This window comes from Leptosomus discolor, chromosome 2 (assembly GCF_034619465.1).
Source record: "Leptosomus discolor isolate bLepDis1 chromosome 2, bLepDis1.hap2, whole genome shotgun sequence".
Classification (NCBI taxonomy): Eukaryota; Metazoa; Chordata; class Aves; order Leptosomiformes; family Leptosomidae; genus Leptosomus; species Leptosomus discolor.
The window spans coordinates 98,253,949-98,398,127 of record NC_141392.1 but is presented as its reverse complement, the minus strand read 5'-3'; positions in this window follow the sequence as shown (position 1 = coordinate 98,398,127).

Genomic DNA, 144,179 nt, shown 5'->3' with positions numbered 1-144,179 from the left:
GGCATTTCTTTATGGGCTAAAGATCCAACAGTTTATCTTCTCTACAGAGAAGAAGCAAAATCATCATAAATAAATATGTATAAAAAGCCAACCTGTAGTACAACAACTTGCAACAAAATATAAGGCTTTCTTTGTCATGATTTAACCTAACAAGGGCAAGAAATAGATTTCTATTACTTTTCCAGTTGCTTCTTTTTCTATAGGTCAATGTGTGCTTAGGAGAACTGAGATACAGGTTTTTGTTGCCCATGTAACATTTCATTCACTGCACTATTACGCTTTCTTCTCCTAGGTTTGTTTGCTGTACACTGATTTGAATCATATTTTCACTTATATTTCTAATTTTAATCTTCATAGACAACTCTGTATTCCTGTGATCACACTGGGAATGGCAAAAATTGGATTAATCCAAAATTTGCCATTCCTACTCATTTCTATGCTTCAGAAAACAGAGATGTGCTCTTCAGAACAATATTTTACAATAATATATGAACTTTTCAGCAATATTTGACCAAAATCTGGTAAAATGATAAATATAGGAAAAAAAAACATGAGCTCAAAAACATAAAAGTGGGAAAAATAGGTATCTTTTTAAAAAGCATCTTTTTTGTGTCTTTAATATATTTATAATTTTGCTTTAGGTACAGCATATGGAATACATCTACAGTAGCTAATTCCTCTGCCTTCTGCTCATAAACACCTTTGGCTCATTGTTTTAAGTCCACCAGGGAGAGACATTTTCAGATTATCCCGAAGAGCTATCTCTTTTTTGTAACTGTAAACATAGTTCCTTTCTAATGGGCTCCTGTATTTTCTGTTCTTCACACGAGATTCATTTTTTTAGAGCTATTCGTTACTTTTAAAGCAGTAGCTGAGGAAAACAAATCAGGTTAAAGTTTGTGTGTACAAAAATTAAAGGGAAATGTTAGCATGGTAAGTCTGTGCTCAGTATGAAGTCTGGTCACTGCATAAATTGTTTTAGTTGCTCTCAGCTCAGTCCAGCAAACAGTATTTAACCACAGAGGCAGAACTTGAAAGTGAAAAACAATATCCAATTAACAGAGTTAACTGTACTGTGGAACAGAAACATGAGAAGTACAATTAATGGAAACTGCAGGGTGTTTGTATGTTTATGAAAGCAAAATGAGGAAACCTCACATCAAAACTTATTATTTGGAAAAAGAAAACATAACCAAATTAAAAACCTGTTTACCTTGGAGAAGGAAGAAAAGAAGAAAAGAAGAGGAAACAAAAATAATCTATGACATTCAGAAATTTTAGTGGTGGTTAGTGGTTTGCATAAACAGAATAAGGAAAAAGCCTAATTAAATCCACCCACTGTTGGCATGAAAGAGAAGCAACTCCATTTAATTTTTCTCAACTATGGAAATTACAAAAATTATGATCCTTAAAGCTGAAGTAAACATTTTACAAAAAGTCAATACAAATAAGAGCATTTACATATAAAAGGACTTTCAGATTTTTAATCTGCTCCGTCAAAAAACACTTAGGAACAAATAAGCCATTTTTATAACAACTTGTTATAAAATAATAAATAATGAAAATAAAAAGTTGTTATATCTGTATTTGGGAAATGCTGTCCTCTTCGCCTTTCATAAATAAGGCTAACTTTTACACACGGCCACAGCTACACCAAACTAACACTGCCTGAAATCTTCTTATGACTAGTCTTAAAACATGCATCCTTTACTCAGTTTGAAGGAGCTAGAATATATAAGCTAGTACTGAAACAACAAAACTAACTTAAGTTAGCTGGCATAAGTTAGCTTTTGCTAATGTAAGTTATCAGAATCATTAGAGTGCAATAGGTCAAATCACAGCTGCAGCACACCATGGAAACCTTGAGGTTAAAGTAACTGACTGTATTAGCTCATTGCAAGACAAAAGTTGCTGTGCCACGTGGATGTTGCCAAACATGGGTAGGGTGCATGGAATGCCCCAGACAGCAATGAGAAGGAAGACCAAACAGTGTGAGGCTGACCTGTGATTATCACTATAAAAACGAAAGTATTGAGGATGGACCACTTTGGAATTAGTGCTGATGTGTTTACTGAGACCTCTGATCTATCACTTGATCTTGTGTCGTCTCCATAAGAATTTGAACAAAGAGGAGAACAATGGAGAAATACAAATTCGTGTTTTCTAGTAGGAATTAGATCTGATTTCTTTGTTTTTTAGGCAAAGATTCTACAGACAAATTAGGTTTTTTTAAGGTTTAAAAGGATTACTGAATCACTGAACCATAGAATGGTTGTGGTTGGAATGGGCCTCTAGAGATCATCTAGTCTGAAATGTCTGCTCAAGCAGTGCCATCTAGAGCCACTTGCCCGGGACTGTGTCCGAAAAGCTTTTGAATATCTCGAAGGACGGAGACTCCACAACCTCTGAGCAACCTGTGCTAGTGCTCAGCCATCTGCACAATGAAAAAGTGTTTCCTGATGTTCAGACAGAACCTCCTGTGTTTCAGTTTGGGCCCATTGCCTTTGCTCCTGTCAGTGGGTACCACTGAAAATATCTTGGATCTGTCTTCTTTTCATCCTCCCTTCTGGTGTTTACATACATTGATGGGATTCCCCAAAAGCTTTCTCTTTTTTAGGCGAAACTGCACCAGATGTCTCAGTCTTTCCTCATATGTGAGGTGCTCCTGCTCTTTAGTCATCCTTGTGGCGTTTTGGTGAACTCTCTCCACTATGTCCATGTCTCTGTTGTACTAGGGAGCCCGGAACTGGAGACAATACTCCAGACATGGCCCCACTAGTGCTGAGTAGAAGGAAAGCATCACATCCTCCAATCTGCTGGCAATACTTTGTCTAATGTAGATTAGTTATCATTTGAGGATACCATTCACCTTCTTTGCAGCAGAAATCTGGTAAAATTTGAGCATGTTCCACCTGGTGTCCACCAGAACCCCCAGGTTCTTTTCTGCCAAGCTGCTTTGCAGCTAAGTGGCCATCGGCAGTGCATGGGGTTATTCCTCCTGAGGTGCAGGACTTTACATTTCCCCTTGTTGAACATCATGAGGATCCTGTTGGCCCATTTCTCCAGCTTGTCTAGGTCCATCTGGATAACAGCTTGACCTTCTGGCATATCAGTCACTCCTCCCGCTTTGCTGTCATCTGCAAACTTGCTGAGGGTGCACTGCTGAGGTTTGCTGGAGAAGATGACAAAAGCATGCAATACTCAGCTACAGTCAAGTGAGTGGAGCATGCATGTTTTCTAGGACAGAGCTGAACAGGATGGAATTAATCACCACCTATTAATCTACTCTGGAGACAAGGTGCCTGAGATGTTCCACATGCCACATAGAAAGGGAAAAAGTAGCTATCTTTCCTGACACTGTAAGTCAGGGCTCTAATCCAACTAGAAAGAGCAGTATTACTATGGTAGATTTTTAGAAATTTGTAGATAACAGCACGTTTAGAAATATGGCTGTCTGTCACATCCATATTTTGAGTTCCTAAGAGCACATCACATCCATGATCTAGATCATTAACTTTAGAACAACTAGTGAACCATGCTACTGTTATGTTAAGAATTAAGTTTCTTGATGTGTTGGTGACAATAGCTATGTTGTTCTGTGTCAAGGCTGATCTCTAAGTCCTAAGGACAGAGCATGCTTAGTAAGAGAGACTGTCTTTTGGGAGGGCCTTCCATGGCTGAGAGGATTCCAGACTGTGGCCATCTGTAGTGAAAGCTGTGAAATCTTCCACTTTCAAAAAAGCTTTCCAACTTTATAAGTTCCAGTATCCCTGTTAAATGGAAACAAGGAAAGCAAATAGATATTTCTATCTATCTACTATAGAACTATAACAGAGTTTTCACTTCATACATGTATCATAGTATATCTAACAAAAGAATCTTTCATTCTCCATCAAAATCAGCTTCCATTTCCTGGAACTGAAGAATAAACAGAAATGTTATGAAATATCTTCCCTATTTATTTTGTTCACAAAGTATCAAATCTGTTGTGATAGATAAACTGCTAAGATTTAACAAATAAATAAATAAGCATCCTGAGGCATAGCTCCTATTGTACCAGCTGATGCTGGAGAAGTGGTGTACCTGGTATCAGCAATCTCTGTAAAATAGTATTTGTCTCTTATCAGCATTCTTTCTTTTTGTGTTATATTTCTTGTTCTGCAGACCTTTCACTAAAAGTAATAGGAAATGGGCTGCACTGAGATAGCATTTATGTGCCTTTAAAACTCCACTTGCTGTAGTCTTTAAAAATGTAAGAGCCTTTTACCCTCATTTCCCAAACAAACATGTCTTCTGTAATTACACTGTCCATTTGTCTGTCTCTTTTCACATCTGCCCGCCCATTTGTCTTCCTTTTGATAAATTCTCTTCTAGTCAGATTCCAACAAATTTGTCTGAAGTCTCATCAATTCACATGAGTTTTGTGATGACCAGTAGCAGTATAGGTGTGTGTGTGAGGGAGGACAGGGAGAATGACAGGGACAAGGATACGGAGACTGAACTGGAAGTCCTACTGAGTGGAAAGCTGAACTGAGGGTTGATGGAGGTGGGAAAAGAGAGATGGAATGGCTAGGAGATGTAGGGACACAAGGGAGTATGTAAACACAAAGGTAAAGGAAACAAGATTTTTTCTGTGTGACATACCAGCCAAATAAGCCTAGTCTACACAGGTTTCTTAAATACCATAACATTTGAGGCTTCCAGTTAATTATGGCTCTTTAACAGGAGGTAGAATACAGAGTATTCTATGTATGAATAGAGTATAATTATTATATTGTGTGTCTAAGTGATGATGAAAATAAAAATGGTAATAAAGTGCTGTCTTTGGAAGATGAAAGGTATAAAATCCCTGTGTATCATAATGGTAAATTCCAACTTAAAGTGTTAAAAACATTTCTCTCAACTTGTTCTTTTGTAATAACTAATACTTAAAGCATTAATTTATTTTCTTTCTTTTCCTTTTGATTAAGTTCCAAACAGAATATTTTTGTACATTTGGACTTGTACACATTTTATACTGTTTATGGGCTGATATACACTGGCAGCTGCAGCTGAAAAGTCAAATTGAAACACAGCTACTGTATCTTCAAAGGATTATTTCACATGTCATTTAAATATTTAAAATACTAAAGTGATGGCTTAATTCCTTGGAGTGTGTATAACTCAAATTACGTAGTAAAAGTGTCAACATCAAAGTGAATACCAAACAAACATCAAGTGAAAATCATATCATTTAAAATGCAAACACGTCTTATAACTGTGAATGCTGAAGATAAAAACAGTGGAAATGCAGAAACCTACACATCCTTAGAATAAAGTTTCAAGAATCCATATGTTACAAGAATAATGTAGCACCACACATCCATTCCTCAGTGATTTATATCAGAAGTAGCTGAAATTCCTACCAATGCCTCTATAACTAATTTAATCTAAATCTCTGGTGCAATTCCTTAACTGTCTTCTCAATAATACCGCCTTTACATGCTCTTTTTAATGTTCAGCGACTTGTTTATTCAAACCAAGTTCCTGAATGTGCTCAACCTCACAATCTTTTGAACAAAAATAAGGCAAAGCTATGCATAGATATTCTTATAGTTCCAGATGTGTGTTGGGTTTTTTTCCCAATGGGGACAGGGATGCAGTTCATGACAAGAAAACTGCGCCAAGAACAGTGAATCATTGTGTTGCATAAAGAGGCAAAAATGCTGACATAACACCACGTGTAACTCCCTGTTTCCTCACCTTAGGCTAGCTCTTTGATGAAGTACAGTCTTTTGGGGACTTTCAGATGCATTATATTGAGTTAAGTCTCAAGGCTATTCCATCTAAAATCAGAATTAAGACTTCAGTAGTGGTTAGTAAATTTCATAAAGAGACGGTTTAAAACGGTACTAGAAGGTGAAGGGGCCCAAGATAGTTGGTTTATATTCAAGGACCACTTTTTCCAAGCTGAAGATCAGAGCATCCCAGCGGGTGCGAAATCAAGAATGGGAGCCAGGAGACCCGCATGGTTAAACAGGGAACTGATGGACAAACTCAAGTGGAAGAAGAGAGTCTATAGATCATGGAAGGAGGGGATGGCCACTTGAGAGGAATATAAGACTGTTGTGAGAGGATGTAGGGAGGCAACTAGGAAGGCTAAGGCCTCCTTGGAATTAAGCCTTGCAAAGGAGGTAAAGGACGACAGAAAGGCTTCTTCAAATACATTGCAGACAAAACTACCACTAGAGGCAGTGTAGGCCCACTGTTGAATGAGGCTGGTGCTCAGGTGAGAGATACAAAGAAGGCAGAGTTACTGAATGCCTTCTTTGCCTCTGTCTGTACTGCTGCAGACTGTCCTCAGGAGCCCCAGACCCCTGAGGCCCCAGAGGAAGTCAGGATAAAGGAGGAGTTTGACTTGGTTGATCAGGACTGGGTTAGGGATCAGTTAAGCAAGCTGGACATACATAAATCCATGGGTCCTGATGGGATGCACCCGCGGGTGCTGAGGAAGCTGGCAGAAGTCATTGCTAGACCACTCCTCATCATCTTTGGTAAGTCGTGGGAACAGGTGAGGTGCCTGAGGACTGGAGGAAAGCAGATGTCACTCCAGTCTTCAAAAAAGGCAACAAGGAGGACTCAGGTAACTACAGACCAATCAGCCTCACCTCCATCCCTGGAAAGATGATGAAACAACTTATCCTCAGCACTGTCTCTAGGCATATCAAGGATAAGAGGGTCATTAGGAACAGTCAACATTGTTTTACCAGGGAGGAGTCATGTTTAACCAACCTGATAGCCTTTCATGAAGACATAACCAGGTGGATAGATGATGGGAGTGCAGTGGATGTGGTTTATCTTGATTTCAGTAAAGCATTTGACACCATCTCCCACAGCATCCTCGCAGCTAAACTGAGGAAGTATAGTCTAGATGATCAGGTAGTGAGATGGATTGTGAACTGGTTGAATGAAATAAGTCTGAGTTGTTGTCAATGGGACAGAGTCTAGTTGGAGGCCTGTATCTAGTGGAGTCCCTCAGGGGTCAGTACTGGGACCAGTACTATTCAATATATTCTTCAACAACCTGGATGAGGGAACAGGGTGCATTGTCAGCAAGTTTGCTGGTGACACAAAACTGGGGGGAGTGGCTGACACATCAGAGGGCTGTGCTGCCATTCACTGAGACCTGGACAAGATGGAGAGTTGGGTGGGGAGAAATTTAATGAAATACAACAAGGGCAAGTGTAAAGTCTTGCATCTGGGAAAGAACAATCCCATGTACCAGTAGAAGTTGGAGACTGAGCTGTTAGAGAGTAGTGTAGGGGAAAGGGACCTGGGGGTCCTGGTGGGCAGCAGGACGACCATGAGCCAGCAATGTGCCCTTGTGACCAAGAAGGCCAATGGCATCCGGGGAGTGTATTAGAAGGGGTGTGGTCAGAAGGTCGAGAGAGGTTCTCCTCCCCCTCTACTCTGCCCTGGTGAGACCACATCTGGAATATGGTGTCCAGTTCTGGGCCCTTCAGTTCAAGAAGGACAGGGAACTGCTTGAAAGAGTCCAGCACAGAGCCACAGAGCTGATTAAGGGGGTGGAACATCTCCCTTCTGATGAAAAGCCGAGGGAGCTGGGTCTCTTCAGCTTGGAGATGAGGAGACTGAGGGGTGACCTCATCAATGTTTATACGTACGTGAAGGGCGAGTGTCAGGAGGACAGAACCGGGCTCTTCTCGGTGATGTCCTGTCATTGGGGACAGGAGGGGCAACAGGTGCAAGCTGGAGCATAGGAGATTCCACATTAACATAAGGAAAAGCTTTTTCACTGTGAGGGTGACAGAGCACTGGAACAGGCTGCCCAGAGCGGTTGTGTAGTCTCCTGTCCTGGAGACATTCAAAACCCTCCTGGATGCATTCCTGTGTGATCGACTCTAGGTGGTCCTGCTCTGGCAGGGGGGTTGGACTAGATGATCTTTCGAGGTCTCTTTCAACCCCTAACATTCTGTGGGATTCTGTGGTTTCTTGTAAGAGTATGTGTAAGGCACACGGGAAACAGACTTGATTCTGTTTTAAATTGTATTACATTTGATACAAAAGCTGTTTGTCATTTGCTGGCATTCTCTGTGCTTTGTATTTTTTACATAGGGGTCTAATACAACACTAGCACTGATTTTTACCAGAGAACATGCATTTTTTTTCTTCCCTCACTGATATCTGTCTTTAAGATGTGGCCACTCTGCTCCTTTCTTTGATTTTTCAAGCTTAGAAGAAAAGCTTCAATGCTGAGATTTTCCAAAGAATTAATAATTTCTTCAATATACCAGGCATGGATTTAACAACTGATCAATCTATTTAGCTTCTGGTGAAGCAAAAGTTAAGAGTCTGTAACTAAAGTGGTCCCGGTGTTGGCATCCACACCTGAAATAAGTATTTGAAGGACTCTACAAGCAGAGCAGTCTTCCCAAATATGCCCAACTAAAGTTTGTAAGAATGTGCTGAAACAGAGTCTCAGTCAAAAGCACTCAGATGGCATTTGTTGTGCCATTGCTGGTAACAATCTGCATAATTTTCAGCATACTATTTCATTCCATAAGCCAGTTGCAATGGGACATAACCATTATCACAACAGAAATCTGTTCTAATGGAGTAAGTTGCAGTTATGCTTACCAAAGTGATGCATTTGTTGAAATGTAAGCCTCCTGGGGAAAACACAACTCTTGTTGCTACATGCCTTAGTCATTCAGTTACGGGACCTGTCTTTGGCATCTGTGTACACAGCCTTCCTAATTTACACCGCAGTTTTGCCTCATTCATTTCTCACATGGTGGGTATGCAATGGATGTCTGAGGGACCCTCTGACTTGCTTTGCTTTGCAGTCTATACATCTGAGGTTTGACAGACCATATCTATGCTGCAAAAATAAGCTGGGTTCAAGGCCAGTCCCAGCAAGAGCAGTGCACAGATTATTTGGAGAGCAAACCAGTCAGGCTGGGCTCAGGCACAGTCTGCAGCACTGCTGGCTGTTGAGAATTATTGTACCATCAAGCATACCCAGATAGCCTGTTACAGGCCTCCTGCTGTGAGAGGCAAGTGGAAAGATTCCAGAAAGTTGAACATACTTTCCGTGTTGAGATTAGTTTACACATAGTTCCTATGTCCTCCCTGTGCACATCTTTTCTGGGGAATATATATGTGATGTCACTCTGTAGTAGAAGAGAGTTATGCAGGTAAGAAACGCACAGTGCCAGACCTTATCTTCGTGGGCAAAAGCGAAGCAGGGAAACTGCTGACTGACTGGCTGCTTTGCTGCATAATTATGTTCTTTACCCACACCTTAAATCAGCCCTATGTCAATGGTCCCAATATCCATAATGATTGTGTGCAGTGGCTCCTGATTCATCAGGAACTGTTTACTCACAGTGGATGATGTAAGGACAGTCCGTCAGAAAGGCCATTGATTAAAAAGGCACGCGAGCAAATGCTGATAGAGCTTCCAAAACATTTTTACTTTTTTTAATTTATTTATGATCTCCATTGATTTTAATTAAATTCACTCAAAGTGAATCAGGGCATGGAGAAATATTAGTGGTTGTTAACCAAGACTGGGATTTTAACTGAAATATCTGTTGGAGATGTTGAAATACAGATTATGTAGGCTAACTGTAGGCACCCAGAAAACATTATGTGCCATGATATTTCTTTATACTGGCTCAAGAGGGAAGCTGCCATGCTGAAATATCACCAGCAGGTCTATTTTCAGAGAACTTCAAGTCAGAAAGTTGCTGGGTCACAGCTTTCTTTCAAGTTTACATCTAAGGGGTGCCAAAGTCATGCCTACTTTAAGTCATCTTCCCAGCAACATAAGTACGAGTAGAATCTGCTCGGATATGGATTCGAGACTACCATATCCTTATATGCAAAACCAAGGGAGAAATATTTAAAGTAGTGATTATTTAATGTATTCATTTCTTTAGATTGCTTAAATATTCATACATCCAAAGCTCTGGGTGCACATACAAAATATTAATAGAAAATCCAGGAACATAATGAAGTGATATGATATATGCCTCAGAACTACTTTGTCAGAGGCAACCACTGCATTCCAAAAGCTTTATTGCTCTCCTGAGTTGTTTGAATTTTCCATCTTTTTCTTTGACCTAAATGTTAGTAGAGAACTTTAGGAAAAGAACGTTTTTCATATACTTTGTGTAGCTTTTAATGGAGAAAAAAAAGAGAGAAAGGAGAGGTGAGATGGAGAAGGGGGAAGAGAAAAGAGGAAGGGGAGGGAGAAGGGGAAACCGGGGGAAAGCGAAATTATAGGAAGAGAAACAGAAAACAGAAACAGAAACAGAAAAAATGAAAGAAAAAAAGAAAAAAAAAAAAGAAGAAAAGAAAACAGAAAAAACAAGTGCATGTGCTCATTCAATATGCTTAGCAGAACAGAAATATATGTTCTAAAACACCTTGTTATTAGGATGCAGTTTTATTATCCATTAGACTACTTCATTGAAAAACACATATTTATTTGAAAAGCCTTTCAATCAGGAAATTTGAAAAACAGTGTACCATCTCAAGCCTCCTCAAGAAAAATTTTGTCTGACCTGATGAGACAAATCAGGACCACAGTGGTGATTTAATGGAGCAATCAGCAATGTGTCAAATCTGATTGATGTGTCCCTTCAGAAACCTGACAGGTGATTTGATCCCCACCAGCACAGACAAATCTTCCGCAGAAGACCCTGTTGCTAACACAAGCTGTGGAAAGATTTTTCCAGTCAACTGGTTTTTATTTTGCCCTTGAATTGAGGTGATTTTTTTTTTTGTCCAACCCCTTTGCTTGACTTGATTTGAATAGTATTGTCCTGGCCTAAAGATGTTTTTTATGACAGAACATAGCTCCTACCTTTCAAAATGTCAAACATTTTGTCACGTGGTGAAGGTTATTTTTCTGCTAAAGCTAAATTAAGAAAGTAATAAATGTAATTTGCACAAAACACCAGTTCTAGTAGCTATAAATGTATTTTAAAACCAACAAAATTCACACTAAGAGTCAAGAACCATGATTACCTTATTTCTGGTTTTTAAGTGAGTTACTGTAGAATGACTGCAAAGAAAAGCAGAGGACAAACAACAGACATAAACCAATTAGGGGCTTATTTTATTTCAAAACAGTTACAAATCATTTCATGGTTTATTTGGTTTTTTAGAGTATACATATTTGAAAGCTTTATTGAAAAGTATCATGAAAACTATGTTTTTAACTTTTGTCAATGGAAAACTATATGAGTTGCCTTGCTGCTTCCACGTTTGTTAACTTAAAAGTTCTCTGTCCTCTCTGCATTACAGCCCATTCACAGCCTTACACTCAGAAATCAATTTTTTAAATAAGACCTTAGTGTAATTTGACATACCAGGCTGCAGATATAGTTGTCCTGCGTGTATTAGTAGATGTCATCCCTGTTAAAGCCAGGGACATTGAAGGCATTCTAAATAATTTACTGTATCAATTAATATTCAATGTTATATAATTAGGAAGTTAGCATACATGGGTTATATAATGCTGGGTGCATCATGAAAAAAAAACAGAAATAAGCAGAGTGTGAACAAACACTGTCAGCAGAACAAACGAACTGGCCAGCCTTCTCCTCCCTGTCAGGGCAACTTGGTGAAGCTCTGCAGCTCTCTGTGGTGGAGTTGTGCACACAGAGGGAAATTTCAGGAATGCAGAGGTAAAGTGATAGTAGCAGCAGCATTGTCTTTCCCATTGCTGCCCCCCAAATCTGTTGCTGTGAGGCAGGGGAGAGACAGTGTGTTGCCAGCACTGCTGTGCAGCCATCCTCTGCTACAGCTGTCTAGTCACCTGCCAGGTCATCTTAGGAACAGTCTGAAAAAAAAGCATCTCAGGATCTGGAGGGTTGAAAGACAGAGACATCTTTTGATCCTTGGTGTTTCTGGGTGCTCTGTGTGCACCCAGCTTTTGATGGTGAAGCTTTTTCAGCTGCAACCAACAGTTAGGAGCATCAGCTATGTGTGTACGTGAATTAGAGTGTGATCAATGATGGATATGAGTGGGTAGGTAAGCTGGTTGGTAGATTTGCAACAGACAGAAAAAAGACAGTCAGTTTAATATACAAATTTTATTTATATAAATTGCTTTGCCACATAAGATCTGCAAGCAATTTCCATTAAAGAGGTATGAGCTTGTAGGGATAATTGGGAAAAGAAAGCGGAATGTAATTTCTTCTATAAAAACTTACGTCTACATGATGATGTTTATTTTTCTTTATGAAGTATAAAAAAGCCTGTTTAACCTCTGAGCAGTTGAATAAGGTAATTATTTGCAATGCATTAGCAGTATTATTAAATTTCATATAAAGTATGCGTGATCTGAATCAAAAGAGTGTAAGGTCAGCTCTTTTTGATGATGCCAGTTCATAATTAAAATCAACACAAGGGGTATTGGAGGATAGGAGCTAATCTTTAAATGTGTCTGTTACAGATCTTGTGTCCAGTCCCAGTCTGACTGCTTTATTAAAATGTACTTGGTGTGCTTCTCTAACAAAAATCAATTTTAACACCTTTCTGCAAACAATTTTGTTCCTGCTAGAATCATTTTCATTTGCAATTATGAAATCATCAGTGTAACAAGATACAGTTGGAGTTTGAAGAGTATAGTTTATTTTTTTAATTACTTTTAATGAATAATTGAAAATTATATTAATCTAATTAAAATAAATTTGAATTTATGATTGTTTCATTTTAATTTTTATTAAATCCATTTATAAAATGTTCATCTCAAGAGTAGTTTTACATGTTCTACAGCTTGAACTTGTCATTAGATATCCCAAACAAGATCAAAACAATCTGATCACTTATTCCTGTTATCTCCTAGATCATGTGCACATGAATGTCGTCGGTTAGATGCCTACAGTGAAATCTGGTTTCTATTAAAGTTGAAGATGCAATTCCTAGTGATGTGGAGAGGTCAATACTTTGTCCATGGAAATGCACAGCATAATCAACTAGGAAGGTCTTTGAGAATAAATGCTGCTTTCATGTCCTTCAGTCTATGCAGTTCTGACCTGAAAGATAATGATGACCCTGAGCCCTTATTAGCATCTGTAGAGTCTGAGGGTGTTCAGTATTTTCTCATCAGCTTACAAGTGGCATGGGATAGCCCCAAATCAAGAACTTATTAAAGGTACATGTATGGCTCTTGTTAGCTCTGTGGACATGGGATCAGATTTGTTCTATTAGCCCTGAAGGTCAAAGGCAGACTTAGCCTTTGAAGCTGTTGGAAGTCATTCTTTGATGATGAGTAGATAATGCTTTAAAGGATCAAATGACATAGCTTTATCCATCCAGAATTTGAGCGTGTAGTCCAAATTTTAATTTTTTTAAAGTTTGGTTGCTGCATCTACCTTACAAAAAAAAAAAAATCTTGGGTTGAGAAGATTTGGGTTCTGGAGGTTTCCCTTTTTGTACACTGACTGATAGAAAACTCTAAATGAGTGGTTAGATTGTGTTACTGTCGTGGTTTAACCTCAGCCGGCACCTAAACACCATACAGCCGCTGGCTCACTCCCTCGCCTCAGTGGGATGAGGGAAGAGAATTGGAAGGGTAAAAATGAGAAAACTTATGGGTTGAGATAAGAACAGTTTAATAATTGAAAAATAATAAGAAGAATAATGATAAAAGAAGTAGTAGTAGTAATAACAATAATGATGTAAGGAAAAGGAAAATAACAAAGAGAAATAAAACCCAAGAAAGACAAGTGTTGTGAATGAAAACAGTTGCTCACCACCAGCTGACCAATGCCCATCCAGTCCCTGAGCAGTGGCCCACCCTGACAACTTTCCTCTTAGTTTTATTGCTGAGCATGACATCATATGGCATGGAAAATCCCTTTGGTCAGTTGGGGTCAGCTGTCCTAGCTGTGTCTCTTCCCAACTTCTTGTGCACCCCCAGGCTACTCACTGGTGAGGTGGTGTGAGAAGCAGAAAAGGCCTTGACGCTGTGTAAGCACTGCTCAGCAGTAACGAAAACATCCCTGTGTTATCAACACATTTGTTTTCAGCACAAATCCAAAACACAGCCCCATACCAGCTACTCTGAAGAAAACTAACTCTGTCTCAGACAAAACCAGCACAATGACTAATTTTAGATAGCCTTAATTATAAGAGACAAATTCACCATGAAGGCAACTGAAATTTCCAAATTAATTATTGGTTCAGGTTTCATCAGGTTTCCTACATCCAGCTTCAGACATCACAAAGTTCCATGGGCTGCAGAAAGCTCTACTCTGCGGGCATCAGGGTATGCTAGTTGGCTGCTGCTACTGGTGGGCACAGTCTTATGGTATTTGGAAGTGCTGCATCAAGGAAGGAACTGCTACTCAGGATGTTGAACTGAGTCCAACATCTTGCAAAAAAAAAGAAAAAAAAAAATCCTCTCAGCTGTAATTTCACAAAAAGTTAAATCAGGAACAGTTTTGATTGCAAAATTGAAATAGAAATTGTATATGTTTACCTCCAAATTCAATACTTTGGCCATATAAATAGTCATTTGGGACTATAAAAACACATTCAGTGCCATTCTGAGACAGATCATGAAATTATTTCAATGCTGATTAAGGAAAAAATTGACATGATTTCTGGATATTTTTAGGTTTATAAGCTGCAGGATGCTGAATATTCATCCCCGATCCTTCAAAAAACATCTTTAAACTTGAGTAAGTCAAGACTGTATTCCTAATTTATTTTCACTTTTGGGAAAATAGGTTTCAATTTTTATTTGAGCTCTGTTGGTAATGAAAAATGTATATTCTATCATAAAATTAACAACCTTATTATGTGTGGCTTGAAACTGTCATTAACACACTTTTTATTTTATGACTACACTTCAAATTAATTTCCTTGCCTTGGAAAATCTGTCTAAGAGAAAAATAATTGATAGAAGTTTAGGAAAAAAAAATATTTACAACTTTGGTAACTAATTTACTATGGAATTTGAAGCAAGACTGTGTAGCATAAAATCTTCATGGTATAACAGTCTGCATACTCCTAGTTCACTACTGCTAAAATTGTAATCCTGATTAATGATGTTGTGTCACATGGAATGATTTCAGTTCAGAAATTATGCACAGAAATGACCTATATTTTATATACAATTAGCACAGAAAATTAAAACAAACCAAAACAGAACAAAAGCCATAAAATGCTGCTAGCATAATATTTAAGCACGAGCCTAGGAGACAGATAACGTTTTCTTTCTTTATTGTTTTGATACTGATGGCATTTCTGCATTTACCTAAAACCAAAAAGATTCGTTTTCATACTTTTCATAAGTTATCTTCCTTGGACATATACTATTTAAACGTGTCTTGTTACGTATAGCATCTCTATGAGGTTTACTTAAAGTGTGCAAGATGCTTTAATACCCTCACCTGATAGGAAAATATAAAACAAGACAATAGCTGTATACGACAAGGTGGTTGCTCATATTCATGTCTATATATTAGGCTCACTCAAAGAAAAAAAAAAAAAATCTCAGTTTGCCAGTTAGAGATAATTAGCAATCACAGTTGGGTAGAAAAATAATCACAAAAAAACTTATATTTGTACTAAGCAAGCAATGTAATTTTTCAAGTTTCTGACAAGAAATAGGTTCAGAGATCAGTTTGTCATATCATTTCACAGGATACAAGGAGACATTTCTTCCTTCAAGGTTATCATATGCCATATGCCTTGCTCCATAGGTTTGCCAAAAGTCACTTAATGCCATATGTCCTAAGCCATTTGTTTTTCAAATAGCACCTCAGCTGTTGTAGACACTATCTGATGAAAATAGTCAGAAAAAGCTAATGTTTGTGCTTTGCTAGTAGCAGAGACTCCATTTTTCTGTGTAAAGTAGGTATCATGAGAGACACCTACATTTTAAACCTTAATATTGACTTTTCCGTAAGACAATTTTAAGTGACATGCATAGTTCCACCTCCTGTAGCATGCTCAGCAGAGGGTGTAGGTTTATCTGCACAGGCAGGGGGATACCGACCCAAATAGGCCACTCCATCTTCCCCTGACAAACATATTAGAACTTCAGAAGGTTGAGAAACTTGTCAAAATGGTGTTTAAGAAGCAGTGTTCAATCACAAAATGTTTACCAGTGTAGTGATTAGCTGGGAGGAGCAGAAGCCAGAGGGAAGTAACCCTCATCTGTAATCCTTTCTTTCTTTCCCACAGCTGTTAGACAGCTGCCTTGTCAAAAAGTTTCTTCAAAATTCATAAATGCCAATCTTTGTGAAAAAAGCTTTGTCATGTGCCACTGCATAAGATTCACAATCCTTTAAGCCAGACCTTAACTTAGGGCAGTAGTGCAGCAGGGCCCACACCATGTTAAACTGTTCATATTGAGTTAACCACAGTCTTTCTCAAGAATCTAAAATAGGGATTTGTGGAAGCAGGAAGCATAGTTGGGGAAATATTGTTAAAACTCCTAGAAATTTGCCTTAAATGTTATAATATTTGACTATATTTTATTACAAGGATTTTTCTCAATTTTTGTTTCTAATTTTAATTTTTATCACCTTTCATAATTTTACCTCATATCTAACTTTCAGCCTAAATATTTGTTAGAACAACATTCAAAGAAAAGCTTGTTTTAAAACCCTGGAAAAGCCATATAACGAAAAATAGATACAGTCGTTGCAGTTGCTAGTTATCTAACAGAGCATAACAGAGATCTCCACTTATGCCTACATTATACTAATTCCTTCCTTGGTTTAGGCAGATCAGTTATAGTCTTTGAATATGAAAAAAGAGTTAAGACAGTGTTATTTACCTCCTTTGCAGGATGCTGTATAGATTAGTTAGTTCACATTTGTTTAACTCTTTCAAGATGGAGAGTTCTATTTAGGTACTAAGTACTACTTCCATGAAGAAAAATATGTTAAATGCTTACTAAATGGCAGTGCTGCTGCAACATAGCCATTCGACTTGGAGTTACAAAATCATTCTTTCCCTCGCACTCAGGTCTCACAGCATCCACAGCGTTGTCTCTTTGGAGTGTGAAAGCTGCAGGTATGCATGGCCATCACTGGGGGCATCACGGTTCAGGAAAGGCTGAAATTATCTGGCAAAAATACAGCCAGCCAAATACTGATCATATGCACAGGTATGAAAGCAATTAGAGTATCAGAAGAGAACAAAACTGTGACTGAAGTTGTGATATCATTTTAACGCATTCTTGTGTACTTTTGTCCTATGCTTACAGTGCAACGAGCTGTCTGGGCAGGACCGAAAGTGCAAGATCAAAAATGGTGCTCTGTTTTTGGCCTCATACCACATACAGGCACGTACAGTAGAAATTATACTATTTTCAGGCTGTATGATCCCTTTTCAGCTTGAGCTGAACACCAAATATTTACTGATTTACACCCCAGAGAAAATACTATGAGAGTTGGAGACTGTGCTAAATATTAACTTCTGTAATGAATGCATGGGCAGCACTTGCTGTTCCAGCCCCAGAACTGCAGTTTCCATTGTCATGGGTTTTTTTATAAATTAAGGACAGAACTCAGTTCTGTATCAAAATATCTATATATTCAGTTCCATATCCTTCATGTGTGGAAGGCCCCATTATAGTCAATGGAAGTTTGGTCAATATGGCCAACAGAGCTTGCAGAGGTATTTGGTTAACCAGGTCTTTGATGTTCATTTAATTGGTGTTTCGAATTCCCTGACTGAATTGACTAGATTTTCACTGATTATAACAGAAGTTAAAACATCTAGTGTACTTGTAGCCATTTGCAAATAAATGTGTAAACAACCTCTTTTCATAAGGACACAAATCAATTCTGTAATTTGAGGTGTTTTGAGGTGTCCAGAAAATTTACCGTCTTTTAAAACAGAGAGGTCTGAAGTCTGCGTGAAAACCTGTTCATAAATCTTGCTGGAGATCTCTGATAAGTTACTACAGTTTTTCAAGGATCAAAATAATTTATTTAATTAAAAATGACAGAGTATGTTCATCCCTGTACTGCATGGTACAGGGTGCTTCAAATATCTGCAAGATATCAGACTGCTGATTATTTCTGTAGCAGCAGATTCACCCGTGTCATAGTAGCATCCCAAACATAAGCAGGTAATTGTCAGTGTTTTTAAATTGCTGGCATGTTTTTGACCAGCATGACTCTCTCAGGCAACTAACTGCTTAACATACTCAAAGCTGGTGATCAATACAATGATTTCTAGACTGTCAGCTTCTAAGCTTTTGGGGGTTTGGTTTTGTGTGTTTGTTGTTTTGGTTTGCTTTTCTGGAATCTGTGTAAAATGAGAAAATACGTAAGAAATAGAAATCAGTGGTCTGACATTTAATTTTCAAGGAAATTTGAATTCTCTTTTTTTTTTTTAACCTTTTTGCCACTTAAAAGAAGGATATCTTAAAACAACATTGCGTTAAACAACTAATTAAAAATACAAGACTGCAAAACAGTTACAGTTTTAAAAGACAAGTTTTTAAAAATCTTGATTTAAATATATATATATGCCTCAAAGAAACAAATCCTATGAGAATTTGAAAATAGATCAGACAATAAATTGTGTATATATTTTAATGCTAAAATGAAACCCTAAACAGCTACAGAAATTAAATATAGAACCCTGCTGCTTTCTAGTATTAGTAAAGCTACAGTGAAGGGATGAAGATCAGCTAGAATTGTTTTCCGCTAAACAGAAGTTCTTATCACCTTAGATAAGCACAACTTGACACAATAATATTTGTAACAAGTCTCTAGACCTAATTCTGAAGGCAGGAAGAAATGTTTATTTCTGAATAATGAAGAAATAGTGAAGAAAGGAGTGTATGGGTTGTGGAACAGTGCCATTTGGCTGTTAGATGCAGCCAAGTAGTGTATCTAGGAACAAGGCGTGCAAGCTATCTATAGTATCAGGGTAGGAAATTCTTGAAGAGAAGACTCAGTGTTACATTAAGAATTTTTTTAGAAAACTGATTGGTTTAGTCCTTGGATGCATGCAGTGGAAATAGCTGGTACAATCAGAGAGGTGATCTTGAACACGTATCCAGATTCCTTAGCTCACCAGTAACTAATGAGATTACTTTTAGTGCCACTTCTTTGGAGCTAACAACAGACTTTAAAGGAGAGTTGAACAATGATAATTCATGTGCTGGAAAATAAAGCTTATCCTTTGTGGTTAAGAGCTTCATCTATTCAGTTTAGAAAGGAGGGGTTGTGAGGACAGAGATATTTGACAGAAAGAAAAGACATTTGATGTGGAGAGAATGGACAGAACAGAGAAGTAAACAGAGATGTTTTTGTTAAAGAACAGCATCATGACATCCCATCAATAGGTCGAGCTTCATTCCTTTTGACCTATCAGATCCATCTGTTCTTGAGTTGCATCCAGAAGCTTATGAACAGGAGGAAAAAAGATAGCTTTAGGATCGCTTCATCCAATGCCTTAGTTTACAGAAATTTAAGAAACACAAGCAACTTCTTCTGCAACACTGAAATTCTCAATGTGTTTTTTGCTGGTTCAGGCAGGTCTTGCTTATCCTCAAGCTTCCACAGTCTGAGAACATGCAATTCCAAATTTCTCTTATTCCCTCAGACCTCAGAATTTGGGGATGTGTTTGTGAGAATTAGCATTTTTTATCGCAGTTTGTCATTGAGCTCGCTCTTGTGCCGTTGTACTGACAGCGCAAATTGAGCAGATGTCAATCTGTAACTGATTTTTTTTGCTGACTAATTCCAACATTACTTATCTGAATGAATCTCTGCTTTCTGGACCACACTTGATTCCTGCAGCTTACAGGTCTTCGGTAGTCACCAACAAATTAATGTCATAACAATCAAATAAACATGGGCAGAGCATAGTGACAAAGGTAAAACAACTTCCCTACTACCCCATTTGCTGTAGATAGCATTGGTGACTGTCCTGGTTTGGGCTAAATCAGAACTAATTCTGTTTTAGTGCTTTAACTTTTCAGTTAATTCTCCTCTAACTACTAGCACTTTCTGAAACAGCAGCATGTTTTTCCAGACAGTGACTGCTCCCAGCAGTGATAAGGCCTGATGTTTATAGTTCGTACCAAGGAATGGTGTGCAGAGAGGCCCTTGCTTGTACTTGTTATTGTAGCGACCAAGGTCACTGCTAAATCTTGTACTGCGTGTTGGGGTGCCAGGAGTGAAAAGGGTCGCACCTACAGGGAGGAGCGAACTGGACAGGTGACCCAAACCTGACCAACAGAGTGTTCCATCCCATAGACGTCATATTCAGTATAAAGCTGAGAGATCACGAGGGTCTCCCCCCTTCGCTCTTCTTCGATGGCCGACATCTGAGGAGGACTGATCCGTGCATCCCTGAATCCAGTGCCTGAGTCCAGCTCCTGCATCCCGTCCCTGTCTGCTGCCGAGTCCAGCCTGGGACTGCCCCAGTGCCAGCCCTGCGGTGTGGTGGTGACGTATTGTCATCAGGGTGGGGGGGCAGTTGGGTTCGGTATTGGTTTTATATATATTTGTACATACTGTATATATTTCATTTTTTTTCCTTATTCTTATTATTATCTTTTCTTTTATTGTTATTGTTCCATTAAAGCTGTTTTAGTTTTCTTTTCCAAACCGTAAAGTCTCTCTCCCTTGTTCTCTCTCCTTTTCCCTTTTGGGAGGGGAGAGGGGTTAGTAGAGAGCGTCTGTCATTCGTTAGTGGCCGGCCCAGCCTCAAACCGTGACAGTGACAATAACATGTATGAGAAATGGAACTGCATTGCTTTGTATTTTTTTCCCAGATCTTTTAACACTGAAGCAACTTTGACATTTCTAATGGAAATTTCAGAACCAGTTGCTTTGAAGAGTGTCAATGGTAGTTCTGCTCTTGGCAGTTGTATTTGAGCCAGGTCACAGAAACATGGAAACCTCATTGAAGTATGATACTGGAGCACTATTCCATTTTGAGTATGATATGAAAGCAATGGTCTAACTTCTTTTTCTCAAAATGGAATAGTGGTTTCACAAGAATAAAGAGTTACTATTTTGCTTTCTGCTCAAACTTGAGCCTCGTACTTTCTGAGTTCTCCAGTAGATTACATAAATATATATAGGTTCCACATTAACATAAGGAAAAACTTCTTCACCGTGAGGGTGACAGAGCACTGTAACAGGCTGCCCAGAGAGGTTGTGGAGTCTCCTTCTCTGGAGACATTCAAATCCTGCCTGGTGCAACAAGACTGATTTCCTGAGATAAAATTTGGGGGGTTGCTTTCTAACAACGTCTTTTCCTAAATACTGTCTATGGGGGAAAAAAGACACTGGAGGAATTCTCTGTGCAATTGTCCATCACACTCTGTTTAACTCACTGCAAGTCTGTGCAAGGATGATTTTCAAAGTGAAAGGTCTAAGGACCTGGCTAAACTTTAATATACCCAACTGTAAATATGACCCTCTGCTCTGCCTCACACAATAGTAGTTAGTTGTAGAAGAGATACAGAAAGGAAATGGTTTTCCTGGTAAAGTCTCAGAAGTACTCATTCCTTCTTTTCCTTTCTCTGCACCACTAATTTTGTTTTTAGGCATGTTGAACAAACTCAACTCTTGTGTGCTGAAGCCAAGCTTGTTGCTACTACATCAGTGAAGCAGTAAAATTCCCATAGAGCTAATGTGAGTTGGGTTTCTTTCTTCTGTTTCAATACGGTTCATCATTAATGGCCCATGAGAACCTATGAGGAAGTTCATAGGTTGGAGAATTACTCTATGCTTTCAACAGAGTTGGACAGCGTTGACTGTACTTGGTTATATTTCTACGGTTTTCTTTGCAAACAGAGAGATGGAATTGCTTTTATACTTTTTAAAATGAAAGGTAGGACTTAAAACAACAGCAAGCTTTTCTTTGCAAGGAGTCATAGGCACCTTAATTAGCTAAATGTTGCTTTGACTGTGGTAATGCTGTGGTGATTATTCTTCTGTTCAGTGATACACTGAGTTTGAAGTGTAAACCAGATAGTGCATATGAGAAGAAACTTTGCTAGTCTGAGCAATTAAATGTAATTAATTTCACAGAACCTTACCTCAGAACAGCCTCAAATCTGACAACCTACATTTCATTATAAAGTCTAACTCTGCAGCACTGAAGTTTTTTTATACATCCTTATTTCTCTATGCCTTTGCAATATTTTCAGATTCATTTCCTTTCTATATAGAGATTGTCTAATACCTACTCTTTTCAGTAAGTTTTAAATATTTTAGCCTTAATGGAAATAATTTATGTAGATTTGGGGGAAACTGAACTAGTAGAAGTCTAATCTAGGACTATTATAGAACCATAGAATCACTTAGGTTGGAAAACTCTTTGAAGATCACATAGTCCAACCATTAACCTAGCACTATGAAGTCCGCCACTAAACCATGTCACTAAGTGCCACATCTATACGTCTTTTAAATACCTCCAGGGACGGTGACTCAATCGCTTCACTGGGCAGCTTGTTCCAGTGCTTGACAACCCTTTCAGTGAAGAAATGTTTCCTAATATCCAATCTAAACCACCCCTGGTGCAATTTGAGGCCATTTCCTCTTGTTCTGTCACTAGTTACTTGTGAGAAGAGACCAACACCCACCTCGCTACAACCTCCTCTCAGGTGTTTGTAGAGAGTGATAAGGTCTCCCCTCAGCCTCCTCTTCTCCAGACTAAACAACCCCAGTTCCCTCAGCCACTCCCCATAAGACCTGTTCTCCAGACCCTTCACCAGCTTCATTGCCCTTCTCTGGACATGCTCCAGCACCTCAATGTCTTTCTTGTAGTGAGGGCCCCAAAACTGCACACAGTAGTTAAGGTGCGGCCTCACCAATGACAAGTACAGGGGCACGATCACCTCCCTACTCCTGCTGGCCATGCTATTTCTGACAAAGGCCAGGATGCTGTTGGCCTTCTTGGCCACCTGGGCACACTGCTGGCTCATGTTCAGCCAGCTGTGGACCAACACCCCCAGGTCCTTTTCCACTGGGCAGCTTTCCAGCCACTCATCCCCAAGCCTGTAGCCTTGCATGGGGTTGTTGTGACCCAAGTGCAGGACCTGGAACTTGGCCTTGTTAAACCTCATACAATTGGCCTTGGCCCATCAATCCAGCCTGTCCAGGTCTCTCTGCAGAGCCTTCCCACCCTCAAGCAGATCAACACTCCCTCCCAATTTAGTGGTGTCTGCAAACTTAGTGATGGAGCACTCAATCCCCTCATCCAGATCATTGATAAAGATATTAAATAGAGCTCACCCCAATACTGAGCTCTGGAGAACACCACTCTTGACCAGCTGTCAACTGGGTTGAATTCCATTCACCACTCTTTGGGCCTGGCCATCCAGGCAGTTTTTTAATCCAGTGAAGAGTACACATGTCCAAGCTATAAACAGCCAGTTTCTCCAGGAGAATGCTATGAGAAATGGTGTCAAAGGCTTTACTAAAGTCTCAGTAGACAGCACCCACATCCTTTCCCTCATCCACTAAGCACATCACCTTATCATAGAAGGAGATCAGGTTAGTCAAGCAGGACCTGCCTTTCGTAAACCAATGGTGACTGGACCTGATCGCCTGGTTGTCCTGTACATGCCACGTGATGACACTAAAGATGCTCTGCTCCATAACCTTCCCAGCACTCATGTCAGACTGACATGCCTGTAGTTCCCTGTGTCCTCCTTCTGGCCCTTCTTGTATATGAGTGTCACATTTGTTAACATCAAACTTCCTGGAGAGCTGTCAAATGCAATAACATGCAGACCACTGAATGCAATTGTTCTTAATATTTTCATAATATATTACTATTTTCATAGTTTTTAATATTTTAATAATAATTGTTAATATTTTCATAATCCGAAGCCACTACAAATGCTTGCATCGTATTTGTGTTAAGCAACAATAGCAGATGGACTGTCTGCAGCTGTTTGCATAGCTGCAGTAGTGTAATACTTCTTAATGTTACAAAGCTTTGCTGACTTTCTTTGCTGAGTGTTAAGTACATGTGGCTCAGATGTGCAAAGCTATTTAGGACTATAGCCTGTGTTTAGGTCCCTGGTTCCCATCAATTGTTACAGGAACTAACCACCTAAATGTATCAGGGAACCTGTGCCTGCAGCTCTTTAGCAGTCATTTCAAAAGGGCTGCCAGTAGTTTCTCATAGTCCAGAGGTTCACTAAAGTACTTTAAAAATGTTTCTGATAAAGCAAACGGATAAAGATGTGTTTCTTTGACATGAAGTTCCTTTTTGCAATCTGCAGCTGGCTTAGGTCAACACAGTTGGGTTTATTCTTCCTGAAGTCTTGCCCAAGATACCAGGAATGTGATCACACTCCATAATAAAAGGTTTCAGCTTGCCTTCCTTAGCTATAGGCTACAGCTAGGGATACACAGCCTTTTGTATAATGTCCTTCAAGATTTCTGGTATTACCATCAAAAATTTGTGTCCCTTGGTCCTTGCTCTCATAAGAATACATTTGCTTTGAATGTACTCTGAAAGTCTGTGGACAGAGTGTACCTGAGACAGCGCAGAGTGCCACTATTTTGTCCTTCAGTACACTTTGCCACAAAAATGACAAGTATCTGCAGTCTTTCACTAATCCTGAAAATGGGAGGCTTCCCACTTAGATTGTAAACTATTTCCTCAGCACCTCACTGTCCTAATTTGCAAGGACTCCATGAATTTTCTGCAATATAAAAGAAGCAACAGCTATAATTAATATAATGTCTAAACAAGACTATTTAACTCCTTTTAGCTGGTAATCAGTTGTGCTGAAATTACAGCAGCTTTCTTTCAATGTAACTTGCATTACCACACCAAAAAAAAAAAAAAAATTTGGATGTCATAGATCAGATGCAGTTCCAGTAAGTCATCATTTTATTTTTTTCTTGTCTTAATTAGGATTAATTCTGCAGAGGAGTCTCTCACTGTGGAACACAAAGGTTTTGTCAACAAATACTATTTCAATGAAGACAGACTTCATACTGACAAATCTTACCAGTGGTAGCAGAAAAAGATAAATATCAGTAATATCAGCTTATTTGACTTAGAAAAAAAAATCCTTCACCATTATATTTGAGCAGTACCATCTTTTACAGCAGAGCACACATACTGTGATTCACTTTCCATCAAATAATTGGGTTTTTCTTTGTCCTATGGCTACAATTTTTTTTTGTTGTGATGTTGATCTGACATTTATAAAACTTGTTGCTGGTTTTGGTGTTTGTTTGTCAACATGTGACTATTCCATATTGCTTTTGCTCTGCAGCAAGTTGTCTGTCTCAAAGTACCATAGAGATCTATTCTTTATCAGTCCAGTCCTTTTAAGCCAGACAGAAAACATGTCTGCTTATCCTGAAAGTCCAAGGTCATAAACGTTCAAGCTTCTCAGAGCTTGCAGCCCTCTTACCCACTGCAGTTAACTGGATTTGACCCAGATTCTAGTCTTCAGCATGATGATCGATGTTCCATTATCTGCATCTCCTCATACTCTCATGACTTGTGCATCCAAAATTTATTTGGCCTTAAGCATTCTTTCCATGCCAGGTCCTACAGCCTGAGAATCATCTTGGTTTCTGCTGACAAAGATGTTTACCAAGAAACCGCAGATTTCTGTTCCTGTGTAAAAGTGGTGCCATCTACAGTATATGGTCGAGAAAGCCATCCTTCCTCCTGGCTGCTGCACTGCCAGCCTAGATAGAAATCCTGTGACAACCTTGCAAAGTTTATGTGATATGAGTTCCTCCTCACACAGGTCATCTGAAAATCAGGGCATCCCAGTTAAACTGGGTGGTTTTGCTTCCCCTGTTGTCAGTGTGGAGAACTGGTAGGATGAAAAACCTGCTGGAAGAGATTAGTGAGGAACGTTAATCATCCTCAGGAAGTGTCTGTGTCACCCCATTGACTGTAAAGGGAGTGCAGATAATTGCTTAGCCTAGCCACAGCTTTTAGACAACTGAAATTACATGAGATAACCTCCATCCTTACTTACATATCCCATTTTGTTCACTGTTTTTTGTTGCTTTTGTTGTAACTAATTGGTATAATGAACATAAAAATCTGTGGGAGCCGGATCTCCTACACCTACGAACTGAATGAATTCAGTAATGAATTACTGATGAGTGCATCCATCTACCAATAAGCTCGATCAGATAACAGGTAGTTCCCTGTGGAAAAAAAAAGAAACTTATAGTCATCAAAGATAGCTGAAAGATAAAGTATTCTCTTTTTTTGACCATTCAAATGAAAATAATTTTTTTTTCATGTCTGTTACATGAAAATAGAATTGAGGGGCAGTTACATAAATTATGAAAAATCAAGTACCTACAATGGTTTACAGCATTAATAACTCTAAATAAATGAATAATGAAATGCCCTAATTTGCTAGCCGTATGTTTTAGAGTTACCAGTGGCAACTTTTTGCCACGTGGAGCATATTCTGATGTAATCAACATGGTGACAAAGGACTTCTACCTTCCTTTCTCAGCACAAAAGTATTTGGTTCAAGAAAAAAGAAAAGGGAGAAAACTCATAGGTTTTATGTAAATATATCTTCCAATTTAGAGAATAGTCTCAGAATAATTCAACTTTTATTTCCAGTGAATGAATATTGTAATTACTAACCCTGTTTCTGCACACATTTAAGCATACCACAGATTTTAAGGAACACATATATCTGTGAAAACAGTCTGTTTCTAATGCATTCTGTAAGTGCTGTAGGCAGACTCTTGCAGATGCACTTGTAAAGTTTGTGAGTCTGTTTTTGAGGTCTCTTGATCATTAAGTCAAATATTTGGCTTCCATTCGTACAGCTATTTATTTTGTGGAGCTGGTAACAGTATATTGTGTTTTCTAAGCAAGGCTTTCAAGTTTTTTTGATAATATGTTAAAAAGCACCTGTCCAATTTTCATACTGCTGAGAAAAACAATCTTTTTCCATATAACTTTCTTTTCAAGTTAAAAGACATAAATTATCTATAGACAGTTTTACTGAGGCTCCATGAGAATGCTGATAAATTTTTAAATAAAATTTTTTAAAAATCAGGAAAAATATCACAACTTATATTTGCCATTACTGTACTAAAAGGAAATTATATTTATAACTGATATTCATAATGTGAACATTCATAAAACTTGCTCATATGCATATGGCTGATACATCACTGCAGAAAAGTGAATTCTGCATGTTATGAAGGGAAAACTGACAGTTTTATTTCAGGTTGGCTTACTTATAGGCATAAACTAAGTTATATGTAATCTCCAGAAAATGAGAAAACAGTCTTATGATACCTGAGAAATATCTCTTTTCAATAGATCCCACAGTAAAACAAAGTAAAACTACTGAAATGTTCACTGTGATATCATAAGAAAATTAATTGCTCTTCTCTTCAAGCTCTTCACCCTGGGATGTCTGAGTACAATCCTTACTGAAGAGTAGAGCTGGAAAGTGTTCACTAGAGGAGATAAATGTCTAATAAATACAGCCAAAAAGTGCATACACAGATGGAGGTAAATCATCTCCTCTTTGTAAACAGGTTCAAAAGGATGCATTGACAATGAACTTCATGGTGTCTCTACAGCTCTACAACAAAGGAAACTTTGTTCAGGGAACTACAAAGTACTACCCCTGGGAAAGTCATTGAGTGTCCTCTAGGCACACATTTCTGTGCAGATGAAGGATATTCAGTTGATTGTGAACAGTCAGCATGGATTTACCAAGGGTAAATCCTGCCTGATAATCTGATTCCCCTCTTTGATAAAATGGCTGTATTTGAGAGTGAGGAGAGAACAATGCATGTCATTTACTTCACAGAATCACAGACTCACAGAACGGTAGGGGTTGAAAGAGACCTCTGGAAATCATCTACTCCAACCCCCCTGCCAAAGCAGGTTCACCTGCAGCAGGTCACACAGGACTGCATCCAGGCGGGTTTTGAGTCTCCAGAGAAGGAGACTCCACAACCTCTCTGGGCAGCCTGTTCCAGTGCTCTGTCACCCTCAAAGTCAAGAAGCTTTTCCCTCGTGTTGAGGCAGAACTTCCTGTGCACCAGTTTATGCCCATTGTCTCTTGTCGTGTTGCTGGGCACCACTGAAAGGAGTCTGGCCCCTTTCTCTTGACACCGGCCCTTTAGATATTTACAAGCACTGATAAGATCCCCTCTCCAGGCTAAAGAGACCCAGGTCTCAGCCTTTCCTCATAAGAGAGATGCTCCAGTCCCATTATCATCTTCGCAGCCCTCCACTGGAATCTGTCTGGTAGCTCCCTATCTTTGTTGTACTGGGGGGCCCAGAACTGGACACAATACTCTAGATGTAGCCTCACCAGAGCAGAGTAGAGGGAGAGGATAACCTCCCTTGACCTGCTGACCACACTCTTCTTAATGCACCCCAGGATACCATTGGCCTTCTTGGCCACAAGGGCACGTGTCTGGCTCATGGTTAACTTGCTGTCTACCAGAACTCCCAGGTCCTTCTCCGCAGAACTGCTCTCCAGCAGGTCGACCCCCAGCCTGTACTGGGGCGTGGGGTTATTCCTCCCCAGGTGCAGGGCCCTACACTTGCCCTTATTGAACCTCATTATGTTCCTCTCTGCCCAACTCTCTAACCTGTCCAGATCTCGCTGAATGGCAGCACAGCCTTCCAGTTACTTCTGGTTACCTCAGCTCCAGCAAAGCTTTTGACAGTGTCTTCCACACATTTCTTGTACCCAAGTTGAGACATTACAGTCTAGATGGGTGGACAAGATTGGTTATGGCTGTGGTTAATGCATTGTGTTCTATCTGGAGGCTAGTAGCAAGTGCAAGGGGTCTGCCCTGGAACTGTCTTAACATCTTCATCAGTGACCCGGAGGTCACTTTCATCAATTTAAATCATTCAGAGGGATCTAGACAGGTTGGAGCAATGGGTCTAGGTGAACCTGGTGACATTCAATGAGGACAAATGCAAAATCCTACACCTGTGAAGAAAGAGCTCCTTGTAACAATCTATGCTGGAGCTGACCAGCTGGGGAGCAGCTCTGTGGGAAGGGCCCTGGAGGTCCTGATAGGCAGCGAGCTGAGTGTGAGCAAGCAACATGCCCTGGCAGCAGAGACAGCCAAGAGCATTTGGGGCTGTGCTAACAAGTGGCGATTGAGGAAAGAGATTATTCCCAGTTTTGGGTCCCCCAGCATGGGAAAGATACTGACAAACTGGAGCAGGTTCAGCAGAGGCTGCCAAAAGCTCAGTGTCTGGAGCACTTGCCCTGTGAGGAAAGGCTGAGGGAGCTGGGCTTGTTCAGCCTGGAGAAGCAATAGCTTCAGAAGGATCTAACAGCAGCCTGCCAGGACTACAAGATTATAAGGAAGACAGATCTAGACTGTTCTCACTGGTGCATGGTGGATGAGAGGATGAGAGGCAGCAGACATAACTTTAAACCAGAGACATTTAGGCTGGTGACAAATAAAACCCATTTCCCCATGAGGAAAGCACAACAGTGGAGCAGGCTGCTGAGGTTATGGAGGATCCACTTTGGAGATTTTCAAGACCCAGCTGCAAAAAGCCCCGAGCAAATTAGCCTGACCCCATAGACTGGCCCTGCTTTGAGGAGGAGGTTGGACAGGAGACCTCCTGTGGTCCCTTCACACATGAATTATCAATGATCTCATGAACTGCCCCATATTGAGTCTTTAATGAGAGCATGTCTACAAGGGCATGCTATCTTCTTCCATATGGAAAAAGGTGAAACAAATGTGACATTGATGCATGCATCTGCACTGCTGAAACAACATTTATACAATGCTTTTCTTGGTTGTTACAATAGCAATCCATTTTAATCGTGAAAAAAAAGGAGATGTTTGTTTGTTGAACAATACCTTTCACAGGACACACACAAAAATTCTGAATGTTCAGAGCTCCCTATTTACTCTTCAAACAGGTTTCTAAAGCCTGACAAATGAGACCATTTGGTACAGAAAGATGAGAAGAATGCAAAAAGCAGTGTCTAAAGAAAAGGAATCACACTGTGCTTACCTTAGGAAGCTGCCAGTACATGAACGATGAGTTTGGAAAAATAGTTCAGGTCGTACTGAATGCTGTGATGAAGCTGAGGCAATAGCACAGATAATGGGGAACTTTAAATTGATGAGTCCTGGAGATTTGTTTCAGTTGGGGCTGCAGTGTTATATGTGATTTCTAAAGATAAAATAAGCATATATTTAAGCATTAATGCTTAAATATGTGTTTAGGTGTAATTTGAAATCAGAAGACCTCAGTGAGACTGAGAGAGAGGATTATGGTTCATATTCATCTGAACAGCAGGCAAAATGTTATTATAGTTATAGTAATTGGTGTATTTTTGTGGATTTGTTTTTTAATTTGGCACCCACTCAGACTTCATTGCTCATGCTACAGTAGTAGTATGATGGATTACTCTGTTTTTTCCATTATTATTAAATTTAATTATTTTTGTTCATATACCCAGATGTGAACAACGTCAAGAGTTCTAATCTAATAATACAGACTGTTTGGGAAATATGTGCTGTCAATTAGAGGCATTTTATAATAGAAACGATAAAAAGAGTCATTAATGAAAAGTAGTTTGCCTCCCTATATACTGGCTTCAGTTATCAAAGGTGCTTTGAAACTGAAATCATTAATTAACTTTGCCTGGTTTTGTACTGCTCAAGCACTTTCAGAGTTGCTGGAAATCTGTGAAATTAAGTTCTTCTGTAAAAGAAAACAAAATTAATGTGGATTTTTTTCCAAATACATTTTATTCTTTCCTTCCAATAATGTATTATACATACATTGCTGCCAATGTTTAAGTAGATGAAACAAGCAAAATTAAGCTGGGAAATTATATTGTTGCACTCCATTTTTTAATGGCACCTTATTTATATTTTAAATGATCATGAAATAGATAATGAAATACATCAGTCCATTGTATTTTTTTTCTTATTTCCCTGTAGTATTTTAACAGGTGCACTGATGCTCAAAACAAATTTAAAATCAAGGCTCTGTAAAAAATGTTTTGAGAAACAGAAAAGCTTTATGACCAAATCCCTGACAGCATGATTCTGCAAATGAGCCTTTCTGACAAAGGTGTGCCCCCCCCCTCCCCCCCAGTTCTCTAGCATGAATTTTACACAGGGAGAGGGATGCAGGTCATCAGAAAGTGTTATATTAGCTTCCCTCCTTGTGCAGCAGTTTCCAGGCCAGAATTTCTAGTGACCGAAAACACCATTGTACCTGCTGCATGGATTTTACTTTATTTTGACAAAATTATCTCTATTTATTTTTATGGAAGGGATTTCTCCTGAAAATGTTTTTATTTTCACCAGAGGAATATGAGCTTACTTTTTAAATTTGACAGGTTCATGTGTTTAAATATTTATATAAAACCTGTTTTCTTCTTTATAATTTCAGTCTGAGAGGGAAAACTCTTTTTGCCGCAAAGTGTTCAGTAAACAAAATTCATAGATACTGACTAGTTACTAAAGGATAAGCAGCTGAATTACACTGCCTAGTCCAGCTTTTAGTTTAAAAAAAAAAGAAAAGTAAACATGCACAGGACAGTTATAAATATTACCAGCTGGAATAAAGCAAAGTTTAGCTATGTTACATTGCCTTCCCCTGACAGTAACAGGAGTTGAAAGGGCTCAACGGTATGACAGGGAAAATGTGCACCTTTTATTTCTCAGAGACTCAATCATGTCCTGCAAGGTCACAGGCCAACAATAAAAGATATTTAAAAGCTTTTGGAGAAGGGATGAATAAAATGCTTTTCAACATTTGTGTTCATTTTAACTGTCACAGCTGTAACATAACAGTAATTGCAATAATTTGCTGTATTTCTATCATGTTGGTAACTATAACAGAAAGGAACAATGACGTACATTCTAAAAATGGCCATGCATTTACTCTGTGTATATGCTCTCCATGGGGAAATGCCAAAACTGTTCTGTGTGAGTGAACAACCCCAAGACTGTACGGAACCTTGGAGTCTTTGGGAATGAATGGTTAATCATGATAGATTTAAAACGAAATGACATGTCAGTCATTTTAATTAATTTGTTTGAATTTAATATATCATTGGATTCTTGCTATGGAACCCCATAAAATGGCTTTAAAAAGCTACAGCAAATCTATTATTTACCATTGAGTACTTAAAGCAATTTCTGCATGCCTTTCAACATTCCTTGCTACTTGGCTGCCTTACTACTAAACTCTAACATTTCTTCAGAAGATTACATAATGTAGTTGTAATTATAAAAGCACATGATTATATGGCTGACCATATTCACATGCATATATGTTCAGCACAGCTTGACTATGATGTTGATTGGAAAGAGCATGTTACTGAAAGCCATAGTAATCTTAACTCTGATATTATGAGCCACGTCTTCTTTCATTTTTCATAATAGGCCTATCATTAGGGTAACATATCAGCTCTCATTATGTCAGTATGTCAGATTATACAACATAAGTGATTGTAATACGTCAAGCCTGGTAGAACTGAATAAGGCAGGACTCACTAATACAGTGTAGAAGTTTCTAGGTTTTTTCTTCCACCAAAAATGTGTCCTGTTGTTTCAAAACCTGATATCAACAGATGCAGTTATTAATTGCCAGCATGTGTAGGCACTTATACCACCCTCCAACTTTTTATGTGCACTGTCAGGTCCTTCTTTGGCAGATCTTTTCTATGCTGTGCATGAGGAGAACTAGAAACTCTGATTCATAAATGCCCAACTCTCCCATTTTATGCTTAAGTGGGTACCCCTATTCTGTTCCAAGGAATAGCCCTGAACAAACATCCTCCAGTATTTTTTTCTGAAATTGTATTAAAACGAACGTCTTCTAGTAGTTTTTTTTCTGAAGATGTCTTAAAAGTCGTGGGCTTTGTGCCTTAGTTTTGTGTTTTGTTTTGGTTTTTTTTTTCATTGGGTGCAGTCCATTCCTCCTCAGAATGTTAACATGCTGGAGCAGCAGGTAGAGCTTGAAATCCAAAGCAACAAAGGAACAAGACCTCTAAGATACTTTCTCTCCTGACGCACACTTCCCAGCATGTCGTCTTCTTCCTGATGCTACTATGTCTCCAGATACCTAATGGTTACCCCTTCATACCTTGTTAGGCCAAGCTGCTGAATGTACTTTAAGAGTTCACATTACTGGAATCAATAGCTAAATGCAAGTAGGAGGCTACGGACAAGATACACTAAAAATCAAAGAAGAAAAGCAAAATAACCAAGAAATCGCATGACGTCACACTTTACAGAGGTGTTTTGGTTTATATTTTAGTTATTTCATCCATAACTGCAAAATGTGCCAAAGACTAAGTGCTTAAGCTAAAAAAATGTTTTGAATATGCAGGACCAAGTAATGACTACCAGAGCTTAAGGAGGCTTCTTCAAACTGCCAGGACACCAGGAAGCTCTTAAGAACTAAAGGGAAAATGAAATGCATTGGTATTATAAGAGAATGAAAAACTTGATTCAGTCAAATGTAAATGGACAGAAAGATGACAAAAAGAAACTAGGATAGAAGTAGTAGCAAAGATTTTTATGGTAGCAAAACCTGAACTATCTGTATTTAATAACCAACATGCAAGTGAGGTGTTTCTGAGAGATTCCTGGACTATATATCCATACTTAGTCATGTGTTATTCCTCAAGTTTACTAATAGCAAAGGTGAAAGTATAAAATAGCTGGCAGTAAAATCTGAACTCAGGTGTTTGAAATTTATCATTTATGCCCTACGTATAGTCAGGGAAGAGAGAGATATCACCAAACAACAAATCAGACCTTATATAGACTGAACAGTTTTCTGGAGCTGCCTTTCCTCTCTACTTTGTCCTTAGTTCTGCCTAATATTCAGAGGGATAAACCTGAAGGCCTATATTCAAGCCTGCATTTTTGGGAAAGGCTAAAGTGTCAAACTTCAATATTAGGCACTGTACAGTCACCAGCTTCTTCTTGGAAATACAAAAAAAATTACATTTAAAAGTATTTTGACAAAATAAAAATAGAATACAATATAAAATATTTTGACAAAATAAAAATTACTTCAACAGTATGTGAGGTCTGGAAAAATCTTCCTTGTGCAGTGTTACAGCCTTTCTATCTATTGAATGTATCCAAGAGAATTTCAAGTGTTAATTTTAGCATGGCTAATGAGTACCTAAAGGGTGAGAAGATTTTCTGCTAAAAAGGACTTTTCAGCCTAAAAAGAAAGAGGCATTTTAAGAACCAGAAGTTGGAGTCCAAATTTAGACATATTCAGACAAGACAGAAAGCCCCTATTTTTTAAAGGAAAAGCTAACTAGCTTCATATTCCTAACTATCACTTGAAAACTTTAAATCAGTATGGGTTGTCAGTCTTTAAAACGTGCCTTAATACAAGTTTCACCAGTACCACAGGAATCACTGAATTCTTCAGCCTGGCTTCTTGCACTACATTTCATTTGCCTTAAAAATCTACAGCCCATGTGCTGTATGAAAAGATCCAGACCTGTAGTGAAAGAAGTTAGCTAGAACCGCCTGTTAAAAAAACATTAAAAATTCCCGAACTGCCTGCTGAATAAAATAATACTCTGCACCTTCTGCAAGCTCATTTCCTCCTCCTGCTGCTCTCTCTGCCAGAAACTCCTTTCCCCATGCCTGTGTTTTGACAGGTGGATTTCTTTTTACACCTTCTCACATGCATCAGATATTGGCAATCTCTTTTGCTGGCCTGCTTTTTGTCCCAGTTCAGATTCTCTCTCTCCACCTCCAGACCTGCTTGCTGTGATCTTGCAGCAGACCACTGGAAAGGTATCTGGACCCAGAACTGCCTTCTTGATTCTTGGGAGGTTACACAATGGGTCTTTCCACAACATTTGCAAGTAATGCCAATATTCTAGTAAGCTCTGCCTGAAGGACAGCGACTCACTTTTCTGGCATTATAAAAACACCTGAAATTACAAATACATTTGGGTAAATTGCTGAAGATAAAACACTTTGGAAATTTTAACTTTAAAAAGATCTTTGAAGCTAAGTACAGGTCCAGCCCAGGGGAAAAACATTACCATCCCTTTCAAAAGACATGGAAGTTCTTGGCTAGCCTTTAGTAAATGACTCTAAATTAATCAAAGAAAGGTTTTGGACAACAATAATGCCGTAAGTATCCTGTATGTGGATATTGGCATCTGCTTTGATAGTAAGAAGACTTTTCAGGTGGTGAGCTCACTGTTACATCTCCAAAACTTTGCAAAAGATGTTTTCAAAACACTTTCAAGCTTTATTTTTAAAAATATTAAAAGGAACTTTCTTCCAAAAAAATTCAGAACAATATTGTATTGTCCTCTGAGCACTACTATTTAAAGAATGACATCTCTATTAACCTCTACAGGACATTTGTCTGAAGAGGATGAAAAATCTCACCTTTTTTTCTGTTGTTGCATCCATGAAATGAATCTTTCCATTGAATAAAAAAATTATGGAATTCACTTAGTAGATTTTGTGTCAAACCCTAAAAAAAAAGGGAAAATATGCAATCCTCTGTAGGCATTTTTCAAATTAATAACTAGCCTACGATTTCTATACTATAACTTCAATTCAGTAGATTTGAAGGGAATTAAATAGTATCTTCAGATTAGCACTACCTTGAAATTTTAAGGCTACGTATTTCTGAGATTGCCATAAATATGACATTTGTCAGGACTGCCTTGACAATCAAATGAAAATAACTTTTTGTCTACTGACAAATGAGACAATGAAAAGTTTTTGGAAAAGGTTTTTTATTGATATGGAATAGTTCAGACACAGTATGAAAAGAAAGCAGATGGGAAACAGTCTTCTCTGGATCGAATATAAAAATTAGATATTAAAAGATTTTTACAATCTGCAGCAAAGAAAACATAGCTCCTGTGTGTTGTCCATATTCCTGTTCTTAATACATTGACTTTTTTTCACCCTAATGTAGCCTGTCAAGTTCCCTAGGAAAAAGAAAATACAAATTAATGCTTCAGTAGTTTAACAAAGATAGTTGCTTTGTAAATAAAGAAAATATTGTGAGTATGAAAAAAAGAATCAGGAAAACAGTCATCAGCACAGATGCTTAAAATTCTTTCATTTATGTAATTTCACTTGGACATCAGTTGGTAGAATTATTTCATGCTCACATATACTGTCATTGTTGGCAAACTTAGTGGGTATACTTACCATACTTGCTTACCCTGATGCTCAGCAGAGTAAATTATGTCATTGAACAGAAGTGCATGGAGTAGATATTTTTTTAAGGGATCTGAGGGAGATGTTCCTTTTAGCCATATAGCTACTGCCAAGCTCCCCAGTACCCCTGCTCAGCTGCAACTATATTTCCATGGGAATATTGCTGTAACTTTCCCCCATTTCAGAGGAGCTTTTTGCTGCACGATGAGTCTTTCATATTAAAACTGAACTATGTTTTTAAGGAAAAAGGAATTTTAAACAGTAAGGGTAAGATCAAAGATGATGTTTTCCAAAGTAAGCCAGTTATTTAGGAGGGCAGTTCCTATTTCAAATGTGACTGTCACATTTAGAGTCAGATTTTCAGAAACTGTGCTCAAAACCAAAAGTTATGGTGCCTTTGTACAGTCAGTTTCTTAGTTGTGGCATCAGAGTTGAGATTGTCCTTGCTTTACTTCAGAGGATGCCTCACCTCTTGGAGGTCAGCGTACCTTATGAGGGATGTGGAGATTAAGACTAGATGCACGCTGATGCTAACTGGAGTTCCCACCTTGCTTGTGCTGTTTGGTTTCTTCCATGTTGGAAGCAGGTTTTAAGGAAGACTAATACATGCTTGAATCTTTCAACAGAGTAGACTCAAGACGCTGCCATGGGATAAAATGTCACGTGAAACAAAAGCCACTTCCACTCCTTTTCATTCAGAATTTGGATACTGTAAGGCCAGGAGTGTACTCCAGAGTTTAATAGGGATTCTTTTCTAATATATGAGCACAACCATTAGAAGCCAAGTTAATATTTTTCCACTGTATAGTACATTGCCTTAAAAAGGAGTTTTAGAAGGAATAAAATAATGCTTATAGTCTGTGAACATCCCTAACCAAAAATAATTAAAAAAAAACAACAAACCAAGAGTAAGAAGGTATAGGTAAACTAAAAATGGAAACTGGACTACAACACTCCAAGCACTTTATTCCAGGTTATAATAGTTTTGATTTTGATATTGATAGTTTAAATCAAAAGCCAACGTATTTCTCTATTCAATTATGGGCTTAATATTGAATCTAAGGAAGTTTATTGCCTTTCCTGGTACATAATAGGTGTCATCAGAGGGAGATAGGTGTACAAGAGGGTAACTTTGTAAATTGGATAATCTTGCAACACTTTTTGCTAGAAATGTCGTAGACTAACAAAAAACCATGTTGATGAATATATCAACGTAACACACTTATGAAAGTTAGACATAATTAAACACAGCATTGATAAGTAAAAATATCATCATAAATAAAACATCAAACATAACAAGGGAACTATGAAGAGATATTTTAAATACATAGAAAGCAAATCATCTGTAAACTCTGATACTTCAGGCAATTAAAGGGAACAAGGAGGATGTCTGACAGGTGTTTATTTCAATATTACTAAGTCTTACTTATAATGAAGTCTTTGCCTTCGAAACGGAAGCTTATTATCAACACTTGAAGTTTGAATATAATTTGCTAGAGGGAAGAATTACTGTAATAGCACAAAGTAGCTCAACTCAGCTTATTGAGTACAAAGCAGAAGTGGTTTTAAATTCTGTGAAGTCCAATTACAAATAATACACTTGAATCTGGAGCCTATGAAATGGACAGGGAGCAAGGAACCGGTATTTCTAGGTACTTTTCTTGTCTGATAATCAGTGAAGCAACACCTTGATGTGTATACTACATTGCACTAAAATGTAAGAAGCAGTAAGTTAGCCTTCCTCAACACTGTGCTGCTTCTGAGACTGTTCCCTAGAAAGAATAACTGATCAAATTAGTTCATGTTATGTTAGCTTAAATGTAATGAGAGTTGTTCCTGCAAGTTGGAGACATCACCTGTAATTCTGCCTGTAATGTAATCTGTAGTGCATCAAAAATTAATACAAAAAGTTGGGAGGGTTCCTTTTCACTGCAATGACCTTTTGGAGATGTTTTGGTATCACTTTTTATCATTAAATCTAATGCTAAATTAGATTTAATCTAAGATTTAATTAGATTTAATCTAATCAGAGCTAATCCAAGATGAGTTATAAAAATGAGTACAGTACAAGGCTTTCTAGAGTTCTACAGAAACAAGTAAAGTCAGATGTTTCAAGAGAGTTGAGCTCTCCCTTGGTCCTTAAAAGTCTAGTATTTTTTAATGCTTTATGACTTATCATTTGTTCTTACTGGGAGCCGTACAAAACAAAACTCCTTTGACAATCCTATCTGCAACCTGTTTTACTAGCATGTAAGAATCAAAAGAAAGATTTTCTCAGGATTTGCAATATGCACTGTAAGTAACTGTTAAGAGTAGAAGAAAAAAAATTGTGCAAAACATTTTAGGTCTACAATTTAGATGAGTTTTCTGAGCACTCACACTGTTTCACACCTTCCATGAAAAGGAAACCAACAAAAAGAGGCACTATATACCCATTGGTCTAGAAGTCATATATTGGAACTCTACAAATCCTGAGCCTGAAAGTTTATCCCACTTGGAGATTAATCATGTATCAAGTACTACAAATGGTATTTGCAAAAAAATTATAGACAAGCTCTTTCATAGTCATAAGTGATCAAATACATTTTTAACCTGCTATATCTCTATTTTTACTTTGGTAGACCAAGAACTCACCTTGCTGACAAGTTTACCATCCACAGTCTGACTTAGATGCCACCATTTTCTAAAATTCTCCTTTTTAATGATAAGCTAACACTATTGTCTCCTTACATGATAGGATTTTGTTATCAGAAGGAAATATTTTACTTTTTCCCTTTGAAAAAATGTGGCTTTGATTAATGGAGTTGCCTGTTCTTCAAGAACTGCCTGGTTAATACAGTGGAACTGATCCATCCCATTAGAGACCCACCAGGATCTTCACAGCAGATGGATACTGCCAAAAGAAGATGACAAAATTTCCTGATATGTATGGGGTATGATCAGAGTCACTCAAGCTAGGAAGGAGACTCAGAGGAGACATTTCAAAACTATTCTTAGTTCAACCAGACCTTAGTGGATCTGTTAACAGTAGGACAGCAATAACATATTTTGCTGTAATAGCCATTGTGGACTCTAGACTATAATATTTGTTTAACAATATGGCAGTTGTCGTACCAAACACACAGCAAGTGCCTGTAGAAGGAACACAGTGTATAACTCTGCCTTGGCAGTGAATCAAAAATTCCCTCAGAAGTTTTCTTTCAGTCTTGCCCAGATCAGCTTCCTATCTCATACTGAGAAAACAACATTTGAATTTTCAACAAAAAGCCTATTTGATCTTCCATCATCCCTTAGATGTCTGCAGCTTGACAACTTTATTCCTCTCTCTGAAGTTTGCCTGGACTGTTCAGTTAGAAAACACCTCTACTTTTTCTTCTGTTGTATAGGTTTGTGTGGCAAAGTTTTGGTAGCAGGGGGGCTACAGGGGTGGCTTTTGTGAGAAGCTGCTAGAAGCTTTCCCTAGTCCCTAGAAGCCAGTGCCAGTCGGCCCCAAGAGGGATCCACTGCTGGCCAAGCCTGAGCCCATGACTGATGGTGGTAGCCCCTCTGTGTAACTATTTAAGAAGAGGGAAAAAAACCCTGCACAACAGCAAAGCATCCAGAGATGGGAGTGAGAATATGTGAGAGAAACAACTCCACAGACACTGAGGTCAGTGAAGAAGGAGGGGGAGGAAGTGCTGCAGATGCCAGAGCAGAAATTCCTCTGCAGCCTGTGGTGAAGACCATGGTGTGGCAGGCTGTCCCCCTGCAGCCCATGGGCAATATCTGCCCACACCTTGGGGAGGACCCCACGCCAGAGTAGGTGGATGCTTGAAGGAAGCCGTGGACCCGTGGGAAGCCTGCACCAGAGCAGGCTCCTGGCAGGACCTGTGGACCCGTGGAGAGAGAGAAGACCACACTCAAGCAGGTTTGCTGCTAGGACTTGTGAACTCGTGGGGGACCCACACTGGAGCAGTCTGTTCCTGAAGGACTGTACCCCATGGAAGGGATCCATGCTGGAGCAGTTCATGAAGAAGTGACTGAAGGAGCAGCAGATACAATGTGTGATGAACTGACTGCAACTCCCATTCCCAGTCCCCCTGCACCATTGGCAGGGAGGAAGTAGAGAAACTGGGAGTGAAGTTGAGCTGGGGAAGAAGGAAGGGTGGTGGGAAGGTGTTTTTAAGATTTGGTGTTATTTCTTATTATCCTACTCTGATTGGTAATAACTAATTTCTGCAAGGTGAGTCTGTTTTGCCCGCGATGGTAATTGGTGAGTGATCTCTTCCTGCCCTTATCTTGACCCTTGAGCTTTTCATTATATTTTCTCTCCCATGACCATCTGAGAAGGGGGAGTGATAGAGCAGCTTTGGTGGGCACCTGGTGTCCACCCAGGGTCAACCTACCACACCTGTCTCTGATCCAGAGAAACCTTTACCTCCTTCTGTCCTCCCTGGCCTAACAAAACTGTCAAGTAAATCTTTTAACTCCTTTCCCATTTTCTTTCTTATCTAGGTCTTTTTGTCTCCCGAATGGTTCTTGGATATCTCCAGGAAACTGCAGCAGCTCTCTGCAACAGAGGTTCTATCAAGTTCCTGCTAGTTAGCTACCTTCTTCACAACTGTCCAAAGCCCGGCCATCTTATTTTGCTCATTTTTTCTGTGCTTAACAGTTCCAGCCACCAGCAGGTTACTTCAATCCAGTTCAGGCACAGTGCTCCACCATAGGCACACCAAATCCAATTCATTAATATATGGCATCTGTCTGTTGTATATGACTATGGTAATGACAAAACAGGTGCAAGGAACAGAGCCATTGGGAGCTACCAGGCATTACTAAGTGCTCAGTGGGATATGATTTATGCTGGTCAAAGGGCACTAAACCCATAATCTGTCTGTATTGCTTTAACATAGTCTAAAGGCCACTAAGATAAGACATCTTCCACAAGAGCACTGCAAGTAACAAGCCCATGTGTGATGTTTTCCTGTGGTCTGCCTCTCTCATTCATTTCTTTCAACTGTGTTAGGAATGCAGACTTTTTAAAAAAAAAAATCTTGTACTTTTCAGACAAGACGATAGTTGTGGCAGATTTGCTTGCTTTGTCAGCATTGTTGATAATATATATTGTAATGATATAAAGCAGTCTAACCTTCATCTTCCAGTTTCACGCTGAGAGACAACTCAAAGTGCAGGTCCTTCCTACGCTGTTCCAACCTGGCAACGAATTCCAAGAGCCCAGATTTCTGATCCCACTCAAGTATGTTGCAGGATAAAAACCTGTGTATTGTCTTCCAAATCCTTCAAACTTGTGTCAGTACCAACTTGCTTTTTTTTGTTATTGCCCTCTTGAAAGATGAAGGATATTATCATGTAATGCTGGCAACAGCAATTTACCAGAACACTGTCCTGAGCTATCACAGAAAATTACAAGTGAGAAAGATAATATTCTATCTCAGCTACTACTGCGAGAAGATGTGAGGAGCATCATTTGTTACATGGCCTTGTGATCCTCAACTCAAAAGAAGTTATTTTCTTATTTTCTTAGCATCCTTTTGAGTAGAAAACTAGAGCAAATACCAGTTGTCCAGCAAAGTGCTACAGCTGAATTGCTTCTAAAATTATTCCAATTCCAAGACTATTTCTGCTAGGTAATCCCAGAGAAATATCTGCAAAAATAAATGTCGGTACTGTTTTCCTTTCGATTGCTTTGTTAAGAGACAAGTTTAGGAATGTGTGTTCTGCAATTTCCAGGCAATTACAGTCTTGGAGTTTTCTTCATATATCCCTGCTGAAGATTGTTTTTTAACAAAGACTGTTGCGAATTTAAAAAATTAGAGTTAATTCAATCTGACAATAATAAAATCTTTTCAGCCTTGTTTTCCTTGAAGTTGTATCTTAAAGGACTAAAAAGTGTTGATATTAATTCACAGTGCCTGAAGCAACCTCTTTCAATTAAAGCTCTCATTTGAGTAAATCTCAACTATTTTGAAAAATAGCTTAAACTGTTTGCTATGGAGAAATACAAGACCTTTAAAAACAAAGATCATAACATTTGCTTAGTTCCATTACAATTTATGCGAAAAAATCCCAACATGATTTATCAGAAGAACCAAAAAAGGCATCTAAACAAACCATCACCACCACCTGGCACAGGAGATAAAGGTGGCACCCTCTCTCTGAGAATAAGGCAAGGATTTTCTCAGGAAAATCAACCTAAAATGTATCTCACCTTCTATTCTAGGTGCATATTTTACTGATGCCTTTCTGAGATATTTTTCAGAGTTATACCAGTGACATTTAAGGCAGTGCCCACTGAAGATTGCTCCTACAAGGATCAGGCTGCCTGCTAAAGAAACAGCCTGGCCCCTGCCAGACCTTAGCCAAAGGCAGGTTCACCTCCATCTGGGTCTGCCTGCAGAAGGAGATCAGCTGAAGCCTGGAGCTGCTGCCTTGTGCAAAAATCCTGTGGTTACTTAGCCTAGCAATAGCTAGAAGTTTCTGCTCCTCACCCACTTTTCCTCTTGCATTTTTCCAGTTGAGGTTGAAGGAGCCAGGCTGAATATCAGAGCGGCAGAGACCAAAGTGCTGGGCATAAGAAGAAGTAACAACTCCAGATGCCAAAGCCTACTTAGGCCAGCTGTCTGGGACCCCAAACCTACGGAGAAAAAGGTGGGATCAAAACTTAATAATTGAGTCAGAACATTCAGACTGAGTCCAGTTAAGAGGAGATGGTGTTAACTGAGGAGAATCTGACAGAGGGAATGCTCTTCCATTGGTAAAATAACAAGGCAGGAAATGTCTCAAAACAAATTTCTCTTTCCCCTCTGTCAGAACACTGATTTGTACAAGAGATGCAGAAAGATTAAGAACCTTGCAGAAGAAAAAGATAATTTTAAGTCAAAAGATAGATTGTGAAACAAATTAAAAGCATAAATCAGAAAGGACCCTGCTTTCTATTAACACATACACATGCTGTGTTTTGCATTCTTTTCTTTATGATTTCTAACTCCAGGAGGCATATTTCATGAGAAACCACATGCAAGATACTGTCTGAGAGTAGAAGTGTACTGGCAGCTCTGAAGAAGAATCTACTTCCTGCTACACTGCCTGAAATCTTACATATACCCATAAGGGTTTTTTGTTGACTGACACCTGATAAACAGAAATGGTGACCTTAGACAACTTTTACTATTTTGTCCCTTTTATATCAATTAAAGGAAGTATTCCCCTGCTATGCATACAAAAGCACTCTTGATGCATTGGAATTGTGCAAAACTAATGGCTGAAGCTAGGCTTTACATCCTGTTTAGTGGCTCAGAACAAATAAAACTTTCTCAAGATTCAAGCTTAATAGGGACATAGAAGTTAGCCATTTCCTCTAATACCTTTATGCATTCATTGTGTTTGGTACACAATATATTCATGTTCATATGTACATGGATATCTGGATTTAGCTAGTAACATAACTCCATGAGCTCATCAGAATACTGTAGCACTAGTATCACCGGTCCCTTAGCAAGGGCAAATCCCTCCTTATGTAAGAAACTGACATTTCCTATGCCTTCAAAGACTATTATTTACACACAGCTTTTCAGATTCAAACATGAAAGTTCGCTCTTTCATTTCAAATTTTCCTTCATATATATCTCCTTTAGGGTGAATTCATGGGAATATTTGTCTGCTGCCTTGAAATATAGTACCAAGAACACAAAGCCATAAATAGTATACTGTAGTAGTTTTGCATCATCTAGAATACAAATTGACTCTATAACCCAGATTATCACTTAACAGATTTGTGAATTCCAGACTGCATCAGTTCTTCACATGGTAAAAATATGCTAGTTGCTTTACTAGCATTGGTATGTACGGAATGCCACCTACTAAGAGAGGAGGATGCCAAGGGACTTGCAATCTTTTGTTATGTTCTGCAGAAAGGCATAAATCATTCACAGGATTAAGAACAATGAAATATCTCACAGTAGAAATTCAAAAGACTTGTGAGTGCACCTATAGAATAGTGCAGGGATTTACGCTTATGATTCACTGATTTAATCCATACAACTCCAGCAATTGTGGTTTTTGAAATAATGTAGTTACATTTTGTGATACAGGAAGTGTGGACATAGCTGTACTGCAGCATTTAAGTATAGAGGAGCGGTTATTGTAGCGTATTAATATTTTCTGCAAGTTAAATTTGCTTGAAAAGTACGCCACTGCTTTAAAGAATAGTAGAATGAGCCATATATACTATGTTGCTGAGAAATTAAGGGTTGGCAGCAGCAATTCAGTGTAGGCAAAATTGAATTAACCCTCCTCCTTCAGCAGCAACCATCACCATGTTCAATTTTGTTCTTCCTGGACTAGCTTCTTCCAGCCTGCCCCAACCTCAAAGCATCAATCCAGATGTCTCCCATTGCAATATACATTGGCTGTATAATTAAAGCCATTGGCTCTTTGCCCCTAGATGCTCTTTTTGGGAATCTGAAAACCTGCTCCCTAGCTGCAGATCTCTTGCACCCATCCTCTTGCACCTCCGGGCTCTCTTTATCTGAGAACTCTCCTTTGGTTTAGTGGTGGGTTAAGCCCGGCTGGAGGTCAGATGCCCACCCAGTTGCTCTCTCACTCCCCCGCCTAAACAGGAGAGGGGGAGAAAATTAGGTGAAAAAGCTTGTGGGTCAAAATAAAGACAGGGAAATCACTTAGCAATTACCTTCATAGACAAAACAGACTCAACTTGCAGAAAATCAGTTTAATTTATTGCCAGTTAAAAACAGAGTAGGATAGTGAGAAACAGAAAAAGAAGCAACTTCATCCCACCCCTCCATTCTTCCCAGGCTCAGTTTCACTCCTTCATTCCTGACTTTTCTACCTTCTACCTTTCTACCTTAGGGCAGGTGGGGAATGAGATGTTGTGGTCAGTCCATAGTACCTCCTGATATTCATTCATTATGTTGAACTTCACAGATGTCAGCAAGACTCCTATGTGTGAAACGACTGCAAGAGAGAGGACTAGAACACCGGCTGTAAGTTGGAGAAGGAAAACAAGGAAAAAAGGTATCATTTAGTGGGTAAATCTGACAGTTATTTTTATTCTTATTAATTTTTTCAGGGAGATTGAAAAATTAATACTCTAAAAAAATCAATTTCTGGAAAACTGATGAAATTATCCTGTTCTATTTTTCTCTATTTTCATGAAGGTTCTTGAAAGCATTACTTTTGTCCCTGTAGATAAAATGAAAATTAATAAATGCAAATTTTCCTATATTTTTATATAGTTTATATTTTAGATTCTTTATATTTATTTAATATATACTTTACACTTCAGGTTTATGTGTATTCATAGCAAATCAGGTGTTCTTCTAACAGTCAGAAACACTCGAGAGGAAACTCTGCTTTTGCACTACAGAATGAGCTATAATTGCCAGAAACCAGGGAACAAACTATGATTAACCACCAGCAGACAGCATGAGTAGATGTCTGGTTAATTTATGATCTTGAATCCATGAGAAATAGTTCAAGAAATTGTTTCATTTTCCAAGTAAGAACTTTTTGCAGAATGCTGTTTTATAGTTTACATGCTATTATTTTGTGTTGCATGATGATTGATGAAACCGATGTCCAGCCATTTATATATTTATAGATCAGACTTGGAGAAGAGCCACAAAAAGTAGTCATCTTTCTCTAACCGGAATCTGAGAAAAACCTAAAGCCTCCAAACAGTAGAAAACTGCATATGGCATTTCTAGACTGATTAACTTCTGTTTGTCTTACTTCTGCTTATTCCAGAAGATTCATAAAACATAATTTCATTATTTGTCTTCGAGTCTTTTATATGTTTATGTGAGAACCTGGCCAAATGCTCTATTGAACTACTTTTTTATGAGTTCTATTTCACCAGAAACTCGTTATCTTCTTTCCACTAGCAAACAAAAATTGGGTTTGATATCATGTTTATCACTGAATAGCCATAGCTAATTTAGTTATAGCTAATGGATTTCATTAATCCTGTATAGTTCCTTCACTTCCTAAATGTACTGCACTAAATAGTGTGCACTTTAAAATATTTAGTTGACAAACTTCAGTAAAATTGAGCATTTTCACTTCAGCCTAGTTTATATGAACCGTAGTTTATGGTTCAAGCCTAGTGTTTTCAGTATTTACTCTCAAGAATAAATAATAAAAACCAAATAGAAAACAGTTGCATTATTTGTGCATTTTATAAAATAAGCCATACACTTATTGGTCTCTATTTTTCTTAGTCTGGAATATCCTTTCACATCCCTTCTCTCATGCTTTCATAAATTCCTCTCAAATATTGAGATGCATAATATACTTGCAAATAAAGTTAACCAGGAAACCATTTGCTGAGAAAGACAGCAAGATAGCTGTTGTCTTCAAACAATCAAGAGAGGAAGGGATTTAAACATTTCATGTAATGTACAAAATTCAGTATTTAAAACCATCCCCACACAAATAACTTGCACCAATACCTCCTTGTTACAGAATATTCCATGGGAGAAAGAGCAAAGCACAGACTGTATTTGCTGGAAGGATTCATCTCACATAAAATTTTCCTTTTGGTCTGTGCAATCCATATATCTTTACAGTCTCCGCAGCAGTGCCTTTTTCACTGAAGAATTATCTGTCATACTGCATAATGAGTTGCACTTTCACAAGTATATTGTATAGATTTTTGTAACAGCACTTCATTGGTTTTGTAATCCTTTTTCCTTAAGGGCAGTCACCCTTTTACAAAATGTTCAATACTTCGGAGAACAGAAAGGTTATATGGCATTCAAGTTTCTTTTGTGGTCCTTCAGACTGCAGAATCTAAAAAGTTTCTAGAGCTTACTGCGTATGGTTCACCTCTCCATAGATGTTTTCCTATTGTACCCTGACAGGTACAATAAAAAATACCTCTGCTGTGGGTCTCATACCTAAAAATAAATCAATGACCTGATGTCATTTTTATAGGGTGGTTTGTTTTTTTGTCTCCAGATTGTATATCCTTAGTTTCAGCTTCCACATTAGAAGAGGTAAGCTATTCATATGATCTTGGTCAATGGTAAACAAAAGTTTAGCTTATGGTTGGAGGGTTTGGGGGAGTTTTACTATATCAATTCTACAGACAGGGGAAGATTGTTTTATAGAAACTGTAAGCTCTGAAATCAGACTAATTCACACTTTTGATGCTTATGTCCACAAAAGGAATCTTTAAAGTCTTTTTTTTTTTCCAGCTGCTGCCTAATTTGGCAGGTTCTTAACCCGCATAAGCACTGATGTTTTGACATTTCTAAGTTCTGTTTCCATCCTTATTAGAAATTCCTTCTGTCTTGACATCACTGCACAGAGCTGCGTATATTCCACATTAAACACTCTTTGTCCATGCTCACCATTGAACATGATCCACCATGTCTTTTAGAGCATTGTCTTGGACCAGACTACCCATGGATTGCTGTAAGAGAACAGCCTCTAGAGCTGGCAGCTTCATACCAAACTCCACCAAGTCCCAGCAGTTTAAGCATTAAGTTCCATGTAAATTTCTGCTTCAATTGACTCAAATTCACATGCAAACTGACTCTCGCAGTATTTTGGCAAGCTATATATACTAATGTAATCAGGAAGGTGAATCTCAGCAAAATATACTGAATACACATTATGCAGTTATTTCTCCTAAGATGAAAGTTATATGTGAATTTAAATGAGTGTATTTGCGTTTCTTAAGATACTGTTTTCTGTTAATCTCGGGGGCTTCCTCCTTTGTAAAACTGCAGTAGCCACCGATAGGTAGGCAGAAAGTTGCCATACCTTTATCTCATAATTTTGGTAGACAGGAAAGGTATATAAATGGTACTAAAAATTATCACAATTGCACCAATCCAGAGGACATAATGGATATTTTCTTAGTTCTGACTCTCTCATCCTGGGCAATGTGATGCTCCGAGAAAACATCTGTGCACTGGCTGACTCTTATGGCTGCCTAGCTATATTATCTATACTTGGGCTTAAAAAGGACACAAACTTCATGAAGACAGGTCTGAAAATAGTTGATGTTCACTTAGCATGAACTATGTTAATTTAAACTGCAGCTCATTTTCTTTCATAATTGGTTTAACTCCATATCAATATTTATTTATTTATTTAAAGATTTGTGTGCAATGGAAATAAGGTGTTTGTCAATCACCAGCTTTCCTTGCTACTCTAAAACATTCAGTCACAGATGACAGCCATATTCTGCCCATTAAATTGTTTCACAGGGTGAAGTTTCACTGGACTCTGAGACTACAGAGCACCCGGTTCCTGGTAGTCAGCTATGATGAATTGAAAAGTATCTTAATTTCTCAGGGAGCAATGTTCTATGGCAAAGTCTTGTGGACAGCTTAAGTCATTGTAACTGGTAGAACTGATATACATCTACCCACCACAGCCAGGTTTCCCTCCAATAGGTCTATTTATTAAGTAATCCTCCCTAGACAGTAATTTATGTGTTGTCAGATTTCACAGCATCTCATATCTCCATCATTATTTCTGTAACTTGTGACAATAGATATACAGAAAAGCACAAAAAATTGCATATGGGCAGCTGAAGCAGCAATTAATCAATACCCCCTCAATCAGCTATACCTTTCTTACATATTGTCATTAGAAATTAATCTGTTTATTCTTTGGTCTATTATTCTCAATAAACTAGATTGTCTGGAAATCTTACATTTAGTGACTTCTCAGTGGCATGAGGAAATCTCATGAGATAAAACAAAGTGTATGCATAATTGCAATACACAATCTTTTTGGGCCAGGGTAAGATACAAACCTATTCTGGATGTCTACAGTGTTCGTAGTAAGCCTGGCAGAGTTTTAATTAGGAGAACGGACACAGAAGAAGAAACAGCAATAATTTGTTATTTCAGGAAAGCTACCGAACACAATTTTACTATAAAGACTAGCAGCATTTAAATAAGAAAAAAATAATTCTTGGTTACACCTCAGACCCAAATACTGATATCTAATTAGCCACTGTAACGCAGAAACATCTACAACACCAAGTTTAGAAGAGCAAGTTAATGTTAGGCAGGCCATCCTTTTGTCTGTTCAAAATTCAGCCTCTCTGCCTATCATCTTCTTTCTGCAATAACTCAGGAAAAAGTCTTTGAAGAAGCTAAATTACAATAAATTTTCTAAATGGCAAGGCATTGTAATGCAAGCTGAATTATCACTGATACAACTTCTGGCAAAGTTTAATCACTTCAAAAGTGTTTTCAACATGAATGTTTTGAAGAGTCTTGATGCAATGGCCTGGAAATATAAAGATCAGTTCTATGAGACAGTTTGCAGGAAATTGCTTGATGGAAAATATTGCTTCTATTAATCTTAAATAGCTTATAGACTACCAACATCTAGGAAAAATCTTTACAATCGTCAGCATAAATTGAAGTTATGCATAGTGCCTGGATGGCAGGAAAACAGATGAGCTGTGATAACAATTCAATCAAAATGGCATAAAGTCTAATGGTGCTCTTAAAATACAGTATGGTTTTCCTAATGGCAGTTCCACCTCTGGTGTGAATTTTGGATAGATTACTTTTCTGACTGGAAAGAACTGAATTCTTGAAACTAAATGTCAGCATTTAAATTATTACTCAGTAAACAATCCACCATCAGCTACAAGGCTAGTGAACACCTGTCTTCACAGTCAATCAGTTCACTCTAGCTATCACTTACTGTCTCAGAAATTCAGGTGACAAAGTACTTACTCCCATTTCAGTTGAGACTTCCAAAGACTTTGAGGCTTCTTAATCCTTAGAAAGATCCTTCTGCTAATGTGAGATAAAGTAGTGATCCCCCAAGACTATAAACTTTGTCTCTTTGTCTGTCTTTATAAAAGGAATTTCATACACTTCCCTCAATGAAGAATTCTCCTATTAAAAAATTCTTCGTACTATTACTAAAAGGTCTGTATTTCACTGCCTTATTTAGCTATACAACAAAGACTTTTGCCTGCCAGCAAATTTTGTTTCAGAGAATGAAATTAACGACAAGCTTAACCTTTTTTAGCTAACACATAGAACAGAAATATAGAGAGGTCTCCTATGTCTGCTTCATCTTTGTTGACTTGACAGCAAGGTTTGACACTGTTGGCAGAATCTTTACTTTAAAATCGGCTGCTTAGACAATTTCATTCTGAGGTTTAGACAATTTCATGATGGAATGAAGACAGGACTGGAGCAAGTTTGAATGCTTTCAATTCAGTTCCTCCAGTAACACAAGCTCGTGTCATCTCACCAACACTGCTTAGTATATATTTTGTCATGCTGCTCTCAGCTGATTCCTACATGCTTCAGGTATCAGATTAGATTCAGGGCTTGACGGAGAGATGTTAAATGCCATTGTTGTGAGCAACAAGACTGCCTGATCTGTCTGCTGACATACCCTGATTGCTCATTCCCAGGAATCTATGCAAATAACAGTGAATTGAATTTCTTCTGCATGGTCACCTGTTGGAATGATTAATGACCTTAAAAACATAATTTTTCCTGGTGAGCCATCAGCCATTAGTTATAACTAACAGAAGGCATGTGCTTCCAGTTGTAGAGACAATATCCCCTCAGAATACCTCAGTGGTGGAAACAGATTAAATTTTCAGCAAACCACAGATGCCCAGGGCAGCCTTCAGAAAACAACAAATATATGTTTTTGACAAAAAGACATAATTTTGCAAATTAAAGTCTGAAATGTGTCTGTCAGGGAGCAGCAAGAGTGGGCTGCTCCCCAGGGAAGGTGAACTAGGAGCTGGGGTGACAGTGAAGTGGCAGGGCAGTGTCCTTACCAGCAAGGGCATGGTCCCACAATGCCTGAGCCAAGTGAGCAGGGCAGGTCTGGTGACAGTAACCAGGGTCAGCTCAGAGATCCCCAGGCAAGTCCCTGGCAATAAGGCCAATCTAAGGTCAAGATGGGAAGTCAAGTTACTAAGTCAGGGTCTATACAGCTGAATTTACTACATGTAGTGCATCTTAACAAATATTTAATGCTTTCTTTTTGTTCTCCTTGTTATCCCTACAACTGATTTTTTCCAGATCTAGGTTTGCTTTTCTTTAAATGACTACTGGTGAGTCTCTGGTGCCAGCCTGTTTCTGCTTCTCAAGGCCACCACTATCATACCAAACCTCTGTTCTTCCACACCATGTCATCACATTAGAGCCTTAAATGTGTCAGTATACATTTACTTTTAACTACCATCTATATAAAACTATGGCTATGGCATATGAAGATAAGCAAAAGTGAAACAAATTAAGCATAGCCACCTGATCATTAGCAAAACTGCTGTTGCAGCTAAACCAAGTAAAAACAATGCTCCAGGCAGGTCAAAATGAGTTCAGACCAAGCAAGCCTGACAAGGCTTAGTCCTGATGCTTTGCAAACACAATACAAAGACTGTGTTCTGTTACTGTCAATGGCAAAACTGTATTTATGGACTACAGGTTTACAATATAGCAGTCTGCTTGGAGAAAAAATAAAAATAATTATAATTTCTGCATTAAACTATAGTGCGTTCTTATTCAAGAATCAATCAATACCTTGATTTTGGAAGAAACTTTATTATTCTGAAGACTTAAATAAAATACACACTTTGGCAAGACTGTCATCCAAATGCATACAAGTAGAGACTTGGGAATATTACTAAGAAATATATCAGTTGTAGTAACGTTCAGATTAAGGATCATGGCAGCTGTGAAGTTATTTATTCCTAAAATTCATTCAGTAGCTTACACTTACAGGGCTGCTAACTGAAGAGGAGGGGTTTTTATTCAGAAAAATTTTGTTTAGTGAGCCACATTTAGTGTTAGACACGTTGGCATGCTGTCTTTGCTATTGGTTAAGTGGCTGAAGGACAAGTGTGAAGAATTTTATGTAGCTGACTGCGTATGGTTCTGACAAGAATTTAGTAACAGCTTCTAAAAGAGTTGATGAATTTAGGCTTGGAATAAAACATCAGTCTTTTTCATAAATGGTATTAAACAAAGACACAAATATTCAAATGAACAAGTACTTACTGTATAATCTCAAGGCAAGGCTACGTGTTCCTCTCTGATCTTCTATAAACTTCAGGTGAGAGCTGGAACCACAACTGTAATATTCTCCATCACATTTACAGCTTAATGTCTGTTGAGCCCCAGTGAGCTCCAGTTCAGCTGAATTATAGAAAACAAGTTGAAATTAGAGGTTTTTAGTAGAGACAAACTATTGATGGACATATTTTTAAAGTGCTTGGAAGCTTAATTCTGTTCTATAAAAAGAAAAATCCAGGAGTCTGGATATATACCCAAAACATATAAGCTTCCTCACTTTGAAAGAAACAGACTAGAGATCGTAGTCTTTCTTTGAATATTGCAGCATTCTCATTCCAAATCAGAAATTGAGTTAGAGATGCTCAAATGGCAATTCACAAATACACCAAAGTTAACCAAAATATTACAAAACTCAGAAGTATCACCTGTGTCTCGAGCTAAAACTTCATAGTTTTAGGATCTTACCCTGAATCAGAAAAGTTGTCTCATCCCGATTTTAATCTTGAGTAAAAATTTACCTTGCCTACTTGGAAGTAGTTGGAGTTGGAAAACTTGATTAACTAGACCTTCCTGAAATAAGATGGTATTTTGCTTTTAGTTAAACTATGGATTACTTTTCCTAGAAATATCTGCAGTTCATATGACTTTTGAATGTCTTGATGACAGATAACCATTTTCCTGTGATATACCCGTGCAGTAGATACACAAATAACAGATTTCATTTTCCTGAGAGGTGTCTGACCAGGGCACTGTGAGTTAAAAATGACTTACTGAAAAGGTTTTCACAGGCATAACCACTGCAGATTGCTGGCTAAGGAAGAATGTTTATTGAAAAGACAAATAATGAATTTCAAAATAAACCAAATAAATACTAATATATTAAAATGAAAGTGACTTAAGATAGTGTGGGACTCCACATTAAGGAGAGCTGAAAGGTGCATACAAATACCAGAGAAATAACATGTCTATATAACTCTGTTGTGACCACATCTGGAATGACTCAACCACTTCTGAGTGTAACATTACCCAAAATACCGTGTTTGAGAAACCTCTATATAAGTAATGATAATAAGGATAAGGATAGCAAATTAGTTAAGGGTACAGATAACAGCCTTAAAAATGCAAATATGTTTTAAGATGTGTGATATTGCATACATCATGGTCATCATTGACCATCATGGTTAACCGTCCTAACTAGGACTAACATGGTTCAGTATTCAGCCTTATACGTGCTTTGTTGGACTGGCCATAAGTGAAGCAGCCATGTGACTAAAATCAACAGAATGAAATTTGTAGAAAAATGGAGTTTATACATCAGATGAAAATGTTTTCACTCTCAGATCTACTGGACTGTGGACCCACCTATTAACTCTGGTCCTGCTTCAAGGAAGAAGAGAGAATTCTCATCACTTTTGCTGCTTTCTGTGACTGATAAAATCAGATTGAAAAAAGCCTTTACAGAAAATGCATTTGAGTTTTCAGCTCATTTTCCTTTTTATAATGTCTTTCTACTGCTGTTAGGAATGGCTTATTGAAGGAAAAAAGTAGTCTTACTGTTGTAAAAATGCCTCCTAAGAAGAGAAGCAAAGGCAGATAAAAGCCTTGAAAGACACTTGGCAAATACATTTCTGTTTCTAATATTAGCCTGATGTTAAAAGGATAATGGAATATGTCCAAAGTGTCACTGAACCTCTCTCCTCTTCTTGACAATGTAACTCTGAACAAATTGGTAGATAACACAGACTTAGAGCCTTCCAAAATAGCTTTTTACATGAATGCCTCTAAACATATTTTGCATATTCCTAAAAATGTGTAAGGGAAAACTAACCGGTTCAAAGATAGCCATCTATGCCTATCTAATATTGCAGACAGTCAGCCAGAAAAAATTGGGAATTATATTAAAATTTTCTATATGCTAACTAAAATATTTCTTTTAGAACAGAAGACAGTAATAAAAACCTGAGATGGAGATGTAATTAAAGATAATTTTCTTGCACATAAAACCAGCAAAACTTTGAAAAAGTTTTTAATTTAGGAGTTGTAATTTTCACTGGGAATGAAAATATGGAATCTTTATATTCTATAGTAACCAATGGTTCAGGATTTTTTTTTTCATTTGTTATTTCTTTAAGACTATTTGCATTTCATTATTTCTTGCAAGTATTAGAGATAATATTTCAATCTGGTGTTGAAATTAAAATATTTCTTACTAAATACTACATACAATATAGCGTGTTATATTTAGCAGAGCTAAATCAAATATTAAACATAAAGCAAATTAAATTCTATGCTATGAAAATCAATAACAATTTAACCATTAATTTCAATATTGCTAGTATTTTATCTATTAAACATACGTTCATATGCATAGAATACTAAGAACTAAAGTTACATTTGTAATCATGTAATCAAGTCCATACCATAACTTATGTGTCCATGTATGTATGGACAAAGCTTCTCATGTTAAGCTAAATCAATGGTATAACTTTGAAACTCATCTTGGAGTTATGTGCAGAGAAAAATCAATAATATAATTTCAAAAAGGTTAATAATATCTATTAAAATAAAGGCAAAAATTGTATCTAGCTAGTAATTTACAATGCATTTAACTGGCATTGATAAAAAGTTATATTGTCCATGTATTCCTATGATGAGAATACGCTGGTTCTAAAATTCTTTGGCAATTCTTTGGTTTTAACAGCCCGTCTTACAACCATTCTCATTAATACCAGTAGTAATGGTTTAAACTAGTAACCTCAAAAGTTTTAGAAACAGGCCCACTGGAGCTTTTATTCTGAAGAAGTTCACAACTTTAAAAAGTAAATCAGATATCTCTTCAGACGATGATTCTGTGTAGTCCTGAGAACAGAATTTCTGATTCAGTTTTCCAGAGTGTTATGTTCTCTCTACTGATGTTCAAAGTAATCTCTGGATTAGATATATATAAAAGGCACAAAACATTTAGCTGTGCAAAGAGATCAAAAGATTAGATAGGACAGGATGGCTATGAAGAAACTGAGGTGGAAAGAATCGAAAGTAAGTGGTCAGTCACTGCATGTCAGCTCAAAGTTCTGTAAAGCAGTCAGGTAGTATCATTAATGTTTGACCTCTATATATCCATCTCTGCATGGACCAGTCATTACAGTGCTATTCCCTGATGCTCTTGAGGGACCTGCTCCATTTGGGGGGAGGAATAATGTGCATCATTAATGTGTGATGGAAGAAGGTACTGACTGGGGTGGGATTCCCCTACCTCTTTGCCCTTCAGAGTCGTCAAAACTGTGTCTCCCTGTATCAAGCATACCTAAGTATCTCCTTGCTTGAAATTCAGGTTGAGAAAAATTCAAAACAGTCCCAACCAATTCAAGCCATTTTTCAGTGGAAGTTCAGGGTTCATTGAAGCCTCTGCAGGCTGAACTCCACACTCTGGACTTCCTCTGAAAAAAATTAAACTCCCTTTAAGCCTCCACAGGTAGAGTTTATACCAGTAGCATGCCAGCACATTGTATCCTGTCCAGGATCAAGGGACTGTTTCCAGCACGCTGTGAACACAGAAGAGAAAACCAATTTCATACCTCAAGCTCCAGGCACAATGATAGACACACTGATGGAGATATTACCGGTAAGACAGCAGATAGTACTGCTCCTATCACATCAGCAGGTGAACCCTCAGTTTCACAGCTAATTTCTAATCTTTCCCAAATGCAGACGAAAAGAAAGAAAACAAAACTTACCTATTGTTTTCTGATCCAGTAGAGATGTCAGTTTTGCCTAGATCTTTAGATGCCCACTTTAGAATGGAATAAAAGCTGAGTACTTGTTTTACTTTGAGGACTCAAGCATATTCCTATTGCTTCAAGCTTTTTTCTTTTCTGTGCTCTGAGATTCCCTCCTATTATTCTTACCTTGCTTTATGTATCTCTTGTGGTCTAAATTCACTGCAGCCCGTATTTTCACAATACCCTTTACAACAGCCTACGCTGTCTACAAATGCAACTGTGCCATATTACATTTACCTGGGAAATTGAGACCCAGTAGGGTTCCACTGCAGTCCGAAACATCAGCTGCATCTCACTCTTCTAATTTACAGATAACAAAATTACCCCTGTAAGATGCTGTCTCGTTTCTTATGGAGGGTAGAAACGAAAGGAAGAATACTTTGCTTAGGTTTACAAGCTGCTCTCCTTTCACTTAAACAACTAAGTAGTAAACAAGTTTAATATTCTTACCTTGTGTAATCTTGCCATCATGGGTTGATTAAGTACACTGAGCTACAAAGACTCCTAGCCTACTCAAAACTAAACCAAAAAATTTTTCTGTATGAACTTATGACACTGGATTTTTCTCTCAAACCCAGGCACAATATTTTCTATGAGACTCTCTATTAATTATGAAGTACATGTCTACTATTGATATTCTTGTCTTTAGAAGGTAAGATTACTTGATACTTGTAATTTATTTGCAGGAATAGAAACAGCACACTGGGTTTTCTTCTTCTTTTAGAAGACTCTCATGTGAGTTTGAACTGGCACACAGAGGGCTGATATTTTGTAATTTACAGTAGATAAATTCTCTAGAATGTCATAAAAAATGTAATTTAAGATCTCCCCTAGCTATACTGTTTTTCTTGTTATTGACATGCTTGCAGCCTATTCAATGTTCTTTCTTGTAGCAGTGTTAGTTTTAAAACCAGATGGAATAAGCATTTTAAAATTCTATTTAAGTAGCTGAGTAGCTGCAGAAATTTTCCTTATGGTTTCTGCAAGAGCCTCTATGAGGTGTCCCAATGTTAACACCTTCCCTTACATTGATTGCATAATGCAATATGACATCGTGTTTTAATAGGCTTTTACTAAGCTGGATTCAGAGGCTGCATCTCTTGGGGATTAAACAAGTTGTATAATGTAGTTTTCTCAGTTCAGTGATGTTAGGAAGGATATGGTCATCTTCCGGTTGGGAAAAGTGGTGGCTTTCACCCATTTCTCAGTAGGCACTTATTTTTCCTATTTTTTCACACTTATCGGACCTGAATCACACAGATGTGTTTCAATAAAATCAGCAAGCATATATCTGTTTGTTATTTCAATAATCAATGAAAATTGTTTTCATTCTATTGATGATATATCTGTGATTTCTCCTATTCATGAAAAGCCAGCTTTAAAATTAGCACACTCAAACATATCAACTGCAGTATCTAACATGATGCACGTTAAGATATTATTTAAACACTGCTCAGCTCAACTCTGTAATTCACATTAGAAATGTATACTTACCACATGGCTGTTCTAAACTATATCCAGTGAATTACTTTGGGTTTCAGCATAGTAGTCTTAGTTGTGGTACACAGATAAAAGCCTTCATTCCCCAGAGCAGAGACTGGGACTCTGTACTGGGCATTTAAGGCCAAAACCTACCTGCAGAGTAGGAAGAAGTGACTACCAAACCAGACACTCTAGTATCACTGAAGTACGATTCACTACCCCAGTTCAATGCCTCGGGAGACCTGAGTACCTTCAAAAACTAAGCTCATCAACACTCTGAATTGACATCATGTAAGGAGCTCTGTATAGCTATCCAATAAAGAAATCCTCTTAAATCTTGTTCCTCAAGGACTTGGAACTACACAGAGATGGTTTTGTTTATACGGGATCCACAGCCTAGAAGCTCCTCCTGAGGATAGCTGTTATTTAATGGATATAAAACAATTATTGACCAGTTAGCACACAGCTGGCACATTTCACACCTTGTCAAATCACACATTCAATGAGCAAGTGTATCTGATACAAAGAAACTTTACTTTCAAACTCTTAGGAACCTTAAGAGAATGGAAGGAAAAAGGAAAATATTATATGTACCTTTCCTACGCATCTTCTTCTGACTTTTCTCTGCGATAAGGTACAATGGATGATTTATTAGAAAACTTGGCTTCTTCTCTCACCAGAATTTACATCTAAATGAAATAATTTTTTACAGGGGACATGTCATTAGTGGAAAGACCTGAAGATCTGGGAAAATCTATTCTGTTGGATGTTAAAGGGGAGGGTCCTTTAAAACCAAGCCGCTTTAGTTTCTTGATAGTCATGGGGATATGTCACCAGAAAAAGTGATAGTAACAAAGAACTTAAACTTTAGACTTTAATTTCTAGAAGTCTGGTGCCAATCCCTCTGCATTCCTTTAAGCTTGTAAGAGTTGAACTGTTCTTAATAAGCCAATTCCCTCTGTTTTCATAACAGCTAGTACCAGATACTTAAGAGATCATTTGTAAGTTATGAAGAAATGTAGGAATTACAAGGTAATAATAAACTTTGTGAAATTTAACAATTAAAAGCTTAATATCAATATCCAGCATGCATACAATTTTCTTTACTACTACCTATGTCAACATGAGGCAATTCTGCCCTTTCCTGTGAAGTAAGGCAAGAGTTGTGGGGAGGAATAATACCTGTTACTAGATCATCTGATGTTGCTGGGGAAAAAGCAGACAAGTTTGCTGAAACACAAACCCTTCTTCAGACCTGACAAAAGCAAACATCTTTCCAATTTAAATACAAATTGAAAACATTAAGTCCAAACTGCCTGGAAGAAAAGTTGGCTGCTATCTGAGAGATATCTGAGGGGGATAGCTGATAAGATGGTCCTTTATGAGAAAGAGAAAAATGGATGGTAATTTATTGCTTGTGGAACAAGAAGGGGTTAACCTGGAAGGCAGAGAGAATTATGGTATGTTGTAAAGCTGTGTCTCTGTTGAGTCCATTGTTTTTAGCATCCAGTGCTGTGAAGCTAAACTTAGGTACCAATCCAGCACTGTTTCCTCTCTGTGGATCACTTCGTTCCTTTGCCTGAGGAACTTCAGTCTGTCATTTTGCTAGAAATTAAATTCCTTAGACTTTCATGTCCTCCACTGCTTTGTTTAGGCTGGACACAACCACTTGTATTCTGTTCTGCTAGTTAGAACTGTGTTACTGCGTGGAACAGAATGCAGCATTCACCTGCACAGACAGATGCCATGGTGGGGCTATCCCAAGCTGATGGGATTTTTTTCATACTCCGTCAATACTGTATGTGCTACCTAATTGTACTTAATGTAAAACATAAACCAAGTCCTTGAATCTGTGGGTAGTTTACAGCAGTGATTTCTGTCTTTCAATTGGTGATTACCACATGGTGTCCTCTATCAGCAAGGATATTCTTTCGGACTTTCCAATTTACAGTGGATAAAGCTATTTAGATATCAGCCTGGGAAGGATGAAGATATCATACCTCTCCTTTCCTGTCACGAAAAGCTCAGAAAAGCTTAAGAAAGAAAATGTTAGGCCAACATGCTGAGATAACTAGGGGAAGATTTTGACTGAATAAACATAGTCTAACATACTCCTCAATATGCTCACCACCCATGCCCCAGGCCACAGTTTGGATTTGAGTTGAGTTCACCTACGTCAACATTAACACACAATGTGGTACAGCAGAAATGGAGCTGTAAAGCAAAAAAGTTGGTGTTGAAGACCAGATTTCCATACTGTGTGTATTTTAGAGTGTTTCTCTCTGAAAAGATTTTGGCCCCATGGAATGAGTGCCTGTTGGCTGGAGTTCATTAGGTGTGCTCTTGAGGTGACCGTTGTGGCTCAGTTTCATTTCAAAGAAATTGAATTTACATGCTCTGATATTTATGTAAAGCAAAGCATGATACACAGGAATGATTGGAAATTTATTTCTGAAGCACAGTCCTGACTTTATCTGGAACACTGACAGAGGTAAAGCCATCATGTAAGCCTTCCACTCTAGGTAGCTGTACATAGAACAGTAAATATGTAATAATGCAGAGAATATTAAAGTTGTGGTAGTACTGAAGATGACGGAGTGCCATCTTATCCTCTTCACTTCCAAGCAGTGGTCCAATAATGAAATTTAATTTCTCGTATAGCAAATTTGGTTACAATAATTCATTCTTCTTAATTTCAAAATTAAATGAAAACATTTAATTAATTTCCAAATTAATTTTAAAAGTATTGTATCTTAAATCCAGCTGGAGATAAACAGTATAAAAAATAGAAGTTATGTTTTATTTTTGAGTGGACTTTAAAGCTCTGATTGTTAGATCTAATAAAATTATCTTGGGCTGTTTGTCAGACTGCCACAACTGAGATAAGTGGCAATCCAAATGCTGCATCTCCCTACATGAGAGACTACGCTGCAAGAAGGTCACTGCAAAGAGGAGAAGGGGTAGATGTGGGTCCTAAACCACTGCAGGAGGGGGCTGACATATGTATACACATTGACACGTGTATAAGCAAAAGATATGGACAGTATGGAGAGACAGTCGGGGACACTAGGGGGAAAAACAGTCAAGGACTACAAACAAATTACTTGCTACGCTTTCCAGGTTGCACTGAAAGAGTAATGGGCATCCAGCTCAGCAGATACTCAACTTGTGCCTGCTGGTTGATTAAGAAATGGCTACAGTCAGGAAGTACAGTTGGTCCAAACACAGGTACTTTCCAGTTTTTTGCCCAGCTGGGACATTGTGGTTAAAGGATGATTGCTTCTGTATTTATTTCTACCTAGTATCAAGTATGAAGTCTTAGACTATCTGAACATGCTTTAATCTATCTAGCAGTGACACACATGATAGAGACATAAATTTTCAGTCTTCCAGCAAAAATTCTAGATGCTGGGACAACCTGAATTGTCTCTGTCAAAAGACCATAGCCACCAGCTCACAAGAGTTATTACTGTCTAGTGCCAACTAGTCTACCTCTACCTTTGCTGCAATCATACACACAACATACCATTAAGATACAGTCTACATGTATTTCTCGCTGATGATGCCAGATTCACTCATTCTATCTGTAATATGAAATTTGGAACCTGAGTTCACTCCTGAAGAGCTTTCAATGTAGAGTATAAATATTCTTTTTAATATAGTACTCAATCTATATCCCTCTGTTTGATTAGCTTAAAGATTTTGGTATTTTTACTTATTTCATATCATCACGTTTTTATTACAACAAACACAAAATGAAGTTTTTTAGCATGTTCTCCATGTATTTCAATGGTTATACTGCCTTTTTGTGATTCACACAGAAGTTACTGCTTCTCTGGAAATCAAAGGCATCATTAGAATGGAAAACAGCTAACAACTGCTACGTGGTGACAGAACTGAAAAGAAGTCATTTTGTATGTCAGACAAATCAATACAGAATAATTATATTTTGAAAGTTGAAATAACTTAAAAAATAAAAAAATAAAAACTACCAACCCAAACCAAAACAAAAGAGTTATCCAAACATGTCTGAGAAGTTTTTAGAAAAAATACAAGCTGCTTCTTTTAATGATTCAAAGGGAAGATTTCATTAACAAAATGCACATTTAATTATGGATATTTCAAATGGTACGATGTGCAAGATGCAAAACTATTAAAATTCATTAGTAGGATACAGCTGGTTTATGTACATTTAAACTGTAGCCTAAATTGATTGTGCCTTTTTGTCTATAAACCAGCTGTCCATTCTTTATTAAGGCATCTGTCAGTTCTTCATAGTAAGAGATAGTAAAAATGAGTGCAGAACAGCCTTTAACTCAGCAACTTGCAAAGATAGTGTTTTAAAGGAATGTAAAAGAAGAAAAAATATAAACCAGCCAACTATAAACAGCAAAAACACATGCGATCTGCATTAAATTTCATCTGTCTTCTGGCAACCAATTTTAGGACTTTTCAGCTGAGTCATTAATCTTAGGATATATTGTTTTATTAATAAAAATATTTTCTTCCACCTTTGTTTGATAACAGTACTTACCTCCTCACTCTCCACTAAGAATTTAAAATTTCATTATAATGGGTTACCTTAATCTTGGTACTAGCCCTGAAAACAAAGCCTTGCATGTCTCAACCTTCATTAAAAGGGTTAGTGGGATTTTGTTAGAGCATTGGATCCTAGAGATTCACAAGTCTGCAGTTAAGAATATGACTCTGGTTTTGGTTCTCTCAGTGATCAAACCCAATTGCAACTGTGCCACTATAGTTCAATGAGTTCATGTTTCTGGTTTACAGAACTTTTAGCAGGATAAGCCTTTCATTTTGGTGTAAGAACATAACTGTGGTCTCATGAAAACCACTCTTTGCCTTCCCTTTACCGAGGAGGAGAAATGACAGTTGTGTGACCCAACTTAGATTTGAAAGGCAAGAGTAAGATGCCAAACACTTGTTTGCCAAAATGTAACATTTTGTGCTAATCTTTTTCCTGTTAAGTAATGGATGCATGCTCAATATCTTAACACTTCAAGAAATAATAGTTTTTGAGAAGCTCAGGTCCATTCCTCTCTGGAACACCTTGACACTAGGCAAGGGACTATCCATGCAGTCAGGGACCACATAGCCCAATCATGTTATACGTCTCTGAAAAATTCACCCCCACTTTGTTCAGTAACCCAAAGGCTCTTTGTCTGTTGAGGAATCCTCAAGATGAAGGGAGGTGAGAGCATGGCCACATAAGCAATTGCTAGAAGACTTAAGCTCCTCTATTGCAGAAGCTTAATGTCAGAGCCATGTCTGACCCTGGTCCCTTCATCAGGCCTGATGGTGACCCACACTCATGAATGGGCTGACATCCCAGCTTGTCATTGGTGCTCTGATCCAAATCAAAACGCTAATACACACACACCCCCCTACTCTGCTCCTCTGGGTTAGGAAAAGTGAAGATCTGCAATAAGAGTGTTGGATTGTAGTCATAGCAATTCCAGTGGTTCTCCAAAGATCATTTTTCCCTGAGTGCGCACACCTCAGCTCCTCCTCATTTAGTCTCTCACAGAAAAAGGTGTGAATTCTGTTGCTCAAGCCATTTCAGAACTGCACTGAATAAATCCCAACACATTGTACACTAGGGAATGAGTCCAATAAAAATGTACTACAACTTGAGAGTAACACTGAAAGAATGAGGAGCTATTACAAGCATAACGGGTCTTGTAGCATTTCTGCAATTATGTTAATCTAAATGCCTTTCAATTAAAAAAAAAAAAAAAGGAAAAATAAGCGTTCTAAACATGAATTGCCAAAAAACAAGAAGTTGTTCATATTGTACAATACACATTGAGAAAATTATCAGCAGAGGCTGATAACTACTGTCTGTGGATTGCTGGAAGGTAAAAAGAAATGCAATATCTTTATACCCCTAGGATCTAGGCAAAAAAAAAAAGACTTTCAATTTTGTTTACGTTGACAGTTTCATTAATTTTTTTGAACTGAATGTACACATTTTGATTGAAGTTTGTATCGAGCAGGAGTTTTAATTTGTCCATATTGACCTTTTTGATTAGTAAAAAGTCCTTGACAAAGAACTCATTTTGTTCTTTTATTTCAATCTTTGGTTGTTTTTGCTGAGTTCTGATATCTGCATTATAAGAAAACAAATAGAAAAACTTCAAGCAAATCAATACCACCATGCTTATCTTTCCTTTTTTCATTTCTTTAGAACTGAAAATTTGCTGGTTTCCTTTAAAAAACATGATGCAATTCCATTGCCAGTTTATTCTCTGAAAAAAACTGTACAGAAAACTAAAATCATATTCACACAGTCTATTAAATACATCTTTTCATTGCTAATTGTTTACATATAATAAAACAAAAAAGAATACAACTTTCACACAATGGATGTGAAGAACTGAATGAAACAGGAAACATGTTTGTTAGACTGGAATGTGTGCGATTGCCTGAGCTTAAAGTTATACCTGTTAAGAAGAGAGCTAGGGAGAAGAGAAGCTGTCTAAAGTTTTTATCACGCAGCATTATCATACAAGATGCATCATTTAGGGACCTCAGGGATTTCTTTTATCAGGGAGAGGGTGCTAATTTAAAATATTAATGAGCAAATGGCATTTTTTTTTAATCTCAAGATTGAAAGAAAGCATTCAATATTTTTATTTACTATAGATACTTACATTAAGTCAGCTTTGAGGTTTTCTGAGTCTTGGTGTTTTCTAATGGGACTTGAAAATTCAATGGGACTTGAATTTTGTCAGTCCTACTGCGTCCGCACTTGGGAATTACAGTTCAATATCATTGAGATGACAGCTGCACTATGAAAGAGGAAACAGTCTCATTTCTTGTACTAAAACACTGTTCCAGGACCAACAATGCTAAACTACATTTTTTAAATTCATTTTCATTTAGTATCCAAGATAGCAAACCAACAAGTTTCATTCTCTGCATAATTGGATCAAATATCAACGATTAACTTAAGCTTGAAGGAAGCCAAGACCTGGGACTTCAACCTACGGATCTGATGTTCCCCTTCCTTACCCTTGGGCGAATCAAAATTACTCCTGCCAATGGAAGCAACTTACTGTGAGCAAGCAGTGGATCAAATCCCAGACTCCCAAATCCCACAAACCAGTAAGCCAATTTTGTTGTAAGATGTATACTTGACCTTAAAATTTGAAAAAAAAAAAAAAAAATTAAATCTGAATGCCCACTACTATATTAGTAGCATTCTGAAGGACTGTTTCCCTCTTGAGTTGTCTGAAATAAATTGTTCAAATATAGTACAACTCAAAACTTTTGTAAACTCTGCATTGAAAAAAGTATGCTCTTATACACTATTCTATCACCTAAAAGATTAAAGGGTGTTGAAGTTCACTTAAGATGCTGCTGGACAGTTAGTGGCATTGCCCTGAGAATTTTTTATGGTGAGAGCTGTCACATACAATGCGTGATGGACCTAAGCATTGCGAATATTCTCCCTTTCCAAATTTGAGCCTGAACCAGAAGGTTGAACAGATGTTTTCGGTACACATATTCCCTTCCTTTTGCCTCTTCTGGGTCCTGACTAGGGAAAGGCTACAGAAGTGCAGTGTCTGTGTTTGCATTTATTATGTACTACTTATTTTTGATAGTGGCAGCTTGATTGATTTTTCACTGATGACCTCCCTCGCCTCTGAGAGGGCAGTGCTTTCCATTCCAGCATGTGCTTTGTGCTTAGGGGTGGTGCAGTGCTGGGCCACATACTGGCATGCATGCTGTCTGCCCTTAGCATGGGACAGAGGTAACACTGAGAAAAGGTTGGAAATTTATAAAGCTCTTGTGGGGACAGATCCCACTGTTCCCCGTGCAGGAGCTGCCCCTGCATTGTGCCAGTCCTTGAGAGCCTCACACAGAGCTGTGGCCTAATTGTGCTTGGATCATTGGACACAGGATAATTTAGGGGAGGGACCTCGGGAGGCCTCTTGTCCAACCTCCTGCTCAAAGAAGTGTCATGGGTTGCAGATCACATAGGCCCAAAGAAGGACTGTGAACTGCAGTCTGCTCATAAACAAAGCAAAACATAGGGCCCAAGGGCAGGAGACTGTCAACACTGGAATGTCCCGCAGACCAGAAACTGTAACTGTGTTGTTAAGATATGATGATTTTACCACCACAGTGTTTTGGAAAACTCAGTCTGAGAAGAGGAAAAAAGTCTTTTTCTAATGTGCAGCATGCCAGGAATTGAAGTAAGCAAACAGATACCTCGGTTCCAAGCTCTGTTCCTTCAATCCCAAACACAGGCATAGAGGTTAACAATTCTTTTGGAGAAATGATGACTAATCCTATGTGAGTCTCCTGAGATCCTAGGGAAAGGAGCAGAGATAAAGTCCAGTGGAGAGCTTATTATCTGTAATGCCATGGGTGAGTGTAGCTTTAATATTACCATGTTAGTGTGTTTGATTAATAAGAATATTTTTATGACTCCTTCTCTTCCACCAAAATACAGAGGAAATATAGCAACCCAATTATCTAACTGTTTAATAACAGAAATTTGCCTTGTTTCATGACTATATCCATCTACAAGGACTGTTTTGCCTAATCAAATATATTTTAGGCTGTAACACAAAAAACATTCATTTATCCTGTATCTTTTTTTCTTGTTTCATCAGATCATTTCTCATTACTTTCTGGAACAATAAAACTTTTCCATCTTTAATAAGTGATATCCTTTTTAGGAAGGGAATTAAATGTGCATTTCAGTAACTGGTCTGTAGGCCTATGATGTAAGTTTTAGATCTGAACAGATGATACACATTTTTACTGTCTTTTAATATCTAGTTTATTTCTTATAATCGAGGCACTATGCATTTTACCCTGAAGAAAAACCTAATGAGAAACGACACCCATCCTTGTTTGATGTTGACTACTCTTTGTCCCTTTTGACTCAGTTAAAAAACTGCTGTGTTTTAGCACTTAAACTCACAATAATTTATTGCTGATAGTGTAAGACCATTTTTCAGTTACTTTTCCTGCTCTGCTAACAAATAAATCTGGTGTGTTACCGAAACAGAATCTTTTAACTTCTAATTAAAATAAATAACATAGTATACATAGTCAACTAAACAATTTTAAACAACTCCAAAATATTTAAGAATTGAAAAATAACCAGATGGATGACTGAGAAAGACCCAAAGCTCTAAAATCCTCAAAAGAAGAAATTTAAAATATTTAGCCAGTCATTTGACTCTGTAAGTTATTTCTTACATTCCTGTGAGTAGTTTCATTGATATGGGAAACAACATAAGTGTTTGCCTGAGTTAACCAGAGGACTGTGCAAAGAAAGCAGGTTAAGGCCATGCAAAGGGCTTGAAACTCTACAAAATTATGCAAATCATCACTTTTTACAGGGTTAGTTATTCTAAATTATAGAGTGAATGCAAATATAAAGGAAATTGCCTGTTGCCTAAAAAATTATCTTCTCAACTATTTTTAATTTGCGCCTCTTGTGTGAAATATAAAGGAAAAACATTCTTTCATGCAATGTTCCATAAAAATTTATTTTAATGTGTCTGACTATTTCTTCAGTTCAAAGTGATTGGCAAAATTTCTACCTGAAAGTGAATTCTGATGTTGAATATTTTTCATTTACTTCTACTGCAGATGTTTCCAGCTACAAAGAGGTCACCCAAAACAGGCAACTATTCCAAAAAGAAATAATGTTTTTTTTGATGCAAATTCATCACAATAAAAATACAGCCACAATTCTTGTAGTGCGCTTTGTTTTTTGGATACCAAAATCACCTATCTCAAACAGAAGAGTTAGCATGGAAATAGGGTAGTGAAGCATTTGGCCACGTGTCGTTCTTGTCCCTGCTACTTAGAATATTTTGTCTCCTTTAACAAGAGATTGGCAGTGCTTGTAAGAGTCCTCTTGCAGTTCCCGGAGATCATTACACAGCACAATACTAGTTGGTCCCTTTTCTAATGTTATCTGTCTCCATCAGTAGCACAATACACAGCTGATCATTCTAATCACTGTTATGCCTGGGTTTTTCAGCAGTTAATAATAGTCTTGATATTTGGGGAATACATATTTCTTTTGTTTTCTTTTATGAGGAATTACTTTCATTTGTTTCTTTTACCTTCCCAAATACTTTTATGAGGAACATTGTCTCTCACACCTGCTTAAAGTCATGTTTATGTAACTCAGAATGTTGACTGGGAATTACGATCGTCAGGAAATTTTCTGATATAGGGTTTTTCCCATAGAATACGTCAGTCCATCAACGCCAAAGCATTCTGTGAGAAAGCGATAGTGCCAGCAGTGCTTTGAGGAGCTTTCTCTGCCAGGAGGAATTTTGGCTGGTTCACTGTCCAGCTGCTGCCTAATGTGCTGCTGGGAAGCCCTGTCCCAGTGGTAACCAGGTCCTCAGCCTCCTACCTGATCTGCTAGACAGGATCCTGGGATCCCAAGGAGCCCCAGCTCAGATTCTGGCTATGTTTGGCAGATGAACCACAATCGAGCCAGGACTTAAAAACCAGGAAAAACAAGAAGCTGCTTCCTTGGATGACAGGGACACAATGAATTGGGAAAGCAATTCTCTGCATTCTCAGTCATCCAGCTTCATGAGAAAGTTGGCAGGTGTTCTGCCATGCACAGTTAGATACTGATCATGGAAAACCCCCAAATCTCCAAAGTTTCCAATTTCACTCTAATTTTGATAACATTCTTTTTTTTTTTTTAATTTTATTTTTTTTTACATTTTCTCTGCTCTGGATTTTTAAAAAATTCTGTAGCACATCAAATAAGTTCATTCCTAAAAATACATACTCACACCACTTCTGATATTTTTTGAGAAATCGGATATTTGTGTCATTTTTTCATCCTCTCAAATTACTTATGCACTTTCTTCTCTTGCCATCTCATTACAAGCAGCCAGCTTCTTGCTCTCAAAACATGTTAAGCAGTACTGTAACACTTTCCTTCTTTCATACTCCCATTTTCTTAAATTGTTATGTCTTGTGTTTATTGATACATTTATTTTACAATTCTGAGAAATCACTTTGTCCTTCCTGGGGTATCTGCATGTTTCACAATAGTCTCCTAGTTCTAGTGTCAGTCATTGAACTAACTGGTGTTTTCATATTAGAAGAACTTCCCTTTGGTGATTGAAGTGTGATCTTCAGCATATGCATCACTTGGTTTCTCTTTGCAAAACTGTTTGCACCTCTTTTCCCTGGGCAGCTCTGTGCTTGTGTACCAAGGTTTTTTATCTCAAGCATTTCACTGCTCTGTGATCAAGAGATTAGTGCATAAAACATAAACATCTCATTTTCAGGCTGTTACTGGTAATGCATTATGTAAAATGGAGATTAGACTACTGCCTCCGAGTGTCTGTGCTTTATAGTACAAGGTAGAAATCTGAAAAATATAACTAACCTTAGGGACAGCTGTATGTATAAAACAATCTGACCCTATGACTCTCTGAAGCTTAAATCTTTTGATGCCAAAAATCAGACCAGCTCCAGCGAAAGAAAGGAAGTTAACAGGAAATTGAAGGAAGCAAATTTAAGATTTAGAGATGAATAAAAGACATGCCTTTGGACTGAAAACCAAATATTTGCATCTCTTTCATAATATTTAAAGTAGACTTTGTTAGATATTTCTCACAAGATTAACAGAATTAATGGATTTCTTCTGGGTTTTTTTTATAGTCAAAACAAAAAATACCTATGTACATGTTTTACAAATCCAGGAGAGCAGGGAAGTGAATTGATATTCTTAAGCATATTTTCAGTAATTTAGGGGGGGGGGACACGGACAGACGGGACTTATATAGTGTGAACAAATGAGGGTCTGAAATGTCTTTTATTTATTTCCTTTTATGGAAATATTATTCTTCTTTTACCTTTTACATGAAACAGGCTATGAAACACACCTGTATGCCTAAAAGATAAAGCTTTCTGGTAGGAAACTTCCCTCCCTCCAAAGCCATCTGCTGCTGTTTCTTGTCATTTTCGGGAAGGGAAGGGAAGGGAAGGGAAGGGAAGGGAAGGGAAGGGAAGGGAAGGGAAGGGAAGGGAAGGGAAGGGAAGGGAAGGGAAGGGAAGGGAAGGGAAGGGAAGGGAAGGGAAGGGAAGGGAAGGGAAGGGAAGGGAAGGGAAGGGAAGGGAAGGGAAGGGAAGGGAAGGGAAGGGAAGGGAAGGGAAGGGAAGGGAAGGGAAGGGAAGGGAAGGGAAGGGAAGGGAAGGGAAGGGAAGGGAAGGGAAGGGAAGGGAAGGGAAGGGAAGGGAAGGGAAGGGAAGGGAAGGGAAGGGAAGGGAAGGGAAGGGAAGGGAAGGGAAGGGAAGGGAAGGGAAGGGAAGGGAAGGGAAGGGAAGGGAAGGGAAGGGAAGGGAAGTGCTGGAACCTTCTATTTTTTTACTTGGTTCTCTGGGGGTTCCCCCTCACCCACTTGCTTTTCCTGTCAGACAGTATAAGAAACAACAAACAAACAATTGTCATATATATGGCTTTGCTCTGACAGTGGACAAATCCAGTCCTCTGGTTTCTTCCATCTGTTGCTGACTGTCCTTTGCAAGAATAAGGAACAGTCAGGGCAAAGGAGCATAACTCTTTTAAAGTCTTGAACTTATAGCAACTAAACATCTGGCCTGCATGTTCTACTTGATTTCTGAAGTACAGTCACGTGTTTTATAAGAATATGCACTTTCTTTAAAGCTATGTCCTTTCTTCATGTCAGGATGAGAACTCATCTCTTCATCCTCCTCTCCATCCTCAAGCTCTGATCACTTAGGAGGACAGGATATACACCATCAAATGCACATTCCTGCAGTATGAACACAGCCTCTATGTGGTCTGTTGCTCTGATCCCATTCTAAAATGCCATTACCTGACTATGGTTACCAGTTTGGAATTACATAAACATTCATATGAAGTATAAATTTTTCTTCTGGAAGGTGAGATATGGTTTTAGATGACTTCCGTCTGGTTTCCTCCTCCATTACTCCACCTTTTCCCCTGTATCTCATTAGATTGTAGGGTTTTTGTCACCTAGCAAATTGGTGGCAACTGCATTTAGTATAACGGATTCTTTATTTAAATAAAGAAGAAAAAGATAATGATGCTAACACATAAAACTAACTTCCAAGTAGGTCCTTTCAATCACTGTTACCACCAAGAACTATAAGACTTTTCTCTTATGTGACACAAGCAAATACACCAAAAATACACCCACCTCTCCCACCACGGAGATAACCAGGTCCTCTGCTCTGTCCTGATCCTTAAATACTGGGTTAAAGTGCTGAAGGGCTGAAAGGAGCTGTATAAGCCACAGGGGTTGGGTAGTGTTCTGGTATGGTGAACGAGACTCCTTACATAAGTAAAAGACACAGATAAGAAGATAGTACGAAGATCAAGTTACACCATGTAACATGGCAGATTCAAGCAAGGTCCAAAGCATGCCTGTGAGCCTGCTGTAGGTTTGACAGATGCCTTGGCTCTTTCACTGCAGAGTATGATGAAACACTCCAGGACTAAATAGGTGCAAAGACATTTCCAAGGCAGGTTTGCGCTGCACTTCTCAGAGATGTAGCACAGAATATCCACAACAGTAGCTAAATTCTGTGTCCATATATGTGATTGTAACTGGTTGAAGAACTTACACTGGATTTACAGCCCTTAAGACCTTAAAGGCAAGTCTCTACAGTCTTATAAATCTACCTGTGGCAGGAGGACTGTAAGTCCTCAAAGACCATATCTACAGTGTGCTTGTGTTGCCTCCCACAGTAATTATTCTGCAGGGATAAGAAAGAACATATTCCCTGAGACTGCAGTTTCCCTGCAATGGGAGAGGAATAGGGCTTTGGCTGGCATAGATGAACCAGCACTGCAAAAGAGGTGATTTGTATTTATTACAAGGTTTGCACACACTCTTGTCTCCCTGGAACAAGAAAGAGACTGAAAGAGTAAGTCTTTTTGTTCTTAATGGAGAAGATCTATCACTCTTTGCTCATGCTGAAATTCAAGTCAACTTTCTGCTGTACTGTTAAGTACTGAAGATAATGATAACAAATGATGATCAGTGAATTTGTTTTATTCTTGAAAATGGAGAGGCAATTATGTGTCTGTTACTGTCCACTGTAGCCTACCAAGTTTCAGGAAAAACAAGATAAAGCTGTTATCACCAAGAACAATGATCCTAAACCCAACTGAAAGTTTTATTACTTTAGCAGCTCCAAGTTCACGTTAACTATGGTATCGTTAAAATGTTAAAATATCTAGAATTTTGAGCAATAACTTATGTGTAATAACAAGCCTTTAAAAACCTTTCCATTTTAAACATAGATTTATAAAAATTTAAAACTTCCTGCTTTACCAATCTAGGCAGCCCGCACCAGGCGTTATATGCTTTAGGAGAAAAATTTTGGTTTAAAGCCACATCTTCCAGGCTCCAGATCAGAAGTTTTATTAAAGTATGCCAAGGTCTTGCCCTCAGCTGTATTTCCTTTATACAGTGTTCCAATCAGAATCTCAGAAAGAATGAGGTGGAGAGACCATCAAAAAAATCATTTGTCCATGACAAGCAGGAAATGAAACAACCTCTCTCTTGACATAAGTCAAGTCACTTAGTCTAGCTCCTGACACAACTGCCTCCAAGGAGGCTCTACAGTGAGTCAAGTGAAAAGGGATAAAGGGAAATACCGGCTGTCACTGGAATTCAAGAGAAGTGTTGGCCTATATTAGATTTTATTTCAGGATTTGAAAAAAACTGGTATAAGTCTTATTTGCAAAGATTCTTGCTTTATAAAACAAAGACTTAAACTAGAGTTTTGTAAAATATTGTGTTGCAAGAAAGCTAAATACATTCACCTATAAATTTTTTCACTGGAGGTATAAAACTATAGCTAGAACACAGACTGGAGAAATCACTACTGCACGAGATTCCTCCTTTGCTTGCTGCAAGCTAGACACCAGTGTTGAGAATGAAAGAAAATAACTTTTAAAGTTAATATCCCTTCTGATAACTATATTATCAAAGACTAAAGTGGTGTTTTGAAAAGTATATGAACAGCTTCAGTGATTCTGATAAAATCACAGACCTTTCAAGAAATTTACACTTAGATCATTGATCTAAACATTTATGTTACTATGCTGTGTGATTATACGCAGTGGTCCAAATGAGAATCCAACAATGCCCTTATGAAAAGTTTGAAGCTTCCTTGCTCTCAGCCCTCCTCACACTCTGAGTGTCAGGAGGTAATATCAGCATATACTAGCCCTATCTCACCTCTGGTCATAGAATTTTTGTCTTCTGAGCCTACACTCCAAAATATAGGTAGGGGAGATTCTGCCTGGCATGGGCTGGGCTGGAGCAATGTGTTGAAATTACCGGAGTATTAAATCTAGACCTGTGTGTTTCACTGCATCACTAAGCAGAGCTAGCAATACCTCAATCTGTGTGAGTGTTTGAAACTGATGGGAGCTTAGTTGCTCGATTTAATGAAGACAGGATTTCAACCCTGACCCAACATGTTACCCCAAGCTATAACCACCCCTAAGTGAAAGGGTTCAATCTTATCCCTGTCAGTCACCAGAATAATGCAGTGCCAACTGTAACACTGGATTGAGATAGTTAGGACTAGCTTAATTCCCATTACTTCTCCTAGATCTGTCTTTGAACATCCATACCAAAATTATGTCTAAAATCCAGGGCATTCTTTAGTAGAAATAAAAGGTCAAAGTCAGGAACAGACATGCATCTTATAATGATACTAGACACCATCAACTGATTTACCACTTTGCAATAATGAAAACTAAGAGATCTTACTCCCAACTTTTGTTTCTCCCTTTCAAGAGGAATGGGAGAGACGAGCTGTGAGGATGAAGAAGTGAAGGATGAGACATTCATCTTTCAACAGAGCAAACAGTCTGATCAGGTCAGCTGCCCAGGCAACTCCAGCCCTAGAAATCTTAGGAAAAGCTCTGAGAAAATAATCTTTAAATATGTCCTTCTATAATCCAAACTATTCTATCTTTCTATTTAAGGCTATAAAAAAAATATATATACATATGTATATATATGTACACATGTATACACCTCTTAATAAATAATTTCATGTACACCACTTCCCATGAAAACTTTATTGATACTTGACCAAAATCTTTGACATCAAAACAGCTCAGCCTCATAAACGGTTTATCTATTTATTTAGCTATTTTAAACACCTTCTAGTCCAGCAAATTACTTCATCACCTAGCTGCCTTGCCCTATTATTCTCTTTAAAAAATAATGCATTACCCTCTAACAAAGACAAATAATTTCTAGTTTTATCTCTGTTAAGCCAAAGACTCTGCCAGCTAGACTTTCAGACCTTTTTTCTTACCCCATTGCTGATTGCCAAAAAATTCACAGGTCCAGTAAGAGCCTTCCTGTGAACATCAGTATGTTGCAAATCAGAATTATAAAGAGGTTTTGTTGAACCATGTCTGTTGACCCAGGAAGGAAAAGTATCGATGTTCTTATTCGCCTCTAATGTACTTCAGGTTAGTATCAAATTTCACCGATGCACAGGAAATAAATTACAACATTTTTTTGAGGTAGGAGACACAAAAGTAACTAATTAGAAGAATTAAGTGAAATAGTTTGGCAGAAATAATCAGAGAGAGTTTGGGAAAGACTAGGAAACTAAACTGAAAATCAGAGAGATGCCTTGGTTTCTCATTTTAAATTTCTGAACAATTCAAAAAAGATTGGTAATCCAAAGTTATTTCTGGTTTTGGTGCCCTTATTAATTTCAATCATATTGTCATAGCCATTTGCTCAAAGATATGAACCGTTCGAATAACAAGGGTCAAGCGAATACAGACAACTGGAAAATTACCTTTTACTGTCTTTAAAGGACTGATGAGGTGTGGGGTTTTTTAGAAAAGCTAAAATGTGGAAATAACATTATTAAAGGCACTGATAATTGGAAAAATAGTCAAAAGTACATTCTAGTTTCGGCTATGTGTTCAGTGTGTAAATTAGTACCGATTCATTTAAATCATTTTATTTTGCCTAAAAATCTGCTCCAAAAATGTATCTGAGAGCTAGCGCAAGTCTAACACATTTCCTGTCATCAGTAGAACTACTTATGGAAAATATTTTGTCATTTTATTGAGTTTTTCTTTTATCCTGAGAAAGACAACATGCAACTTAAAGTTTTCAAATTAAACAGCTACTTTCATTTAAATTCATCTAACAAACAAAAATAAAGGGCTATTTGCAAGTACCAGTGAATGAACAAAACTGAAGGAATATCTAGTAATTGCTTTTGTGAATTAAAAGAATGTGTTCTTTGTATTTGAAGGAGAAGCAGAAAATTGCAAACATTGATTTCAGAACAGAAACTATTCCCTTTATTGTATGGAGAGTCCCCATCAGAGAACAATAAATTTATAAATTTCACTCTCAGTGATCTCCTGGTACTCATGCCAAAAAAAAACAAACCAGAAAATAGTCTTCTTTTCTATAGCTACATTGTCTCCAGTTTTGAGGCTTCCTATATATTTGCTGCATTCTGTATTAAAAAAAAAAAAAAAAAAGGCTGTGGTAAATTACTTCAAAACACCCACATTTAAATGTATACATTGTCTACATTCTACAGATTACAAAAACTGGACTGTAAACTGTGGAAGGTAATCAATCATTATGTGGATTAGTTTTCCCTTTACAATCATTATCTTCAGGTAAAGAAACTGGGAACTTAATGAGCTTTTTAAACCAGACTTTGGTCCCCAGGTTCTCTTAATTTCGATTAACTTCAATAGAACTGCATGATCATGCTAGTGAGCCTGTGTACACTTGATTATCTGTTTAGAGCTGCACAACGTTAGCAAAAGTAAGAATAATTACATTTTTATTAGTCAGGGAATTGGGGCTGAGATATTCCGGATAATATAATAAATCTGAAGAGAAATAGTGCCTCTAGGTCTGAGCTGCTCCGGTCTAGAATGGTGTAGTCATGTCCATGCAGGGCTGTGACCAATTAGTGAGTTGTCTCAGACCAAAAAATATTGGAAATACACATTAAACACATATTACCTGGTCATTCACACCCAGAAACTCAGAGAACCATAGAATAATTCAGGTTGGAAAGGACCTCTGGAGATGAACCAATTGCTCAAAGCCAACATCAAAGTTAGATCTGGTTGCTCAGGGCTTTGTCCAGCCATGTTCTGAATATATTCAAGGTTTCACAGCTTCTCTAGGCAACCTGGTTCAGCGTTTGATCAACTTCATTGTGGAAAGTGCTTTTCTGAAATTCAGTCAGAATTTCTCTTGCTGCAGCTTGTGACTATTGCCTCTTATCCTTTCTCTGTCCCTTTCCAGGAAGAGTCTGTCCTCTCTAAAATTATTATGTACTTGAAGACAGCAATTAGATTCCCTCTCAGCCTGCTATTCTTCAGGGTGTGCAAACCCAGCTCTTTCAGTCTCCTCAAGTTATGCGCGCCAGCCCTATAGTCACCATGGTTGACTCTCTACAGTTTAAGCCTTTCTTCCACCAGGGAGCCCCAGGCTGGGCACAGTTTTTTCACAAGAACTCAGCAAAGGTGAATAATAGTTTTTCTCAGGCCATTGGCTACACTTCTACTGATACAGTTCAGAATGTGGTTAACCTTCATAGCCACAGGATCACACTGCTGACTTACTTACATTCAACTTACTGTATACCAGAACCCTCAAGTCCTTTTCTGCATAGCTGCTTTCCAGGCATTCAACTCCCCAGCACATACAACTGCATGGAGTTATTCCATCACAGGTGCAGGATTTCACATTTGTCTTTACAGAACTTCCCATCATCCCCTTTCTTCAGCCTGGTGCCAGCTGCCTGGAAACCATACTATGCAACATATCCACTACTTTCTCTAATTTTCTGTAATCTGCAAGCTCACAAGGGCAGGTTCCATGCCCCTGTCCACGTCCTAGCACAAATAACACCAGGACACACAGCTAATCAGGTTGCTCCTGGTGATAATCTGGCTACACCATGAAGTCCTTCCTGCTAGCCTTGAGTTCATGTCTTCCCGAGGCTACCACACATGTTATTTCACTCATGGAGCGGTTTGTCTATGAACTAAAGGATTCAGCCAGAGACTGTGGGGAAGCTGTCCGCATTGTACTAAAATAAAAAAAAAACAAAACCAAACAACTTTCATATATTTAATTCAATATAGTCTATATTCTGAGATCTGTGTTATTAACAGTTTTAGGTATTAAAGGATGCTCCCATAACATGCAGCAAATACTGCGAGTCAAAAATCACCTATAAAATTATGAGAAATGAATCCTTTTGCCCACTACACTTGAATAATTGCCTGTGGAAGCAAGTACCCTTAAAACATCATCCAATTAGTAGATTTCCAGAGTTCATCATGGAATCATCATATAGCTCAGCTTGGAAAGGACCTCAAAGATTATCTGGTCCAACCCTTCATGGGCAAGGGAGTCTAGATAAGATTATCTAGCACCCTGTCAAGTTGCATCTTGAGTTCACATTCCCACCTCTCTGAACCCTTGAAGATTAAACTAGACCGAAGCAAAATTAGCCTTTCAAGCTCAGGAGCAGGCGTCAGTTTCCATGCAGGTTCACAAACAAGGGAATGGATTCACCCATTATTAGACTGTGGCCTGGAGTCACTGAAGCATTTAGCTGCTGTGCAGCATAGAAATGCTAAGGCTTCTTACATTTCCAATTTTAAACATGTTCTTACATTTCCAGCATTGAAACTCCATAGACAGAAGTAAGAGATCATAATCTTTTTAAAGAAAAAGAGGATTTAGTAGGATTTGAGGATTCCGAGACAAAAGGGGAACATTTCATCTGGCAGCTTTACCAAACAAAGGGTTAATGTGGTCTCTTAGCACCCTCTTAAAGTTGTCTCCCGTGAGCTTTCTCTTAGAGGTGTTCTCAGGTGCATGTAAATGCAGAAAAGTGAAGCATAGGAAATTAATTTAGATACTTGGTTAGCAGGCAGTTTTAAGTTATCATAATTTTAAAGGAAAAATATTAATGGAAAAATCATCAGCTTTCTGCTTTCAACTTCTAAAAGGAGTTTTGTAATCAGCCTGTTTCCATTTCACATCCACAGATGATAAGTATGATGTTTTAATTTTAACCTGGGCAGACAACTTGCAGAAATGTGATTTGATTGAACTCTGTTGTGACTGAAGATTTCTTTTGAAGGTCCAGCACCTTACTGAGAATATTGAACTCAAGTGAATAAATAAAACATGAACATCAATAAGGATGAGAAAACTCAAAGTTAAATAAAATAAGATGTTACAAGACAACCACAGGATGTTTAAATGTGTAACACAGACTTTATAAAAAAAGAAAGGAATATAATTAATTTATAACTACAGAAGCTATGGATCATTGCAGAGACAGAAGAAAAATTAGTTGCCTTTTTTAAAAAATTTTTGTGGCCATGACCACAGATAGGATAAAATGGTGCTGTGCTACAATTCTTGTCATCCTGATTGGCATGGCAGGAGGATCTGATGCAATGTTTTGTAATGTTCACAATGTATATCCCATAGAAATATAGTTGAATGTACATCAAGAAGCCAACTGAGAGATAACACTATTTGTTAGACAAAACAATGTAGTTGGAAAAAATGGTCTTGCTTTCGGGTTCGTGAAATCATCCTCAGGCTTTCTTAGAAAGCCAAGTCCCACCATACTTGCATATGGAAATGGAAAGGACTCAGCCATTTTGGCCATGCCTCTGGATTATGATAAGGTCACATTTCAGTTAGGACTGCTGACCCTGCCCATGTGCAGCACATGGCTCACTTTCCTTTTTGTCTCATTTGTTTCGTGATATGCATCATGTGAGTTTCTGTTGTGCTCTACAGGGTAAATCCGTGCAAGTGGCACAAATCTTTGCAGCTCGATCTATGGTTGTTGCTGCTGCTGTCTTACAAGCACTCCAGAAATCACTTCTGTTTCATTTTCCAGCACACAAATTGTTACTTACAGTGTACTGACAACAACCATAAAATATGAAAGTAATTGGAAATAATCAAAAGCCTTCCACACACCCATGAATTATGGGCCTGATCCCTTTGGATGACCGACAAAAGCTGTTTTCTGTGCTTCACCGAACATGAGTTTTTACATAAAGAAACAACTAGATTATTAACCACAATTGGCTAACAATTTTTTTCTTTTGGTAATCCAATTTATTCTGAAATACAGAGCAATGGCCATCTCTGATACTTTAATAACTGCAGACATTTAAAAAAAGAAAAGGACTCACATCAAATATCTAGTCAGTCCAATACATGCAAAAATGTATATGGCTGCCTGTGCCATTCTTGCAGTGAACAATGCTTGATGGGGCTGCCATTTTGATGTAAGAAGTTTAAGATCTTACTTTGGAATAAATTTTGGTGAAACTGCCACAGTCCCAAAAAGATTCGGTAGATACAAAGGCCACAATCAAAACAAAAAATTAATCCCCTGCAAGGGATACCTCACATCACACTCCATATTATAAGCACCTTTAGCAGAAGAGAGGGGATTTAGGACAATAACACTGCTGCTAGATAGGACTTTTGAGCATATCAGCTGTTCTGAGAGGAAAAAAAAAAGAATTTGAGTGCACTGCTAGTTGTCCATATAAAATATTTTAACACCTTATCATAATACAGCCACAAATAATAGATGAAATGTTGTTTCATCTGCCTACAAGAAGCACACTCACCTATGTGCTATAGAGACCTTTTGGCTGCATTTTATACAGTACCTGTTTCAAGTATATAAAGTTTCTGAAAGCTGCCTTAAGACAGTTGACCAAACTTAGAGAATTGATTTGACAGAAAAGTGTTGCCAAAACAGCTCTTCATGATGACATGCCAGGGATATGTCAGAAACTGGAAGCACATCTGAATTGCATAGCACAGCTCTTGGCTGAAGATCAGCTTGGGGGTAAACCTTTGCAGGCTGACTGAAGTGCTGGCAACACTTAATGTGCTCTTAACTTAAACCAAGGACCTGGCAAGCCTGCAGGGCAGTAAGAGAGATGAAGGAGGAATTTCATGTCACTAACTGTCACAGTCCGGAAGAGGTAGACTCTTACCAGGGCTGCTGATTCGAATACCCATGGAGAGATCAAGGCACAAACGAGGCCATATATTGTCAGCACCACTACAAAGCTTGAGAGACAGAGAGAGAAAGGGAGAAAGGGAGAAAGAAAGAGAGAAAGGGAGAGAGAAAGGGAGAAAGAAGGGGAGGAAGGGAGGAAGAGAAGACAAGCACACCGCAATAGTCACCACTGGGGATCTGTAGCATCTGGTGGTTTTTCCCGTCCAGCGGTGGTCCAGTCCAGGCAGGCAGGCAGGTCTCAGCTCTGCTCTGCTCCTCTTTTCCCCTTTCTGCTTCTGCTTGCTTCCCTCTTGCTTCCCTTTGCTTTTTTTTCCAGAGGCTCCCGAGGGTCCTTTTTTTGTAGCATAGTCCAGGCCAATCCGATGGTGATGTGTTGCGAACAGATCGCGGTGAGATCCAATCCAGCCACGGCATGTTGCTTCCACGTGCCGATCACGAGCTGGCAGTCTATGCAACCTCCATTACACAGCTCGCAAGCTGTAGCGCAAAAGCCGAACAAATTCATGCCTTTAGCTGTTACTGCGTACCGACAAAAAAAGATTTCCAGGAAGCCATGTCGTCCAGCCCAGGGTCCTACCACGTCTGTCACTATGGTGACTTGAGTCTCTACTTCCTTTCCAAAACCACAAGGTACAAAGTTTGAGACAAACATAAAGTTCAGTGGTCCTAATTCTTACACTTACTTTAACAACATAAATTTTCCAAGATGGGATTCTCCACTCCTCTAATACTTAACAAAGAATGGCATGAGCCTCCAGAGGGAATTTAGAAATCCTAAGCAACTCAGTCGCTATACCCTGAACACAGAACTTCCAATGGAGGCACCTACCTCGAATTTAACAATATGGGAAGTCTAAGCATCCAAATTACATCTAAAGTCAAACAGCATGAATGGTCCCCAAACCTCCTTTCCATTTCTGTTTAGAGTCGGAAAGGAAAAGCACTGCTCAAATATTGCTGGGGGTTGGGGGGAGGAAGTTCATAAAGCAAGCGGAATTTTTTTCCAGCTTCCTCAATGCTTAGATTTTTATCCCCTTAATTCCCACGTTTTATTTATCCATACTCATTCCTGATTAAAAAAAAAAACCAAAACAACAGTACTTTGATTCTCCTTTTAGCCTTTGTATAAAAATTGGGTCTGTAGATTTTTACACAAGGGTAAAACCCCTGGGCAAGCAGAAGTGAACATGACTTTAATTTCAGGTAGTACTAAAACAGACTTTACAAAAGGCATTGCAGAAGCTCTTTACTTTCTCAATTTTACTGCAAACAAGTCCTAACAACTCTCTTGAGAGCAAAAGCTGTCTAATACGGATCTTTTTAGTCAATTCATCCAGTAACATCAAATGAATTTTATCTTGACATTCTGTGCATTGTTTGGGTTATTTTCAGTTGTTGCTATTGTAACCTGCTTTAAGGCATCATGCTGAACACAGATTCAATTTCTAAAGCACCTGAAGGTACTGTCAGTATTAAGGAAGCATGCCAAAGTCATCATCAAGTAGACTACAGCAAAAAATGCTACAAAGCTGAGCTGCAAGTCAAAAATTAAGCATCTTCCAAAATATTTGACAGAAAGTAATGCAGCTGTAAGGACTTACCCAGAGTAAAATCTACTGTAGCAGTCACAGTGATCATAGAGGACAAGAAAGAACATTCTAATTATGTTCAGAAACTAGATTTTTTTATGTACAATACATTGATTCCCTCCTGGAAAATATTTTATTTTCCATTTCATGAAGGCTTCCATTGAAGGCAGTGGCAAACCTGTGGGCCATCTGAAGTATATTTTCAGTTTTAAAAGGTTCATTTAAATATATATACCCCCTGCCCCAGGGGTATCGGTGTTTCCCTCTATAATGTTTGCTATTTAAGAAAAAATGTGTGATATTTAATTAAATTTGTACTGAAAATATTGAAATATTACTGATGCTGTTATCAAATTTTCATGAATTACCAAATCTCTAAATGAACAACACTGAAGGATTTCAGTTCAATTTGATGCTAATGCAGATCTCCAGTAGTAATTTTCTACATTCTTAGGCTTGCATGTATTTAGTATCAAAGATAAAAACATTACGGTACAATGTATACACATGCTGTTTTCTCTTGTCAAGGCTTCTGTGATGAGGACTTGATAAGACATCGCTACAAAGATCTGTCACTCTCACTTCCATCACTGGTTTTATTAAAGAATCAGAGAGGCAGAAGGAGGACAAAGGAGACTCCATGAGTCCTTGAATGGTATACTGATTGTGAGGAACTTATATTTTCCTTAATTAAAAAGATAATTTGGCCCAGAATTTGGAAAAGAGTTGTTTTATGGTGTTGATTGCCAAGTAGTTATATTTTTTAAATCAGTAAACATCTGTAGTCTCTAGAAACAAATAATTGCATCAGCCAAGGCCACTGTAATTGTTTTTTCTTAATGCAAGTCCAATAACCTGATAATTACTATCTGTCTGAGTCACAGGAGAGTATTACCTCTTCTTCCAGGAAACAACATGATTAAAGTTAGGCTACTCAGTTTCTGATAGTAGATAATCATTAATAGAGAAGAAAATAAAAATAAAAATAAAAAAAAAACTTGTGTAAAAGCAAGTAATAAAAATTGTTGCTTCAGGGATAATCATAGAAACATAGAACAGTTTGGGCTGGAAGGGACCTTAGAGATTTCAACCTCTCTGCCATCGGCAGAGACACCTCCCACCAAACCACATTGCTCAAAGCCCCATCCAACCTGGTTTTGAACACTTCCAGGGAGGGGGCAGCCACAACATAATTTTGCATGTTCGTTGCTGGAGTGTTTTTTACAAACATTACCGTTTTCCTATCAGGTTTTCTGTACTTTGGGCACCGTCCTCCAAATAACTCCAAAGTGCAGTATTCCTCAGATCAAAAGTGAGTTCTTTCACAGCTGACTGATCAGGCTTTGTTGCTTTGTTTTCCTTTGAGCATCTGATGTTTGTGTGCATCTGCAATATTAAGTGAGGAAGGGAAATGTAAGGCATTTTGAGGTAGGGCAGCACTGTGGTGGAACAATATAACCACACTATACTTGGGAATGTTTTTTTCACATGTGCAGACAAAGCATTGCAGTGGCGTGTCAGCAAGCAGCTCACAGGATCTGTAGTTCAGCCTGAGCTACTGCATTAAATAGAGCTTAAAATAAATACGAGACTTTTTTTTTTTTACTTAGTATCCCCAATGGACTGACTTTTTCTCATCTTGGAGTCACTCATAGTCCTCCTAGAAACAAGTGTATATTGGTGTTGGGAATACCTGGCAGACTGAAATTCATGCTGCTTCCTGACTTGCATCTGGTTACAGTCAGCTGGAGTACAATAGGAAAGTCAAAATCAAAAGCAGAAAAACTTTGAAGTTGGCTTTTTGCAGAATAAAAGTTTACCTAGGTAGAAAAATAGGTCTAACTGTTGGTATCCTTCACGCTTTTATAGGAGAGTAGCCTTGTGGTGGTTTGGTGTCTGGCAGGGCTTTGGCGAACTTTTGGCGGTGGGGGAGGAGACGACGGAGGTGGCTATTGAAGGGGCTTCGAGAAGCTCCCCCGGCTCCAATTTCGGACCCGCCTCTGGCCGAGGCCAGACCAATGGCGCCTCTGCGAATAACTAAAAGTGAAAGAAACCATTGATTGTGTCTCTTTGTTCTGTTTGTGTGGGTGAGGAAGGGGGATGGTAGAGAGACAGCCCTGCGGACACCCCGAGCAGTGAGGCAGGAGAGGGGGAGCTGTGCCGGAGCAGGGGTTCCCCTGCGGCCCGCGGTGGGGTGGCGGCTGAGCCCCTGCAGCCCCTGGAGCCCCGCGGCGGCCCAGAGGTCGCCCTGCAGCCCGCGGAGGGCCCCGGGCCGGAGGAGCAGGGACCGGGCCCGGAGCAGAGCGCGGCTGCGGCCGCGCTGGAGCCGCCCGTCGGTGGGAGGGCGGCAGCCCCGGGAGGGACCCGCGCCGGGGGGTTCTGGGGAGCTGCGGCCCCGCGGGAAGGACTCGCGTTGGGGCGGTTGGAGGAGGAATGTCTGCCGGGAGAGGGACCCCGCGGTGGGGCAGGGGAGGGCTGCGAGGGCCCCTCTCCCTGAGGGGGAAGGAGCAGCGGAGACACCTTGTGCCGGACGGACTGTGACCCCCATTCCCTGCCCCCTGCGCTGCTGGGGGGGAAGGGGGAGCAGAGCTGAGCCCGGGAAGACCGAAGGAGTGGAGGGAAGGTGTTTTTAAGGCCTGGTTGTGTTTCTCATTCTCCTTGCTGGTGGTGGTTGTTTTGTATTAAATGTGTGGTGTTGTCCCCAAGTTGAGTCTGTCTTTTGCTCATGACCATAACTGGTGAGTGAGCCCTCCCTGTCCTTTGGATCCTCAAGCCCTTTTGGTTGTATTTTCTCCTCCCCATCCCTCAGGGGACGGGTTAGGGGTGAGCAAGCTGCAGGGTGCTTTTGGAGCCATCGGGGTGGGCTCAAACCACCATAGTCCTGTAAATCACTAAAGTTTTGTTTAACATCTATTTTGAGAATGTCTTGAAGTGGAAATTTTCACTCAGGTTACGAACCCTGAGAAGAGAACATCAACGGAAACAGTTAACTTCTAGGAATAAAGCTAGGGAAATTATTTTGCTTTTATCATACAAAAAAAATTTCTTTTGCTAAAGTCCCAGCTGAATAAGGTCCTCCGGAGCCACAGAAACAGTGATGGCTTCCCCCTGAATTTGCCCCTGTAGCTGGTCTCTCAGATCTGGGGCAGCATCCAAGCAAACCAAAGGAGACTCTCTGTTCTGGAGCTAGTAGAGAGTCTGGAGCTAGTACTCAGGTAGCATGAAGGAGCAAACTGTTGGACTGGATGTGTCAGGAAATGAAAACTGAAAACAAAATGAGCAAAGAGCATAATGCGGTGAAGGGAAGAAGCTGGGAGAGGAGGTGGGACTGGTTGTCTAAGAAAACTGGAGAGAGAAAATGGGGAAGGGAAGTGCTTAGACTTGGAGTTGTGTAAAACCTGTAAAAAAAAAGTGATTTTTCTCCCAATATCCTCCAGTCCACAGAGATGAGGATCACCTGTTCTTCCTATCAGTGACACCAGTAGGTCTAGTGATGAGTTGAATGTATTCCCCACACAGATCGTGTAGGTATCAGTGCAATGGAATATAGCGCATAATATACAGGTTTTGGAAATCTGTAAAATGACACACACATACCTCCAGTTTTCTTACCTTCTCAAATCCCCCCAAGTTAGGATTTACTAGAAAAACATTCTTTTCACTTTAATTCAGTTCACTTATGCACAGAGTTTATAATATATATTTTCATTTAGAAATGACCCTTTGTTATTTTCTCCCCAGACTTATTGTGCATTCAGTGTATGTCCACACAACTGGCAAAACCCTTATGCAGGTCTAAATTTTTGCCTTCAGTAGCTGATCATCCGCACTGTTAAATGACAAGCCCAAACTGTCACCTGGCTTGCAGCCTGAAACTGAGAACCACAGTGTAAATCTGGGTCCCACAGGTTGAGTGGTAGCGTCACAGCAACACTCTGGCTGGGTGGCTATTGCTGAAAGCTGAGAGGCAGTAAGAAACCAGGTCCATAAACTGTTGTAAAGCTATAATGAGACTTTGAACTCTTGCAGACCTTTTCAACCCAAAATCAAAGGTTATTGAAATAAACTTTGGGCAAGAAGAAAAACTTCTGTAGGTACGTCAGTGATAAAAGGAAGACTAGACATAATGTGAGCCCTCTCCGGAAGGAAACAGGAGACCTGTTACCTGGGATATGGAGAAGGTTGAGGTACTCAACAACTTTTTTGTCTTAGTCTTCGTCAGTAAGTGCTGCAGCTGCACCAAAGTCCAAGAAGGTAAAGGCAGGGGCTGGCAGAATGAAGAACCACCCACTGGTGTATTTGTCCATCTTGTTGGAGATGGACAAATACAAGATCAAATTCAAGACTGTCTAAGGAACCTGAAGGTGCATGAGACCATGGGACCTGAAGAGATGCATGCATGGGTCCTGAGAGAACTAGCGGATTAAGTGGCTAAGCAACTATCCATCGTATTTGAGAAGTTGTGGCAGTCTGGCAAAGTTCCTGCTGACTGGAGAAGGGGAAACACAATCCCCATATTTAAAAAGGGAAACAAGGAAGACCTGGAGAACTAGAGGCCAGTTGATCACACCTCTGTGCCGGGCAAGATCATGGAGCGAATCCTCCCAGAAACTATGCTAGGGCACATGGAAAATGAGGAGGTGATTGGTGACAGCCAACATGGCTTCACAAGAGGCAAATAGTGCCTGACAAATTTGGTGGCCTTCTACAACAGGGTCACAGCATTGGTGGATAAGGGAAGAGCAAATGGCATCATCTATCTGGACTTGTGCAAAGCACTTGACACTGTTCCACACAACGTGGTTGTCTCTAAATTGGAGAGACACGGACTTGACAGATGGACCATTCTGTGGATAAGGAATTGTCTGGATGATGGCACTCAAAGAGTCATGGTCAACGGTTTGATGTCCAAGTGGAGACCAGTTACAAGTGGCATTCCTCATGGGTCAGTACTGGGACCGGTGCTGCTTAACATTTTTGTCAGCGACATGGACCACTGGATTGAGTGCACCCTCAGCAAGTTTGCTGACAACACTGAGCTGTGTGGTGCAGTCAACATGCTGGAGGGAAGGGAGGCCATCCAGAGAGACCTTGACAGGCTGGAGAGATGGACCCATGCAAAACTCATGAAGTTCAAGGCCAAGTGTGCGCCCACACAAATACAGGATGGACAATGAGTGGATCAAGAGCAACCTTGTGGAGAAGGACTTTGGGATGCTGGTGGATGAAAAACTGAATATGAGCCAGTAATGTGCACTCACAGCCCAGAAAGCAATTGCATCCTGGGCTGCATCAAAAGAAGCGTGGCCAGCAGGTCAAGGGAGGTGAGTCAAGCAAGTTTGCTGGTGACACAAAACTGGGAGGAGTGGCTGACACACCGGAGGACGGTGCTGCCATTCAGAGAGACCTAGACAGTTTGAAGAGCTGGGTGGGGAGAAATTTAATGAAATACAACAAGGGCAAGTGTAGAGTCTCGCATCTGGGAAAGAACAACCCCATGGACCAGTAGAGGTTGGGGACTGAGCTGTTAAGAGAGTAGAGTAGGGGTAAGGGACCTGGAGGTCCTGGCGGGCAGCAGGATGACCTTGAGCCAGCAATATGCTCTCGTGGCCAAGAAGGCCAATGGCATCCTGGGGTGTATTAGAAGGGGTGTGGTCAGTAGGTCGAGAGGGATTCTCCTCCCCCTCTACTCTGCTCTGATGAGACTGCATCTGAAATATTGTGTCCAGTTCTGGGCCCCTCAGTTCAAGAAGGACAGGGAACTGCTTGAAAGAGTCCAGTGCAGAGCCACAGAGCTGATTAAGGGGGTGGAACATCTCCCTTCTGATGAAAGGCTGAGGGAGCTGGGTCTCTTCAGCTTGGAGAAGAGGAGACTGAGGGGTGACCTCATCAATGTTTTTACATACGTAAAGAGTGAGTGTCAGGAGGATGGAGCCGGGCTCTTCTCAGTGATGTCCAGTGACAGGACAAGGGGCAACGGGTGCAAGCTGGAGCGTAGGAGGTTCCACATTAACATAAGGAAAAGCTTTTTCACTGTGAGTGTGACAGAGCACTGGAACAGGCTGCCCAGAGAGGTTGTGTAGTCTCCTGTCCTGGAGACATTCAAAACCCTCCTGGATGCATTCCTGTGTGATCTACTGTAGGTGATCCTGCTCTGGCAGGGGGCTTGTACTAGGTGATCTTTCGAGGTCCCTTCCAACCCCTAATATTCTGTGATTCTGTGTGATTCTGTGATTCTCCCCTTCTACTCTGATCTCGTGAGACCCCACCTGCAGTATTGCATTCAGCTCTGGGGGCCCCAGCATAAGAAAGACAGGACCTGCTTGAGTGGGTCCAGAGGAGGGCCACAAAGATGATCGGAGGCTGGAGCACCTCCCCCTGTGAGAAAAGGCTGAAAGAATTGGGGTTGTTCAGCCTGGAGAAGAGAAGGCTCCGGGGAGACCTTATAACGGCCTTCCAGCACCTAAGGGGCCCTACAGGAAATATAGGGAGGGACTGTTTATCAGTGAGTGTCGTGACAGCACAAGGGGTAATGGTTTCAAACTGAAAGAGGGCAGATTTAGATTAGATATTAGGAAGAAATTCTTTACTGTGAGGATGGTGAGACACAGGGACAGGTTCCCAGAGAAGCTGTGGCTGCCTCCTCCCTGGAAGTGATCAAGGCCAGGCTGGATGGGGCTTTGAGCAGCCTGGTCTAGTGGAAGGTGTCCCTGCCCATGGCAGGGGGGTTGGAAATAGATGGTCTTAAAGGTCCCTTCCAACCCAAACCATTCTATGATATGATGTGATATATGATAATTTCCAGTAGTTTATGTATATATATATATATATATATATATATATATAAAATTTATATACAAGTACCCTTCCAATGGCTTCAATAGCTCTAGATAAGTGATTTGAACATACATCTTTGCCAAGTCACTGGACCATAGCATAAGTGCTCACAGAGACAAGTGTATTTTGGAAGTGTCCTTATTCTCTGCCAAACAGACATGGTACCAAGCCACGGATTGCTGGGATACAAGCACAAGTCATGCAGCACACGAAAGCTCTGATATGCCAAAGCCCTGAGACCAGGGGTGGGATAAATCGCCAGGAGGTCTATGTCACCTGTTTTCCATTTTATTGCAACATTTATACGGTCAATAACACAGTGCCTAAGCACATCCATTGACCATGAGGGTGAAACAAAGGGTTTTGTTGCTGAATACTTGCAGAATAAGTTGTTGCTTATTCTGCAAGTACTGAAGTTTGTGCATTAGATGAAGTAAGAGTTGGAGACAAATTGCATCATATACTTCTGAATTATGTGTATCAGAAAGTGTATGTATAATGGCTTGGAGTAAGGCAGCACCAACAACTATAATTCTGCCACTTTCTGACTGCTGAAATTTTGAATTTTCAGCCTTTAAAAATGCTCAGTTATTTTTGCTTGAATATTTTGTATGTTAGGTATATTTGTATACGGCAAAATTACTACTTGGACTAGTTTGAACTAATATCGAATAAGCTTTTCGATTCTCAGTTCCACTAAAATTTAGTACCATTGTAGCAACAATTTTTCCAATTCATATTATTTTTAGCAAGTTTGCAAGGTAGACCTTATTTCAGCCAGAAAGAATATCTATATAATGCAAATAATGTGTTTTTTTTTTTCCAGAAACCATATATGCAACATCTTGTTCTAATTTGTATATACAGAAAATACCTGCATTTTCTGTGATAGAATATCATAGTTTCATATGTTTCATATAGATTCAGTTCATACTCTTAAGTGCAGTAAGAAGACAGCTGTTGGAAAATACATTGATCTTAACAAACTGTGAAAATGTAGAGACAACAATGCAGGATTCCTTTTTCTGTCAACAGGATTCCTCCACACTTCAACAAATCTATTCCGCCTTCTGCTGATCCCAGCTTTTTGCTCCGACTTGCTAAATGAAAGCCTCAGTGACCAAAATGACCACTTTGTATACTGCATGAGTGATGTTTTTAATTTCTCTCTCTGTTAGTTTGGACAAGTATTAGAAAATGAATGGTTGTAACTGTACAGTTATGGAAGCATGAATAAGTGTGCCACTTACACCGAGAACATCCACAGCGAGTAGCATTTAGTAACTTTGGCAGATCTTTTTGACCTTGGAAGAAACTACTGTACAATGCAAGCTAACACGTGAGAAATGATCTTAAAACAAAACATATATCCAGCTCAATGAGAGAGAAAACTCAATTTACTTAAAAGCTGTTCTCTCCTGTTTTTTTGCTTATGCTATCAAAAAGGCAGGTACAATAAAGAAAGGGGTAAGATTTATGGGTTTGTTTTCTTATCTTGACTCCAACAGACTGACATGCTGTCTTTGTTAAAGACTGTTATTAAACACATCTGATTACAACCATAAAATGTTGTTATTATTTTTATTATCTTTATTAGGGTTATAAAGTTTTATAGGTTAGATGGAATATAAAAAATGCCTCAGTAACTCCAGCATACGCATTTCCTTGAGAACAGTCAAAAAGAGCCAAATTATGTGCCAGAAACCTAGTGTAGGAGCCAACATACTTCTTCAGTTGTACTTGTAGCTCCAGTATGAAATAAAGCATTGATTATGTTGATGAAGTCTTCCTAACTGTTTTGATGTACTTGGAAAGTGTGGTCTGAAAAATGAAGCTTTATTTTAATATATTTTACTAAATTCTACAACAACTGTCTTCAAAGACTTACATCTTGCTGCTGGCTTTGATGAAGACAGATTTTGGACCATTATACTAAGAATCGTTCATTTTGATATCTCACTTGCAGCCCTGAGAGGTAAGTAAAAAACACTAGCACCAGATTTTCAAAGGTGTGGCATACTGAAATTGGTGGAATGTTTGTTAACTGATTTCTGGAGGAATTAAAAAATAACTCGTATTTTATATTATAATTATGACTATACTGTTCAACTATAATGTACAACTAACAATGAGACAGACACTTCCATTTTCCTAGTACAGAATTTTCAGTTCACTTTTTTTTTCCTTTTGTTTTAAGGAAAAAGTATCAGTAACCCACCATGTTCCAGTGCATCCAGATACACACATAATTTAGTGGAGCTGTCAACACTCATTACTGGGAAACTGCACCGTGTTTTTCTTCATTTTCTAGTCAGGTACCAAAGGTGAAAAGAATAATGTTGTCACAATAGAAACAAAGGAAACCAGCAGAACTGTTTCATAAATTTTATCACCAGAAGGCAGAGCAGCTGTAACTACGTAATAGCTCTGCCTTTAAAATGCTTTAATACGTTTTTCATTGTGTGGTGGGATATTTACTGTACCCAGACTGGATATTTCCATGAAATGAATGTTTTGAGCACATGAAATGTCACTGTAATGTGTAAATGTGCCACAAAAAACAACAAGGATTTTCACAGATGCTGTGAAAATAGAGCATACATTGCAGTCATTCTACTTTCCTATTTTATGCTTTGTAGTTTTATCTTCTGCTTTCTAATTCCACATTCCTTTGTTTGTCTAACTAACGTACAAGAGAGATCAGATCAAACATACTAAACAATGTGTAAGAATCCATTTTCTTGGCACTTGTGTGTTTTTATCTTTTTTATTTTTTTTCTTTGTATAACCTCAGTATATTTTTAGTAAGAGATGTCTTATTCATTGCACATATATCTAATTAGAAAGATTTTTGAGAAAGGGTTTTTTAAAGTTGGTTGATTGGACTGATTTCTATTTCCCTAAACCAGTAGTGTAGTGTAACTATGTTGGATTTAAAAAAAAAAAAAATCCAACTTCAAATGTACAACATATTCAATAGTTTACATTGAACTTGACATATACCTATCCGTGAACTGGGAACTACAATATGAGAAGTTCCTCAATATCTTCCATGAAACAGCAGATTGTCTATTTGTTCATCATCCCAGTTTAGATGTAAGCCATGCTCTGTTGCACTCTAGCTGAAATATCTTGTTACAATTTCCGATTGTGGTTGCAAGCAGAAGAAACAACTATGGACAAGTTTCACACAGTTACGGATTTTGAACTGAAAATATTTAATTATTCAACATGCTTTCAAGCAGTGCTGCAGAAAAACGAGGAAAACTAATTGTGAATTTTAATTATTGTGCCACAATAATGGAAAACACATTTAATCTAACTAATTCAACTTGGTTTAATAATATTATTTAGTGTGATTAAAAAAAAGGCTCTGTAGATAGCTTGATTTGTGTAAGCAGTGTGACTTACCAACAGATGACATTTCAATTTTAAAAATTAACACTATAGCATATCATTAGAGCATGCTTTCAGTGCTTTATGGAAATCAAAGTGACAGATCTCAAAAAGCATTAGTTCTTGTGAAATCATCAAAGAATTTTCTGATAGGAAAAAAATACTTACAATCCTCCAAAGGAATCCTCTTAGCTCCAGCATTGTCCAACATTTTCCATCTGATAGAGCAATTTCTCCTCTTCAAAAGGCTGACTGCCATTCAGATCTGAGCCAATTGACATAAGAAATTTAAGATAATTGGCTTTTTCCGTGAGTATGCAGCCCCATGCAAGAGTACCAGTCCTCAGCTCCTGCTGCTACTCACTGCACCCACAGTATGAAAGTTTTAGTCTGCATAACTAAGTGTCTTACAGTTTCTTCCTCTTTTTCCTCCACCATCCCTTCTTCATTGCTCTGTGTTCGTGCTAGTCTTTCTTTGGATCACCATACTAGGAAGTACTGTAATGCAGAAGTCATTGACAATTTTGGACAAACCAGTTTGAGAAGCCTTCTGTCATCATGATTTAATATTTTATAGAATATTTCACTGAGTTAAATCTGAAGCCTCTGTTCACAGAAATAAAGAAGTTCCTCAGTCTCTCAGCCAACCTTCTGTAAAAATAATCTCACTCAAAAGAGATGGTTTATCTCGATAAATAGACTTAGATTGGCTGAGTTTCTCTCTTCAGCTAATAAATCTTTCCAGGCACCCTTTGGTATATGTTAGGCTTTTGAAACTTAGGATGACTCTGAGGAGAGAAGTTGCTTACAGTCTTTTGAGGCTGTAGGACTACAGCCTGGTAGTCCAATATAAACACTTTGGTGCATTTTAATGTTTTGTACAGTGACTACCTTCTCTTCACATTATTGCTTGCCTATAAAGTACATCTACCAGTTTCTGAGGCTGAATGACAAAGGTGTAAAATGAACTTCAGCATTTTTCTATCTGGCCCAGTATGCATTGCCAGTTTGGCCATAAAGTGAGGATTCATTTGAGGACAAGTAAGCATACATAAGTATCATCTTTCTCATAACAAATAAATGTAGAAGAGAAGCTTTGGACACTTTGACTTAATTATTTTTTAACACTAAGGTAGGTAAAATGTATACATTATTGACTGAAACACATCCTGTTTCCTTAGAAGAGACAAATATGATGGCAAATCCACCTACCACATAACAGAATTTACATTATAAACAAAAGAGGAAAAATACATGTTTTAAATAACGCATATAAATGTGTTTCCATCAGTTTTATACTGTGCCATTTATAATAGAAATCTGAAAACAGTATATTTTAAAAGAGATTTTGTGATCTGAAAATAAAGTGATACCTTTGTGTTCAGGAGTATTGATTCATTGTAAGAATATGATCCAGGATCAATGTTCACTTCTTTACATTTACTTCCAGAATACAATACTTAAGATATATCCGTTCCTTCAAATGAAACCTTAGTGTATTATCTATTACTAATGAAGGTAACCGCAAGTATTTTTCAACACCACATCCAATAGATACAGTAAGAGGAAAAAAGGCAGACAGAGAAACCATTATTTGCATGTTGCATTCTAGTTGAAATATCTTGTTACAATTACATATGTGATTTTAGTTTAAACCATACATATCTGGAATGCAGGTATATAAAATGTGTCTATGATCAAATATGCATGAGTTGAATTCTAGCGTGTAGGCACATCTTCATTCACATCAAAGAATTGCTTCATAGATACAAGTATCCAACCAAAGAGATTATTGTCTCTAATTCTCAAGTAAAGTCCTACCTAGATAGAAAAGATGGTCAAAACACAGGCCACAGTCAGAATAGCAATACGTATTCTTCACCGTTGTGTTTACAGTCTGCAGAAATCAACACATTTCAATGATAAAAGGAAAAGGTTCTAAAAAGCAAAATGGGAAAAACACCTAACAATGGGAAATGTCAGTAACTTCACATGACACAAGAGGATGTAAAACTTTTCTGATGCTATTCAAGGATGGGATTTTACAACATACAAACCACCAAATAATTAAAACTCTGTAACCTTTATTTTATTTGTAAAATAAATATTTTTTCCCTGTTGGTGTCTTCTGGGTCTATTCCCTCTGCTTTAGAATTTTTTTCCTGCATCTTCTACAATTAACATTTCTGTATTTACAATTCCTCATTAATTAATTCCATGTTAGTGTTTAGTGATATCAGTGTTGTTCTATGTTTTAATGTTCTTCAGATAAATCTAGCTACTCAACAAGCTGAAAAATTTGTAAGGATTCAGAAGTATTTTTCTTTACTTCCTTAGGAATAGTTCCATTAGATACACCTTTGTAAGAGATACTTTCTGAAATAAAATTAATTTGTATTTTAATGCACTAAAACTGATAACGAAACCTGTTAAAAACAAAACAAAAATACCATGTTGCTCATAATCAACAGCACTGTGATTCCCTCATAGACAATAAAACTTTGCTGTTATTATGATCTGTGCTTTATTTACTGCTGCCAGCAAAAACTTATTAATCATTCACCAGTAGATTCTGTAGCAGACAAGGGCAAGAACATAAGAAATATAAAATTTACTTTAGTCATTAACAATACTGTGGTACAAAAATAATTTCCCACAACAACTGAAAAAAAAAATAAAAGAAACAGTATTTTAAAGTTTGAGAAAGGACTTGGCACCTAAATACAATTTCACTGATTTTATGACTTCATCTAGTCAATAGGAAAATACAGATTATCAGTTTCTGTTACAGGCCATGGTCATTCAGCCTGTCTTCCAACAAAACACAGACTACAGAATCCCTTGAATTAATCGCTGTTTGATGTCAAGCATATCATTTAATAAAATATCCAGTATAGATTTATAAATATTCTCCAGAGACGAAGAGTCCATTAGCTAAATGCTTACTATAGGCAATTACTTTCCCTCTTTGCTAGTTCTCTGTTAATAGATTTCTATTCCCAGGAAATTATTTATCGATTACGCTGGGGTCACCCCCACAGACTTGTCATTTATTAGACAAATTGTTTGAGCTTTATATTTCAGTGAGAGCTGTGTTTTTCCATCCCTTCATCATTTTCAAGGTTCTTCTCTGAACCTGCTCCAATTTCTCGACATCCATTAGATACGAAAGACACTATAGGTACTTTAGATACTTTAGACACTATAGATGCTGTACCCTGTCTCTGTGTTCCAGCAGTAATCACTCCACTCTCAGTATAAAATACACTCGCTTGACATTTCTTCAGTATGCCTCTTCCTTTGTATCCAAAAGGTTTTATGCCTCAAGCTTATTAAGTGGTTCGAATCCATTCCTGTAGTTCACTGACAAAAAAATTTAAACTATACATAGCCAAGAGCCCATCCCTCTGGGACACTATAAGAAGCGCATCTCAATGTAGATCTTGCTACACACCTTGCAGAAGTGTAAGCCAGGTTCAGCAATGCTATTACTTTTTCCAGCCACCTTGCAAATAACTGGAAGCTTGGTTTTTTCAGTATCACAATTCCATTTTCTTATACTCCTGTTAATCTGTGTTTATTTCATTATGCTACTTTGACTGCTAATTAATGTCATGCAAATACAGTTTACCATTAGCACAGTGATTTTTTCCTTCCTTTTGAATATGTCACAACGTTGCCTTTCTTCTACTTTTGTGAAACTTTTGCAAATCTTTTGAAAGCCAATGACAATGTTCCACAGAGCTCCATTCTGGGGGCATAAAACTTCCAGTGGTTGTATTTTATAATCTTTTATTTCTCCCATCAATTCAAATTTGAAGATTACTCTCCAAGTTGCATCAGCTCACTTCTAAGAGGACAAAACCAACATCACCTCCTGGGTGGATAAATAGAGATCATTTAAACAGGTGAATCAGATAGATAGTATTGGGTCTCCGTCAGCAAAGATAAAAGACAACATGGATGGTGACTTAAACCAGACTGATCTGCTCCTTCAAGTTTTCCTGCTTTTGCATCAGGCTGCTGAAAAATGATACAAGGAATAAGTAGAAAATAAATGAGTTTGCAACCTTTTTAATGTATCTTTTACTTTTTGTTAATAGTAGTGGATTCTGATCATTTAAAGCGTCAGTTAAAAAAGAGAGCTGTCTGTGGTGCTAAGAGGATTAAATTCCCATCTTTCCTATGATGTCAGTCATTTTAAAACCCTTTTATTATCAAGATGGCTTACACACTTGACTTTAAACATCTTAAAATTACATCCACTGTCAAGTCTAGTGAGACTGTTGCAAAAAGATTCAGAACTTGGCCTTGGTATAAACCCTAATTTCAGAGCCCGAGAGAGCTTGCCTTAATTCCCAGCAATCATATGTTCCAAAGAATCTCTGAAATGTTAAGGTTCACATCAAAATTCCACCTCCTGTCACTGTCATAGACTTGTCCATCCAACATAATATTTCACAGCGAAGCCTGAAGAATGTTTTGGTCAGAAAGACAGCGAGAGGCATAAGCGCAGCAGCTTACATACTTTCTTGAGAAGTACTTTCTTCCATCTCAGTCTCAAATGATCTGCCTAATAACATTACATATAAATTACATAGGTTATAACATTGGACAGAAAAGTTTGCTGAGACAAGGAGTGTAGCTCAGCCCACTTTCCATGTGCATGCCTTGGCCAGTGGTGAAGCACTACATCAGGAACACATGTGGCTCTTTCACCCTGAGGGCCCTGTTTGCAACATGTGCCTCAAGTCAGGAGGCTGTAGCTTTATTTCTCCTCAAAAATAAAAGTAGTTCTTTACCCACTGGGTGACTGCTCTACCCACTGAACTGTTGTGTAGAAGAGAGTGAGTGAGACCACTTGATCTGCTATAAAAATTATTCCATGGGACTTAATTATATTGCTTACACAAATCAAAACCTTACTAGATCTCTTTAGACCACAATAAATTTGAGATTCCTATGCCAATATTGGTTGATGTGCCCTACAAAAAGTGATACTTGTTAAAATCTCCTAATTCATTTACTTAAGTTTCTTGTCTGAAAACAGTTTTGTAACTTCCCTTGGAAGAAACTATAACAAAAAGAATTGAATATTAGCAGTAAAAGAGAATTTTTAATTAACCATTCTAACCTACCTAGCTAGCAATATCATCTTCCTGACTTCAGACATTTCTGGACATTGGGAAAGCATAACCTTTTCTGAATCTAATTATATCTACAAAGCCGGTAGCTAAACCAAAGTCTTTGGTGCACTTTTCATTAGTATGAATATTAAAAATCATCTTATACTTTCAAATATTTATTTTTTAAGGCTATTGTAAAGCAGTCCTGGCTTTTCTGTATCTTCTCTTAATGTGATCTCAGCAAAATCTTAAGGACTTTTATAGCTATTTCCTGTATAATTTCTACAGACTCACTTAACTCTGTTTGGCAGTTGTGGAAGAATCTTTTTCTGCTGGGGTCAATTTCTAGCTGTACATAGTAGTGACATCTGTCCATCAAATTTTTGTAACATATTATGCCTGTTGTAGGTGAAAGCTGCACTGAAGCCAATTGTTGGCAATGGTTGCTATCCACATTCTTTCATAAAAGCCTGATGCAGGATAGCTGTTAGTTTGTTTTGGACTAAATAGTTGAGGTTTTGATGTTTCACTCCGCTTCCAAAATCAGGAAGTATATGTTCCTCAATGAGAGAAGTGACAAACAAAAAAACCCCAGTCAGATAAGTTTCAAAAACCTGACTGGACCTCAAAAACTGTTATTTACAGCTGTTGCTATTCACTCTCTGCTGTCAACAAGTTTTGTGAATCCATTAGAGAAAGTGTGTTTCATCCATTTCCAGTGGGAGCTCCATGCAACACACAGTTCCAGCACAGTGTCCGCTGATGCCGTTGGCTCATCTAGCAGATTCTTGCCATTGGGCCAAACCTGTAGCCTGCAGTTGAAATGTGTACAGGTTTGTATTGTTTACATGGTGATATCCAGCCCACTCCAATGGACCCACCACAGGGCACAGCTGAGCCCCTTGTCTAAGACGGTGGTACCTCTGGGAAAGTGTGTGCAAGAAAGGGCAAAACACTGCCTGGCAAGGAGGGGTAAGGGAAAAAAAAGTGTGAGAAAGAGCCCTGCAGACACCAAGGTGAGAGCAGAGGGAGGGGAGGAGGTGCTCCAGGTCTGGGAGCAGAGATCTCCTGCAGCCCATGAAGAGGACCCACGCTGGAGCATTTCATGAAGGTCTGCAGCTCATGGGAAGGACCTACACCAGAGCAGTGGAAAAGTGAGGAGGAAGAAGCAGCAGAGAGAAGCTGTTGTGGACTGACCAAAACCCCTGTTCCCCATCCCCCTGCACTGCTTGCGAGAATGACATAGAGGAGACAGGAATGAAGGAGTGTAGTTCATCCTGGGAAAGGGTGTGGGGTGAACAGAAAGTTGTTATTTTAATTTTAGTTTTTGTTTCTTGCTATCCAAATCTATTTTAATTGCCAGTAAATTAAGCTAATTTTCCCCAATTCAAGCCTGTTTTGCCCATGATGGTAACTGGTAAGTGATCTCCCTGTCCTTCTCAGGCCATGAGCTTTTTAATCTCATTTTCTGCCCCCTGTCCTTTTGAGGAGGGGAGTGAGTGAGCATCTGGGTGGGCAAATAACCCTATTATTAAATGAAGCCAAAGGATATACATCTATTGGAAAGATGAACAAAATGATTAATAGTTACCTATCAACACAATGAGGTAAGATTCAGTGATGAAAAATTACTATGCAAAGAAATAGTTTAAGATTGTGATTTTGGGCAAATACAGGAGAAGGACAGCACTAAAAATGTGCAAACAGTCATCGTTCTTGCCTGTAACAATTTTTAAACAAAGGGGGTTTTTAAGATATCTTATAATTATCTTTTCTCTCTCTTACTGTATATATAGTGTATATATATCTGTTTATTAAGGTATCTCTTTCTAATGCTGTTATTCTTAAATATTTACAAGTTATTCACATCCTTGATTTCCTACTATGCCAGAACAAATGTATTAGAGGATTTTTGCAGTAAATTCTCCACTTCTGTAATGGAACAAATTCTGCTTTGACAGCTTAATTATTAAAAGAGAACTCTGGCTGTTTACAGCATTTCAGATATTTGGAATGTAAATGCATGTCCTGCAGACAGCTAATGAGATAGTCAAGTGTAATTTAACATGTCTTTGATTCTCAAAGATAGCTTCACCTTGTTAGTGGTATGTCTGTATATTGGAGCAGAATTTATCCGTGTATCTGTTCGCAACTGATCAGCTATGTATTACTCTGAACCATCAAAAAATGCTTGCAGTAAGAATACATTAGAAATTCAGGCCCAAAACTTCAGAGGTTATCCCCCCTAATCTCATTCTTTGGCAAACGGAGCCTTTCTGTTGTAATTAATTTTAACACTTTGACCAATCAGTTCTGAAGTGACTGTCACTCCAGGCTATTCTTGTCTCAGCTTCACTGGCTATCTTGTAGCTAGTCATCATTAGCTCTTTCACCATACTGTAATTTAGCTCTGAGTTCCTATTTTTTTTCTCACATTCTGAGTCTGTTTTTTTTTGAAAGAGACTAGAATAAAATTTCTTCTTAAGAGCACAGGTGCTGATTTACCTCATTTCCACCAATATATCAGCATCACAATGGGATAAGCAGTGTTTTCCTTTAGTTGTGGAATCAGTTAGAAGAACAAAAGGATCAAGATTGCTGTCAGTGGAAGTCACCATTTCTCAAAATCAAGATCTAATTATCAGTGTGTTTCTATAGCAGATTCAGAGTCACCTTTTTGCAGCAACATCCCGTGTAATGTCAGGGTTTAAATGAATGCACTTTAAGAGTATGCATAAAGTCCACAGTTTATCAGGCTTAAAAAACATTTTTGAAACTACTGAAATAATCTTTCTAGGTATGTCAAGAGAGACCTTTTAGTCAGTCTTGGGGTTTGCACAAAAGAGTCTCAATTCTTTAGTAACTGATGCAACAGCATGTGCATTATAGCTTCCACAGGAGGCTTCTGAGAGGCACACTTTAGTGTCCTCTAAATGTAAGTCTTGATGTGAGACAGGGGTTAGTCCATTCTCTGTAGAAAACAAGGAGGAAAGAATTGAAGAAGGGTAGTATATGGGATCTGTCTGTGAAACGTTAGCCATCCCTGCCATAAGAAGCTTCTTCTCACACAAGTAAGACAGGAGAAAATCAATAGAACCTCATCAGACAAATGGTCAGTTAGAAGACTTCTTTATTAATTGTTGTTAAATGAAGGCTTGAGAATTACAGTTTATTCTCCTATTATCTGAATAACAGTAACAATTTGAATAATTTCTTATGGTGTGTCTTCCTAAATCTGTGAAACAGTGCAACAGATTTTTATGACTGGGTGTATATAGAGAGGTATATATATATATATATATATATATATATATATATATAAAAAAAAAATAAAGGAGCGATAAGAACTGGCTACTGTAATTGTGAAGTGAGAAGGGACTTGAAGCTGAGATGCAGTTCACGAACAATAACTTCTTCCAATCTATCATTCAGTATTTGTCATATATGATTCATTCCCCTAATAGAAAGCTTAATTTTCCCAATGAGACCTGACAGTTTTCTTGAACTAGTTTCACAGATGATATATCTGCCATGAGTTCAGATTGATGTGTCTCAGGCGGCATTACAGATGCCATTTTCTGTTGATCTGAGAAGGAAAGATAGAAACAAGACCACAACTTTATGAAAAGCTCATAGATTTTTTTGCAGAAAATGAAAGAAATTTCAAACTGACCTTTGAGGGGAAAAGAGACAACACTTCAGAGCATCTAGCCCAGTAAACAAACAAACTGACACTTTTGCAATAATGCATACACTTTGTAGATTGAAAGGCTGCTTGATGTTTAAATTGATGATCTGACAAGAAAATGTCAAGATGTTGTTCATAAGCATGCAGTTCATTCTGTCCAAGAATTTTATTAAAAACATTTAAGAGTGCTAAGAATCAAACTCATAGAGCATAGATGTTTATTGTGCTTGAATATCGGTAAACTGTTGGGCTGTTGCACATACAAATATCTGATCTCCATTAAGACATAGGATGCGAGTTGCTCAAAAAAAAAAAAAAACAGGAAAAAGCATAACCTTGTTATCGTTAAAGTTAATACTAGAAAAAAAGTATTTTTGTTTTACTGTGTTGAATATACTTGCTTGATAATGATAATAGGTTTTTTTCCCCCACAAAAAATAAAAAGCAAGCACAGATTACAATATAAAAAAGTAGAATTTATACAAAGAAAAAGAAGAAAATATAGCCATGTTATCCATAACATTTTAGCAGGTGGAGTTCTGTGCTTGATTTTGTTTGCACTCAGAATCTGCCATTTGTAAGCCCATGTTAAAACGTTTGTCTTAAAGATTCTATTTGAATGAGATCTTGTAAACTTTCTTTCCTCGCAAACAGGGAAAATTATTACAAATGTACAATATGAAAGTTAATATAGATATTAATGGCTGCAAATATCAGACCTTTATATGCAAAATATAAATCAGAAACTCCAGTACTATACAGTTACCTTCCTTCAGCTGAATCAGTTCCATTGTATTGCTGAAGTTGAATATATTCGGGATATTTTAACTCCAGATAATGAATGGATTACAAATACAGAAAAATGTGCTCATTTTAAAAAAATGCTTGGCTTCCTCTGAAAAACTAAGCTGTTCTGGACGTTATCAGCCATCAAAAATGGAAGGATAAACTGAGAACAAGAAAAGATTATATAATGATCAGCTTGTCCGTGCATGGCCTGTAAGATGAAATGGGAGCTTACCTCGATGAATACATTAGCTGCTAAGTCTTCACCTAGATAGAGTGTCTTATGTAAAAACTTGCTTTGGCATTCTGCCTTATTTCTTTTCTTTTGGAACAATCCATTCAGCATGAAAGCCACATTTTAAATCGGACACTGTCAAACAGGAGAAGCGTTAGACAAGAACAATAAAAATTATTAAAAGCTCAGAAACTAGGACCTGCAAAGAAAGGTTAATAGAACAGGACTGTTCAGTCTGGTAAAAAGATGGATGAAGAGACGCAGAACTGTCTACAAATGCATAAGGTGATGTAATGAAGTGAACTAGGATCAATTATCTCCCTAGTCAACACAGAAAGAAAAAGTAGCAATAGACTTAATCTATAGAAGGGACAACCAGATTAAATAAAACTATTGATCAATATGGCAATTGAAAAGCATTTCCAGGAAAAAGTGTGGTTTCACCATCCCCACAGATTTTGGGTCTAAGAAAGATGTTATTCTTTATGTCTTTGTCTAGAGGTATCTAAACTAATCCTGTCATGTTTTCAGGGAGTGAAAGAGCACTTCTGCAACCCCAACCAATTCTGTGATTGCTCAATTTTAAACGACATTATTGCTGAAACAATTCTTGTATGCTAATATCATCTCTGCATTATGATGTCTGATAAATTTGCGACTGAATGCTTGAAGTTACTCATTAATTTTACCAATATATGTACAAAATACAACCTTTTTCTGGGACAGATGCACCTTATTTTATTTTTATAGCTTCAAAAACACTGATATGTCACTGTGATTTGCCAGGTTTTTATAGCTGTCAGCAACACATTAAAATGTTTGAATTTCGCTAGCCTTTCAAACAGCTTTGACCTCTTTACCTTAGTAGTCATGCGATTCTAAAGTGTCCTCAGAATGCATTAACTATCTTACCCACCTGAGATTTATGTACTTTAGATAAAGCCTTTAATTTCCTGTGAGAAAACAGTAGCAAAATCAATAACTATTTCTAGTTCCTGCGCTTACCTGGGAAGAACCATTACTTAATAAGCAGAAAAGATAGCCCAGCATTTTGGCTTGTGATAAAATGATGAATCTGTGTCATATCTTTCTGAGACAGTCACATCTTCAAATGAAACTAATGTAAATTCACAGCTAGGACAGCAAAGGTAAAATTTCTGGCAAAATGGACTGAGGATTGGCAAACGCTTGTGACAGTTAATACATGTGTACAAGATTTTGCTGCTCTCTTTTCATTTAGCTAAATAACATTCTAAGTTATTTGCCAAAAAGATCTATGAATTTAAATTTATGTCCTTATGTATGGTCTTGCTGTTTTCTGGGTGTCATTAGGAGTATCTTGATTTGTTATGCTTTCTCTAAATACGAGCTGAGTAGCACTTGAGAATCAAAAATATATAATAAATATTAAACTATATTAAACTTTCTGAGTTAATTTCATAAAAACATATAGCAGTTATTTCTTTAATTTTTGATAATTTTTCTATTTGTCTTTTCTATTAATGTCAAATATAAGATGATTCATTTTAAACATGATTGTCTATAGTTATGCTTTTGAATATTTCCTATTAAATAATAAGTAAGGTTAAGCCTTCTGAATATAATCTTCTCCATTTTTCTTTCAGGAAGATTTCCTATAATTTGGTGAAGATTCAAGTTCACTCCAATTTTTGATTATTTTTTCATTGCCAAGTATTACATCAGAGCCTAATATTGGATTCCTTGGAGCTGTTAGAATCAGACATAAAGAAGAAGTTTAATGGCACAGACACAGAGATGTCTGTTTGAACTTATGACATGTGAAATACAACCATAAGGTTGTGAAGAGTTCAGCCACAGAGTCATGATTCCACTTGAAAACTGATTTCAATGTGGTTTTTAGTTTTATTTTATGTAGAGCAGTTTTACTTATAAATGTTGCCCCACCACTCATACTGGTTTGGTGTGTGTATTCCATATTGTCCAAGCCCATGTTCCAGATACTTATGTTTGTAACATTTCTTCTTGTCACCTTATCGTATAATAAACTCCAGGGTTATAGATCCACCGGTATGATAAAGCCTCTAATGTTTTTGTGTTTTAATGACATGTGTATGACAATTTTTGTGACTTAGTAAAATGAAGGACAAATGTGTGTGATGGTACACCAACTGTAAAAGGGAAAGAACAAATACAAACATACATTAAAACATTGAATTGTAGAACAGTTTCAATTGGAAGACCTTCAAGATCATCGAGTCCAACCTTTGTCCTAGCTCTATCCACACCACTAAACCGTGTCCCTAAGTACAACATCTACCCATCTACACCTCCAGAGATGGTGACTCCACCATCTCCCTGGGCAGGCTGTTCCAATGCCTGACAACCCTTTCGGTAAAGAAATTCTTCCTAATATCCAGCCTGGACCTCCCCTGGTGCAGCTGAAGGCCATTTCCCCTTGTTCTATCATTTGTTGCTAGGGAGAAGAGACCAACCCCTGCCTCACTACAACTTCCTTTCAGGTAGCCTTTAGAAGCCCTTGAAAATGTTACATACTAATGACACTCAAAAGAGATGTTTTAATGTGTGGAATGAGCCTACTGCTTACAAGAATACATATTTCCTGACATAGAGCTAACTTATTTTTGATTATGTGGGAAAACTCTTTGAAGTCAGGATTTGCCTTAATGACAACTTCCAAAACCAAATGATAAAATACTAAACTAATAAATCTAAAACATTTGTAGGTGTCTGAAATAAAGAAAAAGACAGTAAATGAATACATGAAAGCAGTGGGTTACTCTGTCTAGCATCACTGATACAGTGAAAGCTTGACATATTTTTAAAACTATTTGTCATCAGGTATTAGACTTCTAAGAGTGCTGTTTTGAAGAATGTATATTAAAAGAATTTTTGAATACTTATGGAATTCACAGTATACAGCTCTGTAAGATTCAGCTAATACAACACTCACTTTCTGTATACTTCTAGCTGTCATAATAATCATAGAGTTTTTACTATAAGGTAATAGTGTGCCCCACACAAACATTAGAACTTCTGAGGTTTGTCACATTTGGATATATAAGTAATAGCCTTATTACGAATAGGATTGGGTTGAGACCTTGTCACTTATAATGATGTCTAAGATACCAAAACAATGTTAAATAATAGCATTTCAGTTCAGAAACACTATTAATTCAGGCTTTGTCTAACTTGCTGAAACATCTGGTTTTGAGATTAATCAGCCCCTACAGCAAAAGCTGTCTGGACACATATGATTTCCAGGGCTCTCTTGGAAAATATATCTGTAATATTTTACAGTATTTGTGAGATAGGCTGTAAATTAATGAAGTAGTGAAGATTTTTCCTAGTCACTCTGGCAGCTATTTAATGGAAGCTTGACGATAAATCCATTCAGTGGCATTCCCATGCACACAGACTCCACCCCTCCACCTGCCCACCTACCTATATACCTGGTAAAGTTGTCAGTAGAAGGTGGTAGGATGCCAAAAGCAAGACACAAACATAATTATGGAGACCAGTCTACTCAAGCGTGAAGGTGGATGAGTGCTTGTTACTTTGTCTGTGCAAGATGATGAACAAAGTACGGAAACTCAATTAAATATGCACATGGCGTAATGGTACATACCTGAAGTGAATAACCAAACAAGGTGTGTCCTTCATTCGCAATGAATTCTCCTGCAAATGTAATACAGTCCCTTCTTCACTGGCTATTTGTACTTGAATTCAGCTGATAAACCCTCCATTTAAAAGTAATCTTTTCTCATTTAACTTAGTCCCATTAACGTGCAAGGTTTTCCATTTTCCCAACAAGATCACATATTTGTCCAGGGTTGGCTATTTAAATGTTGAAAAGCTTGTAAGATCATGTACAGTACAGCATTACTGTATTTGTAGAATGTTTTGTTAATGTTCATACTAAAAGATGTGGAAAACTGACATCTCAGAACATGAATTTTGATGTAATCTTTACTAGATGGCAAAGTATGCTGATCCATTGTCCCTATGAACATAAAGACAAAGATAAAGGTGGTAAAGTGACATGCAATTCAAATCTAAGCTTTCAGCTACCTAATTTCTGAAATAGAAGAAATTACTGGATAGCTGGCTAAGGAACATAAGTTCTATATTTTTAGCTGAAAAATCTTTAATACTTTCTGTAAACACAAAATACATCTTAGTTAAGAGTACTGAACCATAATGACAAATCTTTTCTCAGTCAAGAACTTTCACTGGTACCTGTTGCCCATTTTAAATATGTATCATATAGACTTCTCTACCTGCTGGACAGTGTGGTGTCTTTACTTATTACTTTTGTATGTTAGTTCTCTGAAAGAGGGTTAACACTGCAGTTCTTGTGGAATTACAGAAAATTTAGTCAGAAGAACAATAGGATAAAGCTTAATGATAAAGCTGATAATTTTATTTCTTTGTTCAAGAAGATAAAGGTTTATACATGGAGAAAAGAGGCATGCTGCAGTCCTCTGTGTAGAAACAAACTAACGAAGAAATAGAGCTCGGAAAATACTTCCTGTGTATAGTCTTCTATTGACAGTGAACACCATTCATGTCAGGAAGTAACATGGTGTTGATGTATCCAGGTTCAGCTTCTATATACTGACATTCATAATATACACTCTAGTGACAGTAGCAGACCTCAGCTGGCACCATAGCTGTGTTTCAGTATGGGGCTTAGGAAGAAACGAAACAGCCTTTTTGGCTTTCATGTGGAAATTCAATCAGCCTTCATCCTAAGGGATATCTAGCTTGTTACTCATGTTCTTTTTTCTTGCCTATAATGGAAAAAAGTTATTTCTTTTGCTTTATGAAAGAAGTTGATTCACATGCACAGAGTGCAAACAATTTCCGTGGTATGGCCCTATGTTAGATGGAGGGATAAAAATACAAATTTCTCTTCAAACCTGGCATTTCCATTTTATTTCAAGCAACAGAAACTTTCCCTGAAAACTCAAAAATTTATGGGTTTCAGGGACAAAATTTTACCATTGGATTAACACTGGATCTGATTAACAACAGTTATATTTGGTGTAGCTATATAGACTTTGCTTCCTAATTTGCTGAGCAATTCCTCAGCAATGTTGACAAATAACTTAGATTACTCCTGAACCCCAGAGCAGTCAACATCTAACAAGAGATACTCATAATCTTGCGGGGTGGGGCGGGGGAGGTGGGGAATGCACTTTTATCTCAGGAAAATAAAAGGATGCTGTAGTAAGCCAGACCTGAGACTTCTTAATCAATGTTAAAAAATAAATGTGATGGCTAATGAAAACTTGTAAGGAGTAACAATCATTAAAATACCTGAATTCTGCTGTTGAAATTATTTTGTTATGATGTCACATTGCTTGAAAGGTAGACATTACAGTGTATTCACCAAGGATGGTTCATAATATATTCTTGCCAGTATCAGCATAAGAGAGACAGACAGGTGCTTGAGAAAGAAGTAAGTCTTAAATGTAGCAAACTAAATAATCAAAGGTCTTCTATTGACCAGTCCATGTGTCTAGAACTATAGAGTATATACACCACCAGACTTTGGACACCTAATTTAACTAGTCTGTCTGCCTTGGCTTCATTCATAACTGAAGCAGAGTGAGACCCTCCTTCAAAAACCCACTTGGGGTAATAAACTTGAATGTAAATGGCCCAGGTCTGATTAAAAAATCATATGGCCAAATCGTGCAAACTGGTATAAATCCTTCCTTTCAGTTGAGATGCATTCAAAGCAATGTGTAAATAAGATGACTATTTGAGGTGCTTAAGGTTTAGCAGTATGTATACTGCCCAGAGTAATCACCTGACAACACTTCATTTCAGAGGATATGCATAATTCAGGTTCTTCTTCCTTAATCTGTCTTGGTTACTGCCTCAAGTATCCAACTGATATAAGAAGAATCTGAAATTTTCACACTTCCCACTAAGGTTAGAGGACCCAGTGAAAGGAAAGCCATGTACCTTTAGTACTGTACTGGAGCTGGTGGCTCCGTGGTCAGCTTCACCCTGAAAACTACTACACTTGACCGTCTGCGAGGTGGAAATAGTAATGTCTCCTCCTTGGGATCTGTGAGATCCTTTCATAGAAAGGCTACATGGTCAAGCACGATCGTCACTAAAAAAGGAAAGGGGGATCTTTAAAGGTCCCTTCCAACCCAAACTATTCTATGATTCTATGACTGTTCATGTATGATTGTGTCAGATGATCTGGAAAGACAAAGCTCTGCCTGATGATGATGGAGGACTGAGACAATTTCCCATACTTCCGTAAATTTGCCCTGGAGTTGTAGAGCACCTAGAACAGCTGCCTATAGATCCTTTCCTAGCTGCTTACAGATCCTTTTAGTAAATTTCTGGAAAATTCTGTTCAATATAATGCATTAATAGGAGGGTGGAAGAGCATACTTTTATATGTTTAAAAGAAGGAAACAGCACAAAATTTTCGCTTATATACATCATTGTGGGAAACCATCCGTATTTGAAACACAAAATCTTCTAACTTAGGTCCCTCTGGACGGTTAAAATCCATCACTGGGAAGTTTCTTGCCAGAATGACAGAACTGTAATGCAGAGAGGAGTAGTGGACTTCCCTAAAGGCAAAGGAGGCAAATCCTAACTAGCCACAAGATGTGAATGCACCTGTTCAAGTGTACAAGAATCACTCAGTTTCTGCAAGGAAAAGAAATAATTTCTACTAATCACTGTGGAAAAAAAGTGCACTGAATGTTTTACCCTGTTGGAATGATTTACAGTACCTAGTGAAAACTTTATTTCTATCTGTGAAACACAACCCATTTCTAGGAAATCTCATGTGCCATTTTAATGAGGGAAATTAATGTCTTATTAGGACTAACTAATTCAAAAAGAAAATAATAATTATACCGATTTTGTGAACTTCCTTTGGTTGCAATAACAGTAAATGGCAGGTAGAAGAAAAGAAAAATGAAAAATCCAAGAGATAGTACAATATGACAGTGAGATCTACAAAGGATAGTGAAGCAATTAATGTGACAGACAAGCGGTCAGCCTAAAATTGTTATTTTAAATCTTACTTTAAATCTAAATAGTGATAGCTTTTACAAAGTCTTAAGGACTGTAAACTTGCCAGCAGGTCACCTGTCACTGATGTCAGAGGAGTCTGTATATACATGTCAGAGTATGTATGCATTCTAAATATGCAACTTCCTAAATTTATCAGTTTAGAAAGCTCGAAAATCAATGAAAAGAGCTCTGGGGTTAAAAGGGAAATTAAAAATACAACATGTTACATACTTGAAAGGAAAACAAAAGATTCTGAGAAGGTTTGTCTTTAATATGACCACAGATTTTTCATGTTAATCAACATACAGCCTGGAACATTTGATTTTTGAGACCAATTTTCTTGCTCTGCCAGATCACTGGAGGACGAAAGACTAAGTCTAGTTCAATGCCCAATCTGTGTTTGTGTAATTACTGCCTAGTCTCAACAAGTCAAACCAATGGAACAAAAACATCCATGCAATTTTAGGTGCTAGAGCAGCACCTTAAAATATAAATGTATTCCCATTAAGAGAGTCAAACTGAAAAGAAGTGGCTTGTTAGTTGATCCGTGCCTAGGTCTGTTAGGCCACAGACTGCTGTGAAACACTAAAGCAAGTTCTTGTTAAACACAGAGCCAGTGTCCAAAGAATAGACGCATAAACTGCAGATGCAAAGCAAAGGTAAAAACAAAAAGCAGAAGACTCTGCAGTCACTGTGATACACACTGTATTTTCTGCTGTGTATTAGGGTGAGTTCTTCAATTATTTGGAAATCACAATTTGGTTTATCTCATTGTTCTGAGTCCCAACTGTAAAGAAAGTACTACTTCTTTGAGTCTGAATATAACCAAAGTAATGCTGTATTATGTGTGCATTAGACTCTATTTTTCTTAAATGGGCAGTCGTACACTGTATTCTCTATCTTTCTTTCTTGCTAACCCTTTACATGAGAAAAAGAAAAGCTTCAAATTGAGTCACATCCTTGATTATTGTGAGTAGAATACTGTAAACAAGTATATATGAGAAAAGATAAAACAAATGTTAGAGAAATATGATAAACAAGGTCATTGCAAAGGCATAATTTCTCAGGAAAGCAGTTAAAGTAGAGATAAATCTGTTTTATTTGGATATTTCAACGACAAAGACTCTTAAAGACGGTTGAGCTGATGTTAATAACATTGTCCTTTAGAAACAAACAAACAAAAATACAACAAAAACAATGCTTAGCACAAATAAGGTGGGAATTAAACTCTGAAGAAGTATCAATCATGTCATAAGAATCCTTCTTTGTCTTGCAACCAGAAACAGATAAGAGCTGTGAACAAGGATCTACCCATCTCGTACAAAACAAATTACATTCGGCTTCATTTAATACAGCACTGAATCAAAATATTGTAGACAATTGGAATGGTCTGGGTTCTAACTGCCAGTATAACTAGTTACACCAACATGTTATTGAGCTCGATGTACAAACAGAATAAGAAGAAAGTCCTTGTTTCAAAGAATTTAACTCTACATTTTTAAAAAATAAGAAGCAGGCTGATGGAGCACAGAAGTACAGATTCATTGAGGCAAAGAGACTGCTTAATGATTTAACACGTATGAAACAGAATCTACTCAGTAGGGATGAGGAGTAACTTCTTGATTACACATGTATAGCTATTGCCCAAAGTAAACACACACAGAAGAGCACATAGCAAACTGTCAGCAGATCAGCGTTGGTTGGGAAGGATAAGCAGGCAGAAGGAACAGGTTACTAAGAACAGGTTACCACACCTGACAGATACCTGAGGTATGTGAGCATTTTCCATAACTGGGCAGTAAGTCTCTCCGTTGTCATGCCAACAAAGAGAGAATCTAAGATGAAGCAAAAAGAAAGATATTATGTGGGTTAGAGGAAAAGAATGAGCATATCTAATGATCACTGTGTGCAGTAATTGTAAATACTTACTCTCACTGCCATCTTATCAGCATGTGAAGGTGCAAGAAGGGAGGCCAAGAGGAAGCACAAGCAGGAGTACTAGAGTTTATATGGATCGCAGTACTAAGCCTGTAATTTTATGAGGTTCACTTGAGGCAGGAAAATCAAAGGCTTTGCAATTCTCCTATTAGCACAGCTTGGTGAGGGGCACACTACCCCTCCTGCCAGGGAAGATGCTGCTCTGGTGCACAAATCCCTCTTTATCTTCATCCTGCCTTCACCACGACAATATATCTGTGTGGCTTCCTGGTTTACAAATGCTTTTCAAAGAGGCTGACTTACCTGGAAAAAATGGTAGATACTGATATTTTACACTGCAGTGATTTTAGAACTGGAAAATAGCCAAAACAAACAAATAAACAAACAAAAACCCAACAAACCACATCAAACAAACAAAAAGACATAAAGACATTTTGGGGGGAACTTAGGCCAATAAAAGGTAAACATAAGCAAAAAGATAAACAACAGCTACTATTTACTGATTCTGTGACAAGAGATCTGTATATGTTTAGTCTACCTGCCCTTGCTGAGGAGGTAAAAGATGCCTAGGTATAGTTTCTCATTCATTGCCTCTGCCCAGAACAGGGAACAGAGATACAAAAATACACCTTGAAGACAGGAGACAAGCAGCCATTGACAGATGAGCTATGACACTTTCAGCCTCCCAGAATTCTTATTCTGGTTCCCCTTAGAAGACCAAAGGAACCACCCCAGGGCCTTTAAGCAATTCTTTCTTAAACTCCAAAGTAGGTGATCAATAAGACCCCTGACCAGGCTGGAAACACAGCTGAGAGTGCTTTGACAATGATGAAGGACAGCCAAAATTTTGTAGGGTGGCCTCTCAACTTACCTGGGAGCGCTTCAAGATGAGGTGAGAATACTACCATCTCTCATTCAGCTGGTCAAGTTATTGCTGAATATAGTATTTACCTATATAAATTAAATGCAAGTAATAACCTATTTCTTTTGCAAAGGAATTTTGAAAAATTAAAACAAATGGCCTGCATAGACCAAAATAATACTGTGTTGAAGGTTTAGACGAGCTGGACTATGGAGTGGGAAAAAGATCAGTGGAAATAAGTTGAAGTAAGTTAGCAGCTGGTCTAATCATTCATTAGACAGACTGCCACATGAGTCTCCAAGGGGAAATATCAAAGTCAGAAAGGTTCAAGTTGTGCCGTAGATGGCCTCTGGGCCAGGATAAGCAGGAGTTTATATCACAGAACTATGAATAAAGCAAAAGTATTATTTCTTTGGTCTGTCCCACCTTTTTTTCAGTTTAGAGTTAGACTAAAAGTATCTTTTTAGGGTTTTTTCCTTCATGTGTAGGCACGATGTGTTGAGTTTGTGTGTGGCAGGGTTTTGGTAGCAGGGGAGGGGCTATAGAGATGGCTCCTGTGAGAAGCTTCTAGAAGCTCCAAGTTGGACCCGCCATTGGCCGAGGCCAAGCCAATCAGCACCTCTAGGATAACATATGTAAGAAGGAAAAAACCTGCTGGGCAATTTTTTTGGGGACCAGAGGAGAGGGACATGAGAGAAACAACCATGAGGGCACCCAGGTCAGTGAAGAAGGAGAGGCGGAGGTGTGTCAGAGCAGATATTCCCCTGCAGCTTGTGGTGAGATCGCAGACTGAGCCCCTGCAGCCCATGGAGATTAATAGTGGAGCAGATATCCACCCATGGCCCATGGAGGACCCCACACTGGGGCAGGTGACTGCGCCCAAAGAAGGCTGTGACTCTGAGAGGAGCCCACACTGGAGCAATCCATTGCCCGGGGGACTGCACCCTGTGGAAGGGACCCACACTGGAGCAGTTCATGAAGAACTGCAGCCCTTTGTGAAGGACTCATGTACTATGTGAGGAAACCCATGCTGGAGTAGGGGAAAAGCATGAGGAGTCCTTCCCCTGAGGAAGAAGGAGCAACAGTGGCAATGTGTGATGAACTGTCTGCAACCCCTGTTCCCTGTCCCCCTGCAATGCTGTAGGGGAGGAGGTAGAGAAATTGGGAGCAGAGCTGAGCCTAGGAAGAAGGAAGGGGTGGGGGGAAGGTGTTTTTAAGATGTGGTTGTATTTCTCATTATCCTACTCTGATTTGATTGGTAAAATTGGTATTGTTGTTGTTCGAATTATATTGATGTTTTTTCCCAAGTCGAGTCTGTTTTTTGCCTGTGACCGTAATTGGTGAGTGAGCCCTCCCTGTTCTTGTCTCGACCCATGAGCCTTTTGTTATATTTTCTCCTTCCTGTCCCAGCAGGGGGGAGGAGTGAGCGAGCAGCTGTGTGTTGTTTAGTTACCGACTGGGCCTACACCATGACATATGATCACAACTGCAAGTCCCAAACAACCCTTTTTTTTTTTTATTGTAAGTTCATGTTTACATAAGTTATATGGTGTAGCCTATTATGTAGGTGATTGTTACATTTTCACAGGGATGATGTAACCTCTTTGAGCTAGTGTAGAGCTATTTTGGAAGAGGTTTATGTATGTTGATTCATCTCAGAAAAACTGTTTCATCTTCCCCATCCGTCTGACAAATAGTTAAGGGTCCCCATCATAGACTTCCCTCTTTCCTGTTGTCACGTGTGGTGAACTGCTTGGGAACCTCAGTTTGCAGAGTAAAAAGTTGTAGGACAACCTTGTCCATGAGTTGCCCCTAAATCTGGGACCCCAGATCTTCCTTTATACAGGATTCAAAAATGGAACTGTATCTATGGAGTGTCTCAGGATTTGCTGTTGAGGAGCTGAGCTTTGGAAGCATGGAAGTCATGAGACTCCAGGGCAAACAGTTTCCAGGCTTTTTACCATGAATGTGACAGTCACAGGGGTTACACTGTACTGCCTTGCTTAAGTGAGTCAATGCTTAGGGAAGCAAGAAAGTGAAATTTTTAATCCCACACATAAAAGCTTAAATCCTATTGTGAGACCCATCCTTTTTTAAAATCTTGGGTTCTTCTAGCCATTTCTTCATTATACATTTTTGTACAACTTATTTTTGCTGTGATTTTATTCACAATTGCTAATACATAAAGTCAATTTTCTTTTAAGAATGCTTACTTTTGGGGAACTGCCCTACAAATAGCGCTCCTCTGATGTCGAATCATGTATGCACAGTGTTCACTTATAAAATACATGAGATCTATAATTTCAGCTTTGATGCATGACTGTAAAAGTGCTAAGATTTAAAAGCCTTGAGGTGATGTTGAGTTCATTATAGGAGGCTGGCAATACTTCTTCCACCAGATAAAAGAAATTTAATTACTGGCATCTACAGGAGACAGTTGTGTCGACTTTGAATGTTGTGATTTCTTTTATAACTTAGCTAGTTATAATTTCTGTACTGTGCATTTTCCCTAAATGGCTCTGGTACTTCAGTCAAGTTTTTCAGCAAGAAATCATTGTAACAAGCGTATCTTTCCTTTAGTTTCTTATCACAAGAATAAACATTAATCTGATGCTTGAAAGGTTTCTGAAGGCTGATGGCAGAATTTCAAAGGTTGTCTTATTTGTTTGAGATTTTTCAGCCAAATTCCTGTTGCTTTCTCTCTTTCCTGACTCTGGCTGATGTAGAAAAGAATCGCCATCTATGTGAGATGTTGTTTATTCTATTTGCAAAATGTATAGCATTTTTCATCGGAGTGAGGTTACAACATTATAAATGTGTTGTAAGACTTTAGGGTGACATTCATTGCTCCAAATTAAATAACTTTTCAGCAGACTTTTCTTGATTATGTCTGAGAAGAAAATGGTAGCCTAATCTTCTTCTTTCAAGGAAAGAGAGAAGTATATATACTGTATATATATATACAAGTTCTGGCTGACCTTGTCATGTGTGCTTTTAACTAGAGTCCTCTTTCTCAGGAATAAACCCAACCATTGAAAGCCCAGCCAAAGAAAATCTCCAAGTGCTGGTATTAAGGGAGGAACTTTAAAATAATTTTCTCTCAAGCCAGAGGGTAGGGAAAAAAATAGACCTTAAGCACTCATTTGGGAATGTGTTTATGTATTTTTTTTGTGTAGCATCTTTGGGGATCTCAAAGCATTCTTAGGCCTCAGTTCATACAGGTCGTACATGTTTTGAATAGGAATGGATGTAAGTAGTTCCTTATTTTTAGATATGCTGCTTTTCTGAAATGGGCCTTTCATGAGCGTAGTGTGAATATTGATCAGACTGAAGTTATCTTTAATTCCTAGATTAAATTTCTATATCTTTGACAATATAAGTGGAATTTAAACAAAATCAGTTGCTCTGTAATGGGAATGGCATGCATACTGACAGTCTTCACAGTCTGTTAGTATCTGTATGTCTGATCTGACAAGCCAATTTGGGCAAAATGCCAATTGATTTTAATGGGAGTTTTGCTTCTGTAAGAATGCAAAATGAGTCTTTCTGTGATTATGTGAATTTCTGAATGTCCACTAACTTAAAGCATTAAAAAAGTTTGCAGAATACTTTTGCAGTAGCAGCTAACAGAAGGGTAAAATAATCCTTGGTGTAATTTACCTGAGTGGTTGGAATTTTTGCTCCATGTACATTTCAAAGAATCAAAAGACAAGATAAGGTAATTTCTGAGCTGTAATTTATCCTGCAAGACATCTAGGTTCTATTGCAGGTCAATGTTGTATTTCAAGCCTGGTCATTTGGTGGAGTAGATATGGTCCAGGACACTACAGCACATACTGGAATATTCTGTGCATACGTTTAATATTTTGATACAAAGTAGCTTCACGTTTTCTGAGCTACTATTTACCCAGGCTGAACTGTTCACTCATTTTGTGTATTTGAATAACTGCTCATCTAAACCACATTCCAGGTCAGATTATATATCCTGATGTGGTATTTCAAAGCCGAGTAAACATATATGAGGTTTCTAGAAACTCTGAAGAGTCATAAATTAAAAACAACTTTAAAACATGCATTCTTCACTGGTTTTGTACAGCTAACATGGAGAGGCCAATAACACTAGAATCATTATGTAAAATGCACAACCAAGAATTTGAGACTAATGTCAGAGATGCAAACAGAATATAAATCATAAACTTTGATTAAACTTAATTAAATACAATCAGAAAATGTAAGCTTAACAAGACATTTTGGAATTCAAAATTCTGTTCTCCATTGCACCAGTGCAACTTCTATTCACCCTAGCAAAAGTCCTGAACCAAGCTGCCACAGCCTCTCTCTCAGCTTATCAGCTATGCCTATGTACATAGGCAGGATGACTACTCATCCCCAAAGTGTTCTCCACATGCAACAGCAGAAGACAGAAAATCTGTTCCCCGCCTTTTAATAGGTTTTGAAGGGAAGTTGGGGATTTCTGATGATGACTCAGATTGTCAAAATACTGCAGGCTTCTGTAGAGAGTATTCCTGCCACAGCCAGGCCTGCAAGAGGTAGCCTCGCATGTGATGACAATTGAATATCAGCCACTATCCTCCTCACTGAGTCTCGGACACAAGCATGCAGATCAGCATAGAGCCTATGTAGGGATCTGAATTTCTAGGATTTAAACCAAAATCTTTCTAAAAGTGTTTCAAAATTATCATTAAACCAATGAAAAGGATTTGGAGTGGTTGGGGATGAGGGCATTTTGTTTAAAATCTTTAACTGTTGCTCAAAACTAAGGTAACATTTTCAAAAAGTTGTTAGAAATCTAGTTCTTGGTTGATAAAGTTAATCCTAAAACCATCGTTTGTGCAAAGTTCAGATTACTTTTCCTATCTGCATACTTTAAGTTTATTGATGTTAAATTTTATCAGTTACAGTCAGAAATCCTCTGCGACTTTTCTAGGTCAGTACTTGTTTGTAACATTCTGGATAATTTTGCATCATCAGCAAAGTTCTCCAACACCTTTTCTAAGGATATTAAAGGATGGGTTGTTACACAGATCCCTGTGGGATTACACCGGTGTCCTTCCTCCACTGAAAAAAAAAATCACTGTCCCTTCCTATCTGTTTGTCAACACTGGGTTGTGAGTTTGAAAGAAGTGACCTTGGAGGCTGGTACATAGGGATTTCTAAAAGACAGTGAGCTATTTTGGGCTACATCTTGAACTACGGGAATAGCTTTGATGTGCTGTCATTGCCTGAAAGATATTAACATTTGATCCATGAAAGAGTGTCTGGAGATGGAACAAAACCAGATAGTGATAAGAAATGGAGAAGCGGATGTTAGACAGAAGAGTAAATTGCTGTCTCTAAAAAGATATCACAAAAGAACCAATCACCCTGGAGTTTAATGATGAAAGAAGTGAACATAAAATGTGAACCAAGAGGGATGCCGGATATAAAGCAGTTATGAATGGAGAAGCAAATACACTTTTGCATGAAGTCCAGTTAAAATAAGAGATATTTAACGTAAAGGCTCGGATAAGGTCAGATAGCATAGCATAGCACAGAACAGAATAGAACAGAATATTTCAGTTGGAAGGGACCTACAATGATCATCTAGTCCAACTTCCTGAACACTTCAGGGCTGACCAAAAGCTAAAGCATGTTGTTAAGGGCATTGTCCAAATGCCTCTTAAACACTGACAGGCTTGGGGCATCGACCACCTCCCTAGGAAGCCTGTTCAGTGTTTGGCGACCCTCTCAGTAAAGGAATGTTTCCTAATGTCCAGTCTAAATCTCCCCTACTTTTTGAACCAGCTTTGAAGCATTCCCATGTGTCCTGTTACTGGATACCAGGGAGAAGAGATCAGCATTTCCCTCTCCACTTCCCCTGCTCAGGAAGCTGTAAAGAGCAATGTGGTCACCCCTCAGCCTCCTTTGCTCCAAACTAAACAAACTCCTAGGTAAAATCATCGCAGGCCTTCCAGCTTGGAAACAGACAAATGAGGAGGAATATTATAAAGGTATGGAAAATCATGAAGATCATGGATAAATTACAAGGAAGCAATTTTCCCTAATCATAACTCAGGATTTAAAGGGGAGAGTGTAGCTTTGCAATATATAAAAAAAGAAGTACTGTTTCTATACATTGTGCCTTTAAATTGCAATACTCAGTGCTCAAGATATTACTGATTCCAAAAATGATAAGATGAATCTGTCAATTACTATTAAACACAAATGTGTAGGTGCAACGTCTGATTCAAGAATCACTAGGCTTGGAGACCAGAAGACAGCAAGCAGAGGTTGGTCCTGTTCTTTCATTTTCCCCCCATTTCAATTTCAGGTGGCTGTTATAGAACATGGGATATTGGGATAAATGGATTGTGAACAGATGCAAATTTTCCAGATCCTGAAAAAAAATTTAAATCTTAGAGGTATTAAAAATAACGAAGTGCTTGAGGTTAGTGTGAATTGTAGGAGTCTTAAAGTAAACAAGAAAACTATAATCATTGTTAGGAAAAGTCATACAGGAAACACGGTAGAAAATTCAAACTCTTATCTCAAAAAGAGAAAATTAATTACAGGCACCATTCAAATGAAAGGAATACAAAACAGAGATTTCCTGTCATGCTGTGTGTCCCATCATATTTCTATTAAGTTGCAAGTGCATTATACTTGTTTCCTTTTGTTACATCTTTATCTGTAATTGTTTTTGCACTTTGGAGGATTTGTTTGGGGTTTTTATTCTGTCTTTTATCTGTCTGTTTCTTTACTTCACACTCAGTTTCTTTCACATTGTTTTATCCTTCCATCACACTGCTCCTTTTCTCTCCTCATTTAAATAATCCATCAATGGTATTGCATGTGACCGCAGTATGACCTTAAATCTTTTTATCTGATTTCAGCTGACTAGATGCAGTCACCTTTGCATTGTTGGTTGATTCACTTGCTTCTTGACAAATATTATAACAAATAGATCTATTCTTCTTTTCCTGTGTTTGGGCTTTTTTCTCCAAGTCTATCATACAGTTTTCAAAATAATCAGGGAAAAGAATTACTAAATATATGGATTACTATGCACAAAACATCTTTGTATTTAAACTTAGAACAGATTTTTCAAAAACATAATTTTGTACCCACAGATTCCTATTAAGTTGATTTAATTTTGGTGGCTTTATCTACTGTATCAGCGTATTGAAGGGAAGTAAGCTAGACTGCATTTTTTCCCTGGAAATGACTTCTGACAGTTCCTTTCAGGGAAGAATAGAAAAGAAAACAGAATGTAACAGTGCAAGGTGAGAGCTGCTTTGCTCAAACTACTCCCCAAGATACAATAGAAACAAGTTAGCTTGCATGAAAAAGCTCAGAGTAAGCCTCTGAATCTCAAAATGATTGATAAATTGAGGATGTATTCAGCTCAAGAAAGGAAGGAGAATACATTTATGAATTACTGCAACAAGGCTCATTTTATTGATGTTCTTTGTTCCAAAGGCTTTAGAATATGTATTGTGCATATTGACAATCTGCTGAGATCTCATACCTAGTTAAAGAGTAAGAATAGATCAATGGGTTGTTTTATGCCTCAATTACATGGAGACACAAGTTTCATCCATCGGTTTCATAATAGATAGTAATAACAAAATGTCCTGGTTTGAGCTAAAACAGAAGTAATTCTGCTCAGTGATTTTACTTTTCAGTTAAGTCTCTTCTAAGTAACCGCACTTTCTGAAAAACAGCAGCATGTTTTTCCAGACAGTGACTGCTTCTAGCAGTGATAATTCTTGATGTTTATGGTGAACGTCAAGCAATGGTATGCAGAAAGGCTCTTGCTTACACTTGCTGCTGTAAGCAACCAAGGTCATTGCCAAATTCTGTATCCTGTGTTGAGGTGCCAGAAGTGAAAAAGGGTCAGAACAAAGTGAAAGGTCGCACCTGCAGGGAGGAGTGAACCGGACAGGTTACCCAAAACCGACCAACGGAGTATTCCATCCCATACATGCCATATTCAGTATAAAGCTGAGGGATCACCAGAGTTAAGCTCTTCTCCTTTGATGGCCAACGTCCAAGGAGGTCTGTGTCCATTCTTCTGTCTGTGATCCCGATCTGTGCATTCCTGAATGCAGCTCTGGCATCCCATCTGCTGCCGAGTTCAGCCTGGGACTGCCCCAGTGCCAGCCCTGCAGTGTCAGTGGTGACGTATTGTCATCGGGGGGGGCTGGGTTCAGTATTTGTCTCATCTATATTTGTATATGTTTTATTATTTTCTTATTAATATTATTTATCTTTTATTATTATTGTTATTATTTCATTAAAGCTGATTTAGTTTTCTTTTCCAATCCATAAGCCTCTCTCCCTTATTCTCTCTCTCTCCTTTCTGGGGAAGGAGAGGGATCAACAGAGAGCATCACGAATGACACAAAGGAAGTGCCTTGCCAGTCTGTGAGCTATGAGGTCATCATGAAGGAGGCTGTGACTGCACAAATCTGACAATCAGAGTAGAATTTAGCACAAGGACTAGCCCCAAAATCAGTAAGGTGATAACAAACTTACAAACAAGCTTACAAATTTTCCATAGAATAGACTTAGCCTAGTCTAGTTATTACATATTCCTTAGCAGGGGAACAGAATCATAACTACTAGCAATTACAAACTTGGTATCTACTTTTGTTTAAAAAAAAAAAAAAAAAAAAAAGAGTCTTTCAGTTTTGTGTAACTCAATGCTTGTATTTGCATGATTGTAACAGCTGGAGGCCTTAAGTAGGTGATATTGTGCTTAATATTTTATATGCTGTTGACGCCCCAGAGAATTAACAGTTTCTGTATTTTTTATTTGAAAGAAAAATAATGATGTTGTAAAGTGATAAACTCCTATCAAGCGTTATTTTTTTATGTGCTATCCCAGCATTTAAGCAACAATAATCAGCCACTCACATGAAATTGATCCTGGATCTTAATATCTCATCAGAGAACAGAGGGTGTAACAATAAAATGACAAAGACAGTCCTGGAGTTGTGCAAACTGTCAGGAAGAGGAATGTTCAGAAGATCTGGATCTGTAATATCAGCTATTAACGTGCTCAGGATTGCTACAGAACTATGAATTCTTCTGGACCTGGGAAGTATCAGTGAATTATTCACATACTGCATTGCCAAGAAGCATGCAGGAAATCAGTGTGTCATGCTTACAAATCCTTTCCATATGTTGATTTACCAATCAATATTATCTTACCCAGTAGTATAAGGCTAATTCAGAACACACTAAGTAAAGACTACTAGTTAACTGTAAATTGAACTACCCTTGTTCTTGTTTTTTATTCTTTGTCCTGAATAAGCAAGCTTTAGTCCTTAACAGATGAAAATCAAATGAGGTCCTTCACAACATTTTGAATGATCTTATATCCAAAGAGTGCTTAGCGGAGGAGGCAATAGGAAGTGAAACAGTAGTAAAGAAAGAGGATTGACACAGATATTTCAGTGACTTAAAGACAGGTAAAGAAGATATTCTAACAAGGGAATGCTCCAAGATACAGCTGCTAAAGATTATTCTACCAAGGAGGCTCTGGGGCTCAATAGTAAAGCTTCCTAAGGGTAGAGAGGCTGAAGGTTCATCAGGAATCAGTGGAAATCCATGCAAGAAGGTGGCTCCAAGCGCTCCATCTCTTCCAACCAGAGACAGAATGATCTGATTTTAATCTGTCAAAATTTATCAGGGAAAGATTAAGGGGAAATATGCATACATATCAATGTTTATATCCTATGAACTTTCAGGTGAATAAAAAATATTTTCTTCTGAAGATGACGGGTTTTATCAGTGTAACCAAACACTCACAATACCCAGAAGGAAGGAGATGCAGGTGACAAATATGCATATCATGTTAACTTGTCTGAGTGTATCATCGCACCTTTGAGAAAGGACCTGCTTGGCCTTGGGCTGTTGCATTTGAACTGAATCTGAGAGTAATGCAGAGAGGTCAGAAAAACCTTACAGCTTATGCTCACACTGTAACTATGGTATTGTTTCCTGCTCCTTTCCAGACCAGGACAGTCCTCCTGATTTTTTTAGATGTAGTTCTTGGATTCATTTTGGGAACCTTGAAATGTATGTCTTTGTTCTGCACATGTGGAGAAGAGAGGGTCTACAGTTCTAGTTTTTTTTTTTTTTTTTTATTTTGCAGTATAAGCTTAGAAAGTAAATGTGTTATGAAATAGAAGTACTGGACAAGAATGTGGAATGTAAGAGCAAACTTTATTCAGAGATGGTCAGAAGAGATCAAGAAGTGATGCTTTAGAGTAAGAACTATGAAATCTTGTCTGTCATTTATAAAACTGGTCCAGCTCTCTGAAAATCCCTTGAGTTTAGGAATAATTTTTTTGTACTGAATCAGTCTGCATATTGCTAGTTATAAAACTAGAAACCATTTTTTCAACCGTGAAACTATATAATTAGTTTCTTTATGGACCTGCAGTTTTTGATAGATAAAATAAAAACTGTCACCAAATGCAGATGCCATTATGAATATGACAGGTCATTTGTGGAAAAAAGGTTGTGTAGAATAACATCTGATAATTTGTTGGAAACATTAGCATATAGATGGCTATGGGATGTATGAAATATTATCAGAAGAATTCTAATCTAAATTGCTGCAATGTCCAAATAGGATTTAGTGTTTTGTTACTATAATGCTTATAGCAGTTGAGATTTAAACAATTTATAGGCCTAGCCTTCAGCTGTGAATAGAACCATGCGTTCTTTCTTTCTGTTAAAATATTGAGAGCTGTTGAGTTGCGAGCGTAGATTATTGCTATTATACAAAGATATGTGATCAAGTGTTCAAAAGTGAGTAATAATCTGAAGGAGAAATGATGACTATTGGCTCTAAGACATTTGTATAGTAGAGGTAACTTTTTTTCTAATCATATTATTTGACTAAAATTAGTAGGAGTGCTTTTACAATCCCTGCATGCAGAAGGTTAGGTAAATATTTCCTGAAAAGGAAGAGTTTTTCTGTAGCTCTGCTCCATTAGGGATTATGTTAGAAAGCAAAGAAAAAAACCTACTTTTCTTCAGAGCCACTACCTGTGAGGGGGATGAAAATCCCAACAAATTATACAATTTGTAAATGGAGTGGTTTAATGCAGGCAGCCCTGACCTATGGACTAAGGCGATTCATTGAAATGGGGACCAAAAACTTCCTGAGCCTGAAATCCAAAATTACCCCCATGCTAAGAAAGCAATGAGATGGTAGCAAAGTTGGAATTCTCTTCCTGACTGCTCAGGGAACACCACTACTGAACATACTTCATGTCCTCCACTGCTTGCATGGGCCATGCAGATCTTCTCAATTTTGAACTCAGTACTAGGAATCATTCGTCAGATCAGAAATAACACCTAATTTTTCACAGAGATGCTTGAAATTCTCTTTAAGAACTTCCATGAGTGAATTTGTAGCAAAAAATTATACTCTAACAGTTGCGCATGTCTATGTTACTTTGGTACCTTTTCTCCAAAACTCGACATGGAAATGTAAAGCCCTTTGCCCAAATGCCAGTGTCTGTTGCCAAATAATAAGCTTGAAAAATCCCACAGTGCATGGAAGCTACAAAAATGATCAACATCATTTCTGCCTGCTAAATAGCTTGCTCCATCTCCTTCAGGTCTATGCCTTCTAATTGGAATTTCTGTTCATCAGTTTGTTTGGGTTCTGTGGGCCTTATATTCAATACTACTACACTTGGAGTTACAGGCTTGGGGAGGAGTGGCTGGAGAGCTGCCAGGCAGAGAGGGACCTGGGAGTGTTGATGGATAGCTGACTGAACATGAGCCAGCAGTGTGCTCAGGTGGCCAAGAAGGCCAATGGTATCCTGGCCTGTATCAGGAACAGTGTTGACAGCAGGAGCAGGGAGGTAATAGTGCCCCTGTACTCGGCACTGGTGAGGCCGCACCTCGAGTACTGTGTGCAGTTTTGGCCCCTCTCTACAAAGACATTGAGGTGCTGGAGAGGGTACAGAGGTGGGCTACCAAGCTAGTAAAGAATTTGGAGCATGTCTGATATGAGGAACAGCTGAGGGATCTGGGGCTGTTCAGCCTGGAGGAGAGAAGGCTGAGGGGAGACCTTATTGCTCTCTACAACTACCTGAAAGGAAGTTGTAGCGAGCTGGGGGTCGGTCTGTTCTCCCTGGTAACAAGTGATAGAACAAGGGGAAATGGCCTTCAGCTGCACCACGGGAGGTTCAGGCTGGATATTGGGAAGAATTTCTTTACTGAAAGGGTTGTCAGGCATTGGAACAGCCTGCCCAGATGTCACCATCCCTGGAGGTGTAGACGGGTAGATGTTGTACTTAGGCACATGGTTTAGTGGTGTGGATAGAGCTAGGACAAAGGTTGGACTCGATGATCTTGAAGGCCTCCTCCAACCGAAACTGTTCTATGATTCTACGACTTGCTTTCCTTGTTTTTTAAGTAAGCACACATTCTTTCCAATGTCTGCAAAGATACAGGGAATATAATTTTCAGCAGCTAAGCACAGCCTAAAAGAGCTGCAGACTAAATGCAAAGAAACCAGATGTCTTCCTGCTTATTTAGAAAGGAACCTCTCTCTAATTATGCCTTTCAGTAATAGGAAATAAGGACTGATTCCTCAATAAATGAAGGAATTTTGCATACTTATATGTAAGTGGGTCAGAAAATGTGTAACTTATATGATGGACAGGGCCTAGTTCTGAGCTAATTTGGATAAAGACTTAAGGTTTTGAATTAAGAATGTAATTTACTGTGACAAAATGTAATAGCAGCTTCTGATTATTTTTCTAGATTAAAAAGCATTAAAACATTGTAAACTTTTCATATTAATTCCCTTATTTGGGGGAAAGAAAGAGTGATGAAAAATATGTGCTGATTAGATGTTTTGTATTGTTTTTAAGAAGCTGGTTAATTACTGAACTAGGCCTTACATAAGATAAATGACCATAATCAGACTTCTAGGCACACATCTCAGTTACAGCCTGTGTTTGTATTCTTGGAAAAACACCTATCTGCACTCCAGCTAGAAGAACTTTCAGATCATTAACAATGCAAAATTATTTAAAGACACTTCCATAATTACTTAGAGCCTGAAGACTGCCCATTCTGAAAATATTGGGTCACTTTTCCTGTCCTAAATGCATGGATCCAACTGTTTGACTGTAAGGTTATCAATACCTCAAACAAAGCAGCACCATGTGATCTTGGAAAAGCAAGTGTCTTCTCTAGAAGTGCTGTTGCCTCCCCAGCAGCAGCAATAATGTCTTGAACTATGTAGTTACCTGTCCCTTTTGAACTGGGGGGCCCAGAACTGGACACAGCACTCCAGGTGTGGCCTCACCAGGGCAGAGTAGAGGGAGAGGATAACCTCCCTTGACCTGCTGGCCACACTCTTCTTAATGTACCCCAGGATACAATTGGTCTTCTTGGCCACAAGGGCATATTGCTGGCTCATGGTTAACTTGTTGTCTACCAGAACTCCCAAGTCCTTCTCCAGAGAGCTGCTTTCCAGCAGCTCAACCCCCAGCCTATACTGGTGCATGGGTTATTCCTCCCCAGGTGCAGAACCCTACACTTGCCCTTATTGAACTTCATTAAGTTCCTCTCCTCCCAACTCTAACCTGTCCAGGTCTCACTGAATGGCAGCACAGCCTGCTGGTGTATCAGCCACTCCTCCCAGTTTTGTATCATCAGAAAACTTGCTGAGGGTGCACTCTGTCCCTTCATCCAGGTCATTGATGAATATATGGAATAAGACTGGACCTAGTACTGACCCCTGGGGAACACCAATAGCTACAGGCCTCCAACTAGACTCAGTACCACTGATCACAACTCTCTGATCTCTGTCCTTCAGCCAGTTCTCAACCCACCTCACTGTCCACTCATCTATCCCACACTTCCTAAGCTTACCTATGAGGATATGATGGGAGACAGTGTCAAAAGCCTTGCTGAAGTCAAAGCAGACAACATCCACTGCTCTCCCCTCATCTACCCAGCCAGTTATGCCATCACAGAAGGCTATCAGACTGGTCAGGCATGATTCCCTCTTGGTGAATCCATGCTGACTACTTCTGATAATCCTCTTTTCCTCCACTTGCTTAGAGATGACATCTAGAATGAGTTGTTCCACCCTCTTTCCAGGAATGAATGTGAGGCTGACTGTCCTGTAGTTTCCCCGGTCCTCCTTCTTGCCCCTTTTAAAGATTGGAGTGACATTGGCTTTCCTCCAGGCACCTCTGCTGTCCTTCATGACCTTTCAAAGATGATGGACAGTGGCTTAGCAATAGTGTCTCCCAGCTTCCTCAGCACTTGCAGGTGCATCCCATTGGGGCCCATGGATCTGTGAGTGTCCAGTTTGCCCAAAACATCTCTAACCCCATCCTCCTCGACCAACAGAAAGACTTTTCTCTAGGCTTTGTCTCCTGCCTCCAAGGTCTGGGATTCCTGAGGGTCAGCCTTAGCAGTAAAGACTGAGGCAAAGAAGGTGTTCAGTAACTCTGCCTTCTCCATATCCTCAGTCAGCAGGGCACACACTTCATTCAGCAGCAGCCCCACATTTTCCCTAGTCTTTCTTTTGCTACTGATGTATTTGAGGAAGCCCTTCTTTTTATCTTTGACATTGAGTTGAATGATACTGCATGCTTTCCAAATTCCAGAACTTTAATGATGAACCTGCATTATACTGGGAATAGGGGAAAAAAAGTACTTGTGCCGGTAGCTAGATACAAATAATCATGAAGTTGAGGCTATAAAGTGAACTACTCCAGTGAGTGCTCTTTCTTAAGATGAACAAAGACACTGCTGCATGTCTGTTCTTAAAACAAGCATACAAATATAAAATTAACCCATTCATTCCTCTCTGACTAGGTCAACTAATTGCACTGGTTACTTGTTAAAATGAGTGCTAAGTGACTTCTCTTTAAAATTTTCTAATGCAAGAGTAACACAGAGCACTTTGACCTGATTACCTGCTGTATTAATTGGTCATTTGATCATTTGAATGCTTTGATTTATTGATTCAATTTTAATTGTGACTTTGATTGTCACAGTTATGATTATCACCCTGTGCCACTTTTAATTAGCTTTCTGAAACTGTAGTATATCACATTGATACTGTGTTTGTTTAGTTTTATTAGAAGGATGAGCAAGAATATTTAAAAAACATAAAAACCACACATGTTTGTATTTCCTCCACGAAATTGCCACATGGATCATGTACTGAAGGCCAAAACCAACATTACTTACTTGCAAACTATTTGTCTCACCTTCTAAATTAATATTAAGTTACTCATATTTGGCGTTTCTTTAATATGTTTCTTTAATCTAAAGATTAGAACAGGTAGATGAAATATTAGGTGTGTAGATATTTCATGATATTTTCTTTGGACTATTTTAAAGGAGGCTGGTTTTGGATCAAAATGGAGTAGGGAGGTGATCATGCCCCTGTAGTCAGCACTCGTGAGGCCACAACTCAAATACTGTGTGCAGTTTTGGGCCCCTCACTACAAGAAGGACATTGAGGTGCTGGAACATGTCCAGAGAAGGGCAACGAAGCTGGTGAAGGGTCTGGAGAACAGGTCTTATGAGGAGCAGCTGAGGGAACTGGGGTTGTTTAGTCTGGAGAAGAGGAGGCTGAGGAGAGACCTTATTGCTCTCTACAGCCACCTGAAAGAAGGTTGTAGTGAGGTGGGGGTTGGTCTCTTCTCCCAAGTAACAAGCGATAAGACAAGAGGAAATGGCTTAAAGTTGCGCCAGGAGAAGTTTAGGTTGTACATTAGGAAAAAATTCTTTACTGAAAGAGCAGTCAAACATTGGAACAGGCTGCCCAGGGAAGTGGTGGAGTCACCATCTCTGGAAGCGTTCAAAAAACGTGTAGATATGGCACTTTGGGACATGGTTTAGTGGGCATGGTGGTATTAGGTCAACGGTTGGACTTGATGGTCTTAGAGGTCTATTCCAACCTAATGATTCTACGATTCTCTGATTTTTCTTTTTTTCTGATCAAGTGGAATCTAAAATTGAATTGTGTTTGGGTAGAAACTCTGAAATTTTGCTAAAACTTTGAGTTTGCAAACGTGAAATGTTTTTATCAGCACGAGATTTGAAAATCACTAGTTTGAGAACTTGGGTTTCTCTCAGAAATTAATTCAGTGTACTCAGTGATCTAACAAATCTCAGGAAGCAGAAGTGGGAATTTCAGGCCCTCCCAAAACACCATTTTAATCCATTAATATTGCTCTTCTACTTCAGCCTTATCATTACCAGCAAGTAGGTTACATTCCCGTTGCCTCTTCACGAAGCATGGCTATGATCCTGAGGAAAGTAAGTTCACTCCAATTATTACCCGCAATGTAACAGTCTGTCTAATTAGGAAATTTCACAGCTGTGAGTAATTTCCTGGCCTTAGATACCAAAGGTGAGTTTGGGGAGCATCTACTCCGTTTCCTTCCCTATAGCTTTTCTGAGACATGGGAGTCATGTGAGGAACAGATAGCCAAGACTGCACAGTGCCTGCTGGGTTTGCCTTCAGATCTCATACAAGAACACACTAAATGCAAGCTTAGCAGACATCTTCCAGTTTTTTGTTGTTTTTTTTTTTTTTCATTTTTAAATATCTGTTTAAAACTACACAGCTTGAACAGAGAAAATAGAAGGTCTTCTTTCAAAAACTGGTACGTCCTGGCAGCTTGAGCACTCTCATGGAAATGGGAAACCTGTATTTTAAAATTTAACTGGGGTGAGAAGTCCTGAATCCTGGTCTCCAGCCAATGAAATGAGACCTTTGTTGGGAAGGAATGAGTGCTTTATTACTATATGTACCTCACTGGCAACCTGACTTCAGTACATTCATAGCACAAATATTAGAGCAGACAACACAAACAATAGAGCAAATAGGACTGGAAGAAGGATACTTACATTGTGTTTCCCGTGAAGCTTAAATCTGAAATAGGTGCCAGCTAACTTAACCATCAAGACCCAGGTGCTTTCGCACAGCTGAACAAATAAGTACCAGCATCTAACAAACTTCACGGATTGAAATTTCCCTATACAGAAAGTGTCCTGGATAGATGAGGGGTTCATGACATTAGTGTGGGCATGGGCATTTAAAATGACAGGTAGCTGCCCATGAAGTCCAAGGGATAGCCCTGTGGCACAATGGGCTGACACCAACACTTTTCTATGAGGCAGATACAACACCAATAAGACACTGACTTCTTGTTTGCAACCCTGCAGAGGTCTGACCGTCTAGGGAGCTGGGCACCTCCTCCTCTCCCTGTGCTGCCCACACAGCACTGAGATGTGCAGGGACTGGGAACACATTGAGAACCCCTGACATGTTACCAAGGAGCAGTTTGTGGTGGCCACCTCCTGCTGCACTCTCAGCCATGCTAGTGGTTGTGAGGAAACATCTGAGGATGTGTTTGTTCCTGTTCACATCACTGAAGTATTTGTCAGCTGAAAATGAAGACGAGCCAGGGTCAACTTCTAACAGGCACCTCAAGATTTACCACCTGTCAAAGTATAACAGCATTGCTATTTATTCAAAGAACTCTGAAATTTTGCCTAGTTCTTAAATAAGAAACACTGAATCATTATGGCATCATTATGTTGTAGTTTTGGTTTACAACTTTTGGCCTGAAAACATTGTTTCCGAAGGCATTAGCAAGGCTACTGAGCTATTTCTCCTTTCTTTCCACTCATTTATATTACGGCATTATGCAATGTTAAAGCACCAATTAACTCACAGAAGACTTCCAGGTCCTCATGATTATTAATCTCTGCTTTTCAAAGAGCTAACTGAATTACTGTTGTGTAAATTCAGAGCATTATTCATGAGGCTGTGGCTGAAACGGCATTTCTTTCAATATTCCAAGATCAACCATATTCTTAATGAACAAGAGCAAATGGGAAATAAATCCAACAGAGGATTTTGGTATTGAATTTGAAAAGACTACAGTCTATCAGTCTTGTCAAGAGAATTGCATAAAAAAGAGAAAAATAATGTTTGAATTATGCATGCTGAAAAGAAAGCAGGAAATGTGTCCTGGTTGCATGAAAACATTAGGAATATTGTGTTGATCAACTTCGCTGTATAAACCTCACAAATATCATTAGGTACACCATTCCTACTTTATAGCATATCACATCAGATAGGTATAACTGATTATTATGACCACATGTTAAAAAAAAAAAACAAACAACTTTTAAGTTTCCAGGAGCCTTTGCTTTGTATCCTTCAATAAAATCTCACTGATTTTATTATTTTCCCTTGGACCCTCTAGTATATTTAGAACAGTATGCAACAAATCTGAGACTGAAAATGAAAAGAAAAACAATTTCTCTCATTTTAAGAGACAAAATTAGGTATATTTTTGCACTACATTCTTTCTATTAAGACAATCTCTGCTGGGAGATGGTTCAATTCATTATTTAATCAGAAAATCTGATTTTTCTCTAATTCCTTTCCAGAATAAAACTGAAGTTGCCCCCGTGATGATCATTTCTCCATGCCATAACACTAGACTAACTCACTGCCATTAGCACACACCGGTACACAGACAGCAAGTTTTTCATCAAGTAGCAGACAGGCTACGAGGGTCAGTGGCATTCAGTACTACTTTTCCACCTAATATACACACGGAGGTAAAACCTTGCCCCTGCTGTAAGACTTCCATACAAAAGTTGGGGAGGGAGCGGGTACTCCTGCAGGATGCAGGGGAGGTTTCTGTTGCACTTACTCATGCAGTCATGTTCTCCTTCTGCTGACCTTCAACTGCACATAGTCTCCACACTGGTTGCATGGGATTTTTCTGTGCTTCCATGAGGACTTTACCACTGAGTACCTGAACTTTTGGCAGAAATTAGCACCCATGTAAAGAAAACTTGATCCTTGAGTTCGTTAAGTGCCTTTAATTACCACTCTGGCATTAGTCAACAGCAGCTGGCTATTCTACGCTCCACTCAAAAGCTATTTTTATTCACCAGCATTAACACCCCAATCACTTTTTTCTGTTAATTGTGTTTTGTCTGTACTGCAGCAATCAGGGCCCCTTTCTGTTAGGCACCGACTATTTCTTTCAATGTCTATTTACCTGAAAGAGCTTGCCACCCAAGTATAAAGTCAGAAATGGGTACAAAGAAGATTGTAGAGTCCTGAGGTAACAATTAAATTATTATAATATAAGGCTGGAAAAACGCTCATGTCAAACCAGCCATAAACCTAACCAGCTAGTTTGAAGACTGCAATCACATCTGCACATGAGGGGGGACCATACTGGCAAGACTCTGCTTGCTATTTGTCTAGGAGAGTGTTGCTAAAACCACATTCCCATCCCTTTGCAGAGGAGTAAAATTATGCCAGTTTTCATAATTTTGAAGGAGATGGAAGAGACTGATGAAAGTAACACAGTTAGGAAGAACTTCAGCCAGTGTCACTGAATCTGCACTTCTCATAGGAAAATAAATTTTGTCCCAAATATTTCATTCAGTTATGTTGGTCAAGAGTTACTCTGACCGTGGACATGAAAACATAGGACATGCTCGTAAGTCACTCAGATTTGTCAGCTAGAGCACATTAATCATTCATAGCTGCTTTGGCAAACCGCTAAGGAAGGCTTATTCTCAGACAGGTGTGGTGCTAATTTCACCAGAGATTTTATGTAAGCAAATAATTAAATTGTTGTGAAGTAAAACCAGGAGACAATACAGGTGTGGAGCTGTCACCTACTAGATTCACCCTGTGGTGTGCCCAGCTTCCTAAGCAGTGTTTGTTTTTAAATGGTCTTTGCTTCTATGCTTAGATGGAGTATGTTACTAAGACACTCTATTAAGAAGAGAAAGAAAAAGAAAACTCTTGTATAGGGTGGGGTTTTTTTTCCGGCCAATTTGTGTAATATTGCTACATCATTTGTACCCAATTCAGTGACAAGCTTGTAAAGGGACTTTATCACACTCTGTGCCTGCAACCAATTAAGGGAAAAAGGGCCTTTGTTCAGTTAATCATCTGAGTGTTATGAAAATGATCCTTCTGGGCCCCATTTAGAAGTCTAAATACCTCTGGCAGTTGAAGTGTTGTGCATGTAAATAATTAAAATTATAAATATCTCTAAACAAATGAAATTGCCAGTGATCTGGTAGCTTGCCAATAAAGTGTTGCTTAGTGAATTCACTGAGCTGAGAACAACAAAGATGCTGTAATCGGACAGCATATGGCAAAGTTATGTTTAAAGTTTCCAAGTAGTGTTCCTTTCTGACTTAAATTTAAATGATGTGCTACGGAAACAGAGGGTATATAACTTAGCTTGTGGTAGAAGACAGATGTTCCAGGCAACAAGAGATTAAAGGAGTATACTTCAAGTGTCTGACTTTATGTTTTTCTTCGTATTTTTTATGCCTCAAAAGTAATACTGCAGATGTCATATGTAGGACTTTAAGTAGTTTACTGATAGAAGTCATTTTAACATTCTTTAATAGAACACACCTCTTGTTTAAAATAAGTCAATGTTCTTCATGAATTAAACATTTTGCAACTGCAGGGTGTCACTTCATTTTTGTTTACATGTTCTGTAAGTAGTAATATTATCTTTATATGCATTAATATAGGTGATGTACAGGTATATGCATTTATTTATGCATCAGAAATAGCCAGAGCTGAGTTCAAATCAGACAGACAAAGAAGTAAAAGCACTTTGCACAAATATTTATGAGATTGTCATTTGGTGTGGAGTCATGGTTTACAAGTCCAAAACTTTTTTCAGTGCATATTTTGGAAACATCTGTGGATTTTGGCATTCAAAGATGTGAAAATTCACTTCCACTTAAAATGCTTTACTTTTCAGGTGCTTGAGCAGCACCTTAAATAATTCATTTCTTTTTCTATTTGAATGGAATGTCTTCAAAAAAGTCATCTGCTGTGAAATGTAAATAAACACACTAATAGTCTCAGAGAATAAAGAAAACCTGTCCACACTCACATACTGCTTCCACTTTGTGCAACTGTGATTACAAGTAGTGCTTTCAGAAATAAGATTTACATCATGACATCAAATTCTGGTCATGTACAAATGGCTATATTGGATGAGAAAAATGGCCCATCATTATCCTGTCCCCAGCAGTGGCCATGAACACAAGTCTAGGGAAAAAAAAAATAGAGCAAACATTTATGATATCTCCCATGAGTACACACAGCCTTTGCCTGTTTTATGCTCAGGGGGGCTCCTGATACTGTTGTGGGTTGTTATTTAGTTCTCCTCATCTGATCCCTCTTCCAAGAATTTGTCCAGTAACATTTGAATCCATGTAAAATTTTTGCTTCCACAAAACCCTTTGGAAAGGATTTCCATGGGAGTAAAACCCATTGCAATGCCCTAGTTCTCCTGCTGACAGAGATAATGAACAGTTTCTAACCATGCTTTCTGTGTCCTGTCATTCTGCAGATTGCCATGTTGCCCCTGCATCAGCTCTGTCTGGGCTGCAGCAGACTCATCTAGTCAGTCCTGCCTCATGCAGAAGCTATTTCCTACTTCTGATCATTCCCATCACCTTTGCCTGAATCTTTTTTAGTTCTAATGTGTCTTTTATTAGAATGAGGGGATCAAAACTGCGCACCATGGGCAGGGTGTGGGAGAACTAAAAAATTTATTCCAGTGGCATAATGATATTTTCTGGCTTGTATTCTGTTTTTTTTTTTCCCTGCAATTCTTAACTCTGGATTTGGTTAGATAACTACTGAGCATTGAGCTGATGCTTTCAGGGAACTACAGGACAGAACCTCAGACCTCCCTCCTGGGTGTCAGCGGCCATCTCAAATGCATTTTGATGAAATGCATTATTTTACATGAAACTGAATTCCATCTTTTATTTGGTGGCCTAATCATAGTATTTCATACAGCCTTTTGCAATTCACAACCTGCCCTTGTCTTGATACTCTGAATAATTCCATATCACCAGTAAACTTTCTTCCCTCACTTTCCATCCTGTTTTATAGATCATTGTGATACAACATCTTCTCTTAGACCTGTCCAGACTTCTACCCAAGGTGATATGACACATTGGGACGGAAAAAGTTCCTAAACCAGTGTTTTTCCAAGTCACTTCCTAACAATATGCTCTCCCACCACCAGTTGCTATCTGTTCTCATAGTTATTCTTGTTTGTTTCTGGACAAAGTCAGCACATGAGAACAAAATATATTTAGCAGACTGCTTGAGCCTCCTTCATTCTGGCTCTGGTGATGAGTGACTCTCCAATTGTGAGTTCTTCCTAATAAATTTGGTACATTATAGCCACACTTACAAGCCTGGGAATATTTGAAACAAAATAATGAATACAAATGAAAGTATACCTCTAAAAGATGCTTGAGACTTCTGTTACTGTGGAGACAAGTGATTAGTTACTTTGCATCTTTTAAGCCTTTGACCATTTTTGGTGCCATTGTTTGAGACAGAGTGATATTTCATGAAAACTGCTAAAAGAGTGTGCGCAGGAAGAGCTGTTATTCACCGCTATTAACTGTCTGCCCTAAATTACTTCAGTCAACATTCATATGTATTTATTTGTTCCACAGGATTCTTCAGACAGCTGATTAGGTAAGTTTTCTTGTCTCATTGCATGTCAGTATGACCAGCCAATGTTATTCTTTCTCTTTGCTTCTTCTGTGCTACTTTTATAAGACAATTATTTTCTGTCTTGTCTGTTGATTTTGGCAAATTTTCCCATGAGTGTGAGGGCCTAATCCAGTATACATTTTTTGAAAATAAATACTACCATAATTATTTACATCTCTGTGTATTATAAAATTAGATATCAAAGTTTCATCAAACTGCAATTAAAATAGAAACACTGGAAAGTATCTGAAGTAGAGGTCTGCAGATGTAGACTTTCAAAGGAACTTTGCAGGGCTTCTGGCGTTGGTTCTGCTACGGTTATTGCTGTTGTTGCAATGATAAGACATGTTTTTATCTATTGATTTTTTTTTTCCTCCCTGTAAAGGTATAATATACACATTGCCAGGAATATGATGAGGAAAGAACCCAATATTTAAAAAAAAGAGAAATCTTGGGGAAATCGTACTTTTTTGACATTTTGTCACAAGAAGAGGACACTGATTTTACCTGCCATGAGATAATAACTCCAGAGATCCAGATAATGAGATGTGACTGATTATAGAAGAATTCAGTGTGACTTATCCATCTCATTCCTTCAGAAGGTGAACAAATCCATAGGTCAAGGTTTTCAAAGAAGGGTTACAGAGGTTCAGTTCTGAAATATATACATACTGAAGTAAAGGTCCAGACCTCTGTCTTAACTCCTAAATCCCACAAAGAGTTACTGAACTCAGGCAGAGTTTCCAATCAGACCATAGGCAGAACTGAAGTCTCCCTGGTCTGCTTTTCAAAAGATTGACCGTTCATCAGTTTCCATTGAAACCAACAGGGCCTGCTGAAAACTTGGCACTTCTGACAATATCACTTCCTATGAGTCCAGCTACAATTCAGGAGTTATGCTAAAGATCTGATAATACATTTTCAATATGCAAACAGAGGATGTGGGAATTGGCAATATTTAATTTAAAACATCTTTACAGATGCATATAATTTTCATTTAGTGTGTTAACTCTTAAAACTAGATTCCTCTCTTCATTTCTGCCAAACACGATTTTCATTCTCCTAATCTAAATTGAACTGTGTGATGCAGCAAAGTACATTTCCTCAATGATAACTCCAGACTTACATAATTTTCTCACATCCCAAAGTCTAATGTGAAGGATACAGCATGAAGTAATGCTACTTTAATAGATGGGAAAGTAAAATTAAGATAAAAATGCCATTACTTTACTTCAGGGGAAAATGTAATTTCAAGGTTTGAAACTAATTTGAATACTATTTGAGAAACTGGATGGCGGTGTGCAGAGCTTAGCAGGACATGGCAAATATACTTGTTACTCTCTCCCCTTTGAAAGATGCAAAGGTAAAGACATTAGGCTTAAAGTGGAGGGCATCTAGGTATTTTTTACATTATTTTTATTTCATTCTTCACCTGAGCACAGTAAGAGTAAATATTTTTTCCCTGCAAAAAGACCTGCTTTAAATTCAGTTTCATGTGAAAAGGAAGCTTTAATAAAGAAGTTTGAGACATAAATTAACAAAAAATGAAGTAGTCGATGGATAGAAAGCTTCAAGAGCCATGGTTCAGCTACTGGCCTACCTGTTTACATAATAAATCCTGATCAGGCTGTCATCACTATAGGCTCCAAAAAAACCCAAAGCTGTAATATACTTATCCTCTGTACATCTCAGTGAAAAATAGAAGTAGTTTCTCTATATTAAACAAGTAAGGAGCTGAGTTATGGAGAGGTTAAATGACCTTCTTAAAGTCACACAGGGCATCTGAATAGGGACCTTCTCACTGCCCTCCTGGGTTTTTTTTCTGTTTAGGCTACAGTCTCTTGGAATTAGTGTCTGGTTTTTTCCAAGTCATACATATGGCCTAACATAATGTGACCTTGTGCAAGTCTGCACTAAGTGCAAGTCTGCTTGGTGTTAACATGGTGAAATCCTAAATAATGTAATTTGTCAGAGAATGGGAGATAAAGAAGAACTGTAGAGGAAAATTAGAAGTCTTAATTTAATTTTAAATGTTTCACCTTTTAATTACTCAAGAGAAAAATCAATTTAGACAATTCCATGCTTCATTTGCTTTGGAACACGTAATTTTAAATGTTTCGTTTTGTACATTGTCTCACTTTTTGTACTACTTTTACTGGAAAAGTATAGAATGAAAGTTAGAAAGAATATGACAATTACTTGATCTTATTTTACATTGTTTGAAAATTTTTCACAGGAAAAGAAAGAAGAAATGTAAATGAAATCTATTTTTCTCCCTAGCTGTTACAAGTTTCCCAGACTTTCTAGTGGACAGAATGAAGAAAAGGAAAATTTTAAAATATTAGATGTCACAGAACAGAATCACAGAATCACAGAATGATAGGGGTTGTAGGGACTTCTGGTGATAATCTAGTCCAACCCCCCTGCTAAAACAGGTTCACCTAGAGTAGGTCACACAGGTTCGCATCCAGGAAGGTTTTGAATGTCTCTGGGGAAGGAGACTCCACAACCTCTCTGGGCAGCCTGTTCCAGTGCTCAGCCACCCTTGTATAAATATAAATAATGTTATCCTAATATAAAATTATCCCATTATATTTAGAAACATACATTTTCAGAATTCCTTCATCAGAAATTAAAAAAGAAACACTGTGAGAATTAATATTTTTCAGTAACTTTTTGTTTCAGTTAAACTCAGTGTTTCTCCTTGCATTTCTTGAAGTAAATCTCAGCAGTATTTGATGATACTGATGATAATGAAAGCTCTTTCATGTTAATGGTCTGGCCCTGGGCTATAGTTTCATGATATGAATTATTCAGAGAAAACATTAGCTTAAAGTGTTGCAGTCTCCCTTTGTCTCCTGCCACTTCTTCCCACCTCTCAGTCATTCTCACCTGCTCCCTTTATTGTGCCAGAAAATTGTTTGTAAAGTCACGCTGCACACCAGATTCTGGACAAGAGGCACACCGAGAGGGTAGCATAATACAAACTTGAGACCAAGGAAGATCCTTTGTGCTGTGAAACCAAGAGGTTAGTCATTATTAAGTAAGGTATTGCAAGTAAGTATTCATTTCTTTGTCCATCCAAATAGCATTTGCCCCAACACTAGGCCTATGAAGTTTGGGCTACTCTCCTAGGTTCTCTCCATAAGCACTGGAAAGAAACAGTCACTTCTTGAGGACGGTATGTCTCATTCTAAATCCTCTGTCTTAGGATAGATGAATAACTCTTTTAAGACCCATATTCCTCTTTTAAAAAATCAGTTTATAATTAAATGTTTAAAGTAGGTGTTATCATTTCCATCTATCACATCATTCTTGAATTTAAGGCTTTGATGGCTACATATAACCATAGATATGTAAAGTATATGTATAATCTCAAATATGTAGACAATTAAATAAGAAAAAGAAAGAATAGCCAGTCCCTGGCTTAGGAATATCCTAAGAAAAGGAGGAAATAAAAACAACTGACTAGCCAAGTCAAATATATCACTCATGTTGGTGATCCAGGTTTTTCTGAGTCGAAATTAACTTCACACATTTAAATATTGAGTGTTTGGGGTCTATACATTGGAAACGCAGGCCATTACCCCAGTTAAGCACCCTGTCCCTGTGCTGTAGATGCTGACTTGCAGGTGCTACGCACAAAGCTTACACACCCCCAGTTTCTATGCTGAAGAACAGAACTGCAGCAGCGTTCATGGGCATCTGCACAGGATACCAGATTTACAGAATCAAAACACTATGGTTATTTGGAGCACATGAAATAAGAACATCATAATATTAGGCATGGTACAGATACATGAAAATACAGTTCATCCTCCCAGAGCATGATCTAGGGCTACAAGAAGAAACAGTGGGAGGTTACATTCATGCAGACGAGGCTTGCACAAAGAACTGAAACTACTTTGGTCAGTGTTATCATTTTAATGTATCAACATTGGTTCAAAAATTTGTAGGCATTGAAGCAACCAACCTTTATTCCTCATCAAACTAATCTTTTGTATCAATAGACTCTGAAATAGTAAGAAGAGGTGCGCAGTGCTTCACTGCCATACCTGCACGGTGCCTGAGATGTTTCTCCCAGAAGCACTGAAGCAGTAAGTCAGGCAGAGCAATGGCAGGACCTGCCTCTCCCAGGCAGTCATGCTGTCCATGTGCAGCCCAAGAAGTCTTTATAAAATTGTGATTCTTTCTTGTGCACAAATAGAACAATAGTTGCTTTATGCTTCCTGGGGACAATCAGTACAGTCAATGTCTGGCTCACAGAGATAAATGTACATGTACAACATCCAACTTGTTCCTTTGTTGAAAGTGGATAATAACAATATGAGCTCAGTGTTTCTTGACAAACTCACTCTAAGCACTGATTAAAGAGAAAATATCCTGAGTTCTGATAAATATTTATAATTCTCAATAACTCAAAGCTGGCTCTGAGAAGAACAATGCATACCTTGAAGGGTATTTTTATGAGTATTTTGATTCCCTAACAACACTGTCATAAAGAGAATCCTTATGCCACTCTGCACAAAGAGTGAATTTTACTCTTTATAAAAAAATCTATTTACTGAATACTAGTCCATTTGTTAGTCCCAATAAAAATTATATTCTAACATTCTCCTTCTACTTAGCCTAGCAAGCAAACTGAATACTTGTCTTCTGTGACATATTTGTATACAGAAAATAATTTATTTATCTGTAAATGCAAACAAATTACTCTACCAACCTGAACTATGGAAAGGAGAGCCAGGAAAAAATAAGCACAAGAAGTGGTCCCAGATTTCAAACACCTTTGAATCCAGGAATGTTTCAATGAACATGATGTAAAAGCACACACCATCTGCAAGATTCATATTTCCTGTACATTGATTGACAGGGAAAGTGGATAGTTGGTTCCAGACCATGTGTGAATGGGTGGCAGATTTTGTTCTCTACAATATATTTAACAATACCTACCCTGACATTTTATAGCATTATCATTCCAGCACATGACATTATGAGTAGATGATTAAAAAAATGTTTAAAGCATTTAACTGACTTAATTTCAGCAACTGACCTTTGCTGACATTACTTAAATTCTGTTTTGCAAAGACAAAAAATATAGCTTCAATTGTTCACAGTCTGTCAGCCTTTCAAATTACTTCAGCAACTAATCCTTCTTTTTTTTTTTTTTCCCAGAAAGCTGGCAGCTTTCCCATTGGCCCACATAGAGGACTGTTGAATAAACTCAGGCACTGAAGGAGCTAAAGATGTCGATAAGGCTGCAGGAACACTGTTAGCAGAAAGGGTTTTCTTCACAGGCTGACTGCACTGCTGTCCTCTACCTAACCTGAAATGTCAACATCTTGCCAAATTCTTTCATCAGACACCTAACTACATCCCTGGTTTTTCCTTCAGTTGCTTTTGGTCTAATAACATTGCTTTCCAGGTGTCTGTCCTGAGCTATGTAACAACACTATGGCAGGGTGAAACTTCTGAGCTTCTTCTCGTCTGATATCCTACTGGGTGAAAACATAGGTGCCCAGACATATGGCATTTATTGTAGCTTTTCAAACGCAAATGGAATAAATAAGCACAATTTTAACTGTTGTTGGGGAGGTAACATATGGCTACCTAAACTAAACATCAAAAGAATCCTCCCTAATTTTTTTCATTCAGAATATCATAATTTTATACAGATTCCTAAAAATGGAGGATGGTGGAATGGGTAGTTTGGAAACCAAACTAACGTGAAGATCATATGTATAGAACAAAAGGTTTTAAAAGATCGTTTTCCCATTATATCTTGCCTTTAAATGTGAAAAACTATGTTTATTCAATTTGTTCTAGAATTATGCTTACATTTATTTCCATGTTTATGGATTTTTTCTTTCCTCCTACTTACTGTAACCACTTTCATTTCCTCACTTTCTCTCACGTGTTTTCCACAAACAACAAAAAAGCATCACAAATAAATGCCAATCCAGTTTCTCCTGGCATCATTCTGCTCCTTTCACTTGTGGTAAAACAAACTCAAAGGATCATTTTTTGCAGTTCACACATCTGAATTTTCTTCCAACAAATACTTAAATTATGTTTTTAAGCTTTAATTCTAGTTTACACAAATTTACCTGTTAAACTTCCATTACAATTTCTGTGCCTTAAGTCTTTAGTGATAATTAACATTTTTTTAAACCTGAGTATTTGTGTCTGCAAGAATCAACCAGGTTGACATATACAGCATCAACTAGAATTTCTAGTACCTGCACAGGTCATTACACATCCTATTTAAGCCCTAATGACAATGATTTATGTGCATGATCTTCTTTTTCATTATCCTTGTCCATCACCATAAACTGTTCTGTCTTGCTAGAAAACTGACCGCTTCAGTAAAAATTTCTTATATAAAACTAAACAGAATCCAATCTATCATACTATTTAAAAAGAGGATTTGGGCATGCAGAAAGATGTAATTTTTCCAATGAAAAATAAGGGCAATCAAAGGCATGATGATGGACTTCCTGCTACTCTTTTGCTAGGGACAAAGCTGGTCTTCAGCTAAGACAACATCAGCAATATGGAAAGTCTAACATTTCCTTGTAACTTTAGAAGGGTTTATTTAGGCTTGTTTCTCATTTTTCTTTAAATTTTAAGTCAGAAATTGGAGTCTGCTAATTTAAAAAGATAACTTAAATGAGATCCCTTCTCTGGTGGATGTGTATCAGCAAAATAGAGGACCCCTTGTACCAACAACTAGATGAAAATACAGAGGTATGATTACTGATGTTTGTATGCTTCAGGTTTGCTAAACACTGCATAGCAGCTCACCATTAATAGCCATGCTGCCTAGTAGCTTTTTCTATGTTAAGCTAAAGTTGTCGCTAAATACAGTGATTTTTCAATCCCATGGCACTTTGAAACTTGTGTTAGTACCAGGACATGCTTCCTCTTTTGAAATCTCTGTGGGATCTCTCTCTATGTGCTGTACTTAATTTCAAAATCCAAGGCTATCGTTTGGGAAAGAGCACTGTTTCCTCTTTTGTGCTCTGTTTCACACCAATTCCATCAAAAAACTTCCACAATTCTTGCTGTAAGTTGATCTTGTGTAGCTCTGCCTGACCTTCAGACCCTGGAAAGTGATCTTTTTTAAAAGTTTAAAACCTTGGGCTATAACAGATCTAAACAGCCAAGGACACGTTTGATTCTGTTGTAACTCCATTGAAACTATGTAATTTACAAAAGTATTTGTTTTTTACACAAGCAGTGCATTTTTCTAGTAGTTAGTACATCCCTGCTCACTCCAGTATTGTGCAGAGCACAGTCTGCTTTTGTTCGTTGGACTGGAAAGAAAGGAGGAGGAGAGTAACTCCAAGTGTCACCTGATGGTTGCTGCATAGGTAAAATCACCTCATTTGAGAGTTGCTAAAGGTGGCAGACTTGGAAACTTTGTTGGATCTTCATGGACCTCACAGCTGTATACAGCCTGCATGAAGTTATACCCTGAAATCCATCTTGCTCTTCAATTCATCTTAGTCTTCAAATTATATTTTCATATTTAATGTGATCAACTATTTTAGTGTGTTTATAATACCTGTTCCTACAGGAAATATTTTTTATATCCTCTTCATATTGCATTCCTCCTTTAGACTTTTTAAAAAGCTGTTATTTGCTACTGCTGTTCATCAGTTTTTTGTTAATAGAGGCAAAATAAAGTTTGTGGAGCCACTCTCCACCTGTTTCAATAAACACTATGTGTAGACAGGTATTTTTATGATAACACAAGTATTATTATGTAGTGATTTTGCGCAACATTTTTTTTAAATACAATGTTACCAGAAATTAAATACCCTGTTAGGCAAAAGCAGAGAAAGGAAGGTGTTGAACAGAAAAAAACTGTTCTTGAACGTCCCAGCACAGGTAGAGTAGCTTCTACAGCTCTGCTTCATGGGTCATAAGCTGGTTCTGTAATGCTAAAAAGGAGTGACTTTGTTAGTGTCTTCCAAATACCTCCTGTGAGCATTGCATTCCTAGGAGAAAAGAGAAGATGAAGCCTACAAGGCACTCTAAGAAAAGACTTACACTGTCTTCCCAAAAAGGAAGAAGCATTTTTCTCTGACTCCAGTTTCTGGGTGAGGAAACATGATTAACATGGCTCTGAATTATTATTGTTATTTTTATTCTTCAACACAAAAATAAGGTCTGAAAATACATTATATGTAAGAACTGGTTCTGAATCTGTTATAAACACACTGTTAAAATAAAACCCTGGAGTTTCTTCAGATGGCTCTGTAGTGAGTTTTATGAGATACAGTCAGATAAATAGCATTAACTTCATTGGTCTGCTGGGCTAGAAACATCAATATTGACCTAACTCTGCAGTTCTGATTAGAGAGGATTTCAGTGGGAGCTTTTCCGGAGTTACAGGAATGGAGTCATGCCCACTGTCTCTGCAAAGTCAAAATGGCACCACAGATTACTAAACATGTCTGTTCCCCTGTCAGCGGATCCATGCAATATTCGCTCTTCTATTTGCTTTGAGAATGTCACAGTAACACAGATGGTGCAATTAGGTGGTTGGCTTTGATAAGTTGCACCTGCTTTTATGGCCTCAGAACATAATGTCTATGGCCATTTTATTTCTTGTAACATCTTTTTTCAGCTGGTGGAAAAGTACTTGTTGTTTGCATTGCAATGCTTCTATGGCAGCAAAGTGTATCTTTACAGGAATACAGAGCCACTTTTTTATTTACTGGTGATAATGGGACCATACAACTTTTACCGTCAGTTGGAAAATGGTGCCACAGTGTGATGTGTGAAACCAAGTTGCATTTTGCACACAAATGCTTTTTCTCAGTGAAAGCAAAGAAAATTGAAATGGCAAATGTTCTGGCTAGTAATGACAATCTGCCTTTCTAAATTAAAATAGAATTTGTGTTTTAAAAAGTCGTGAAGGAAAAAAAAATATAAAATGTGCTAAGTGCTGTGGCTAAATAAAAGCTCTGGTTTCCAGGTGAAGGCCTTTGATTTATTTCCCTAGACTACATGGACTTTTTGACTGACTTCTGCCATCAGCTAAGAAAAAGGAGCTTGTTATTTTCACAGTGGCAGTCCAAGTTTTCCTAAGCCTCAGGAATGAGTGATCAAGAGGTCAAGGGTGAGAGGAGGACACAACAGGGATTTGGAAAAGACTGAGAAGTAGGTAAGGCCATAGCTTAAACCAAAGAGCAAGGACAAGCCCATCTAGGTTTGAGGAGACTTAGCAATTCTGATCACTAGCAGAAGCTTTGTCAGCCCTAGATAACCCAGGAATGAGCCCTTAATCCGAGGAAAATTCTCACATTTGGTGAAACTGCTGGAAGTAAATGTCTTTAGGGAGATTGTGCTCAAATTTCCTCCTCTTTAGATTTCTAATAACTAATCAGAAGCTTTTCCTTAGTGTTGTGTCTTTTTCCCAAATCAGACAATTTTACTGTGTCAATCAAAAGACAATCTCTTGGATTCATCTGAGAGAGCCTTTACCCCAAACTGGTAATGCTAAGGAGGAACTCCAGGACAACCATTAATCAGACTAAACAGTAACCATGAAATTAGAAAGAAACTATTGAAACTGCTTGAAAAACAGTCTAAAAGAAATGGAAATTTGTAGAAGGTATTGGGAGAGGCCTTGGAGCTGGACAAGGATTAGTGACCCTCATTGGGCACTGCCAGGCATCACCCCACGGCATCCCCATCCCTGCCTGGACCAGGACCAGCAGCTCCCCATGGGGCGCAGGAGCACCCTCTACCCAGCCAGCGACCCAGAGCACAGGGGCAATGTGGGGGCACCCCTCCTCAGTATGCATGCAGGACCATGTGGGGCACGTGTCCATGGCCACAAGCAGGGGACAACCTGGGGGACCTACACCCATACAGAGGGGAAGGAGGGGTATGTGAACTGCCAGAGGGTGCAAGGGTGCATGCAGGTATGGTGGTGCGCATCAGTTGCAGAAGGGCGTTTGGAAATCTGTAGGGCTATATTAACATTTTTCAAGCATCTGGAATTGTGGTTTCTCTGTTGTGTTGCCAGTATTGATCCTGAATATATAGTTCACTGATTGCCAGTTAACTGTGTCATTAATAAATCAATAAACCACTCTGATCCTGATTTGATTTAAATGGCATGTGTTTAGTTTTTCCCTGTGACACATATGATCTATTGCTACACTGATTGAGAGGCCTGAGTCCCACAGAGGAGGATACAGGACCACGCTCATATCATAAATAAATAAAGGCTCTTAGCTCAAGTGATTCTGCAGTGGCAAGGTTAAAAATAGTGGAATATAGAGGCTATACAACTTTAGAAAACAGAACCTTGTGTTGTAACACCACTGCTAGGGAGAGCAATTTGAGACAATTGCATAGCATGTTTTGCAAACAGCAAGACTCTATACTCTTAGTAGTTACTATTTTTTCAATTTATTGAAATAATGCATT